This window comes from Labrus mixtus, chromosome 16 (assembly GCF_963584025.1).
Source record: "Labrus mixtus chromosome 16, fLabMix1.1, whole genome shotgun sequence".
Classification (NCBI taxonomy): Eukaryota; Metazoa; Chordata; class Actinopteri; order Labriformes; family Labridae; genus Labrus; species Labrus mixtus.
In genome coordinates, this window is record NC_083627.1 from 16,201,905 (window position 1) to 16,346,083 (window position 144,179).

Genomic DNA, 144,179 nt, shown 5'->3' on the forward strand with positions numbered 1-144,179 from the left:
CAGGGCTTCTTATGACAATATTGGCCAGCACCTCATTGGGGATTTATTTTCATTTATTTTGCATTCCATCAGTGCACTGACAGTGTCTGTGCTGCATGGGTGTCAAGAGTAACAAAACGTTCTTCACTGAGGAGGGTACATTTTGTATCCCATGACTTGTTCTTGGCTGGGTGTAGAAAATAGTGTAGACAGTGTAGACAGGAAACAGCGAGGTGTCGGTTCTCTGTCATGCATGAGCATGGCTAAGAGGAGTGTTGGTAAGCTTACTGGTACTCTGTGCTGTGGTAGAATTTTAATGTGAAAATGGGTAGTCTACATTTTTTTAAGTCTAAGCCTGGTAAGTGACATTTTTTACAAACACTATCAATCATCACACCATTTCTTCAAACGGAAGTAAAATTAAAGTATACAAAATACCATAAACATTTGTACATGCTAAATATGCCCCACATAGGAAGTTAGCTTAGCCAAAGCACCAGTAGCATAAAGAAATTAAGAGCTAGCATAGCCGTGTCAAATTCCCATAAAAAAACAACCCCTGCAGTACAAAATAGCAAGTAAGATTAAGGGGTGTTTGTAACTGGAATTTGTTATTTTGTAAGAGCACGGCTATTTCCCTGCTTCCTGTCCTTAAGCTAAGCTAACCCCTTGTTGGTAGCTGCATATTTGGCATAGGCTACAAACAAGTATCAATCTTCTCATCTCAGTAGAGTGAGGGCAAAACAGAACATTACAACAATTATTATAATGGAAGCTAAATAAAAATGGCAATGGTGCAGGTCCTACAGTATGTAGTTATTGCTAGGTGGTTAGCATCACTAAGAGTACAGCTGGCAGTATTAGGGAAACAAAGAGCTAGTAGCTCTGTTCATTTTTTCTTAAAGAGCCTGTCTCTTTATTTCTGCTCCTTAAGCTAGCTAATCCCTGCTGACTTTAGCTGCATATTTAGCATACAAACATGAGAGTGGTATCAATCTCCTCGTCTAATTCCTGGCAGTAGAGTGAGAGTATGTTTCCAAAAAATATCTAGCAAACCCCTTCGAATCACATTTCCTGCATCACTTCTCAATGTGTATCATATGTGGAGGAATAATCCCTAATCAGCCTAAACACAGATTTAGACATAATCTGCTTGATTCCAGTTTACATCTGCAACACATTGTGATAACTTGGATTTACTGTAAGTTATTTATGATGTTTGAAGTTTGGGATTCTCACACCAAGAGCTAAAATAGGATTTTAAGACCACATAGCTTCACGCCAGACCACCTCCACAGGCCAATATAGCAATTATGTTTACTGAAAAAACGCATTTCATTGCCCCAAAAAGTTTAATCAAATTAAAGAGAGGCTGGGAAAACATACTTTAGGATACAACTGTAACAGCTACAGGCTACAGAAGCTACAGTAATACTGTCAAAATATAAAGTATGTGCAAGCCAATTGAAATACTGTAGCATGTCAGTCTACAATTGAAACACATGAAAAAATATAATTACAACAATCTCCTATTTCTCTTATCTACTGTAGTGGTGTACACGTAGTGCTACGCAGGGCTTTGGTCCAGCATGTGATGTGTGCCATGCCTTGTTGCCTAGAAACACCTCACCAAGCCCAGACTGGGGTCAGCAGCTGCTAAACGCTGTGTTTTCTCATCCCCGCTGCAGCCGTCGCTTTGTCAGCCTGGGACTCTGGGTCAGTTCTCGCTGTACAGCTGGGGCTCGCCACTACATCAGGTTCAGATCAGGTAGCGGGCTCAGTGAGAAGCCTGATAAGACTCTCTCTGACATTGTCAATGCACCTCAAGTATGGTTCCTTAAAAGTGGTTACGCTGGGGGAAGTGTGAAAATGGATGAAAATCTCACATGTCCTCTTAGATTGAAGTCAGGGAACAAAGAGGTGAGAAAAGTCTAAAGGCATGTGTTAACACTTATCTATCTTGATGCCCCACACATGTGTACACTCTTTTCAGTACTGGACTGTTAGATATATAATCAAAAGCAAAATACTGGATTAACGCTGAAAGGACCCAAAGAATTACCCTGTGGAGAAACAAGCAGCAAATTTATGGGAATTCAAAAACATCTAGAGTTATCTAAAACAAATATAACTTAACCTAAAGGCATGCAACATCATGGAATAATACACAGATGACTCATGGCCTGTCTCATAGCACATCAATACTCGATCAAAGAGCTGATGTTCTGGATCAAAAATTCCCAATAGTTCAAGGCTAAGTTTTAGGTACCTAAAAAAATGAGTGCTGCACAATGCCTTAATGTTGTCGTAGGTCTTAACAAGATTTCACTATACACCATTGTTGCTGACGATCCCTTTTCCAGCCAGTCCTTCCAAAGAAAAGGGGATTTATCCGTAAAATATTTTGTTTTTTTACCAAATAGTTGCCAAGACATTTTAACACGGATCGAAGTTTAACATCTGGTCCATTTTAATCCACAGTACATTTAGGTGAGCAAAAAGTGAATATGCTTTACCACTTTGACGGGCAGACTTTGCTAGGGTGACAAAGGGGCAAGAAGAAATTCCTCTTAACCAAACTAAGGTGGAGCCCTCCTATGTGGAAATGCCCTACAGGCTTCAATCATAAGAGTAATAGTAAAACACCATCTTGGGCCATTCCAAAAATCCTCTATATGTTTGCTGCTTGTTTCAATGTATTTCCCTTGGCTTTCTGAAGCACTTTTCTTTCCTTTTCAGCAACTTCTCATTGCTTGAATGCGTTTTCTGAATGTTTTGATTGTGAATTTGCAGCTCATTTCTCCCAATGAAAATCTTTTGGTGGTAATTAATAAGCTTTCCCCTTGTCAGCCAATGTACAAATCTCGCCAGAAACTGTCTTCATCTGCTCAATTCCCCAATCATTTTGCATGTCAAAGAAGCTTAAGCCTCAGACTGACAAGTGCGAGTTTCACACCGAGAGAATGACAAGGAAACACACCCTTCTGAATATGTTTCATTCCAGACAGAGTGATATCCTCAGCATGTACATCATCAGCCTGCCGTGTGTGCCTCTCCTCCCTCCCCTCTGACTCTAAAGGCCTGAAACAGAACGAAGCCTCGGGGCCGGCCTCATACCCTGCTGAGTTGTTAATGACCTCTGTTATCGCTTTGCCGCTACTCCTCACACCTGCACTGAAGAATAATATTTGCCCTGTCTGTCATCATCATGGGATGGGGGTGTTTTTATGTGTCTTTCTGTCTTTGCCCTTAATGATGACTTCCATTCTCCCCTTCTCTCAGGCGTCTTATTACAGTGAGGGAATGGACGCAGCTTGTCTGTGTGAAACAAATCTTTTTCAGGAAAAAGTGGGGGAATAAAGACTGGCAGAACTAAAAACCCTCCCTGGTCAATCATAATATTTCAACTAGCCACTACTTAAATGCATGAGCATGCATGTGTGTGCATGCTTTGTTCTGCTTTGTGCATTTGTTTGCATCACTAATGTGTCACTAAGCTACGATAAGTATGCTATTAAGTCATGAAACATGATGTGATTGCTTTCATATGAAAACAAAACCTTTAAAATCAAATCCCCCCCTGACAATTTAATCATGAGCAGGGAGAAAGAGACAGAGAGGTAAGGATTCTGAGGGATAGGGGGAGGCCAGTGTTTTCCTTGTCTGTTTCTCGAAGTTTGAGGAGGCAGGGGAATGCTTTATATTGAGAAAGACAACAACTGGATGATGATTCCTTTCAGTTTTCCTCCGTGAGAAGCTCAGCACGGTGTTTTATTTCTTATTTTTGTATATTGAAGGATTTCAATGCATTTGATCTCTCAATTTTCTGGAATTCACTCCGCTTGTGCTCTTGCATTGTTTCATGCAGTTTTCTGTCAGGGATTTTGATGCGAAAATGCTTAATCAAACAAGATGGATGCACTGTGACAGATTTTTTTGCAGCTGCACACGTAAGCCGGGCTCAGTGGAAGTGTCTGACAGCTATGCGAAAGACTGTTCAATCACTGAAGGTGACCTGACAGAACTGATGAAGGCAGTTTCCATGTGTCTGCCTTTTTGTTTTTCCATGATTGGAAGTGCCTGTGTTTGTTTAATACAGCTAGAGCCAGGTTTTATTGCCAGTTAGCTTAGCTTAGCTTAGCATAAAGACTGAACATTTTGGCAACAGTTAGCCTTCCCCTGTCAACATAAAACTCTAAAACCCACTCAAGCTTTTTACATTTCTTACATCAACTTACATCTAACTGCTTGAAAGGGCTAATGGGATCAAAACCAAGCCCTTCCTTGATGTTGCAATTTCAAACTGCCTGCAGGAAGTGACTCAGAATTCTTTGGAGACACTATTTCGTCACTTGGATTTGCACAACTTGATGACATTGCTGCATTTGAAAACACTTGTTTGCGCAGAATAAGCAGATTTACAATTGAGGAAAGAGCTCCACAGTTCACTAAAGTATAATGATATAATTTGAAGACTATGAACAATGCATGCTCATGATGTAATTTCAATGGGCTCTTTTTAAGTACTATTGCTGAAAACACAACATCTGTTATACATGATCAACCCATTTTCATTTAGAGCTTACACAGACACTTAACAGATAAAAAAAAATCAGGAGCAAAGATACATAATAGTTTCCATCTCTTACAGTACAAATACTGTACATATTTATATATTTTTCACTATTTTGTTTGATCCTTTTATACTTCAGTTCCTTGACAGTGGGAATGCTGCTTTTTAACAGCTTTGCACATTTTCATTCCACTTCTGTGTTCATTGTTCTTGCACCAGCAAGTCAAATTCCCCGTATGTGTAAACCAAAGCTTTCACTGTCAAAGATTGCATCACTTTTCAAATTCTGTTACATTATTGTACTCTAGACAAGAGCAAGTCTACAAGTACAAGTCTTTGGATGTGCGAAGACTCTTAGGTGAGAAAACCGAGGTGGATGTTGTTGTGTTGATGAATAAAGGACAGCTAAACTGGCTTATATGTGCTGAGTACATTGTATTTTTTTTGTTTATGAAAAAGAAGGTTTACTTGATGAAAAACAATAATTCTATATTTTGTGTGCATAGTATGAAAAAGGCAAAAACTATTTTGAGTTTAAGTGTGATGAATGTAGTTGCAAATATGTGCAAAACAAATTCAGAATCCAAGCCACCACTGAGCTGGTTCTAATATATATGATGTGGTCTGTTGAGAGTCCCTGTTGTGTGCAATACATCTCAATTTCTTAATAATTCCAACCACTCTGCATCTTCAAATGTACAGTATGCGGTGACAACATTGAAAGCCTCCATAGCAACAAGTTAGCTCTGCTGTCTGATACTTGTTTATGTGTATCTGCTGCCATCTAGTGGCCGCACAGGTGATTGCTGTATTTGGTGTGATGTAGTGTCTGTACAACAGGGGTCACTGTAGGGTCTTTTTCACATTTTAATGAGTTTCTTTTTTCTTTTCTTTTTTTTTTCTTTTTTGGCTCAGCCTTTAAAAACCAATTGGATTAGTGTGGGAACTAACTGCTCTTATCAAAATGACCACTAGATGTCAGTCAATGACCCAGAAAGCATGGGCCTTCAAAACAGTCAGTAGGGAGGGGGTTTGAGTAAGGTTTTGCTTTGTCTCATTTGTACAAGAGCTCTAACGTTAACGGTTATGGTTTTTGTTGATGCAGTGAATACTGTACCCTTCTCCTTCACCTATTTCCTGATTTAAATAACGGATATCCTATAAGGAGTTAGCCGGTTATTATACCTGTGACCTTCAATGCTGACCTGGGGAATGTTTAGGGATATTTACACAGATGTGCTAATGGTAGCCTAAGGATATAAAAAGAAAACGAAATCTTTTTGCAGCGAGATAGAAGCAAAAGCTGAGACATACTCAAAGGCCTGTGTTGATATGTGTTAGATAGTTTTATACTCAGGTTTCATTCATTGGTCCTCTCCTGCAGTTTTGGGTGGAGCTTATTGTCCAATTGGCTCTCGAGCTTGAACAAAATATGCATTTCATTCACAGAGTATCCAATCAGAAACCGCCTGTTGATTTCATATTTAGAGTCAGTAGATCACTACAGAAAACTGTGTCTGTAACTAAATCTAGTGTGTGTGTGTGTATTTTTCTTGTGCTTTCAGAGGCCGTCTGTGGGGGGAGGATTACACCTCTACCTCTGTCCTCTTCCACCTCCTTCCCCCTCTCAGCTTCCAGCTCCCTCCTTCCTCCTGAGTGGATTTTTCGGGGCAGTGCACACATCTCCCCCCCCCCCCCCCCCCCCCCCCCCCCACCACCACCACCCCAAACACCCCCCACCGCTCCTGCCTCTCAGACAGCTTTGCTCCACCAGTTTTTCCGCACTGTGCCGGCCTGGAGAGGAGTAAGGGAGCGGAAACAGGAGCCAGAAGAGAGGATTTGGTGAACCGAGGAGAGACGGACAGGGGAGAGGGACCATGGCTGCTCTCTCTGCCTTGCTGAAGACCTGGGTGATACTGCAGACCCTGTGCCTGGCTCTGGCCCAAGTGGTGAGTGGACAAGGGGGAGGCTGAGACCTGCTCTGTGCGGGATTAGCTGCTTTATTCTGGGGTTGAGAGGGGATAAGGACCCCTGGGAAAGGGCCACTGGCTGTCTTGAGGTGGTGTACTAGGTTTTGATGCTACTTGAAGTCATCCTGATGCTGCAGGTGGAACGACAAAAACTGTGTCTACCATCTGGCTTAATCGCATGCATGTAAAAGAAAGATGACTTTAAGGTTGTTGTTTTTTTGCCGTGGAAAGAAAATGATGCTATATACCATCGTCTGTGGATTATCATCCTTATCGTGTACGGACTCTTGAAGATTTGACTGAGGAGCTACTGTTGAAGGCAGGAGTTCTCATTACATGGGCACACTTTTTTTTTAGAACGAGAAGATTTTTATTAGAATGGAAGAAAATATTATTATTTTTTTCCCCTGTGTGGAGTCCTGACAGATATGGGGAATCTGGAAATCAGGGGGCTTTGACACGCAGACAACCACACACACAAACTTTGCCCAGTGAGCGTGAAAGCTGCTGTTCAAACACACACCTACATGTTATCTACTGGACTGCGTACAGTCTTCCCTCTAAAGGATTGTATTTTTGATTTAGATGTTTTTTTTTTTACAAAGTAGGATCAATAACAGTTTTTGTCCCCTGATGGACTGTCTGAGCAACTGAGGTGAAATTGAATAAAGGATATGGAGGCATTGGGTTCCAGTGAAGGGGGGGGGGGGGGGTGAGGGCAAACAGTGCCAGTCTCATGACCCCTCCTTTCACATTCCTCCACAAGCCTTTGTTTTTACCCCTCTCCTTTGCTGATTTTATTCTTTTTGATCCAGTTTATCCTGATTTTCTGTGTCACTTTTGTAAAAGCTGATATCTAATAGACTCAATGTTGTAACATGTGTATTGACCAATAGGAATTAGGTTTACCTAGCATCCCATCAGAACTAAACCCAATATTGTTAACAACCAGTTTGAACTAATTACAAGTTAAAGTATTAAATTAGTTTTACAAATATCACCTTGAGCTTGTTTGGTTTTGTTTTGGCTTCATCAGCTACTAAATCAGCATCGTTTTCCCCTTCAAATTACAATTCTGATATATGTCCAGTGTTATAATAATTGCTTATGGTATACTGTAGTGTTTCATTTATTTCCCTTTTCTCTGTGTTTCAGAGGGGTCCACCTGGACCCCAGGGCCAGCCCGGCCCAGCAGGCCCTTCTGGCACCCCTGGATCAGACGGCATTGATGTGAGTATCCACACAGGTTTGCCCAGCAGATTTGTCACAAAGAGCATCATTGTGCTGGAGAAATACCAACACTGCAGTACCACAGTCTTGCCATCAGAGGGCACTGCAAATGAAAACACAGAGGCACAAAAGACCTCTGTTCCTTGCAGAGAGAGGGGTCTTTGAGAAGGGGACCCTCTCCTCAGTCCTGCGTGTGTCACAGTAATGTGATACATTTGAGATATTTTCAGGGTTAACTACACACAGGTTGTACAAGTAGGCCTATATTGAAATGGAGTCTTGTGGGTGTGTGGAGCAGGAAACAAACTGTTTGTATGAGCATGCACATGGGGTATATGTTTTGTCTGTTTCAAAATCAACATCAAAAATCACCCCAAAAATGTGTTAAATATTTTGATCTGTTACGATCAGCAAATACGTTTAAGCTATTAAGTGAAAAATTGCTGAGTCACAGTAAGTTCACAGCATTAGATTGTCACCGGAACGCAGCTGTGAAGAGGTGTGTGCATTAACACCACCCATTAGGGATGGGGGAAAGGTGTGTTGTTTGGTCCGTATATGAAGGTAGATCCTCCCTCCAATCTCTACACTGTTACTTTTGACTTTTGGGTCTCAGCCAGAGGAAAGCTGGGATTTAGAGGTTGTTGTGGTTGCTAATTGAATGCATGTGTCCGTGCCTGTTTGTAGAACACAATATTAATGTTGCAATATATTTTAATGCAGAGTCACCATAACAATATTAAAATACACTTTTTCTGAGGTATATTTACTCAAAATTTACACTAACTTTTTGATTGTCTAATGGTGTTACTACCCAAACTGGTATTTTGTAGAACTGCAGGTTGTACTTTTTTTTGTTTCTTTAAAAAAAAGTCATATATGATTATCTTTAGTTATTATTATTTCTAAGTTTAATATACATGTAAATGAAAGTTTAATTAACCAAATTGTATATTTAACACTCCTATCTTTAATCTTATTGATAACACATAGTCCTGTCAACTTGTTCAACTATTTTTGTTTTTTAATATATACATTTTCAATTTGTGTTAAACATGGTTTGATACATCAGGTATGAATGTTCCAACGCTAGAAATAAAACAAATCGGAAAAGCAAATATTTTTTTAACATTTTTTATTGTATTGTGATGTGAAACATGCAGCTCTCTAATTAATATACAATCAAGGTAATTGGTTGATCTATACAGAAATTGTATGAGTTCCATTAATGTCTCTAAAGATGATGTTGCCTTTGCTGTCAAGTGTCACACTCCAATGAAAGGTCAAAATAACAAATGCAAAAGAAAAAAAGTTTAACGTCTTCCATCTTCGTCTCTGCAGGGAGATAAAGGACCTCCTGGCCCCCCGGGTTCACCAGTAAGTTTGTGTTGTATTGTTTGTTAGAATTTTAGATGCAAAACTTTTATTTGTAACTTTGTACTATTGGTTTTGTCCATAAAAATGTTTCTGTCTTTATTGTAGGGACAAAAGGGAGAGCCAGGAGAGGCAGGTCCTGATGGAGCACCAGGAGAGAATGGCATTGATGTAAGTAAACCGACTGATGACTGAAATCAAATAAAATGACATCCACAACGGATTGCCCAGAGAAGCAGTTGGTATAGCGTCACATGAAAACAGCTTTATAAGTTAAATTGGAGAAAGAAAAGATAAAAAAACTATGAAACAATTCCCAAGGACTAGCTATATGGGATCAATGGACAGTGTGTACTTTTCTTAAGAAACACATTGTGGAAAAAACAGCCATTTATGTGTCTTAGGGATCATTTCTTCAATTTGAATTTAAATTAAAAATGTGTTTATAGTTGTGTTTTTAGCCAGTTTACAGGACAAGTAAAATAATCAAGGAAAACTAACATTTATAAGAATACTTCAACATTAAGTAAATAAGAAATGACTTTGAGTTTTCGTGAAAGAAAATATGACACTGAAAAGAAAATCAGCCCAGCTTTTAAATGCATGATGAGGAAATTACTCTAAGGCAACCTGTAGCACTTTTAGCAACCAGTGGTGCTGTAGAGTGAGTCTTGATTAGCAAGTTCTATGTTGTTTTATTATGGGATGCAAGCATGAAGATGCAAATGTATGCCATGAGTTTGGAACCCCATGTGTTATTCATTCTTACTGACAGCAAAGGGCTTGTAAGAGAAACAAACCTCCTCTCCAATTTGGAGATTTGACTGAACAATTCCAACTATAGGTCACATTACAGCACTAGCCTTTTCTGAGCATTCAACCTTGTTTTAGTCCTTATCTGCACTTAAGTGTGCCCAGTTGTTATAGATAACAACAATAATATGTAATATTTCTGGCTCTTAAGATTTAACTTTTGTACATCTAGAACTTGGACTGTTGCTTATCACTGTTTACCAAAATCCTAAAATTTAAAGGTGCCTACTCAGTTTTTCAAAAGACATGGCCTCGATAAGTCAATTCTTTATAATATATATATATTTTTATAATAACATCTTAAAGTCAACAGTTGGTTTGATTGCAAGTGGTGTATGTAACAAAACTGTTCCCAGTGTGGACCAAAGAATGGAAATTGGTCTGGTTTCTGGAGAGGTGTCCGGTCACTTCTTGAGTATTGCCGAGGTGCCCTTGAGCAAGGCACCAAACACCCAACAGCTCCGTCACATGCTCCCTGTGTAGCTGTGTAGCAGCCTCACTGTGACATCTCTCCATTAAAGCATGTCCATTTGGGCCTATGTGTGTGAGAAGCATGTCTCTCAATAACAGAGTGTAAAAACCTGAATTTCCCCTTGGGATTAATAAAGTATGTAAGTAAGTAGTAGTAAAAAAATGACGCCAAAGATTAGCTTAAAGTCATATTAATCCATTAGTGTCAAACCTTCCGTTCCTTGTTCTTCATATTCTGTTTGATTGGAACTTTCCAAATGGATGATTTTAAATCAAACAAGGTCAATAAGTTACAATACGCTGCTGTATTTGTTTGTATTTAATTAATTTTCAAATTCAATTATTCATAATGTCTCTCAGTGGTTTGGGTCTTAATTTTGCAATGTCAGAAATGTTCCCATAACTCTGTAGCAATGAACCCTGGTGCTGTAGCTATTGCTTTATTGTCAACACAGCCATATAAATGTGTTTTTCAGGAAAAATGTGATTAGCTTAATGCACTTAAGTTAAACCTCTTATCACTTGTTGATTTAACCCTTGTAAATCTTTCGTAAGGAAGGGAGTTTTTGGGGAAAGACTGATCATTTGAAAAGATTTTGACAGCTTTTCTATACTTAAGCTCCCAGTTTACGTGATGTTAAATCTGGTGAAGCCTCTTTGTGTTTAATTAGAATGATAACAGCCGGTCCTTCAGTTCCTGTTTGAGGATAAGGAAGTGTCACATGCTTACATTGCTAGCTCTCACATACACACACTCACATGCATTCCTCAGAGATTTATCCAGTAATCCGCCCTGGAATCTCAACCTCAGTTTTGTTTCCCAATTACCTCCAAGAACAGTGTCAACTTCGATCAAATGTGTGATTAGGCCTGTAAAAGGATGGATTCAAGTCAAATGTAGCCTGTGGGAGGCCGATAACTTATTCTATTACCTTTACTTTTTGACCTCTTTACACATGTAAAGCATATCAGCCTAAAAAGCGCCTCTCTCTGTCTGTCTCCAGGGTTTGATCGGAGCAAAGGGGGATCGAGGTCCCGTTGGAAGCCCTGGCCCCAAGGTGAGTGACTACCTGAAAAGACCTTTAGAAACAATGTTAACAATCATAGTCTGTCAATAACCTTCATTTAAAACATATATCCCCTGTAATGGCGTTCCTTACCGGGCTTTCATATTCATATTTCACAACAGTCAGATTTACAACAAAAAGTCCTCAGGTTCATGTTCCCATTATCATTTCATCAGGATGTTGAGCATGACACAAAACCCATATGAATATGTACACTATTTGCTGTCTCCATTAAGATATCTTTCTAAAGTCCTTCTATTATTTCACCTCTAAACAAACAGTATTAGGGCTTTCAAACTTGCAGAAAACTCCTGAAAAACGCTGACTAGACCGTAGTCACGATGAACGGGTGAAACAGACCTGAGGAAGAGAATATGATTACCGAAGATGTATCCAATATAATTTACATTTAGTTTCTATCACAGCAGCGCATACAGCAACAGTACGGCAGCTTTCAGTAGCAATTCCTGCTTCCTTATGCAGCAGTCTTTGACAAAACATCAGGTGTTTCCATGGCAATGATAAACATGGAAAATGTTGTGTCTTGTTGTGGCGGTCGTCCCGTTGCAAATATCAAATTAAGGTTTTAGCTGGCTTTGATAACTGCTGGAAATATTTGAGGAAATGTAAGTACTCAACAAAAAAAATATAACATAACAGTCAATTTTTAATAAATTAAGATATTTTAATGTAAACATTTTAACATATTCTACAGATTATACCATGAATATACCTTTGAGGTAATGTGATCTCATTTCATGCCCTGATGATGCCACCATTATTTAATTGTGTAAGATTAGGCTAAAGCCTGACGCTGTTTTTGTGTGGTTTCCTGTTGTCTTTAGGGCCAACCTGGACCAGGTGGGGAACCAGGACCTCCTGTAAGTAAAAATACAAGTTATCTTTCACCTTTTTATAACAAGTTGAATAATTGTGCGGCCATCTAAACGTAATCGGAGGAGAACTTTAGAGGGAACATTTGAAACCATGGTTGAACTCATTGATATCTAAAACTGTCAAAAGAGACCCCAACAAAAGATGTGTTTTTAGGGAGTCTCAAGCAAAAAGGATTCGCAACCAGATGTTGAACCTTCATTGCATTGTAAAAGTTCCTTATATCATTATATTTTTATATGATATGACATGATATTATGTTATGTAATGTTGTTATACCATCTAGAAGTGTAAAAGGGATATAAATGATCTCTTACATCTGACAGAATTATTAACTAGCAAGAAATGTAAATACATGTAGCTTTGAATTGTACTTAAACAGAAGACTGTAATTAATTACTGCCAGTTCATATGGGGGTGGGGGGGGTATCACTATTTAGAAAACAAAGTACCTCATTAGGCTGACATGATACTTCAAAATGACTTATGGCGGGCTCTATTAGGCATCGTTTGAAGCCTTGTCAGTTTCCTAATAAACATATTGCAACCCAGCTGGTTTCATATGGCAACCTCCCGAGTCCCCTTTTCTTCATGCCTGAATGCCTGACCAGCTGTGCCCTCTTTTGGGTCTATTTTACCCAGATGTGGCATATGTCTGCTACATATGAAAAAGAATAATGCTTGCACTTATTCAACATAACTGACAGACTGACAAACCCCTCAGCATCAGTCCCTCATGAACTCTTACCTAATAAGTCATGAAACGACTTTGCATCTTTTTTCACGAGACAAACAGTCTTTTATTCCATTTTGGGTAAGATGAAACCTCTACCAGTTATGAAACCTGTGCCTCCATAATAAACTCCTGTTAAATTTGAAGATTTCCACCTCCTTGATTATGCAGCAGATGTATTACAGATTGGCAGTGGTTTTCTTTAGTCAGGCCCTTTTTCCAGGCACCTTAAAGACTGTTGTCTCTAAACCCATTTAAACAAGGTCCAACCTGGATGCCTCAGTGATAAACAACTATAGGACAATATCAGACTTACCTTTTCTGATAAAGATTGGTGAAAAGGTTGTTAATCAGCTACTTCAAACTTTATTGGGTCAAAACAGTGTTTTTAATACTTTTTGGTCTGGACTGTGTCAAAAGTCTAAGTTTTATTTTTTCTTGATCTCAGTGCCACTTTTGACTCAGTTGACCACGACATATTGCTCGACTGACTTGAACAATAGACAATAGACTTCTGGTACTGTACTGAATTGGTTAAAATCATACTTACATGATGAGGACTTATTTTGTCCTCTGGTAATTATGATTTGGAGCGTAAAAAAACAGCATGTAGCGTTCTCCAAGGATCCATTCTTGGGCCCATTCTTTTTTGACATCTACATGCTGCCACTGGCTCAGATTCTAGAATATCATGATATCCCTTATGATGTTTATGCAGATGACACAAAACTGTATATTTCAGTGTCATCACATGACTACAGTCCCTTACACTCATTGCATAAGTGTATTGAAGGAATACATTAGTTGATGTGCCAGAAGTTCCTACAGCTGAACACAGAAAAAAATGAAATACTTGTCCTTGGCTCTAAAGAAGAAGGGTTACAAGTCAGTGCTCACTTTAACGTAATTACACTAAACTCTACAAATCAAGCCAGAAATCTTGGTGTAATTATGGACTCAGACCTACATTTAAACAGCCACATTAAGGTTGTCACACAATCTGCCTATTACCATCTTAGAAATATACCAAAATCAAAGGATTTCTGTCTGAAGATGACAAAGACAAACATGTTTATGCTTTTATTTTGAGTAGGCTAGATTATTGGAACAGTGTTTTTTTCTAATCAGAAAACTGTAGCTCATCCAGAATGCTGCTGTCAGATATCACATTGACACCAAAAAAGTAGAACATAGTCATTCATCCTAAGGACGCTACAATGGCTTCCTGTGAATCTGAGAGGTGTTTGGCCTATATAGCGTTCAGACCTGATGGTTCGTTGAGGCATCTAGGTCTTTTGGGACAGGATTACTCATTGTTCCCAGAATCAGAACCAAGCACTGTGCAGCAGCTTTAAGTTTCTACAATCCTTAAGTGTGGATCAAGCTACAAGAAAAGCTGAGACATTTTCAATCTAACTCTTACAAAAGCGATCACACAAGAGATGTTAATTTAAGCACACACGAAAAAAAATCTCTAGAAAATCTTAAAACAAGCGCAAGATAAGCAAAAAGCATAAGCATAAGCAAATAAGGATACATCCTACAATATGTTTGGTCTGGACTATCTCAATTACAATTGGTTAAGTAATAGGGTGTAAAGATTGGTGTTTGGTTACGCCACCACAGCACCCCTGCAGGGGGTTTCTGGAGCAGTCAATGGCTGTCACAGACAAAGCAAATTCTAAATCAGTGGGCAGATATTTTTGGATGTCATTTTTACAGAATCCATTTCAATAAGACCAATAGGTAAATCTGTATCCGACTAAGAAGTAAGACTGTGTAGTCTGTAGACCTCAGAGCACTAGACATTAGACTTTATTGTCCCCGTGGGGAAATTCTTTTTCACAGCACCGTTACTGTCCCAAGTCCCAACAAAGAACACACATACACAAAACACAGAGTATAACACAAACAGATTTAAACAAGAGTCAAGAGTTCCCACTCTAATAATAGTAATAGATTATGAATTGCCAAACTCGAGGACGTTCGATTTTTGTTTTATATCATACTGTACTTCCCTATTTCTTTATGATATTATATTGAAATGTATTTTATCTATTGATTATATTGATTATTTTGATTACTTATTTTTGCCCAATCTCATATGTTGTTTAATGTTCTTAATGTCATAAAGGTTTTGTTTTTAACCCTGTAAAGCACTTTGAATTGCTTTATTGGCACATAAATGCCTGCCTTGCCAACAGCTGACATGACCCTCATTGCTGCAGTACACACTTTGAGAAATTTCCTTTAGGACATCTGTACAATTATCCTAATTGTAAAGTACCCATGCATCTTTAAATGCAGTGACTGACACACAAGGAAATGCAAAGCATATACCTTCAAAATCCACTTGGTGGAGCTCAGCGTCCATCCAACAGATATCCTCCAATATATTCCAGCATTAAGTTCAGAGTCATCCAATGTCATGCTTGGATGCAGCGCTATTAGTTAAATCCTTTGTTTAGCATTAGGAGGCGTGCTGTCTGGGAGCTCTGCTCGTGCACCCAGCTGCCTCGCTCTGCACAGACAGGAGATCCTGCCTCGTGGGCTGCTCTCCCTCCAACAAGGCTTACTTACTTCAATACTCTGTTTATAATTAACTCCCAACAAAAGACATAGCAAACACAAACTGATTGCATTATGTGTCTTTGTGCTTCTTGAGCACTGTTTACTCCGACCCTGTACACATGCATTACTGAATTACTGCTGCCGTTATTAATTGGCTCTCGTTAATTGATACTTTGACAGATTGGTTCCACTTGTCTTACAGTAATTTAACCCCTTGTCCCTTCTGTCCACACAGGGATCCGGACTTCCAGGACTGGCTGTAAGTAGCTTGTTTGTGTTATACAATTAATGCCTTTATCACTTAATGGTTTTCTTTAAGGTGTGGAAATCATTTTGTGTCTGGTGGGATGTATAGTCCTTAATTTTTCTTCCTCTCTTTCTGTCAATGTATAGGGCGCTCCAGGGCCAATTGGTCTTCCAGGCGAAATTGGACCAAATGGGCCCAAGGTAGGACACCCAGCTTTAATTTATGATACCCTCTTCACAACATACTTACACATTTTAAAACAGGTACAAGAGCATTAATATTTTAATCTTCTTATTCAGAGATAACTTATTACCTCTTCTTCATTTAGGGTGTGTTGGGAGCATCTGGACCTCCAGGACTTCCTGGACCTCCTGGCAAGCCTGTAAGTCTCCACCCAGGAAATGTCATTTTTATCTTTCAGCTTCGTTGCCCATTTGTAACAAAGACGAAGATTTCCCATGAAAAAACTAAAAACAAAGAGGTTGAAGTACTATATAGTATATCATTGTTGTTGTGGGAATGAATGATAATACACAGAATGAGGAGCCATAGTGAACATCAGTTCTCCTACTGAAAATACATTTAAATCAGGTAAAACAACAGTATATATATATATATAAATAATATTATTTTCCAATATGTTTAGTGCATGAAAATAGTTTGTACATGTTAACCCAGCAGTGAGCAAAACTTTACTATTTGAACTACAGACACAGTGTGGAATGTTCAAAGATCCAAATGAAGTATGTTATGTTAATCAACTGTGGTGACTCAATACTAAAGAAAGATATAGTGACATCAACAACTCAAACTTCCACCATGGCAGTGTTAACCTTTGCAAGGTGCCAAACATACTTTTCAAACTTCTGTTTATCTAAGCTTACTATCTTTAAAGATTTAGACCGTATTATTTTTTCCAGCCAACTTAAGATGCCTTAAAGCGAGATACAGTTTTATTATAAAGAGCCAGTTGTCCAAAAAATACTGGGTAGCTAGAGATCAGCAACAATTTTTACATTGTTATTTGAGAGTTCATAAAATCTCAAAACAATTTAGTTTTCATACAATTAGCTGATGTTAGCAACATAAGCTAATAGCAAAATGGTCGTCTATTTTTGTACCTATGTTTTTTCTGCTGTGTAGATGCTTTTAAAAATGAACTTGTAACTTATTCCTGGAGGACATACAATGCAGCACTGTTTCTGATTCGCTTTAAACATAATGTAATGCATGTTTATGCAGAAAATATCTGAGACAAAAATAACAAGTGAGCATTAATAGATTTCAAAGTAAATCCTTCATGTCTTAAGGCAGTCTTTGAATTGACATTTGAGAAAACAGCTGTGAACAGAGTGAGAGGTTATACACTACCAGAAGCTAGGCATTAATACTGTAATTAAACAACAATCTAATTTATTCTAACATGTGTTGAATGAGATCACAGTGTAAAGCTAAAACAAAGACGACATCAAACTTACTTATGTTGCTACAAATGTGACTGTTCTGCAAAACAAGGAAAGCACAACAACAAAGCACCTAGCACAGCTGGAGCTCAGGCCTTCCTGGTAGGTCCCAGCTGAAAGTAAGTGGTAAAAAAAGCACAAACAGTTTCCGGCTGTACGCTTTCAAGTCCAATGGTGTATGTTCTCTCCTGTGTGGATCACTGAGTGGTTCTAAGAACAGGGATGTGTCCTCATTGAGAGTGATGTTCCCAGCCCAGGGGAGTGTATTTGTTTAGTTTTAGTGCTGTCCTAGGGTAAATAAACCCCCCCATTAGATCAGTGAGCTGTCTCATCCGACTGTAGCAGAAATACATCACAACCAGAAGAGATACTTTACTCTCTAACTCAATCTATAGATGGAGAGAAGGAAAGATGGAAGAAAACAGATAAAGAGAGCGGGAATGCTGGCTCAGCTTTTGGGAGTAAAAGCAACTGTGACCAGGTGACTTCCTTCCTTATTTCTCTCTATTAACCTATTTGTCTATCTAGGGTCCTCCAGGGAAGTTCATTGGTGGAGAAGAAGGCAGCGCTGAATTTCAGGTAAGACTTCCTCACATGCTCTTTCTGAACTGAACTGTTTTGACACAATGTATCTTTTACTAACCCACATATTTCCTCCTCTCCACAACAGTGTCCTCTTAATTGTCCAGCAGGACCTAAAGGCCCACAGGGACTGCAGGGAGTCAAGGTGAGACTCTGTCTGTTAGGGCCCTAAAGGAATAAGCACGACTGGTTTTGTTACGTGGCAAAATTGTTATGACACCCAACCGACTGACTTTTGCCTTCTAGGGACACAAAGGACGTTCTGGTGTTCTTGGAGAGCCTGGCACCATAGGAAAAACGGTGAGCTGCTAAATACCCACCAGTAACAAATACAAAGACTCAAACACCTGTGCGCACGCATTTGTTGTACAGTCTCACACACTGAACCCACCATTCAAGACCAGCAGAGGCAAGGATTAGCTCTAATGAAGCCCCTCGAGGCACATGACTGGCACTAATCTGGCTGCGATTAGTCAGGCCTGGCCTCGGCCCTGCAGTCAGCATGCAGCCAGCCAGATGAATGCGGCAGTGAAGAGTCAGGTACATGAAGGGGAGAATGAGAGAGTCAGGGTTCACGTAGTCCTCTCACCTCACTGCATTAAGCAGAGCTAATGAGCACGCAGTTGGCTCCGAGACAGCGGCTAGCCAGGCTTCAGGCATTAGCCTCTGATCCTCCCACACAGGTATCTCAGGCACTCAAAACACTCAAAGCAACAAGTTATCATTCATCCCAGAGAGGGGAGATCAGCAGGCTCTTTCAGAGACCAGCCTTGACTCAAGATTGCACTGTGGGATTGCTCTCTCTTATTTTCCTCAAAGACACACAGCATGAGGTGTTTACATCGCCACCAGCTGTTTGCTAAAAACTCAACTGAAACGAAAACACGGATAACACCAAAAGCATGATAAATACACTTTTTGTATACTTGATGTATTAATACTGACTATCTGACAACATAAGACCAAATAAATGAGTGCCCCAGATACATAGCGTATCCTGTGCCTGATGAGAAATAAAACTAGACCAGAATAAACTTGTAGATGAATGAGCTTTGACTTGAATCTGTTGTATTAGTCTTCTCCTGGATAGATGTAACATGAAGCTGGTGAGGTTAGCAGGCCCTTTTTGATCTGCTCATAGAATAAAAGTTTAACTCTGTGTGAAATACTTTTCATACTGAGAGATAGACGAGTATAATGCAACTGCCCTCTTGTCTGGTTGTCAAGTATTCAGACAGTGCATGTAGACAGCTAGCAAAGCTTAGCATGAATACTGGAAGTAAGGGGAAATAGCTAGCCTGCCTCTGTCTACTTTCAAGATGTAGTTGTATAACGTAACATCCTAGAAAAGATTGCCTGCTCTTGGTGTACATTTGACTTTGTTAGACCTAGACGTTATTCTTAGGTCTTCCCTGCCAAACTAAGCTAATCAAAACACTTTAGCTAAAAGCTAGTGCAGTTCATCCAAAAGTCAAACCATTCCATTAATAACACAAGACAATCATAAGCGGTTCAAACTGGTGCATCATCCATCACAACCATGATAATGTTTGTTTGCCTAGTTGGTAGATTCTACGATTGTATTTGAAAGATTTTTGTTTGGCCAGTTTTGCTGGCTTTCTAGCTTGAGCTTTATATATTACCAGCTATAGCAGTATACCAATAATATACCAGTTTACAACCTTTGAAAACAAGTTTTGGTTTCTCTCTTTCTTTTTTTGTCAAACCAGCTAGCTTTAGCTGCCTGAGTAGCCTACCATAAGCTACATTTTTAACAACAGTGACAGACAAGTTTAGACAAACATAAGCAGAAACCATCACAAACTTGTTCAAGAACTGACTTTTCTGTCTAGCTTGGGTTGACCGGGGTCAATCTCTGTGTAGCCTATAAGTAGACAAAACTACTAAAGACTAAAATACCTCTTAAAGCTTTGTAAGAGAGTTTGAATGTTCCAATTTTTGGTAGCAATCAGCAGTTATACTAATGAGAAATAAAGGGAATAACTAATCAAAATGTTCCATTTGGTTTCCTCCACCAGGGTCTCAAGGGAGAAGTGGGCATCTCTGGGGAACAGGGTATCCCAGGACCCCCGGTATGCTGATAATTAATCTTTTTTTATGACAAAGCTGGAAACTTGGGCTTACTGTACTGTGTAGCAACATTTGCTCTATTTCTTGTCTCTGTCTAAACCTGGTATTTGCCTCCTTCCTTTAATAAGGGTCCAATGGGTCTGAGGGGTTATCCAGGGATGATGGGTCCTAAAGCAGAAGCAGTGAGTATTACCTTTTCTTTTCTTTGTTCATAGTCAGACTTTAACTTTTATGTCCTATTTTTCATTCGATACAAGGTAGTTCTTATTCATAGGTGAGCACCAAGAAGGCACAACCAGACCTGCCCCCACTATACAAACACCATCCATTACCAGCAATGGGGACATATGGAAATGATGCTAACACAAATCTCTCCCCTCCTCTAATGAGTTGGGGTTGTCTAGGTCTGCGGTGCTTCCATCTGTAGTTAATGATCCACTGTAGCCATCCGTCTTACTGTTAACATTAGCCGTGTTAGCCAAGTTAGCGCCCCGGCTTAGTGCCAAAACAAGAGTGGCTGGCGCTCTGTGTAGCTCCCATTAGTGGAGTGAGTTAAGCGCTAATTACCCCTTTATCACAATGAATAGTCAGCTACCGTGACTTAGCATCCACTCTGATCTGATAAGTGATTGATGCCATTTTTTTTTCTTCTTCTGCAGGGCCCTCGTGGCTACAAGGGCATCACGGGACCTGTAGGAATTCCTGGGCCCCCTGTAGGTGACACAAACACATTCACATGCACGAATAGACTTCATTACACATACAAGAACCAAAAGAACACCCTGGATATTCTGAACCGCTCTCTTTTTTTCTTCAGGGTGAGGAAGGGCCTCAGGGACCACCTGGAGAGGCAGGAGACAAGGGAGACAAAGTAGGTGACTGTTCCAGTGTATTTTTTTTTATTGTCAAAGCAGTGGCAAAGGAGAGATAAAAAAGATGACACATTTCTTAGATCTTGCATGGGGGCACATATCCTCTTCTGCACTGCAAATACACTGATGCTGTTTTGGTTATCTTCTGCAGGGCAGTCGAGGCATCCAGGGCCCACAGGGTGCGGTTGGCAAAAAGGGAGAAAATGTGAGTGAACGCACTTCTGTTTGTGCCCTGCACGGTTGTGTCAGTTTTCAGATAGTGTGCCAAATGAAGCCCGCTGACTCATTTGCCTGCTTTCCCAGGGTCTGCCGGGCATTGATGGAAAGGATGGCACACCTGGTATTCCTGGAATCAAGGTAGGGGTTGCCAGCCATGAAAGTGATGAACAACTTCCATCTCAGTCAAAGATGGACATTTATTCTTCTTCTGCTCTCTTCTCCGCAGGGCGGCCCTGGCCAAGCTGGGATGCCTGGTCCTCCTGGTCCTCAGGGAACAGCTGTGAGTGATTCTTCAGTGTAGTGGAGGGAAATGTGTTTCCTTGAGCATCGTTCTTAAATGCAACTAGAGCCACATCCAAATAAGGCTGTTGTATTGCCACTCAGACCACGTAGGGGGTCATTCTATTCTCCTCCCCAATTTAAAAAATCCAGAGCGCAGACAAGGGAAACCAGCCTGAAGTCGTCTGTAAATCTTCATGTGTTTTGTTTTCTGGGCTCTCATCCAGGTTAAGAACGACCCTGTGACCCACGCTGTTTTAAAATTTAAACCACCTTGAAATAGCATTTTCCCTCCCACCAAGGGTGATTTATCACAATCAAACCAGTTGGTATACTTGTGTGTGTTTGTGAGTGTATGTGTGTATGTAGGGAGGGGGGGGGGGGGGTATATTTGTGTGCGTGTCATTCTGACTAAAGGGTAATGGAGCATGAGATGCACACTTTGCTGTGTGGTCATTGCGGTGACACTGCTGCAAACTCAAGCACCATAACTTAGCCTGCTTTATACAACCTAGTGCAATATACATTACACAAACACACACACACAAAATACATACTGCAAGGAAATCTGTTGCAAGGTCTTTACCTATAGCTTCCAGCTGGCAATAAGAAATATTTTTCTTATTCATATTTTTATTGTATTAGACATCAGCATTTCAACATTCCACTATCAGCTCACCAAACAAATATTCACATTCATTTTGACCTGAATATATTCAGGATCACTCTGTGTTTCAAGCAGGAATTAAACCACAAAGCAAACTTTCAGAATATAACTTACATGTGTCTTTGAAGAGTTTTCTTCAGAGTTATTGCCTTATTTGAAGAGTATGGAAGGTACAGAGAGAAACAAAGGCCTTTAGATCAAATCTCACCATGGATGTTCGGACTCTGATGCGGGTGCTTTTTTGATTCACACTCATTTCACCCTTGCCATTTCTGTCTGTCTGCAGGGATTGCCTGGCAGCCCAGGGTCAAAAGGTGGACCTGGATCTAAAGTAAGCATTTTTTTCCAACTCATATATCACATCATGTTTCATTTCCCATAGATACTTTTTTAGCTCTTGTCCTTTCTTTCACTTTTTAATTGTATGTATCTCCCTTTCCTTTGTCAGGGCGAGCCTGGACCGAGGGGTCATGTTGGCATGCAGGGTGCATCTGGACCTTTGGTAACACATAAAGATATACACAAAATACAACTTTTCTCAGGTATTACAAATCGTTCATTTTCAGGATGGATGTATAATTGTACTTAAAATGGTTTCTTTAAGGGTGAGCCTGGTCTTCCTGGTGAGGCTGGTATGGAAGGAGTTCCTGGACCAAAGGTACGAATACAGAATCATTGCATAAAAGCACCAAATAAATTCAACTGTGAAACCAAACGTACTTATACCTCAACTGATTTCAACAGGGTGACCGAGGCCAGCGGGGAGAAGTCGGACCACAGGGAGTAGTTGGCAAACCTGTAAGTTGCTTTTTGTATTTTTTCTTATAAAAAATTAATAAAATAAAGGTAAATAAACTGATCTGCAGGGACACTTTCCCTAATTTCTTTTTTTTTTATCTTACCAGGGAAGCAAAGGAGAGAGAGGACCAATTGGAGTCCCAGGAGCCCAGGGTCTTAGTGGAACAAAAGCAGACAAGGTCTGTGATTGTGTTTACAAAAAAACACTTTATAAAACATGAGCATCATTGCCCTTATTCAAACATTGGAGTTTCCCAGACTTATCTATAGGGGGCAGTGTTTACCTATGAATAAAATCCATGAAACACAGTAAGTCACTGAATGAGGCAAGCAGTATAAATAAGCAATATAAATGATAATCCAAGTGTCCGAGAGTACACAACATCTTTCTTCCTTTGTTATATGTGGTGTCACCAGCTGGAATGTATATTTAGATTTATTTATTTTTTATATGCTAAATCTAACCACGTTTACTAAACCTGTCTTTCTTTCCAGGGTTTCCAAGGAAAAGTTGGGTCAAAGGGAGACATTGTGAGTAGAACAACGTTGCCCTTTCAAAACACGGTTGTCTGAATTGTATCTTAAATTGCTTTTGTGTGGTTCTCCAGCTCTTTACCAACAACTATTTCCTTCAGTCATCTCTCTCTCTCTCTCGGCCCTTCTGATCTTCTTCCTCTCTGTCGCTTTTAGGGTGACCCCGGCGTTGAGGGATTGGCTGGAGAGAAAGGTGAAAAGGTAAAAATCATTACTGCGCCACCTCAAGCTGTTTCAAACTTTTTCTTCAAGAGCAGAACTTGCAGGCTTTGGTTTAAAACATTTGGCTCCTGAGGCATCAAAGCGAAGTGATATGAAGCATAAAATGTCATAACTGTTCTGAAGTTAAGAAGTAGGAAGAGTCTGCGTCGGAATTTGCATACAAATCCCCATAATAATCCAGATGGCAAATGAGCTATTTACATGACAGTGAAGCGATGATGCACGTTGGCGCTTTGAAGCCGCATTTTTGGGCGTTCATTTACAGAAATTCACTCTTTAATTTTTGCTCAACGAGTGTCTGCGAGGCGGAAATGATAGATGGAGTGATGAAGTGAAAATGATGACTCGTCTGTCTTTTTGCTGTGACAGGGTTTGTCTGGCGAGCCTGGGCCCAAAGGACAGGTGAGAGTGTCCTATGCAAACATCCATAACACTTTCCTCCCTTTTATTCTATCCGTTCGCTATTTCACATCATCATATCCTATCAGTCTCTCGTTTACTCTCCATAAAATCACTCTTATTTAATGCGTTTGTCTTTACAGCAAGGAATCAGGGGTGACAGCGGTCACAATGGACCCACTGGAGACCCAGGTAAACCTGGAGACCAGGGACCACCAGGACTTCCTGGTCCTAGGGGACTCAATGGAGAGCGAGGAGTACCCGGCATGCCAGGCATTCAGGGAGTAACTGTGAGTTGATCACATTTGTCATGCATATAGACTGATATAAATTGGCTCACTTGGTCGTCTACTGTCTTTTTTTGATGGTTGGTCTTTTCCTCTCCAGGGACGTGATGCATCAGACCAGCATATCATTGAAGTGGTGTTGAAGATGTTGCAGGGTGAGCGTCTAGACTGGAATATTCACCTTTGATGTCCATATGGGAGATTAGATTGGCTCTCTACTTTCATCTTCTGAGCAATCAGTTTCCTGTTATCAAAGGTAATTCAATCAATATGATGCCTCTGCTTCCTTCCGTTACAGAGAGGCTGGCAGCAGTAGCAGTGAGCGCCAAGCGGGCTGTGCTCGGTGGAGCGGGTGTGATGGGACCTCCCGGGCCTCCTGGACCTCCAGGGGCAACTGGACCACAGGGGCCACATGGTTTACCTGGTGCACGTGGTATTCCTGGCATGTTTGGAGGGCCAGGGCAGATTGGAAACACAGGACTGAAAGGTAGGAATAGAGCAGAGTAAAGCATCAAGCATGCTTTAAATTGAGGCACGCCTCATCTTTGTCATCTTTAAATGAATTTATAAGAGACTGTTTAAAGCATGGACGTAATTTGAGTGTGCTCACACATGGAGGTGTTTTGGAGACGAGAGATGGAAGTTGCAGCATTAAAAGTTAAATCTGCATTTAATGTTCCATCAATGTAACAGACTAAGAGTTGGAGTTGCACTTACTAGTTGCTTATTTTTTTCAAACCAGAGGCTGCCGCTTTTAAAAAAAAAAAACACTCCTCTGGATGGGTTTTTATCAAATTTAGTGCTGTTTAAGTCTTTATAATACTGTTTTATTATAGAATAAATACACATTTGTAGTGTATCCTTACAAAATCTTCTACTTATATGGTTTTTAAAGTTATCTCGATTTACTTGTAGACCAGCTCTAAACGGTCCTGTTATTTTTATATGAAAAAGTTGAACAGAACCAGACTGATTGGGGAAAGTAGTGAGGGTATCTGCCTCCTGGACCCCAACAAGTAGATTATTCTGCAGGACAGGGGCCTGAATATGTCTGTGTAGGCTTCAGTCATCCAGGTCATGGTAAAATCTAAGCTTGATCCAAACGTCTTCTAGATCTTCTACTGAGTCCAGTTGCCTTTGGATCAAGCTTCGATTTGCCTCCCATACCACTTTCGAAAACTTAAGGTACTACGAACATGGCTGAGTCCTGCCTAAATGGTTAACGAGGACTATCAATCAATCGTGTTGGTGGTGGAACTCCCTTTTTAATGCTGCTGTCATGAAGAACTTAACTGTAACTTTCTTGATGAACGGTGCTATGTAAATAAGGTTCAGAAATATAGCTTTTTAGGGTTCATCTGAACCTCTCTTTGTTTTCTCTTCTAGGAAAGAGAGGAGCAAGGGGAGACAGAGGAGATCCCGGTAAACCACATCCTGGACTACCCGGACCCCCAGGAATACAAGGTAGGAGCTGAGCTGTTATGGAAGGCTTTAAAAGCATGGGATTGAACAGCACAAGCTTAATGCGGATACTGTACATGGAATGTTAAACAGCGTTAAACACTGACCAAAGGTTAATCAGAATGAGGGTCCAGTAAGAAACTGAAGGACTTGGCATTACAGCTCTTACCTCAGGAAAGGCTGCTCAAAGGAATTATAAAAGCATCATTAACTCCAGTCATTTAACAGATGCTCTTGAATGAAATAGAATTGCAACAGGACACACTTATTTAAACATGGAAAACACAACCACACTCTCTCTATGCACACGTATACACAGTGTAAATACTGTACAAACCAGAGAGATTTATTTACAGTAAAAACCACTACTGAATGTCCACTTCCCTCAGGTCCTCCTGGTGTTGATGGTGTAGCTCGGGATGGTCGCCATGGCGAGAGAGGACCTCAGGGAGCAGCTGGAGAGGCCGGTTACCCAGGTAAGGCGGGTTCACCAGGTCTCCCAGGCTACTGTGAGGCGGCGATGTGTCTGGCCGCATCAGCGTACACCTCCCCGAGACTACAGGAGGCAGGCACAATCAAAGGACCCAATGTTTAGGGAGCTGTCACTCCATCACCAGCTCATAATCTCCTGGGACAGCGAGCGAGAGAGAGAAAGAGAGAGAGAGAAGGAGAAAGACCACATTTCTCAGTAGGACAACATCCAGAACAAGAAGGCGGGGGACAGTAAAAGTAAAGTGACACCCCCCCGTCCACCTCCAGAACCCTGAAGTTTTGACTGGCGGGACAATACTCTGATCTTAATCCCCTACATCACCATGACAACAGCAGCTCACAGCCACCCACATGATTTTGAATTCTCTATAGTGTTTTTGGATGATGTCAGTGCCAGTCCCATCCAAATATCCCTGCCCTGTTCCAGCAGTGAGAGAGGTACTGATTTATTTTTCATCACTAAGCATGTATGAGCTGAGAGGAGAACAAAGTGTTGGGGAAAAAAAGGTGCTTTTCTTTTACAAAGTGGTCACTTTAATGCTTTTACATTATGCAATTTTCTTGTTTGAGACATGTTTTGAGTTTTAAATGCCTTGCGTCTATTCGGAAAAAAACACACCTGATGCCTTTAAAGTGTACAAAAGCAAAACAATAAATGATTGGAAGTGACACTCAGTACTGTACTGTATGTTAAAATGAAGTGTTCTCACGTGTAAGCTACAGTGAAGTCCCTGATTTACCTCATGTGTACATTCCCCCCCGCCATCACTGCTTTCTACCCAAGTCTCATTTTAGAAACTAACGACTAGCTTTATCTCTTCTTCTTGTTGCCTGGCAACAGCATATCCCGACGGGCACTCCCATCTCCCACAATGCAGTGCTGTAAATCTTTGTAAATGTGTGTTGATTATTATGTAGAGAAAAAGGAATGGGTTACAATATGCGCCAACAAAAAATCCTGTGTTAATGAATTCAGTGAGTAATAAAAAGTTCCTACAGATATAACGACTTTGTTTCCAGACGGATCAGTCTGAATGTGCTTCCTATGCCACTGTCAACTTTTCACAGGGTGTTCAGCAGTTTTATGACTGATTTTTTTCTCATCAACAGAAGCTATTTATTGTTCTTCATATAATCATCTGTAAAGAGGGTTTTTTTTTCTGGCTGTTCAGGTCAACCCAGACAAATAAAGAGGAATCTTTTATACAATGGTATTCTCTCCTGTATCATGTGATATCAATCTTTCGGGTTTGACTCACCTTTTTTCAGCTCCTTTTTCTTTCTTTTCACCGAGTCTTCAAAATATTTCAAATCTCAATTATGCATGTAATTAAAGTCCTGCTCGTGCTGTCAAAGCGGTACATGCTCATGTTCGGCTTCTGTCATAGTCTTTGATCACAAAGGCCAAAAGATGCCAGAAAGCGTCAATGCCTTACAAGGCTTTACAATAATAAAATAAACATAATTATAAGTTCAAATTCCACACAGAACAAGACAAGCAGATTAAAAAAAACTATGAAGAGACACAACTATTCATCATATTCACAATTAGCAAGTTGCTTATTAGCATGCTAATTAGTTTCATAGCCTACTAGCTACCTCTACCTAAACAAGGGCCATACTGAGCAAAGCATTTTAAGATTATAATTCATGTTCAACAACTTTCTAACTAAGCATGAATAAGCAGTAATTAGGAGGCTATTGAGGGCAAACTCTTAGTTGGCGTATTAGCTTTGGACTATGGTCATGTAGAGTGCTTAATGACTAATATGCTACTAACTAGCATGCTAATAAGCAACTAGTTAATGGTGAATATTGTGACCTTCATTTTAAAGTGTTAAAAAACAAATAAAAAGAAACAAATTGGTGCGCTGGATGGCCTAACATGTCGCACAACCCATGTGGGCTGGCTGTCGTCCTCCCAGCGGGCAGCCAGATGTAGTCTTTTACCTGCGACTCCTTTCCCTGTGTGTAGTTCCAGACTCTCTCATCCCTGTTTGTAACTCAATCCACTGTCTGCAACTACAAACTGATGCAAAACAACTACAGAGAGACATATACAACTACAAACATATGCAAATAAATAACTACAAATTCCTCTGAAGAAGGGGAAAGATGGCTGGCCTTGTACTTGTCTCTGCCCATGCTAATGGGCATATTATATTATTATTTCATTGATGGATTACAGGTTGACAATGATGAACAAATGATACTGCATCTTTGAAAAGCACATTTTATTCAGCTTAAGGTCAATATATCCAATGGTTGGGCTTGTGAAAAACAAAGGTCAAAGTTCAAACTGCTGATTAAACTAGAGATGAAAGAAGTGGTTGTGATTTAAAACTCCATATACTTCCAAATAAAAAAAATATTTAAAAAGACAGCCTTAATATACATTCATATGACACACAACAAAAGCTTTTCTTGTGATGCTTTCCAGAATATTTTCTCTTCAGATTGTGAGAGTTGGGAGGACATGCTCAGTGAGTTGTATCGCAGTACATATGGAGAATGAGCTGAATTATTGCGCTCATCTTCTTAAACAAATGCCTGGTGAAGCAGACAGATGGCTGTATCCGCTACTTTGGAATACACAATGAGATGAAATGCTTTAGAATTGCTGTTTTTCCCAAAAAAGACGGGAGTTAAAATGAGACAAAAATCAACTTAAGTGACATAATTACAAAAGCCAATATGATATCCTGGGTAAACATTTTTTTTTCTATAAATAATTTGCCTGTTACTGAACACAGTTTTCCGTTTTTTAAAGCTTATAGATCTGAAAATGTATCCCTCTGGCATTTTCTGTTGCTTTCTATCCACTGAGAATGAATGAAAAACAAGTGGCTGACCATGCAAAAGTCCTTTATCAAATCTGTTGAAAAAGTATAAAAAGCCACTATATATAAATATAAATATATACAAGACAGTCAATTCCATGAAAGAGGGTTGAATGCACAGTTTGGACATCTGTTTTGACTGAACTGGAATACATTTCTTTGGGAAGTTCATAAGGCCAAATTCACATACATATCACATCACACAAACGGAATATTAGAAATGCATGAGATGCGTCCTAAATGGGATTCAGTGAGATAGGAGGGGAAAAAAGATACGAGTGGTGGAAAAGTTTCTACAATAATTGTGTATGTTCTCCTCCTACAGATTAAGATAGAGAAAGAAAAGAGGCCAGAATTAATAAAAGGGATGTAAATATAGATTGTGATTCATGTCACCTCCCCTTGGTTGTTTGAAGATGTACAAAAGGAGTGAAACACAGAGAGGAAAGAGGCAGGACAACAATCAAAGGCGGTAATGTAGCAATGATTTTGTAGTCGCAAAAAGAATGATGCAATAAAAAAAATGTGCTGCTGGTGCTTCTTTGCAGGCCTCATTCCAGTGGGCATAATAAAAAAAAGGGGTTTTGCTCACATCTGCAGAGGAAATCTGTAGGTTAATCTTTACAATTCAACAACAAAGGGCTTCTTTATTACATCTTGTGGTCAGGTTTAATATCTTTGGGTCTTCCTGTCTTCTTTGTAGTCCCTTTGGTTCAGTCCCCCTCTCCTGCATCACCTCCAGCCCTCTTACCAGGGGCCCTTGACATGTGGGCCCTTGGGGCTGTACTCTACTTGATGGCTCATACAGTCGCCAGGATTACAGCGGCCATCATGTCCTTTTGAACCAGGCTGTCCAGAGGGGCCTGGGATCCCCGGAACACCCTGCTGGCCGACGGGTCCTGGGGGTCCAATCTTACCGTAACCTGGAGGGCCTGGGACACCTGTAGGAGGAAAAGGAAAAGGAAAAGGAAAAGGGAGGGATTGTAATAATTGTGGCACTTTCAAATGGTTTCCTATTACTTTCCTTATTATCTTTCTTGCCTGCAGTGCAATGAAAGATTCAATCCACTCTTTCGTGTCACATAAGGAGCGAAAGTCAGCCAAAGGTTTAGCCAACCTTGTTGTTGAAAAATCGAAAGCAAAAAGGTGTTATTCTTAAAACTTTTCCCTGCGTATGTCCGAGGAATTGTTGGTGCAGTGGCCACACCAGTGAAAACCTGCATGTGGAGTGGGAAGCCAGCAGGAGAGATGGTGCACAACTTAATTCAAGTTTGTATAAAGTTTGTCCTATAAGTGTTTCAAAGGTTTATCTTTCTCTTTGTGAAATGTAACTTTTGTGTAAAAATATTTTTTTGCACTTTTAAGCAAAAATATCTAACTGTTCCACCTCCATGGCACCAGCCAGTTAGTCCGCTTGATACTGTTTGATATGATGAAGCCAAGAAGAGAAAAGCAACAAGCGTCCCTGCAGATATTAGTTATATCACAGCGTAACGTTAGTGTGAGTGCACTCTCATTAGCTTCTTCTCACTGAGGTTGCAGTCAGTGCAGTCAGGTGTGTGTGGCTGATTGGTCTGATTAAGCACAGGTTTGGGGATCTTATACATATATATATATATATATATATATATATATATATACTCCTGGACTCCATTGCTCTGTGCTGACTCATTATCTCACCTTCAGAGGTAGTGAGCGCATCTCGGCTGTGTTCTCGTCAGTCTGCAAAAACGCCTACAAAAACTTTCTGCGTATTTGCTCACTATTGCTGGTTTTCTCTCAGAGTGTAACCTGTAGTGCTGGGGAGTTTTTACACCAGCCTGGCTTGTTCTCTTTAAGGCCTCCCTGGCAGCCATTGTGTTTTTTTTTTTGTGTTTCATGGGTTTCCCAGAGAATTTAGTTTCATGTCAGCTACTTGGCAGCAGAGTTGAAGTTCCTCTCTATCATTGAACCATTTAGTTGAGGAAGCTTGTTTATTCTTGCTCATTTCTGCTTTTGATTCCCTCCGGGACAACCTTGAGACTACCCCGGGTCTGCACCTGCGTCCCCCCTTCCCCCTTTCCTGACAGTTACGCTGTATTGTTATCGATGTCGTTGATGTCTCAGCTTTACCAGGTGCAGAAAGTCTTCTAACCCAAGTCATGCTTCAGACTTGCACACAAACATAAATAAATCCATGTGACTTTAACAGTTTAAATTGTTGAGGAGCCAGATGGCCTAGCGGTTATATTGTGCGCCCCATGTTCGGAGGCTATAGTCTTCAGCACAGCAGCCGTGTGTTCCAATCCGACCTCAGCTCTTGGCTGCTTGTCATCCACTACTCTCTCCTCTCAACATTTCCTGCCTCTCTTCAGCTGTCTCTAATAAAAAAGGCCCAAAAACAAAATGATCACAAAAAGTTGAAATTGTAGAATGCACCTTTAAGACATACTGTGAGCATCCGAATTGCAAATTGCCCACAGTATCTGACAGAAGACAGTCCCTTCTCTCCGTGCTGTATACTGTTAGGACCTACTGTTCAGTAGGCGCACACATTGTGCTGATATTTGTTCCTACTTCATCTGATTCATTCAGTGTGGAAGTGGTGTCATTAGCCCGCCTCATGTTATTGACACTCCAACTCAGATGTGATATGCACGATGGCTCAGTAAATAATACAAAACTTCACATTGCATTTCAACAATTTAATAACTTAACATTTGAAACGCGCGCTACCCGAACCGGCCGCAACCATCCTCATTTATTTATATATTTTTTATACTCCTTTTGTTTTGATTTGGAGGCACACATTTCGCACAGCATTGTGGGGGTTAATATATAACTAATTTCCTGGAAGGATGCATCCAAGCCATACTGCACACAACCCGGAAGTTAGCATCCATGTATACTGAGGTGGACCCAAAAAATGCCCACTGAATGACCACGAGGGTTCAGTCTACTGAAAAGTGCGCACTGCATACTGAACTGTGGCTAAGTTACTAGGGGAGCGACGTCACTAGATGGCGCCTTGTATTTATCCTTGAAGTTAGTTTCTGCCATGGATGGAAACCTGTAACTGAGCTCCAATTGCCTCTCAACTCAACAGTAATGTGAGGGTTAGTGTGGACAGTGTTTTGCTCATGTATGATAAAATAGTAGCCGTACAACTGGGCTTTGTAAGGCTGATGTGTCGTTTGAAGTAAACGCGGTTGTGCTCTGCCTCCAATGCTATCCAAAACCCCATTAACCACGAGGCATGGAAAAGGTAAACCTAAAATAAGCAAACTGCTCCCTGTAAAATAACTGCAGATACTTGTATGTAAATCAACTGAGTTTTGAGTAACCAAGAGAAACTATAACCATTTGAACTATTTGACCTTTTCCACAGGTTTAAGCTTGAGGTTTAGCTTTGTGTGTTGTGTTAATAATGCATTTTAAACTTCTAGTGAAGGACTTTAAGTAAAAGCACTGATCCATGATCAGTGGTATACAGTATATTACCTGGTGCTCCTGGTGGTCCGACATCTCCCATCTCACCCACACCCTTATCTCCTTTTTCTCCACTTGGTCCTCGTGGCCCTACGAAGATACCAGTCACATATTTTGAGTGTCTAACAGTTTACAGTGCACTAAGAACACATGTTTAACTGTGATAGTGCTCGAAAGATAAGTGGCATAACAGACCTGAGGGTCCTGGGCCTCCTGGCCGACCTTGTCTGCCAATTTGTCCAGGCATGCCTGGTGCTCCCTGGGATCCAGGAATACCTGGCGTTCCGTCTTTTCCTGGGGGCCCGGGCCTACCTGGGGATGCCATCTCTACTGGTGTCTGCATTCGAGACATGTAGTAGCTCATTCTCTCTGAGGGAGGAGAAACACACAATAACAAACGTTGCAGCAGGAGCTGAGGTGTCCCAGAGGAGTTACATAATTATTCTTTCACAGAGAGATTTTCATCTGAGGAGAAAATGTTGCTCGAGTCTAAAACTGCACAGTCATGCAGAGTGAATGATCCCATATCAATGTCCATTTGCAGAGATGAACACATGCCCTCACCATCAAAGACCTTGATGACCTGCTGGCGGATGAAGTTCTTGATTTCATCATAGTTGACTACAGCCTGTTCAAAAGCAGAGAAATGAAGAGAAAAACAAAAGGGCAAACATTAATTAAGGTAGATAATTAGAAAAAAAACATTATTTACAAGAGCAGATGGAGCTGGTGAGCGCCTCTGGCCATTGTACTATTTGTCATTACCTCCTCTCAAATCTAAGATGGTTAAAGTTTAAGTAGCAGCTTTAGTGCATAGAAAGTAATGGAAGTGTTTCTCACATCATTTCCCGGTGACCCTGGAGTTCCAGGGAGTCCTGGGGTTCCATCTGAGCCCGGGCTTCCCCTCTCTCCTCTGGGTCCGGCGTGGCCAATCATGGGCTGTGCATCCTTGGAGTGATAACCCCCACCACCTGGAAGCCCCGGTCTACCTCTCTCTCCAGCAGGACCTCTAAGGCCTTGGGAACCTTGCTCACCCTGGGAGATAGACAAACACAGGCTCACACATTAAATGGACTGGAGCTTGTATAGCGCTTTTCAAGTCTTCAGACTACTCAAAGCGCTTTTACACCTCAGGTCACACCTAACCATTCAAACACTGCTGCTATGTAAAGTGGCCATGAGTATTAGCTTATCCCAATCCATACACACTTATACACCTCTGACGTAGCAGATGAGACAACTTGGGGTTAAGTGTTTTGCCCTAGGACACATCAGATATGTGGCTGCAGGAGCTGGAAATCCAACATCAAACCCTCCTTTTAATAACAAGTTCTATTGCGTTGTTTTCTCTGTAATTACCTCATCAGTGCAGGCAATGTCTGGCATATCACTGCAACAAGCTTATTGTTTTGTTTTCTAGATTGCCAGAAAATTACCCCTTATCACACAAATGGTCTCTTGAAATAATTAGATAAATGAATTCTGTTAAAATGGGAACGCCAGCTTTGCTTTCCTTAGGTAAAGCAAAATAATAAGAGCTCTTGAGAAAACCACTGAAAATATTATTATATTAAATATTATATTATATTATTATTAATATTAATATTATTATCTCAGATAAATAAGTTGATCTGTAGAGAAAAACAACAACCAGAAAGGACTCCTTATGACTGGACAATGGGGGAAATAAAATGTATGGATGCATGAAGAAGATGAACGCTGCTCTCATGTCTGCGAACAAAACATGACGCTTGAGCCGCGAGACATTAGCTAAGCTTAGCATAACGACTGATAACAATAAAACATAGAGCATGGTGCGATCAAAAAGGTCAGCTAGCAATCAAATATTAGCACTTTCCAAGCTCAGTAACAAATAATAGCATGTTTATTCAATTCTTGGAGGAGCTTGGGTAAAACTTCAGCTGATAAGTTAGCTGTTACACACTACAACTGTTAGTGCTAAGCTAATCTAAACAAATATGTGATTTATGGGGTTAGCTTACTATTAAACAGAGACATATGAGTGGTTCCAATCTCTTACCTTACTCTGAGAAACAACAATTGACCAAGTATTTGTTCCCTCCTTCTATCTCTTATCAGTTTGAACATTTAGCTTATTCTTAGATGTAATTAAAGATTTGTATTTACCGACTTTAGAGCACAAGAAGCAGGCATGTAAGGCAGCTTTGTGCCACACCTATACTACACTTCGACAGAAAAGAGCCCACCATTGGACAGTTTTAAATACACTTAACAGTCATGCAACATTAGGGACAGTGATTTATCGGGGACAAAGAAGCCCATAATGGACGTCTAATGTTTACATGTCAGCGTCAGACAAGTGGCTCTCGAAACAGAGAGGAGGAAGAAGAATAGAGAAGTCCGTTCTTGTCTTTCTCCTCTGTTCTCTTCTGTGCAGCTAAAACCCTGACAATGCCATCCTGTCAGCGTGACAAATAGCCTCATCTAGCATCTCTCCTCTTGCTTAATAGCATTATCCCAGAGGCAGAGAATAACTTTATCATTGTATCCACCTAAAGTGCTGTTAGGAGAGGTCCAACAGGCTCTGTAGCTACAGAGGTCTGGCAGGGCGGCTGGCTGCCAGCTCGCCAAGGGGTGAAGTGAGGCGAGGAGGAAGGAGGGGTGTCAGTGGGTGGGTCTGAGAGGGTTAGTGAACTGATGACTGTGTTAAGTGTGGGTGCTGAACGGGCAGAAACGGCGAGAGAGCAAAGCGCGCAGTTCAGCACCGTTCTGTGCCGACCTCCCTGAGCACAAAAGAAAGGGAACAAGGGAGCGTCTCGCTGAATTCAGATGCTGTGCGAGGGTAATGGATGATTGATGCTCGCCTTGACGACACACTATCACATAATACATCGCACCACCCCTGATTCAAGTACCTTTTGACCCGGCTGCCCGCTGTCCCCTGGCAGGCCCGCCGCTCCCTGTCAAAACAACCAAAGAAATATCCATCAATGGAATGAAATATAAACATCACCACATCGATCTCTTGCTATTATACTTTAATGGGGGACAGACACCACACCCAGACATTACTCACATCTTTACCCGCAGCACCGTCATTGCCAGGCTCACCCTGAAGACAAAGTCAAGGTGGAGGATGAAAAAAAAAAGAAAGTGAGAGATATTTTCAGCAGGGCAGCAGCTTGAATGATATTTAATTGAAAGTGCTTCATTGTGGGTGACACATCTGGAGGTTAAGTGGTACTAACCATAGACCCTGGGTGTCCTGGTGGTCCTGGGGCTCCTCCCATTCCTGGAATACCCCTCTCACCAGTTTGGCCTTTGTCTCCTTTAATTCCCTTGCAGATAGAATAGATTTTCAAATGTTTTTTTTTTTATCCTCTTTCACAGATGCACAGAAACACACTCACATGTGCACATGATATAACAATATATAGTTCATAATGCATTGTTTTTATTCTATAAGGCTTAGCACATGTACTTATTTCTCATCAGCTCCTTTTTTTATCTGTTTCAGTACATGTTGCTTCTGTAGTTATTAAGTGTCGTGGGTTCTTGTTTGATTATTTCCATTGTATTTTTGGTTGTTCTTTGTTTACTTGTTTATTCTGTCATTTCCTATCCCCTGTGTTTACTTTCCGTTTCTTATTCCTGGCTTCAGTGTTTCCTGTTTTATTTTCTAGTTTTTGCCCCGTCTACTGTTTATTCCTGCCTTTTCCGTGTCTTTCCCTCCTGTTGTGATTGCCCTGATTGTCTCCATCTGTGTCATTAGTCTCACCTGTGTCTGATTACTCCAGTGTGTATTCAGTCTCTCTCTGTTCCTTCCAGTCTTTGTGAGTTCATTATGTCTACCTCCCCCATGTTTCCATATTTATATAAAACAAGTTCATTTAATGATAAACTCCAGAGCCATGTTTAAACATGAACAGGAGGGAAAGGAGGTACTCAGGTTCTGGTTTGGTGCAATAATACGAAAAGATAAAATACTTTCTGGTCTTCTGACCACTCAAAGTGCTTTTACACTTCATGTCACATTCATCTAGTCAAACACATATTCATACACTGATACTATGTTAAGTGCCTATCTGTATTAACTACGCCACCTGGGAGCAATTTGGGGTTCACAATGTTGCAGAGACGGCCACATTAAGTACAACAACACAAATGTAAAATACTACAGGAAGAAAGACACTAAAAGCTCTGTACAATAAAAGACTGAACCATAGACACATCTTAAATATGCATGTGAAGTAGGATATGAGTAAGGGGAGAATACTTACTATTTCAAAATGAACAATAGCAGCACAAGAAATCAGATAACAGATTTAGCAAGTGTTGAAGTATGATGGTGACATGTTTTAAGCGTTTGTCTTACCACTCCTGAGGGACCAGAAGGTCCTGGTGGGCCTGCTGGACCTGTAGCACCCTAATGGGGAAAGTGAACGCACACAAATATTCACACCAACGTGCCATGATAAGAAAAATATCATATGTGGTAAAGGTTAAGAGGGCAGAAATCTTACTATGTGACCAGAAGGTCCAGGTCGTCCCTGAGTTCCTGGGTTACCCGGGTCCCCCTGGAAAGGTCAGAAATTGACCTTTTTAGAGTGCAGTAGATTTATACTGACTATAATACATGCACTTGCATACACTTGCTTTGGGCTGGGATGCTAATATTTCCAATGTGCCACCTTTTTTTATCTTCAATGGAATTAAGGCATTGATGAAAAGGCAAAATACTCACCTCATGACCCGGCCTGCCCGAAGCTCCAGGTGGACCTGATGGTCCAGCTTCACCCTAAAGGGATGCAACAGTAGATTCATGAGTGAAAAGAACCACTATTATTGAATTGTGCGATAACATAAGCTAGAATTCCCCGTTTAAATGTTTTTCTGCTGTTTTACACAATATATGTGACATATCCCTCCTGAATCCAAAGTGAATCGACCAATTTTGTGTTTTTCACGACTGAGGCCAAGTGCACATGTATGTAGGTATTACTATTAAAACGTAGGTGAGTCATGCGCTTTGGCCGTTCATTCACACGGAAACTGTGTTTTAATTAATTGAAAACGCACTTTAATGAAAAACTCCTTCCAGTGTGAAGATTTTCAGAAACTCAGATTAAGGTGTTCTATGTGTAGACCAGGAAAACTGGGCTTGTAGCATCACACTGTGTGCAGATTTCTTCTGTTTCGAGTGATTCTTTGACGCTGTCACTTATGAACATTAGATGAGTGTAATGGCAGATGCAACCAAACTAGTCCTGGTGTTAATGTTGCTAACTGGACTTTTTACATGCTTACACATACATACACAGTTGCTCTCCCACTATGAGGTGCTTGAATGGGTAACTTTGTAAATGAAATGGTCATTGTAGTGAAAATTTTCCCATGTCGAGGTCACAGCATGCTTGGCATGCTCACGACATCGTCTTGCATTTTCATGTGGACGAAGATATTTTAGAGAATTTAGCGTGTGGACGGGGTTATCATTTAAAAAGGAGGAAAAAAACCTGCGTTAAATACTTTCCTACATGGGGACTAAGTCTGAATTGGAATATGAGGCTAGCTAGCTAGCTTTAGCTTCATCTGACTGCATCAAATGGTGTGAAAGCATGGCTACTACACCCTCTATCCAATGGGGAAAATGAATGTATACACTCATAATATATGAGTGAGAAAGCATTCACTGTATAAAGTAATTTTTCTTATTTACCGATATAAATAAATAAAAAATGAAGTGACCACTTTGTGATAATGATTAAAGTGTGATCAAATTCAAAACCCTAGTTGAGACGTGTCAGTGTGAGTTTTCACAATTATCAGTTTGATAAAATGACTTGGCCTGATGCTTGAGCAACAGAGAGTCGCTATAAGGAGACAAACAGATGGACATGGTGTGATGGTAAAGCAATGAGTTGTTGGCTAACCTTCTGTCCTGGGAAGCCAGTATGGCCAGTTTTCCCTTTGAATCCCTGAGGAGAGACATCAAAGAGAATGCGATTGGTACAGTATCAAAATTCACAAAGTGGAGGCTGCCAAGGAACGGGCAGACGTGTCTTTGAAATCCTGAACACCTGCTCTTGGGTACAACACAAACTGAGATATAGAGAACGAGGCAGCGATGTAAGAGGAAAAGAAAGAAAGGCAGCTTCTCATTTCTCCTCTGAAGCTGGGTGTGAATATCACTACTTTGCTGTGCAAAAAACTCAGAAAGTTAGAAAGATCTGAGAGGACGATGGGAAGCTTGGAAGTTTAAATGGGGTCGCAACACCAATGACACGAACAAGAGTCGGTAATGACTGCACATAGCAATGTAGAGTGTTCACAAGAGGGAAATATCATGAACAGTCCATTAAAATGTGACCTGTATGCTGTGGATCCTATACAAATTTTAAATAATTCATATGATCACACCAGTTGGGATCTGTCCTTAAACTTGGATACACAATGGCAAATACTCAGAATATTCAGCCAGCATTGCAAATCCATCTCTCCAAAAGAGCTTTGGAAGGAAAAAGGTTTAGTCATGCAGCCTGATTGTGATTATTTTCTCTGAAACAAGATACTGAATGTTAAAAAACAATGAAGACATTTCTGATGTGAAAGCTTGAAGAAACACCAAATTTAGAATAATATCTTCATTATTTCCTGTTTTAACAGGCCCCCATGGACAGCCATGCTGGTGACTCTCTGGTATTTCAAATATTTGGTAATTTACCAAATGATTGCACTAATTAAAAGTCTAACCTCATATTGGTGCTAGAAGGAAAATAAGATAATTAGTCAGAGGTTATTAAAATTAATCCTAGAGGGGAAATAAATGAGATTGTAGAGGCAATTTACTCAAAACCACAAATATCAACCTTGTGTTGGTGCTACAGGAGATGTCTCTGTACGGTATGAGCGTACATCATATTTGAAAAATACTGTCTGTTCTATGGTTTGTGCCAATCCATCTTGGAGAGTTTCAGGTATTTTAATGTGGTAAGTGAAGAAATTCGACCCTGCTGGTGGCACAAAAAGTCAGTTAATCACTAATATTTATTGAAAGGTTAATCCTCTGGGTACCATGAGTATCTGGACCAAATGTCATGGGAATCCTTCCGATATTTACGGCCACATTTCTCTTTACACCAAAATATCTCAACCCCAGTATTGACCCAGGAGAAGTTGGAGTTTCATTAAATTAATCAGGGTTCTTGCCAGTCCATTATGTATAAATGCTACATTTTACCAAATAAGACAAAACCTGTTATGCACATAGGAAGAAAAGTGAGGAGGGTCACATAGTCTGAGGGATACTGCTTCTGGGGCCCCTCAGTACGAATTCAAAATTGTGATCATTGACACGTTTCAAACCAACCAACTGAACTAATTAGCCATTCCATGTCACCAGCATATCAAAAAAAGGGAAACAAAATGTGACAACTTTTTTTAAAAGTTATTTTCTAAAACAGCCTCACACGTAGATAAAATCGTAGTAAGTAGTAAAATATGAGCATCAAAATGCATATCATGTTAGGATCTGTGCACATAGTACTTAGAATATACATAGTAAGCTTCTAATGTCTTATTCATGTGTTTCACACTGGATGGATAGAAAATCACATCAGGTCATGTTCATGTTAGAGGCAATACTAACCGGGATTCCTCGAGGTCCCGCTGGGCCTGGAGGGCCTGCTTCACCCTGATAATGAAAGAATAATCAGTGTCAAAGGTCAACTATTAAATGCATGTCTTTGACTAAATACTCATTGACTTCAGTGTGTGTTTATGTGCGTGTGTGCACAACTCACCCTTAGCCCTAGTTTCCCATCTTTTCCATCCATTCCCTCAATGCCAGGGGGTCCCTGTGAATGCACACACAGAGAACAGTGCACATGTACATTTTGGACAGTATACAGATCATGGTTATGTATGTTGGTGTGGAAATAGAATATGTATATACCATCAGCCCTGGTGAGCCTGGAGAGCCTGGGGGTCCTGTTGGTCCTTGAGAGCCTTGATGGCCATCATTGCCCTTTAAAAACAGTTTTTTTTTAATTTCAACAAATGATAACTTTAGATGCAAGAAATCCCAACCTATTTTAGTGATCAGTACTCACTTTTTCACCTTTGAGCCCTGAGACACCTTCTCTTCCTGATTTTCCAGCAAGACCAGGAGGACCCTAAAAATACACATTTATAAAAAGTCACAAACTATTTAAAAATTGCCTTAACATCTATTTTAAAGCCTCTACATTGGCTACCTGTTTGTTTAAGAATTGATTTCAAGATTGTTTTATTGGTTTATCAAGCGCTTAATGGAAGAATACTAAACACATAAATAAAGCAGATATCAGGCATATCCTCTGTAACAGTATCTCTGAGTCATGACTGTCTACAATGAGTGAGAAGCGTGAGTCCCCCCAGGTGTATTGTTGTTAGAGCCGTGTTTACATCATGAGTGGAGAGCGGGGTTGGAGGCTTCAGAATAGCAGAGATGTCACCAAACAGCAGTTTGTTTAGGTTTAGTTCTGGTGCTCAAAGGCGACATCTACTGGATCAAGAAGTGGCACATTCATCCTTTAATGGTCTCGCTCCAACCTATCGATCATGTTCGCTTTTACGCTATGAGCTTGCGAGAACCCTCAGGTCTTCTGGTGGTGGTCCCAAAGTAAAAACAAAAACACACGCTGAGTCATCAATATATCACAGACCTTGTCTGTGGGACGGCCTACATGAAGACATGAGGGCAGCAGGTAATATCAGTATTCAAAAAAGCAAACTCAAAAGCTATAATCCTAGAGTGGCTTTTAGTTGAATTAATTTTCCTGTCTGTCCTATCTATCATTAAAAAGAAAATGTTGCCGTGTTTCCTTATAACTAATTCAACAAACCATTTACTCAGCTGGCCACTTCCTGTTTTATCCAGCCTTTCAATTTACAACTTCTTATTCTTTTTTTTTTTTTTATCCTGTGCATGTGGGCAAGGTGGGTTGGGGGGCCAAATTGTTATTTTTTAGTTTGTGTGAAGCACTTTGTGCTACAAGTCTAACTGGTTGATTATTAAATAGGCATAAGAGGAAGTGTACATACTGGTAGTCCTGGAAATCCTGGTTGTCCTTGGAAACCCTTGAAATAAGAAAAAATAATTAAAAGGGTTGAGTATGTTTTCTCATTACTGCTTTTTTCATGATTCTGTGAAAGGTGTTAATACATACCGATTCCCCTTTAGCACCAGCCGGCCCTGCTGGTCCTGTGTCTCCTTTAATGCCCTGCAGACACACAATGTCTCACATTATTCTCTGTTATAAGAGCTTGTTGATAAATGAATGCCAGCATCTAAAGCAATATAATGATAACTCACCGGTGAGCCGGCTGATCCTTGGTACCCAGGGTTTCCAGGAGAACCCTGTAGAATGGCAGGAAATGTCAGCAGCTGGTTTCAAATACTAAAAAGCAGATGGATTGTATGATGTATAAAAGTGATTGAAATGGCTTACTGATTCTCCTTTCTGACCACTCGTTCCTGTGCTCCCACGCTCGCCCTTCAGACCCTGTCAAGCACACATAGGTAGAAAGGTAATCAGTGTTACTTGACAAATCAAAGCACCCAGCAATCCATCCATTAAAGCTGTCAGGCTGTTATCAATGCCACAGTTCTTTTATAATGAGGCGATGAGAGCGACTCACAGGCAGTCCAGGTGGTCCCATACTTCCTGGATACCCGGGTGTCCCAGAAGAGCCCTGAGGTAAAGATCAGAGAATCAGTCAAACAGAGGGGAAAGCAATCAACTTATGGTTATAGTTTCCGTGGATTTGATTGGCAGATGCTTACCTGCTCGCCCTTCATTCCAGTGAGGCCGGGTGACCCTCGCTCGCCCTGCTGACCCTGAGGATGACAGGCAATGAGGCATGATTAGAAAATGAAGGAGAGGATGTGATTGGACCCCAGGAGGAGAGGCTCTCCTGGTGGAAATGAGCCAAGGACACGGCGAGTCAATATCAAAAAGGGGAAACGGCTAACATGCTCGTACTGTCGCCCTTTGGGACTGCCTACATTTTAATTTGTCCTTACACATACAGTATATGAGGCTTCCTAATGGTGCTTTAGGTCATTTCTGGTGTCACCACCTGTGTGGTCAATTTTTGGTTGATAAAGACAATTTTTATTTCTTTCTAAGCAAAAAAAAAACGTAATTCTTATACTCAAACTCAGTTAAAATCTCTCTTGAGAGCATAACGTGCATAATAAGTTATTAAGCAACATTATATTATGATTACATTACATAATGATTAACGATATCTTTAACCCCTAGATTTTTGCACTCTGTTAACATTGAAGGCTGTTTTAAGGCATGTCTTTCTTTTTTTCAAATATGTTTTTTTTTTGGGTCCAAACAGCGCCCCAACACTGAACGCTGTCTTGACAGAAATATTATGAATGTGTGAGTGTGTGTGATGTGTTGCCTAGCAACTGCTTTTGTAAGCATAGGGAACATGAGTGCTGGAAGAAAACAAGTTTTTTTTCTTTTTTTTTTTAAAGTGAGTGAATAAAAAAGGATGTTAATGGAGGCTGGGTGCTTTTTAAAAGTGGAGAAGATCACATGATTTGAAATTAGAGTCAACTTAGTGCGGTAATTAGTTGTTTAGCTAATAGTTTATTATTGTTAATTGTCTCTTGAGAACCAAAAATGAAATTGAATCAAAAAAAGAGGAGGAATATCTCTGTTGGATGTAAGATTTTGTCGTGTGATTGGTTATTAGAGTGATTACTGAGGTTTGTCATTTAGAGACTGTAATTATAAACTGATCACACTGAGGAGAAACTAATTAGATGCTGATTATTGTAACTTCCTCACCCCCCCCAAATATGAGTAATACATTCAGCAGCACGGCCTCTCTCTCTCTCTCTCTCACACAAGCAGAACAAACAGATACGTCGCCGCACACAGCAGAGGCTAACACCTGCTGTAAAGTGCTACTACGCTGCAAATGGATTCCACGCGGCGCTCACACAGCTCATCCATTTAGCATCTCTTTGCTCCTAAAACAATAACTCTGCAGGAGGAGGAAAGAGGGGGAGGGGTCGGACCGCACAGCAGTGCCCCTCTCCATCACTTAGAAGGGGGAATAATTGAACAACTGGAGAGACAGAGAGAGAGAGAGAGAGAGAAAGAGAGAAACAACAAAACAGTTTCCTCATCTGACAAAAAAAGTTTCATGAAAAAGGCAGAGAGTGAGAGGGATAATGAAAAATGCATTAGGATCAAGAGCTGCTTGGTTTGAAAACTCCACAATAGAAAGCAACAAAAGAGAGAGACAGAGAGCAATAGGTTATTTAAAGATTATCCAATCAGAGTATTTCTTGCTAAAACTTCTCAAGTGTTATTAGGAATAATTCTGAAGTACTTGAGGTGGCTGCAGTTTATGTCACAAGAACAACCATACCTTTTTTCCCTACTCTACATTCATTTGGAAGCAGCAGCCAGTTATTTTTAATATTTAAAATCCACATAAAAAAAAAAAAAAAAAACATTTCTTAAGGCCTTCTAAGATTCGAAGAATTTTTACCAACCTTTTATGAGCTGTTTAAACCAACCAGAGTGAACTATATCCTCAGAACTTCTCAGATGCGTTTGAATTAAATGACAGTTTTGAGAATAAAAGCTAACTCTAACATGTATTAGGAGAAACTGAGACTACAGTTACATACATACCTTTTACTTTATTTTGGTGCATGATACAGTTTTCAGACCATTTTATCAACTGACCATAATGCACATGAATGTATGTTCCCTTTGGAGGGCGCAAAGATAAGACTGTACATACATGAGAAAAAACTAGTCCCCCCTCATTGATTTACTTTTATCAAATATCTAATAAAGTCATACAGTGTCAAATGATGTATTAGCTCTAGGGGACACAACCCCTGCTTTCAGTTTGTTACTTTAAGTTCTTCAACTGAGTTTGGGTCAGGTGTTGTTGGGACTTTGACTATATTACAGAATCTACTTTTTCTTCTGAATTCTACTTCAGATTTAAAAAAAAAAAAGACTTACAGAGTAAAATAAATAAATGAGGATTAAAGTGTGATGAAGACTTACAGGTGAACCAGATGAACCCTGTGGACCTGGGAAACCAGGAGGTCCCTGTAGACAGACAAGAGTGAAAGCAACACTTTAATACATCTGAAACAAAATCAATGAAAAAAATAATGATTTTAACTTGTACGGTTAAAGCAGTTTTCAATCGAACGCATTCAAATTAAGTGCAAACTACCTACACTGCACTACAATAGAGTTAGAGTGTATTGATATAGTGTGTGTTTGTGTGTGTATGAGTATTTAAGAGGGCAGAGTGTGGGGGCCACAATTTCAAGCAGAGGCCACTGGGGGGCTCTGTGAAATCATGGAAAGCACCAAACACAAGCTCCTCTCAAGTAACTGTATATGGGTACTGTAGGAGAAGGAATGGTTTAATAAATATAATTCCTGTGTTTTAGCCTATGTTAGGTTGTCCATTCAAAATGGGACTGTTACGCCTCTTTACAACTTGCTGTCTTCCCCCTCCTGACTCCAACTGCTACAACTATAATATCAACCTTACTTGTTGTCATTATTATAAATATTAAAGTGAATTGAAGAGGTGCTTAACTTCCACCTCTATATTTAACATAATCAATCCTTCCTGTTTTCATCATTGCAGTTGCAACGTTAATCCTCGATCAGCACACTTAGCTGTATCTGCTAACACTACACACACTTTTACCTTTATTACTGACATAGCTTTAGCTATAAATCTATCCTATTCATCGTAGTTGCTCTGTTTGTCTCTATCCTTCTCCTTCCACCTGCATCTCCATCTATCCCACTTTTCAAGTCCAGCACAGTTCCGCAGATGGCTGTTTAACATGACTCTGGTTCTGCTCGAGGTTTCTGCTTCTTAAAGGAAGTTTTTCCTTGCCACTGTAACTTTGCATGATGGATTAATGTTGGGTCTTTTTAGATAATATAAGAAAGAGTACGTTTTTTTTTTTTACCGGCTCTTTTGTAGTCTTTTTCACAAATATCTAACCGTGCTTTTTGAACAGTCGAATGTATCCCCTCATTAAGAATCTCAGCTGTAGAAAGGCGGTTTTGGAAACGTGCATTGATCTACTCATTCCGCCTACCCCACAGCAGCAGTTTCAGGCATTAAAAAAAAAAGACTATAAAATATTTGGAATCAATCAATCTGGTTGATGATGGTCTTATTTGCTTGTGCAGGTCACATCGGTTTTCATTTCAGTCCTCTTCATAACCAGCATAAATCCTCCCAGAGAAGCTCTCAGTCTAAAAAGCGCTCAAGTCTCACCAAGTTTCCCGGCATTCCAGCTGGGCCTCTATCTCCTGGTGTACCCTGTAGTGAAATAAACAAAGACAGTTGATGAGGTCTGACTTTCTCATATCCCATTAACAGGATGAAATTGAGATAAGACAATGACAGGACTCACTGGCTCTCCTCTTCCTCCAGGTGAGCCAGGAGTTCCTGGAACTCCAGGAGCTCCTGTACGGGGTGGATCACCCTGTGAAGCAAGGAGGGGAAAGAATACCAAGAAATGAACACGTCTGTCGCTTTGAAGGATGTATGCCCATGTTTGAGTATGACATTGATTTCTACTGACCACTGCTTGTGTCGCCTGCTCTCTCTGCAGCTTCTCCAAACACTGGAAGACAACAGAGTAAGTTATCAGACTGATGCTTTACTGCTGGTACTATATTATGTCGGACTGAAGGAACGGCTAGACACACCCAGCCATGCAGACTTGAATTCAATGCAAAGTGAGGGGCTGCCATTTTGCATTCATCAAAGCGCAACATCAGACTCAGTGACTGTATGTTCAAGTGACATGTTTTATTCTGGATTTGGAGAACCATGAGAAGAAGCTGAAAACATTCCAACAAGAAGACTCCCCGTCCCTCTTAGTCTCACCCTGTCACAGTTCTCCAACGGGGGGACACCAGGCTTGCCCTCATCTCCTTTCTCTCCCTTGGCACCAGCATTACCTGGCACCCCCGGCAACCCTTTGGAGCAGTCATCACCACAGTCCTCCTGTGTGATAGTGCACACAGAGAATTACAATGTATATCTACACAGTTTGTACATATACATCCACACACCAGTAAAAAGATGAATGCCAAAAACTGGCTACACACATGCAATGAACCAATTGAAAAAGTATTTGTCATGCACTTACATCACCAGGTCCTTCTGTAGAGTCTCGTGGATGATCAAACGGTCCAATGGGGTCCTAGAAAAGAAGGGGTGGGACAAAACTTAAAGCCTACAATGATAACAATTCAGAGAAGTTCTCATCCTCAAAATCAGCTACGATCTTTAATTAGACAAACCAAAGTTCAAGGTCAGTGCTGTTTCTTTAACAAATTTACTGTTGCCCAGTAACATCGACATTAGCATGTATTTATATGTTTCAAAGCTCCAGTGAGGATATTTTAGTTTCTCATGAAACATACTGTATTTATTACAGATGATTCTATATCATCCAAAAGTCCTTCAAGAAGAAGATCCACCATTTCTCGATATCTGCCTGTTTCCACAGCCACTGCCTTTGTTTACATTTTTTAAGGAATAGGGTTCACAATGACTGATACATGTGACGGTTGGAAGAAAGCAGGGTGGTTACTTTTAGTTCAAGACTATTACAAAATGACAGTACAAGATCAGAAAAGGAGAAAAAAGGTACTGTTTGTCCACAGGATCGCTAAAGATGGACAAAACAAACTACAAATTGTAGCTTTAAAGATCAAAATGAATAAAATAAAAGACTAATGCTCTATCTATCAAACTCTGCAATTAGACAGTGTTGACGGCATTAGCAGATTCAAAGATGTTACTAGTAAAAACAACAACTTAAAACTAGGGCTTTCAAACAATTAACATTTGCAATTGCTATTAATCCATGAATTTGAAAACTCAATCACAATTAATACATATTTTAATTGCATGATTGAAATTCCATTTTGCATTTCAAAATAAAGATCGTCAGGCTTTTATTTTGAATTGTTGTACTCTTAATCTGAGAGTGCTTTACTGCTTTACTTAAGATTCACTTAACCACGGAAAAAGGAACCTGTTATAGATCAACAACTAAAGAAAAATAACTAAAAAAAATAGTAAAAAAAAGTCAAATGTGTGATGTCATGAGGTGGATATAACTTTGGACTCGTCTACTGAGCAGTGTCGTTCTTTTCTATCCCTGTGACTACAGGGAGACACTGCAGAGGCATATCCAGGGTTCATCTAAGGGATAATATATTATATAGTAGTATTAATGTGATAAAAACATTAATACTTATGTCATGAGCGAGAGAAGTGATTGTAGCCTTATTTGAACCTTAACAAAGTTACACAATTAAAATGAGAGATGAATGTTAGCTAGCAATGTACTTCCTAGCTTGCTTTATGCTAGCTTATAAATGTATTTTCAAAGTTGTTCAATGCAGAGATGTTGTCTAGTGGTACAGTAGCTTACTCATCAAATATGTTCTATTTACTCTTAAAAATGGCCTGATGTCCCTCCCCATGTTCAATTAACTATGTTTACAGCTACTGATCGATGAGGAAGTGCTGATATGATAATGTGTCAATGATATCCTAATGTTGTGAGGGAGGTCACTCTGGACTCTCACTGAGTGTGGGGAGGTAATCATCTCAGTGCAGCATCAGGTGTGTGTGTGTGACTGATTGGCCCTGATTAGGACCAGGTGTGTTAAGGTTCTATTATTCCCTTGCATGCCACACTCTGTGCTGACTCATTGTCAGTTGGTTCTCTCTGTGTTTCTTGTGTCTTTTAGAAGTGTGTGATTCTTCATAAGCACCACTTGACTTCCTTACTATTTCAAGTAGCTCTACAAATAAAGTTTGTTGGTTTCTGGGAGTTTTTGACCCAACCCTTTTGGTTTCTTAGACAGGGGCCTGGTGGTCTTTGTATCTCGGCTCTTGTGCGTTTCTTTCTTCTACCTTTAATCTATTTTTTTATCAGCAGATCCTATGAGATGTTTGAAATCACATGCGCACTTGTGCAGCAGGTAAAGGGCCTTAATCAGTGATTGGATACACCTGTGGAGGTGAGCACATGTAGACCAACTCAACATGCACGTCTCAATTTGTACTGAAAAAAGTCATAGACAGATTGAAATGTCTGCACAAATAATGTTTGTCTGTTCTGCCCAACTACGAGTCAAAAAGATTCTTTGCAGAACATTTCTCCATTTTATACTCAGCTTGAGAAACCCTTAATACTGTTAAAAGTCAGCCCTCACTAGTACTAACAGTTTTACACCCGAGGGGCTCTCTTAAGGGCTGAGACACTTTGTGAATAACTTTCAACTTTACAAGGATGTAGTCCTAACTTTGAGGGTAAATTCTTCTGTCACTAGGAGCAACTTTTAGTACATAGGTGGACCACCTACCACTGAGTCACAGTCAGGACAAACTGACCAAAGAATTTGTCTGTGTTCATGGCCCAAAAAAAGCAGTTGCCTACATGAATAAAGCACAAGTCAAGAAGAAGCTGCTTGTTTGTGCTTGCTCCAATTGAGTGCAACCTGTTGCATGTCTCTCTTCCTTTTACTTAGGGCTACTGTAATGCCATTTATGGTATCTTAATTTTTAACTAATGTATTTTAGGTTGCCTACTGACAACCGGTCGTGGACTACAGCTGAAAATTAGCCATAAAGGCTAAAGCTTGACTGTACAGTTAACTAAAGCGGGGATGTCCACGAAACAAGCTACAAATAAAATAAACTAAACTAGAATTGTGGGACAAATATTGATTGGTTAAACCAAAATTCAAAGCTTAAAAATGGGGCACAAAGGAAGAAGACCATCTGTACACACAAACATACTGGATACAAAAAGGGGGGGGGAATACAATGGAGTTCAGCTGTCTATTTATGGGAAGTTCTGAAATAAAACTGCGCCATTTACAAGCCCAATAGCATTTTGCTATGAAAGTGGGTATGCAGTGGGACCTTTTCCACTGAGAGAGTCTGTCAGTAGCACCTGGCCTGGTTTCACAGTCATTACAAAGCCATTTCACATTGTTCAAACTGAGGCCTTTAACTAGAAAGGCTATTTCATGCTGGAAAGTATTGGCTGTTGTATGATTGGGGACAAGGCCTTTTCTCAAAAAGAAGTCATATTTCGACGTCCCAGTGGCTGACTTCTCTGAGCTACAAGGTGTTATCTTCAAAGACGGAGTAGTTCTTGAGAGTCCTCACATCTATGCTGACACTTGAGTTAACACAATAGCTGCAGAACCATAAAAGAAAAACGGACACATTTGATTGGTTTATATGCCAGCATTAACCTTTCTACTGTTGTCAAAGTTTGTGAAGGATAATAGGTTGTTCTGTGGTCAGTTCAACCATAAAAATGTTGCTTCATATGCTAACAAGCAGCAACCTTTCTGCATATTTTCAACAAGATCTGTCTAAATCTCATTTCCCAGGACCTCCATTAAACTTCTACTTTAATTCCTTTGTTGAAGGTGAAGTTCCCCTTGGGCGCTGGCTGGAGATCAGCATCGATGTTTCCCTTAATGAAATTAAGCCATCTGCAGACTTGAAAGAAACAACACTGGCACCATATTAAAAAGAAGAAGAAGAAAGAAACCACAGATAACTTCTCAACACAACAACTTGTTTCTCACTTTGATTTTGTCCTTGCGCTCGCTGTGAGTAAATTAAGTTTGTCGGAAAGAACACCCAAAATCCTCAGGGATTACAAACAGACCTAAGTTCAGACGCACAATAGGCTTAAACTTTGTACATGCAAATAGTGTCAGAGAAGTCCAGCATATGTTTCAAGCAGTACAGATCCATTACTATGAGATATGCAGGCATCAGCACAGGCCTTATCTCCATTCCCATTATCATCTACAATAGTAACACTGTATCCTTGCTCTGGAATCTGCAGCATCCCTTAGATGATCAAATGAAGGGAAATCATATTATAACTTTCCTGTAAAATTAGGGGACTCACAGAATTTAATCCCCTTAAATCATGATTTAATAAAACAGGTGTTTAACAATTACTCAACTAAAATTCTATTAAATGGAACTGTGCTTTGATAGGGTGAAATTAGAACCAAATCATGTTACAAACTAACCTTGTATGACCTATATAAATGAATAATAAGTGGCCTTAAAGGTTATCACGTTAAATAAAGCCCACTTAGAATTAGCGACCCTTCCTTGTCACATGCATTTGTTTTGTTGTTTCTGCATCACTTGTAAATGTCTTTAGTCAGTCGATATGCCGACTCTCCTCCTTTCCCCTCTAATTTTACTTACTCTGTAGCCAGGTGAACCCGGGTTCCCCGGTATCCCGTCGTTTCCAGGGATACCCTGAAAGAAGGAACTGAGATTGAACTGATTTGCTGCTAATTAAAGGCTAGCCACTCCCCACCTCCACCAGCGGTCAAGGCCGAGTCAAAGGGTCAGGGTCAAAATCTTCAAGCCTGTTCCTTCTACTATTGCCATTTCAACACCAGGAATCCAGTTTTTTTTTTTTTTTGCATTCAGCAAAAAATACAAATGCACCTTTGTCAAAGACATGACCTCCTCCAACCAGACACCATCACCACCTCTGATATCTTTCCTAAACCTTTAACTCTTGCAACAGAGGTCCCTATGACACTTTATTTGAAGGTCTGCTCCCATTCCAAACTTCAGATCATCAAACTGGTACTTATTCATTGACACTACAATATTTTTGGCTATAATATTCAAGCTGAACCTTCAAATAAATGTTCATGTCTTGACGAATATTCCCAAAGCTTGAAGCCATGGATGGGTTAGTGCATTGATCATTTAATCCTAATAGCCTGTTTTACAGTAAACCAAACTGTTGCAATACACATCGCTCCATTTTGGACATGCACATTATGAACTTTATGTACCCATCGTGTTGCAAAGCATGTCAAGGCAATGCTTTTTTTAAAACAGGAAGTACCCGAAAGCCCAAGCCGTAAGCCTGCATCTTTGCTGATGGAGCAGCTTTTGAAGTGAACTGTAGAGAGAGACCCCTTCCCCAACCTACTGCCCCCTTTTCTCTTACCTGTGGTCCTTGGATTCCATTAACACCCTGAGGCCCAGGTGGGCCAGGAGGGCCAGGAGGTCCTGGTGGACCCTAGAAAAACACAAAGGCATGGCCTAAAATGACACATTCACAGTCGAACAGGAATGAAGAATTCTGTGATTTTTCTCTGCAAACTTTGCAAGAGAAACAAAGCTTGCAAAAAAAAACAAAGCCAAAGTTATCAGACAGGACTGTTGGCTGACAGATCAGACCTGAGGCCCGGGCTGCCAAGTGTTTATTGGAGTTCCTGGAGCTCCCTGGAAGGCAAAAGTAGTCAAAATCAGAGCAGCCATGGTGCTTGCACAAACAGAATATACAGAAATTGCAAAATGTTAAGCTAAAAATAACACAAGAAATGTCAGAGCACAAAAAGATACAGAGAGGAAACAACTTGGCATGAATGTTTTTTTTCGTCTCCATACATCCCCTGTGGAGTCCTAATAAACCCTCTGAGAGTGTGTTTAAAAGTCAATGTGTAGTCAGACTCCTGGTGTGAGGCTACAACTCTCTACATTAAACTAATTGCATGCCGACATGTGTTTATTTCAGAGTGCGTGTGCAGTGTGCATGTGTGTACTCACGGGTCCTCCTACGCTGGTGTGCACTGGGATAATGCAGTTACAATCCCCAGGTAGTCCCTAAAATAAACAACAAAAAAGACTTGTAAAAAAAAAAAAAAAAGAGACAAAGTGAAAGTCTTTGCACAATTTGAAGCACATGCTGCAGAACTGAAATCCTCATTCAAAACTCTTTCAGCTTCCAGGACTCTTTGCAGACTTTGCAGTTTTGCTTTATATTAGAAAAAAGACTCAAAACTGCGGAGATGATGTAGTGTGAAGGTCTTTTGAGTCCACTTTTGTTAGCTTGGAGTGTGGAACCTTGAATTTGAGGACGAGAACAATGAATGCCAGGAAAGGTGTACTTTTAATTTCATACATTTGAAATGTGTGATAACGGAAGCCCACATGATTGCTCTGCCTACTTTGCTTTTAATTTCCAAGTGATGCTTTTACAGAATACATCAGCTCTAAACGAAGGGTCAGAATGAACTCACCCATTTGGACCCTCAAGCAAACCCTCCACCTCTTCCTCATGTTTCCCACCCTCTCAGTAACAGTGTGGTCCGGTGGCTCTGATAAATGCAGTAATTAATAGTCTCACACGCGCTCGCTCTTAATGCCCCCCCCCCCAAAAAAACTCCTCTTGTCAGCCAGCAAAAAGCACCCTCGTCACCTCTGCTGCTACTCTATCTGTGCCCCGAGGAAACGGCGTACATGTGTGTGTGTGTGTGTGGAACCATCCGTTGCGATTACCATCTGTTCCACCCCCGTTTATTCAAACCCCTCCAGATCCCTTCATCCAAACAAAACGGTAGACTTACCTTGTCCCCCTTAGCGCCATCAAGCCCCTACAAGAGAAGGAGACAGCAAAGAAATACACAGACACACAAGGAGACAAAGACACACATAAACACTTAGTTACTCTTGCTTTGTTGTTCCAGTAGAAAGCTCACGGGGGGGTGGGGGGAGCTGAGTGCAGATCAGGGGACAGAGGATGAGATGGGAGCAGACATTGCCTCTGTTATGGATCGAGGCAGACATCCTTGGTTACAAATTATGCCTAATTCAAGGTCAATTCCCAAAGAGGCTCAAAGAAAATTAAAACTACACAGATGCTAACACAACTCGAGTCATCAAGTGGAATTTATTTAACAGCTCTTGTTGATGCAAATGTTTAAAAAAAAAAAAAAAAAACATGCAAATGAAGCTTCAGACAAAAAAGGAAGAAGACAACTCACAGGTCTGCCATCAGCTCCTGGCAGTCCATTCGCGCCGGAGGCTCCATCTCTACCCTGTGTGTGAAAAACAGTGTTTGACATAACAAAAGCATGACATTGTATGCTCATATACATATGCAAAAGAAGATGCATTTATGTCACACCGGTGGCCCTGCTATTCCAATGCCGACAGGCCCCTGCGGTCCTGGAAGCCCGACCTCTCCATTGGAGCCCTATGAGCAGGACACATATGCAGCCTAAGTCACATGGTTTCATTATTTACGATTGTGTACTTCCACAATAATTTCCACTTTGACCTCTCTGCTACTGTACCTGTTCTCCAGCAGGGCCAACAGGTCCAGTCAATCCTTTAGCTCCAGGAGGTCCCTGTACAAAAACACACAAGTTAGACAATAAAATCCATTAAACAAGTCCAGAAAAAGGACTTTAGAAATAGAAGGGAAACTTACCGCAAGTCCTGGGACTCCTCTTGGTCCCTCCTCACCCTTTGATATTCATTACAAAAGACACAAAAAAGGAATGCAGGATGTTTAGTTGTGATTTGGTTAAGAAAGCCCTCACTATAACAGATGTTGAAGAGTAGAGGACTAAGGGGTTTCCATGTCAACCATACAAGGAAAATCCCACCATTGAATCAAAGACTTTCAGAGAGAACTCTCCAGGATTAGTTTTAGATTAAAATGTACAACCATTTTTCTTTTTTGTTAGCTCTTAGGGGGAGGAAAACTCTTATCATGAAAGCATGTGGTGTTCATTGCTGAGATCACAGCAGGATAGCATCCATTTAGGAGCTGTTTGCATGTTTTTATGACACAGCTGCATCAGCTGCCACATCAGCCTTACTTGAGGTCCTGGAAGCCCGATTCCTGCAGCTCCAGTTTCTCCCTACAGGGGGCACAGTTCATCACAGAAAGAAATACTGTCAGTGACACATTAGTTCAGACAATCCTCTGCATGTATTTATAATACAATACAATGACATTCATACCTTGCTTCCTTTGGGACCTGCAGGCCCCTGCACACCTGGTAAGCCAGCTTTTCCCTGAGAAGAAAAGATGTAAAACTGATCATCAGCAATTATCATTGAGTAAATACATTAGTAAATACACACAATTCCCTTACATTTTTTCCAGGCTTTCCTTGTCCTGGGGGACCGGGCTCTCCTCTCTCTCCTTTGGGGCCTGGCATAGTTACACCATCACCCCCTGCAGATCCCAGAGAAGGACAGCTGGTACAAGCATCACCCTAGGAAAAAAAACAAAAGACAAAAACAAATCCAAACCATGATTCCTGGGCCTCTTTACAACAATCTAACTGTAGATAGAAGATGGCAATTCCTCATTTTGCCAGTAATATCTTAGCTCTGGAGCCATTTTTGTTGGTGTGATCAGTTGTATCATGACTTCTAATTTCAAGATATCAAAACCAAATCCACATAATTTCATAAAGACCAAACAAGATCTCTTGCATACATGATTTGTGGAAAGGGGAAAGTACTTTGCAGATAACATGGCCACTACTTTTTTATAATGCAAGCCCCTTCACAATTGACGTAAAAGTCGTTAACATAAATCAGTCAGCAAATGAAAAATATGATGCAGAATAGTGGATCTGGACCAACAGTTCAGGCACTCTTTACCTTCTCTCCCTTGAAACCCAATAGTCCATCTCTACCAGGCTCTCCGGGTAGTCCTGGGACTCCAGGAGCTCCGTCCAAACCATTATCACCTTTATCTCCTTGATCCCCCTAGTTTTAGATGATAAGAAGCAAAGCGAGTAAACTCTCTCTACAGTAGCTCTCACAATTAGAAGTGCAATGGAGTAATTGTTTTACAGGTTGGTACCGTTTTGTTTGAATAGTACAAAAGGACAATGCACATTTCATTGGACTTAAAATAAAGCATATAGGCAGGAATATGAATTGATGAAACATGTCTGTTAAAGATAAAAAATGCACACAATATGTTCTGTTGGGATTTTTTCCTTTACCCTCTATTCCCAGCTGTATTCTCCTCTTTAAGTTTTACTTTTTTAATATGATTGTTTCAACTTACAGAACCTGATCAGACTCAAATATTTAGTAAAGGTCGGGCTCTGCTTTGGAGTCTAAGCAAAGTGATTGTGGGGAGAGCTTGGCTGTGATTTAAAGCAGCCTGGCTCAGTTGATGGCAGATTTATTTCCCTGGTATTTCGGTAAAGTGATGTGAGCGTTCCAAAAGATGGACTTGGTGACCTGAAATAAAGCAGAGTACCCAGGCTTTCTGAAAATATCTCTGGATACTATGCAGGGTTCCTTTTCTGCAGACATGCTTGGCCCTAGTAGATGTCAAATTAGTTAAGAGGACCTGACTGTCTCTAAAGGCCACTGGTGACTCCAAATAGCCTGGTTCCTCCTGTTATCCAATGGTTTATATAAGCTAGACTGTTTTGAAGATAACCCTTATTTATAAAACAAACAGAATGCTCCAACATTGCTCAAAATCCCTCAACAGACTGGACGTGGTCTGAATGTATGATTTGATCAAGGAAGGCATACACAGTGAGTGAAAATAAATAAACAAAACTCAAATTTTTCCTAGAAAAATCCATGAGAAACTTAGACAGGACTATTACCCTTCCTCCTTTAGTCCCAGCAGCACCTGGTGGACCCTGTGTAAGCAAACAATAGATACTTTTAAATGCATACAGATACAATAAACACATACTGTATAGGTATGCAGAATCTGCATACACCCAAAGCTATCTGACAGTGATGTGCAATCCTCTATCCATTCAGGTCAAGAAAACTATTGCTACAAAGCTAAGCACAGAGGCACTACAAACTGCTTCAACAAAAAAAGGAAGGGAAGTTAAATAAACCATTAAATGGTTATATCGCTTAAACTGTGCAGGTTCTACTACAGCTTTGGTTATTGGCCACAGTACCTTGGCGGGTTTATCAAGGAATAATGAGTTGAAGCTGCAGGGATGAGTCTTTGTTTTTCTTTTCAGAGAGCACTCTAAAGAAGCCAAGTGAGGGGCCCTGACCTTCTCTCATCTGACAATAAACACTAAGGGTGTGCACCACTCTGATACAAGATGATCCGATCTGAACCTTCATACTAAGGCTGCAGTCCGAATTACAAACAATTAATTTTAATATAGAACATTGTTGCAAATTAAACCTCAGTGTACTGACTCATATCAGACTATCAAACAGTTTTTAGTACATTCTTGTTGATCCAGGGTTCTGCTAAACCTCAAACCTTTATTGGTAAAACCCTTAACTAATTTGGAATCTTATGAATCTTTACATGCATTATCAACACTATGCAGTAGTGTCATAGCATCTTTTAATCAACACCCACGTCTTATTTCCATCGCACGCAATGTACAAACAAATGTACAACCTCACATAAAAGCATATTTAAAGAAGCCATCTGTGCACTTTTTGTATTCCTCTAATTAAACAATTTGTTATAGATTCGAACCTGTTTGCCATTAGCTCCAAAACCTGGAGGTCCGGGTGGACCTGGAAGGCCCGGTTCACCTGGCGTGCCGGTAATTCCCTCAGGCATTTTGTATCCGGCAGGTCCGCTTCCAACCTCGGACAGCTGGCACACGCCACACTCGCCCTGAGAGTCAGGAAGGTTAGTTTGCATATCAATCAATCCAAGAGTGAAGCCAACTTCAACTTGTACATCTATGCTTACCTTCTCACCCTTAATTCCTTGAGTGGCGAGACCAGGCAGTCCTGGCTCTCCCTGTGAGATAATAGATATAACACCTGAGTGATATAGACTTAGACAAAGAACAACATGATGTCTTCAACATAATTAAGAACAGTTTATGTATTTTTTGAGTCCAGTCTGGTTGATTACTTATCAGTCTGCTTGGCATTGGTTATCCCCTTTTAGGTCCTGTTATATATTTCAGCTCTCTTCTTTAACTTGTTGTCTGTATGTTAATGTGTCTTTCTCTATGTTTTTTTATGTACAAACTGTTCCAAACCACTTGCACCAAGAGGGATGAATAAGGTTGTTTGAATCAAATTGAGATCTTTAGTTTCTTTAAGAGTATAAATACTGAATGCCTCTTCACCAGACTTTTAAAGTTCTTCACATAGGCTATGGAGTAGTTTTTCACCTTGTGGCCAGAGGGTTATAAACTGACAGCATGCCTGTGATGTGCTGTGGAGACGGACCAGCAAGAGCTTCATAAACCAGGAGGAGAATTTTAAATTATATTATAAAAACAACAGGTAACTAACGAAGGTTACGGAGGACTGAAGGTACAAGGTTTGATCTTTTCCTCCTTTAAAAAACTCTCACAGCTGAGATTTAATTGCTGCTTGTTTGTTTTGGAAGACTCGGATAACTCAAGATGTATACACAAAGTCAGCTTTATAGGAAACATCACTATTAAATACTTATTAAGCTGAAAAAATCACAAGATTAATGCCTAGAAATTATTTTGTTGGTTATCCAAAAATGTCTATTTACAGCTTGAAGAGAAAAAAAGGCTTTTTCATTTAGATAAGAGCTTAGAGAAAAGGGCTCATCTAAATGGTATTGTTTAAGCAAAAGTCCACGTTTTGTTTTTACAGCTGTTAAGTCGTTTAAGTCCTACTGTAGTTGACAATACTGAAGATACATGAGATGTTTTTCTTTTATTCAATAGACCGACAAAGTGTTAGCATTTTTACATTCCAATAACATTATGCTAGCTAACTTATAACAACATTACTAGGCTAGCTAACTGAAAACAACATTAGTTGGCAAGCTAACTTTAATCAAAGGGGTTATTGTGTTCCACTTGTGCAGCCAAACATGTCAGCGTCAGTGTTATGCTAAAATAACTTGTGTGAAGGTGTTGCTGTACTTTCAACAATAGCTGCCTGAATATTAATTGTAATTTCTTACTTACACCCAAAATTAAACTTTTGTAGTCGCCAATTCTCACTGGAATTCCAAGTATCATGTTAGCTATAGAGAATGGCAAGTGGTATGATGAAAGTGTGGATGATTGACACTTACAGTTTCACCTATAGCCAAGTTGCTGAAAATGATTTAATTACTCGACAAAGTAAGCGCCTGTGTAGGCCTATAAACTAATCTTAAATAGTTGTAATGACCTACAGCACTTGAAATCTAAACTGTTAGTAGACTTCTGAATACTTGACACATGCTCTCTAAGTATTGCAGGACCTTTATGGAAACACAACATCAAGAATTCTTACTCTAAAAACATTGAAACTAAGATTAGCAGAGCTTTTTGGAACACTTCAGAGTAAAAACTTGCCAGTCGAATCTACTACCTTTGTGCCTGTCTTCCCATCTTTGCCACTCGGTCCTCTTTGTCCAGGTTTTCCCTGTCATATGAGACACATTTAATAAAAACACGGTGTAAAATCCATATTTGGTGTTACCTTTTACCTTCTATTTCCAAAATCTGAATCTGAACTTACCGTCTTACCATCAGCTCCTCTGCTGCCTGCCTCACCCTGAAGACAAGTGAACAAAAAAAAATGAATTTCACAAATTGATAAAAATGGATGAGTCTTTTTAAATTGGTTATTCAGATTTTATAGTATATGAATATGGTATTTCAGTACCTGAGCTTTTCGCTAATACGTTCCCCACTGAGTAAAATCCCTGTCGCAGACAGTTTTGGGCCTTAAAATTAGCGCGCTGCTGTGATTATCTTCCTTATGAAGTCTTTTAAGAACCCCATTCAGCAACCTACTGAGCGAGCTGCCCTTAGCCTAGTCTGCTATTGAGAGCACATCCTCTCAGTCCTTTTCCTTTTAATGCTGCTTACCTTCTTCCCAGTAAGGCCAGGTGGTCCCACATTTCCTGGTTCCCCCTGTGGTGCGGAAAAATGTAATGACTCATCATTTTAATGAAGGTGCTGACTTTTAAAAAAATCAGAAATATAGAATCACAAACGTGTCTTAATTCAGGATCTTTTTTTTATACCATTAGAGTGATAACAAAGAACTCTAATGATGACAACAGAGGTGTTGTTATGTTTTCAGGAAGGGTTTAGGGGAATTATAATTTCCTCCTTTCTGCGCTTTTTATTCATAACTACAATTTTGTCTTTTTTTTAATACAAAAAACAGACTTACTTGCTCTCCTGTCTGACCAATCCCAGGCTCTCCCTTCTCACCCTTCTGCTTCAGGGTTTGACCCACCACCCCAGGGACATTAGGGGGTAACTCTCCAAGAGTGGGGCACACAGAACATGCCTCTCCCTAAAGCAAATAGAGAGATGAGGGCTCCGTCAAATACAGTCCCCAAATCCACATCGGGACACATTCAATTGATGAAAAGACAGTTGTAACTAATGCTGTATTTAAAAAAAATATGTGTACAGGTTTAGCAATAAAAGCAGTGTTGAGCTCACTAATTATGGTACTCTGTCTACTCGACAACTTTATTAAGGAGTCTAAACAAGAAATTGTTCAATATCAAGACTCCCTGGTGACCTTTTCTCCTTTGGCGCCATCTGATCCGGATTCTCCCTGCCAACACAAAAACACAGACATCCAAGAAAGCTAATTAGCCACAGCTTTGTCTGATGAACATGTTTTTATTTGGGATGTCGTGTCTTGACATGGCATTGGAAGCACAGCGGAGCTATTAAGCAGATGTGGGAGTGTATCGGCTACATTTGAGCGGATGGATGCCAGTGCATGGGCTTGAGCATGTTGGCACACTGGGTATGAAGGTAGCTTTGTGTAGGAGTGCTAAATGTGCGTGAGTGTGTGTGCACTTTGGTCTCTTTCCTTTGTGAAGTTAAGTCGGCTTGCATCTGCTTAAGGAGAGAGCCTTCTGCACTGCTGATGTTAGCATATCTGAATGTGTAGCAATGCAGATGAGTGTGTATAGGTCACGCTTCTACAGAATATGAATGAACCATGAGCTGTAAATGAACGAGGTGGAACTCTTTACCTTCTGTCCTCCTTTGCCATCTGCACCCTGGGGCCCATGGTATATATGGCGAGAGAAAAGACAGGAGAAGAGCAGAAGTTAACCAGAAGAAAGAGTCCTGTTAGTTCAACTTTGTTAAGAATGAGGTCATATCTTCCTTTCTCTCTCTCTCTCTCTCTCTCTCTCTCTCTCTCTGTTGCTCTACCTTCCTTCTCCTTTCGGCCCTAACCAGGTATGACAGATGGATGCTGACATTATTGGAAATCGTTGCACAGAAAATCTCATAAGGCTTTAGATTTATATTCTCCCCCCCCCCCCCCCCCCACCACAAATCATTCCCCATCTCAACTGCAAGGGGTAAATGCGGAGATGCAGAGTGAACAGAAAGAGAAATACAATGCACAGTATTTTTTTTTTTGGAGTCCTGACTCGTGGGAGACAGAGAAATACGTGTAAAGATTACATTAATAAAATGACCTTTGCCTCTGAGGATAAACTTCTGACAGCATCCTTGAACTGCTGCAGTATAGTGAGAATTATAAGGGCAAAACACAAGCTCGAAGGAAAAACTAAAGTGCATACCTTCCCCTCGGAGAGACAAGAAAAATAAAATATATACATTATCAAACAAGCGTTCAAGGTTTAATCGTCAGCTACAGCTCAGACTGTGTCTACAGCCGCCTAATAAAACATGTGGCAAGATCGTAAAAATGTTAAAGTGAACATTTGGGGCAGGTTCAGAACACATTACAGCATGACATTAAAGTCAAACTGTTGTACTTACAGGCAGTCCTCTCTCTCCCATGCCTGGTGATCCAGGCTCTCCTTTTGGGCCTGGCTTCCCTTGAAGAGCCACTGTGTTGCCTAAATCTGCAGGCAACACGGGGCACACTTCGCATGGGTCACCCTGGAGATGTAAACACAGAAAATGTGAATTAAACAGCACAAAGGCATGCAGATAAAGAGATTAAAAAAAAAAAAAACAATGTTTACAAGCACCTTATCTCCCTTAGACCCCCCTGGTCCTCTTGGGCCCTATGAAAACAAAAGAACCACAGTTGAAGTTTGATGTATAAGCTCACAGTTGGGATTACTGTAGATTCAAAGCTCAGGTTCACCTTCCTGAATATCAATCAATGTTTAAGAGTCTCTTACCGGATCTCCTGGTGATCCATCTTCTCCTTTCGATCCAGAATCTCCCTGTGAACACAGATGACTGCATATTCATAAGAGTATTGTAAAAGTCACGCTGAAAACAATCCTCGTAATCCATGCAGCTTTATCATGAACTCCCATTGGGGGGGTGGCATAACAAATCTTTGAATCCATAGAGGATGCAAAAGTTCTTATGGATCAAGAGTCTTAAATTATGTTATAGTGTAACAGCGTACCCCTAACCCTAACCCCTCACCATAACCCTATATTTATTGACAAATATCAAAAATTAAGTATTCCAAAGTTTGTTCCTGTCCAGCTACCGCTACAACTAAAACCCCTTACTCTAGCAAACAGTTTCAACTGTAAATAAACTTCCAGTTAATTTAACACAAAATAAATGCAAACATTTAACCTGTGTATTTACACAAGTTTGCAGAGATTGCCAGAAACACGTTCATTGTCTCGTATAAGCTTTGACAATATTGAACAAGTTAACATATTACTACAGGGATGTGTGTCTGTGCAAAGGCTGCAGCTGCAGTGCATTCTGTGTATACAGGTGAAATACCAAAGGAGGCGTGTGCACTTAGGGGCTATATCTTCAGTTTTTGGAACGAACACAGCGACAGACTTCAGCAGGGTGTTGTGTTACTGACGATACATTTCGTAGTGAAGTCACACATAACCACTAGCTGATACCGGCATGGTAAATACAGACATGGTGGGATGAAACAATTAGTAAAGTTGTGTTTCCACGGATCACCATGTGGCCTGAACCATGAGCAGGGATGCTAACAGAGCATCCAACAGCAGTCCAGAGCTGCTGATGGATTTCATAGAGACGCTCGAGGATTTGAATCAATTTGGGATTTTTTCTTCAACGGTAGTTAAGGTGAAGGGGGCTTGTTGTTAAGGAGGCCGCCTTAACTATAAAGCCCTGCAGGAAACACTGGTTTTAAAACTGAAACAGGCTGATGAGCAGCTCAATGGTTGGTTCAATGCTGGACAAATTCTTGATTAATATCACAGCAATTAGTAGTCCTATTTATGAGTTTATTTTCCTCCTAGCAGGGGTGCTACTTGTAAAGGCAGGCAACCGCATGGGGGCCCCAGACCGGTAGGGGGCCCCAGAGGGCGGACAAACTTTGAACCAAAGCAACTCAAATTTTAATATGACAGTAGGAAAACTCCCTAAGGGGGAGTCCCCAATTTACCTTTGCCTCGGATCGACATGAGACTCTAGAATCGCCTTTGCCTCCTAGCTCAGTTATTCAAATAACCTTTCATAATCAAATCTTAATTTCTGTATTTTACTTTCAGTGTAGATAACTCACATGCCTCAAGAGATATGTTGGGTCACCGAGAGGGGAACTTACCTTGTCTCCTTTTGCACCACCCGGTTCTCCAGGAGGGCCCTGAGAGTAAAAAAGAAAGAAAGTGCAGAAAACTTTTGGAATGTCTTTCTTAAGATGCTTGAAGGCTTTTGTAAAGGACAATGAGCGCTGCAGCAATAGAAGGAGTCCTGCCAAGTCGTGCCCTTCCCCGGCTAATAATACTACTTATTGGTCAAATTGACATGATCTTTAAGAGGAGTGTAAGGACATTAAGATAATAAGCGAAATGACACCATCCAATAAGTACTAAGTGGCACATTTGTTACCTCCAGAATTCTTTAATTAAGAAAAAACCACTTACTGGTAAGCCTGGCTTTCCAATTCCAGGTAGGCCTGGAAGTCCTGGCTTCCCTGGCTCCCCAGCCAAACCCTCAGGACCCACCAAACCTGGGAAACCCTGTGAAAACAAGTGAAGCAACAGATCTATTTAATTCAATCTGGACTGTTGCAGACCAGTGCAGACAGGTTGAGGGTAAAAAAAAACTCCTACACCTAATGCAGACAGACCTTTTGTCCTTTGGGTCCGACCACACAGATGGACCCTGCTCGACCCTGGGGAAATGGCAAGAGAGAGAGAGAGGGAAGTAAAAGCATGAGTGTGGGTCAGCAGTCCTCACCAGTGTCAGCCTAGACTAATCAAACAAGCATTAGAGAAATCTATTTTGTAACGTGTTCACACACTGCATCAGAGTTCCCTCATTTATTTGACATTTCATAACTGGAAATAGAAATAGGAAGGATTGTGAAGTCTGTAAGATGTATTATCTTCAGTGGTGCATATGCAATATTTGCTGCCTGCCTGATTCAAGTCACATCAACAAGCACATTCATATTCACACTGTCAGATGGATGAGAGGCTTCAGAAAAAAATCTCTGCTCCGCCAAATCCATCTGTCCCAACAAGCACTTAGCCCAGTGAACGGCTAAACGTGAGTGTGTGTCTGATACCAAAAAAAAAAAAGAATAAGGGGGGAAAATCTCAGAGAGCACACACACGTTGTAATTTGTTCCTCAAAAACTTTTCATGCGTCTACAGGATCACGGCGCTGAACAGGGAAGATTATGAGGTTTAAGTCGTCGTGAATAGGCGCCTGGCTGTGTGCGAGACGAACAGAACAGTCAATGAGGCAGCATTGATTGTGCAAGCTTTGTTGCTCTAGCCTAATCTAACAGGCATTAACGGGCCGACTTAACGCCACGGGAGGGAGGGAGGGAGGAAAGGGGGAGAGCAGATATCAATGGGATGCTGAGCTTAAAGAGTAGTACTGTGTTAGTCTACTGAATATCCGCTCCTAGCTTGATAAAAAAAAAAACAGCTGTGTGAGTGGATATTTATGCGTGTGTGTGTGTGTGAGTTTTTTGGTGTGTTTATAAGTGGATGCTCACTTAAGCATATGAGGTATTGAGAGAATATTATTCAAGCTTCATGTTTGATGAAAACTCTAATCAAGTGACATGCCTGGAAGACATTTCTGCAGATTTTTTTACAATTGCAAGAGAAAGAAAAAAAGGAGAGAAAGAGGATAATTATATAATGAAATAAAAACACCTACGTCCTTCCCTGGAGTGCCTGTGAGACCATGTGGGCCTAGCTCTCCCTTCTGACCTTTTTCACCCTAGACAGAACCGGGGGGGGGGGGGGGATGTGAGACACAAGGACAGAGGGAGCAACAAGTGGAAATAATACGTTTGAGAAATTAAATTGGATAATGATTAAAAAAGGTCAGATTTTGATTATGCATTACAGCAAGTTTCTTAAAACCTTTCACCTTGTACCCAGCTGCTTCAGCCCAGTTGGCAGGTGATCCCTGTGGAGAGAGGGAATGGAGACAAGAACCAGATCAATGACCTGGCTCTAAAGAGACCTCACACACACACACACACACACCAGTGGAGCATGACAAACAACACAGTGACTAGTGGGCAACCAGTATGGGCTAACAGCAGGAAACACTCAACTTTAGAAACGGTCCATATTGTGCATGCAATACTCCTACTGCATCAAACGTAAAGACACACATGCCTAAATCCGCTTGTACTGTACATGCAGATCCGTGCAACGCACACACATCATTCCCCCTGCATAATTAATGTTGAGCTTGGATGATTAGAAATGAGGTTTTGAATAAAGATCAAACTAAATAGCCGATGGGGAAAGCTGGTTTGGGAGGCGGTGGGATGTGTTGCCATAACCTGTGGCAGAAGATTGGCACTCACCGGCTCTCCCTTCTGGCCCCTGGGTCCATGTGAGCACTGAGGTTAGAGACACTTGGTTAGCATGAATCATCACAGACCACTTCCTGGCTTGATTTTCAGCTCTGTATTTTTGCTCCATGCCAAATTTACAAGACACCACTTTTGTGCAGAAGAAGAAACTTTAGAATACAGAGAGAGACGCAATGGGAAAAAAAGTAACTTACAGGGCCTGAATGGGAGCCAGAACAGTCATCACCCTAAGATGGAGGGAGGGGAGGGGGAGAGAGGAAAAAAGAAGAAGAATGATTGCTCGTGGGTGAGCGCTGAAGAATGCACTTCAGCTTACATGGTGGATTGGTCCACAGCCAGCATCATTTAAGACTCACATCAAAGTGTGCAGGTATGAGTGTGTTTTTGTGGATGTGGCTGGCTCTCATTGTTCAGTGCGAGGCCTGTCTCGACACATGTGATGACATCACACATTCCCTGATATTAGTCTCACTTTCTTATGTTTTGTACATGTCTTTCAAAAACTCACCCGGTCACCTTTTTCCCCTTTCAAGCCGGCAACTCCACCAAGATTGACAACCTGCAACAAAGACACACACACACACATGATTACACACTGTATTAAGACATTCCAATGGAAAGAAGTCAAAGTAAAGATCAAGGATCCTTACATTCTCTTCCCTATTCAGGAGTAAACAACCAGCACACTAAAGACAGACACATAGAGAGAAGGAAAAAATATATATATTACTTGACTGTATTTAAAATTCACAGAAGGAGCTGTGTGTTTGAGGGAAAAAAAACAAGTTTTTTAAATTTGGTGCAATTCTGGTTGTCACCAAGTGGTGGCACTGTAACATAAAACTAAGCTGTGCTGAATCCCAAGCTGCTACAGTATGCTGTTAAAAAGGATGTGAGGTGGGCAACACACACACACATGCACACACACACATCTCCCATGGGCGATACAGATCAATAGGAAAGTCTGATTCCCACAGCACAGGAGTGAGAAGACCAGCTGCTCCTCACATGAGGGCACACACATACACACTCAAACTAAATCACACATAGACCCCAAAATAAGGATAACTGTTATAAACAACTGAAGTTTTTTTTGCGGATGCAAGTAATTAAAGCACCATTCCACACACGCTGCTGTCTGGGAGTTTTGCTTTCACACACCAGAAAGTTTGTACACGCTGAAGCAGTGACTACGAGCCTGCTGAGACGAGCAAAGGGAGCGAGTAACAGCACAGAGACAATGTGTAATTCTGTCTCTTCTCTCTCTCTCGCTCTCTCTCTCTCTCTACCCGACCATTCCCCTACATAGCCACAAATCTATCAATGACTGGCTTGGCTGGCTGCAGTGACTAGTCAGTGTTTCCGAGCTCCTGTCTGACCGTGACGGGCTTACTCAAGTCCTCGTGTAGTCCCATTTGAAACCTCAGCAGTTTATTCCCTTAATTCAACTTGAAATGAAAATGCTGGACTGCTGTAAAAGTGGCACCAAACTACGTTGCAATTTAGCCTATTTTGTTTTCGTCACTCCTCTAAAGAAACTCAAATTTAGCAAAGGAGGGCAGAGTTGAGGAACCCTGAATATAAAAAGATAGACAACGTTTTCTTAAAACTACAGAAGATGCCTGGCTTCAGCATTTGTAGTTTAACAGATTTGGCCCCCAACACAAATTTTGATTTGTGAAATGAACTTGATTGACAGCCCACTGCAACCCTGAATGAGATAAGCTTTATGGATAATGGCTGGATGGATTGGTAGTTTGATATGTGTAACATAGATTAAAAACTACACAAATATAACAATTAAATAATGGACAGTAAACTTATGAAGCAATCCCAGTTGCAAAATACAACATAATGTACAGTATAAAGTAAATACTTACAAGTATCCACATAGTCGATATAGACCTTGTTGACTGTGTTTGAGATGCAGATTCAGACTATTCCAAAAGTCTACACCACACAATGTAATGCACTCTGTCTTAGTGAGTGCATTATTACTACTCTGCTTAATATTCAGTCGTCACATTTTTGTACTTGGCTTTCTCAGTACAGAACAGTAAACAGCCCCATGTGCATCACTAACTTATGCTAATGAATTAAGGTTTCAAATATGGGGGATGCCAAAAAACAAAGGTTTATTCTAAGGTTGTAACAGCTTCATTATGGTGTTAGCGCTCGTACTTTAAAGCAGAACAGCCTTTTGGGGTCACCTGGGTATAGCAAAACAAGCAGAAAACACACTATTTGTGTAGCTTAATTCACAGTTTTCAATTTAAAGAACATTATTGCACATCCAGCTGACACACGCTACCCCAGCTTTTATTTGAAGTCATGTTTCCGGTCACTCCACTAATTTCAATCCAGAATTAATTCACCTAAAGCACGCTGTTGAACCTATCTGCTTTGTAAGATGCTCCATCATGTTCACCAGTTATTTAATGAACTCTCCATCGGGCTGGGGGAGCTTTATACGTATCAATGAGGCCCGGTGACACCAATCAGCTATGTAAACTCTAGCATGCCTTTAGAACCTGGATGACCAGAATCTTTTTGACGTTATTGTGCTTGGCCCTAAAAACCCCAGAGAGACTTTACCTAATGATATAAATGTCCTTAAAGGTATCAGCCGAGCATCTAGCACCACTGTTAGGAATCTAGGAGTCCTATTTGATCAAGATATGTCCTTTAACTTTCACATAAAACAGATTTCAAGAAAAGCCTATTTTCACATTAGTAATATCTCTAAAATGTAGTCATATCCACACACCAAAAAACGATGCAGAAAAACTAGTTCATGCATTTATTACCTCCAGGTTGGATTACTGTTGTTTTCTTTTATCAGGCTGCTCTGGTAAGTCTCTAAAGACTCTTCAACTATACTTCAACTAACTATACAAATCAAGATTGATTGATTTTTCTGTGAATTTGGCAGTACAAAAGTCTTTCATTGTACATGTTAAGGCCTTATATCCATTAGTGATATATGATTAGTCATTAAATTAGCTTAAGTATGTCAGTTAATTTATCAATTAAGTATTAGTACATCATTTCATATATAGGTATCCTTGTTTGTCTTAGATTTCAAAACATATAACATCCGAATAGGCCAACATCTAACATCTCACTACATGGGCTTCTTATTCTACAGTCGTGTGACAAAACCTACGCTCATTTATCACTCTAAATATCTGCAAAGAAAGGCTGAATTCACGGCAGTAGTATCCTGTCAGCGAGCCTTGTTCTTTGGCTTGAAAGCACTGACAGAACAAGGGCAGCGAGACCCAGCGCACACTAATGAAATATCAGTGTAGACATAAATTAGCCATTGCCTTGGTTGTGATTTCCAAAATACTACAATTGGATTATATATGTGCTTTTTGTGTGTGTGTAAGAGCCACTTTCTCAAATGCATGATGGGTATAAGAGGGTAGGATTGCAGGTCTGGAATAGCCCTTCGTGTTAATGTATTCCTTGCGGATTGTCAGAGCAGAGCCTTTTGACTCGCACAACAGAGGATCCACTGATGTAGCGGGAACAAGCTATGGAGGAATAGCTGAGGCAGCAGGACATGAAAGCTGTGATGAAAATTGGTTTCTGACTGAGCTTTAGGACTGGGCAGAGAAGCTGAATCTTCCTCTTATTCACACCATTTTATACTATTAATGCATTGGCCTGGATGTCACATTTGTTGGTATTGAAGTGCATGATATCAGGTTGTATTACCATTGGATTACTGTGGGAAGCGTGGGTATGTTGACCCAGAAAAAAAAAACTCTCACCTTTTATTTTGTGTTATTGACCAAATCCACAGAGGAGAAAAAAAAGTCACTTTTGTTCCCCCCCACCCCCCGTGGCAGGGCAGGCTGCGTGCTACAACCCAGGTAATAACCTACATTGAAGAAGTCAGGGGAGGCTACCAGCTGCTTTAGTAAGCACACACAGGAGCAACATAATGAAGCGTCTTGAGTTCTGTATTCTATTTGTGAACTGAACTTCCCTATTGTGGGTGAATGATAAAATTAATAGGCAGCAGCAACTCCCCGACTGAGACCTCGGAGCATAATGAGGTGTAATTCAGTCCTCTGTCAGTCAGCAAACTGGGTGGGGAGCGAGGTGGGAGGAAATAGAGATATTTTTATTTTTTATAGCCCCACAACACACAAATCCCATCCATTTGCTTGCTTATTTATTTACACTGTATTTGGATGTGAAGGGTATAAAGACATGGAGACATTGGATCTGTGACCAGAAGGGTTCAGGAATAACATCAATCTGGAAATATGTTGTTGTCCTGACTAGTGTGATACAATAACTGATTGGCTCGTTGCAAAAATGAATAATTAAATTTAAAAAAATGTGGCTATCGTAACAGATTTCCCCTACCGATTTGAATAACAACATCACCACCTCATGACTCCTCAAGGTGGCACTTTTGACCTGAATAAGGGTAACGTGAACAGAAGTTCCTTGGCAAAAGAGAAGCTGATAAATGAAGAGATGACGAGAGACTATGTTGAAATGGATGATGAATTTAAACAGGTCAAACTGACAACAAACTGCAGTAATAGACATGTAAACCCTGCACTTTATCTTTTAGGGGGAATTTTATATTTGATCTTTCTGTATTATTATGATATTATTGTTATTGTGGGCCACGTATCGTATCACATCAGGTCATATTGTTTAAAACTGTGAGTTACTATGTGATCCCAATTCTTTTAGATTCCTATAGCCTCGAACTGTGGTTCCCAAAGTGAGGGTCGCAAGACAGCTAGAGGGGGGTTAGGAAATGCCTTCCAAAAAAATAAATAGACATTTAAAATTATATAAAATTGCATATTTTACACATTTTTGAATTTATGAATTTTTTTTCTGCTCTCTACACACAGAGATAGACACACCTGGGTGTCTAATTATCAAACATGTGTATGTGCAGCCAGTGATAAAGTCTATACATGGGACTTGCTTGTATTCTGCTTCTGGCCTTTCTTACAATAAATTACTATATCAAATAATATTGTTGTTTCTTCTTTTGTGTTATTTTGTGTTGTTCCAATGCCAGTTGTTGGACAGGAACATTAGTGCTTGTGTGCAGTTGTATATGCTTAAACCATCTGCAGGGACAGTGGGGGTCCCAAGTCTCTGGTAACTATATTTTTGGGGTCACAAGATGAAAAGTTTGGGTACCAATGGCCTAGAAAACCATTCTAAGTCATCACAGCACATTATATTCAATGCTGTAAAATCAAATGTGTGTATGTGTTGGTGTGAACTTGGATTCTTACTTTCTCTGCCAGAGCCTGGGATGAGAAACTGTCCTGTTGGAAGAAAAAATTAAAACTTCAGGCCTTTTTTTTGCAAGTCTTTTTCACATCATATCTCAACATGACCCAAATATTACTACCATTTTTGGCTCCACATGGGTCCAAAATTGGATTTTGTCTATGTTTAAACGGGAATGCTGACAGTCTCATGACCAAAACTGTCTGAAATAATCCAATAACTTTGAAGGTCTTTCACAGAAATATCATTTAGTCTGGATTTTTCCATTTTGGCATGACTGTAACCTACTTCTTCTTTCTGCCAACACTATATAAAGAAATTTATTTTCTATATTTTTCTCCAACCGTTACTTTATACTATATTTACACTCACTGGGAGCCAGTAAGTAAATCTCTTGAGGTTGTTTCCAGAACTGGCAGCAACTGCATTTGAAAGTCTCAATAATATGCACATTCTATGACACCTTTGACATCGACAAGCTGTTGTTTGCCTGTTGCATCTGCAATGCATCCCTTCAAACCTAGTTGCCATTTCACTTCATTGCATCAGATACACAGACAGGAGAAATAGGGGCCATACTGTTTTCACACACGGGTCATTAAGAGCTATTTTCCATTTGTAAGTAGGGAAAATAGAGATGAAAGAGGATGAGGAGAGAGGGAAAGAAAATACTGTACCTCAGGAGCCCAGAGGCAAATAAAGAGACGGATCCTGCTGTGCACAGAGTTACAAACAGATGAGAAAATTTAACAACAAGAAAGGGGAGAAGGGATTGGAAAAGCTTAGCGTAAACAATTTTTCAAGGTGGTGAGTTAGAAGGAAAGAAGTAAGGAAGAGTTTCGGCAAAAGTAGAAGGCATTTTACAGATGGTTTTGGACTTGAACTTAAAAAGTTGAAGTAGAAACACACTGAGAACGGAGAAACAAGAGGCAAACACGCCCGTGGGTCTTCTGAGGACGGGATGACCTTTCAGCTGGGAGCTGAGTTGAAAGCAAGAAAAAATACGTTTTCTGTGTTGGAAGATAAGAAACAGTGTGGGTGAGATTTGTCATACCCCAGGAAAGCAGAAACTGCTGTGACCCAAACACAGACACAAATGGAACAAACACCTCTGCACCAAACCTTACTCAACCGGCCTGCAAAGATGATGTTAAACACCAACGAGGATGTGGTTTGTTTTGTAAACCAGATTAGTAAATTTTTTCATTAATCCTCACTGATGCTCCTCAGCCAGATATTGTTCAAACCATCAAAAATGTACTTAAAATTATTTCCGAAATCACAATGTTTCAAAAGATGCCAGACATGTCTAGCTTAACTATGGGGATATATGGGTAAAATGTCTTCAGAGTTATTTAGTCTGATGGAAAGGTACATAAAATACACATTACAGAGAATCTTGGATTAATTATCTCTGTGGTCATCATTTAGCTTTAAAAAAGATCAACAATTCTTGAGATATGTAGTAGCATCTAGTATGGAATAAGATGTTTCCACAAGCTTTTGAGCCAGACTTATCCCGGTTTGCTTTCTTACCAGATTTAAGATTAAAGAATCATTAGGGGTTTCATATGTAGCCTAGGTTAAAGGTAAACTTTTAGGCAGATTCCAGTTCCATTTCTTCATTCACGCTAACATGCTAAAACTGAAACCGGGATACAAACAAACATGTTGCTTAAACGCATGTTATCAGCTTGGAGACGCCAAGTCCAAAGTTTTAATTGTCTAATAGTCATGCACAAAACCCTTTTTACAACAATAAAACGCCTTTAAACTTGTTTTTTGGGATACAACACAAATTTGGGTTAGCTGCAGTGGTGCAGGTGGGAAAAAATTGTTTATCTTTGCACTAACATAATTTCGTTAACCTTTGCTTGAATCTTTTTGCTAAGATAAGCTAACCATTGGCTAGAGGAAGTTAGCCATTATACTAAAATTAGAGTGTAAATTATTTTTCCATAGACATTGGACCTTTGTTGTAAAATAGTCCTCGGGCTGATTTGGCTCTGTGGTAAATCTCATGATAAACAAATCAGTTTTATCAGTCTGACAATAGGGTCGGAAATTCAAGCCTGACATGCTAGCAGCAGCTAATTAAAGCTAGCAATTCTAGCTATAGCATAAATTAAAGCGTTAAGCCTCACACAACCCCAGGCAACTTTGCGCCAAGTTGAATAAGTTGACAAAATTTGTAAGTTACATCAAAAGGGGGAAACTTTTTGTAAGTTGGTTAACAAAGAAATATACAATTATACTGCATACCCACTGCACTATGACTACAGTTTACCCTCTGCTCACTCATTGTAAATAATGTAGAGCACTTTTTCCACATAATAGAACAGGTCACATTCCACGTATGCGGACCTTAATGTGCTGTCACTCAGGGAGGCTTAGTTTAATGAAAGCAGTGCTAAGGCTCAGTAACATCTGGCCTGCTCACTGGAATCTAGGATTAAATTTGCTGCATACGGAGCTAACATAGAGATAAAGATAGAAACAACTCAACTTTGTCAGCACTTTTTATCATATTTACATGAACTAAAGTGCAGAGGATAGAAAGAGACCATACAGTTGTTAAATTGGAAATTAGGGTGTAAATGTGCGTGGGCTGAAGACCATAATACAGTATTGTTAGAGTCATTCAGCAGCAGAGTAACAAAGAAGAAGGAAAAAGAATGACAGGTAAGAGAGAGATATAAAAACACGGAGGTGGCATTCCTTGAGTTATTGCATCTGTGTCTGGCTGAAACCATCTACAGGATTAATGACTGTGTCCTGAAGTCTGCCAGAGCTCTAAGTTAACACCAGCACTCCACAAGACAAACACGAGGCCCTAATGAATAGATAATTGGATATAGATCCCATTAATATGAATGATGGAACAAGCGGGTGTGGAAACAAAAAATAAATTGCCTTAGCGTTACACAGGACGAACTTAATGTATCAAACAGCGTTGAAGCAGCCATAAAATACAAACCATGGAAATTTGTTGGAATTACAGCTCCCATGTGTTGCATGAGGCTCAGTTTGTCATGGATCTGCCACTACGTGTGGACAGTTTAAACAAATGTTACCAGAAGTGTTCTCCGAAATGAAGTCATATAAAACCAGGAAGTGTGAAAAAAAAAAAAAAAAAACTGCAGCAGAGAAAAGATGTTTTCCAAGCCAGTGTTTCAAGGAAAAAACATCGACACCATTTGGTATAAGTCCTGCAGGCCAGTGTTTGCTTGACAGCAGGAGTTTGAGGCAATTCAAACTGTCTGAAGAACAAAAGTGTTTGAGGCCAACTACTCGTCTTTGTCTGTACGTGTTATGTCTGTGCCTGATGGGGACCATATGTTTTTCTAACTCTCAAGGAAGTCAGAATGTTTCGGGGGAATATTCCGTAACATTATACCTCACATTGTTACTGGATTAAAGAGCTTTTCTTTGATTTCACAGAGTGTGCATATCTTTATCTTTTTTTTTTTTTATGTGCATTTGGGTTAAGATGTGTGCAGGTCAGTTTTACCTGGTTAAAGGTGTTTTCCAAAAGGTCGTTCTCTGCAGCACGGCGGTTCTTGGGAGTGTCCGGTGGGCACTGGAAAAAAAGAGACACATAATTGAATACAGGATAGGCCAATAAGAATAGTTAGTCGTCTTATCTGAAACCGGTTATTCTACTCTGGGCTGTATGTAAATAATCTGACTTTCAAAAATCCTCCTTTTTTCGCATTTGATCCAACACTGAATGTTTAACATGTGACAGTTCTGTTCTTAAGTTAAATACTATATTAATTTATTGTAGATAGTGTATATTTGTTGTGTTAATTCATATTCATATTATATTGATATTACCGTACGTGTCTTAAATAAAAGAAAGCCAGGCTGTAGGCTCATTGTCAGGCTGTACTTCACTGCTGCAGTTGTTTGAGCTAGCCTACATGCTAATATCCACATGCTAACAGACAGATAGCAATCCTTGAAAGCAGAAACTTGGCACCAATAATGCTTATACTGCTTACTCTTCAGGTTTAGCATGCCAGCATTCTAACATTTGCAAATTAGCAATAAACACATGTTACCACAGAGGCTGCCAAAATATGTGTTAATTGTGTTTCTTGAGTGTTTATGCTAAGATGCTAACATTGAAAGCTGGTACCCATTGAGAAATAGTTGTCTCCTTTTTTTTTCTAGTTCGAGCATAATAGCCTGATAAACCAGCTTCAATTTAAATCTCAAATAGCCAATCTTCAACAACTTGCCTGTCTTCCTTCACCATTTAACATGATACTGAAGCAGTATGGAAATAATGTCAGAGCGTGTGACAACAATGTTTTTCCTTCCTGTTTCGAGACGCTCAAGCTTTCATGGGTGTGTGAGCGTGTCAGTGAGTGTCAACACATGTGAACTCGTGCCCCCAAACTTCTTATCTCAAACTTAGCTTGGAGGGAGCCAGCAGGTATGCCTCCAACCCTCTAATAACTCAGTTTTGTCACATTCAGTCCTTTCTCTAGAGGACTCTACACTTTCAAACGTCTGAGAGAACATCTTACCCTATTTGTATCCCTCTTTTAAAATCATTTAAAAAATGAAATAAACACATCTGCATGCACACGCAGACACTTCAGCGACGATACTCAGGAGAATTCTGACAAAAAGTTGGCTGAGTACAAAAATACCAGCAGCTTAAAAATAAACCCCGAGAACTGGCTGTTTGAAATTCTTCCCATAACTGAATGATCACCCGCTCTGCATTTGCCTGCCGAACAGAAACCTGCTGCTGTATTTCGGTCCAATAAATGTGTTTTCTGTTTGATAAGGCTTTGTCTGAAGTCCACAAACAATACCTTCACGAAATACAGACTGAGAGGACAGGCACAAGAAAGAGAGAAAAATAAAGACCCAGGAATAGGGAATATTTATTAAGCTGCAGGAAGCGGCAAACCTCACTTTGAATTAGGATTTTAGTCACAGTCACAGAGTACAAACAATATTAGAAAACCACAGTAGATATAACGTATTTGCACACAATAGGATTAGGCTAAACCCTAGTCAGTTTGTATACATAAAACCGTATGTTAAACAATGCCTCTAGAGGATTTCTTTTGTCTCACATAGGACAGGCATATTAATTTCACTCTGTATTAAAACACTTCTGAAAATCACAATCCAAGATGGGCAGCCATAATGTAATTTTCTTTCTGAGTCCATAACATACCAAATTATGGAGACAACTGTTGCTAATTAACAAGAGTAAGCGGAGAAAATGCTTCAATTGTGATTCTGCGAAGTCAGCATTTCTCGCAGCTGTTGCACAGTAAGCCTCAATTACTTTTATTGCAAAGCAGCTGCAACCAGTGGTGAGTCATAGTAAGAGGGGTGGGTAACTCATTTGGTTTAACCAAGATTAAAGTTGGTCCAGACTGCTCCAAACACAATTTTTCACTAGATCAGAGGAAAAGTGGTAGGCAAGTATTGATTGATTTGGATTTGACCCTGAAACCTCTTAAGGCCCAATTTAACAAAAAATAAAAATATTTTTTTTCCCACACTCATAAGTCATAACCCTGTGTTCGGACTGGGTTAGACCAATAATTTGGAATGGTAAAATGGTCAACTGGTTAAAACCGTTACCAAGCCCATTTCGACATTTCATCTCACTTAGACCAGATTAACACTTCAGGAAATACTCTTTCTGACTTTTCAAGCCTGTTCTGATATCTGTAAAATACAATTTAAATCTACAGTAGGATCCCTTAGCGTTCTCATTGTAACTTATTTATTTAATTTGTACATGTGTGTGTGTTGAACAGGTAGGTTCCCATTTTGGGGGGGATTTATTTTGGACTGATTCTTTGCCAGGACCAGTTGCCAGGCAACCCTCAGAGACTTTAGAAAGTTACTCCTTCCAGCACATAAATAATTCAACACAAAACCTCAAAGGGAGATTTTTTTTGTTTAACTTTCATTTTTTAAGGATTAAGCCAACTAGACAAAACATGTTGTTATTGGTTGTTTTGAGCAGTAAATGGAGGGGTTGTTCTACCTTCCCATGTTTTTGCTCTTGCTATGCTAAGCTAACCACAAGCTGGCTACAGACACAACAGTGAAAATAAAATGTGTCTCCCCAAGCAGTGAACCTTTTCCCTTACTGCCAGGTTAAAAGAAGTCTGAATATAATAGAATAATAGAGGAGAGCAGTTGTGCAAATTTTCTGCTCCATACAAATCCACTATTCTTGTTAATCATGGCTTGACCAACAGTAAGTGAAGGTTGCCAATCTCTCACCCGTGCCCCAGGGATCTCACAGCAGGCCTCTTGAATGGCGAGGGAGGGGTCGCAATACAGCATCACCTGCTGAATGTCCATCTAGGAAAAATAAGGATAGGGAGCAGTTGTTATTTTAAACATACATGTCTCTGTATTCTGGGTTGTTTAACTTTAGATTTAAACAAGGAAGAGAGGGAAAACATTTTTTTATTTAAAGCATTAGGAAAGCCCCTTGTCAGGAGGTTTACACATGAATGTGTACATCTCTTCCTGTGATAACACAAAACCCTGCCGGCTTTATAAGTAAGCCAGGTAATTGATCGTCAAACTAAATGACTGGATAACTGGGTCTGTTCAGTGTTGATAGTACCACAGGCCCATTCTCCTTGTAACAACGCTCCCTTTTTTAAAATCAGGACTGAATGAGAGGCCTCAACAAATCAATACTTAAAGCACACAGTCTTAGGTCTTATATGTACATACATACACATAAATATGAATAGATGCAAAGATGCCTCTTGCATATTTTTTAAATTCTTATCTCAAATGCACTATGAATCAAAGAACTACCAGTGAATTCTTTGTTTTACTTAATTCATTTTAGTATCTTCTTTCACAATTCTGAATACCTGCACAGATCCAGCGTCTGCAGCCCGGACGCCCAGCAGAGTGTGTCCATCAGTGGGCACAGGTCCACGGGGGTCCATCGGTTTGGTCTCAATGGAGCTGCAGTCCACGTGGAGTGATACTGATTCTTGTTGCACACTGAGGGCCACCTTGTGCCAACGCAAGTCCATCAGGGCTTCCACCCCCTCCCCGGAGAAAACGCAGCTCACTAGGTCAGCGGCAGGGTCTGCCCCCCTGGCACGCAGAGACAGGGTGCCGTCAGGGCCGTTGAGGTCTACGGAAAGCTGGGATGGAGATATGAGAGAGGGAACAATTAGGAGTGCAGGGTATTAAAAGGGGGAAAGAGTGCCAATTAAACACCAAGAAATAAGTCTGACTGTCTGTGGCATTAAGAAAGAGTTATGTGTACACCCTGCAACTAGCCAACAAAGCTGTAGAACACATAAGCAGAGACAGAGTAAAGGCATAGACATATTAATTACACACACAAGCCGTACAACCAATCAATCATTCCTAATGAGGCAACTTGGCTCCATCCATCATACACATTGAGTATTTAAATCTGGCCTCACACTCTCAGTGATTATGGGGAATCTGAGGGACTCCAGTGCTTCATCATAGAACACACATGAATAACAATGAAGGTGAGCGGAAGATGATCGAGGGAAGACGACTGAGAGACAGTGAGCGAGAGAAAGAGAGTAGAATAAGAGAGGACAAAAGAGGCTTGGAATGAAAGGGGGGCCAAAACTGAAAAGGTGTCACGAAAGGGAAATAAATCAAAAGGGAAAGTGGAAGACTTTGCTAAAGAGAAATGAGAGACAGTAAGAATGAGTCGACAAAAGGTATGATGGATAAAAGGTGAGAGATCAAGAAAGCGAGAGGAGGAGGGAATTATACAGTGAAGAAGTAGAGAATGGAGAAGAGCGAGGCATGAATGATGAGGCGAGAGAGAGAGAGAGAGCTGCACCTGTGGGTACCCCTGCTCATCAGAGATCTGGAAGAGGTAGGTGGTGTCTCTCAGGGCGGCTTTCTTCAATGCCAGGGTGAAGATCAGGGTGAACTCCTCAGGTAAACCATGAGGAAATACCTGACTGGAACACAAGAAATCAGAAGGGTCAGGGACATGAAACACCATCATATAGTAGCTGTGAAACATTCGTTTTATTCTGATAGCCTACAAGACCTGCGACCATTGTCTGGTGGTTTCAGCCATGTCAGCTCTAAATATTATACCATGACTAGCATAACAATGTTTTCATTTCTAATTTCTTCATGTATGTTTATTGTATAGAACAAGCTGGTTTAATGACACACCACTGTACAGTCTGGAAGTATTTACTACCTTCAACAGCTAGCTTAGTTCCACAAAGCTCTTTCCCAATGAAGCTGTGTTGTTCCTAAAGCCTAGAACAAAATGCGACTGTAGGCTAAAAGCTAACTGCTAGCTATCTAGTGGGTAAAGGAGGCAAGCTATTTAAATAAGGTATTTCTACTTTAAAATTCTCAACTTTAGGTAGAGGCTAATCACTTCCCCACACATATAGCCTCTTGTGTCAAGCTACAAGTACCATGCAAATCTTTTTGCTGGCCACACAGGGAAAAACTCAAATCGTAAAACAAGACCAAACAAGCTAGCACATAAAAAGAAGTCAAAGTATCTTAGCATTAGCCCAGTAGGCTAATGTGTTAATAGAAGGATGTAGTAGCACAATATGTCCAGGTGTATATTGCAAGTCCTTGTGGGTCCTTTTTCTTAAAAAAAACACACTTGAGTGTTGGCTGTGGAAACACATTTCAAGACTTTCTATAGGCTATTGACGTGCAGTTGTTAGCCAAAGAGCTACAGTAACAACACATGTAATTGCACTTGTGTAAAATAAAGACAAATGTTGGTTTGAAATATTTGTATTTTATTCTTCATTGACAAAGCAATCTTGTGTGTTTGGAACTCCTTTGTATTCTATGCATCTATTTTTCAGTCTATATTTATTCTCTCTAGCTTGTCTCCCCACATTGTGTACCTGAAGTCAGTCTCACAATGCAAAAACCCTCTATGTGTAACCTCTTGGCATTCATTTTCATATCTGGTACAGTCCGGCAAGCCTCATCCCTCAATTTTGGTCAAGGGCATCTAAGCACATAACATAGCACACACTCAAACACTCACTCACTCACACACACACAAGCATATTCAGTGCATGGTGGAGTGTACCGTAGATGGATTGAGAGATGAAGGGTTCACAAACAAGCCCAGTGAAATGTATGCTCACTGAGATTTTCAACACTGAAATATTCTCTCTTGCTCCATTTCTTCTCTCTCTCTCTCTCATTGCACACACACACACACACACACACACACACACACACACACACACAAACACGTACACACACACACACAAACAAATACACACACAGAATTGTTGATGCTGGCAGCTGGTTTCCCACTCCTAGAAGTGGGGTGACAGTGATTTATGACTGAGAGAAGATCCAAGGGAAAACAGCCAACTACAAGACGTCAAAACAAAGAGAGGATGAGTGGGAGAAAAGGTGAGGAAGAGAAAACATTAGAGACCTGGAGAGGCACAGGAAGGCAAAGAGTGATCCAGAGACAATAGAGAACTATGGTGAGGGACCCAAAACTTCTGTGTACAGTAATTGAATGCATAAGAATACATAAAGGTGCAAGACGTAGGGTTGTTGAGGGTGCTGCAGCATCACCGTAAATCAGGCGCAACTAAAATCATCAGCTGTAACAACAATTAAACTTGTGTTTACCACCTGGAAATGTAGGTGTAGCACAGCAATGTGTGTGACCATTTTTTTTAGTAGTAGTGTGTAATGTGTTAATAATGCGTCCTGCAGAGAAATACAACTCGCAGCAGGTTGGAGCTTTCCCATTATTGCGTACTAACTGAGGTTCAGCGAGGTTTTTAACAAGTTAGTCAAAGACATCTGTTCATCCTGTCAGAGAGAGCAACATAACCAAATGGTCCTGTAGAATTTAGAGGTTTAGTTTATTATGATTTTAGTACTTCTGAGAGGGAAGGGAGATACGGACGAGTGAGGGAGCTAGTAAAAACGCACAGAAGTGGAGGGACTCGAAAACAAAAGCTTCATTAGATCATAGGTCCTAATGCTACTCCGTTTACCAGTCAAGTGTGAGAACATCATTAGAGACTGTGGTCCCTGTTAACAGACAGGATGCTGTTTAATTTAAACCGCGCCACCGTGCGTTGAGTGTGCATCGATGCCTGCTCATCCGCTCATCACCATAAACGATTGTATCCTTACTGCTCCGATATTTGTAAACTATAAACTAGTCATAGGCCATGTCTGTATGAACTTTGGGTGTTGAGTTTGCTGTCCATTGAATGGTAAAACTAATCTAAAATTGGTACGAGATGCTGTTAAAACTCTAATGATTAATATCCAGAACATCAAAATGAATAATTAAATTGGAATTTGCGCAGTTGAGTATGATAACATCTTATCCTACTAACCCCAGCTACTGTATGACTGACCTCAAGCGCTCTTGTAAGAAAAAGATTAAAGCACAGAACAGTAGATACACATTGTAGGTACACAATATGAAACTGGAGGTGAGTTGTGTGCAGGATAGACAGACAGGCAGACATTAAAAAAGAAAGAAACGTGTTGAGGATTGAGTTGTTTTGCTGTCGATTACTGTCATGAGCTGCAGGGCACCGAACCATTTTTTAGTTGAAAGTTTCTCACCTTGACCTATTACATTCTGAGTCCTGGAAAAAGAAAAGTACAGATACACACCTACAAACACACAAACATGCAATGAGGAGATAAATCACTCAGTATGGGCCAGACAGATTCAGATCTCCTCTACCAACTAGAGACAAAGTTACTTCTGCCTCTCTTGTTTAAAATACAAGAGTAAAAGAAGAATGTCAGTGCAAGACAGAGGAAGTGGGGGGGGGGGGGGGGGGGGGGGAATCCAATTGTTGAAAAAGCAGATGTGGGGTTTTATCACCTGGAGAGGTGTATAGGCGCTCTTGCACTGGGTTCTACCTGTGCTCAAATCAATTGCCTTCAGTGGAGAGTTTCTATCCCTGGATGAATTATACATACCTGACTGGAAGGAATTTTAAACAGCCCCAAGCTGATATATAGACACATATATAGTTTCACCAACAATAGTGGGCAAAGGTTGGTGCACTTTGCATTTTCTCCCTAGGGCTATTTTTTTTATAAAACGGAAAACACCTTGACATCTTTCATAAACCAGATTTACTGCCTTGCAATTGTATGCCTCTGCCAATTTGTCAAGTATAAGTCTACATCCATCTAGTTTCCCACAACGTGACCGTGTAACTTTAGCCAATATCAAGTTCATGAGAATGAGACTGACCTGAGCCAGACCTTTTGAGCACCATCATGTGATAGCTATCACCTTCAGTAACTTTTTATGCCACGATTGAAAGTCTACCAGGATGCGACTGTAATAACGAAACAGAAGAAAATAGTTTTATTTCTCACAATATGTGCACTTTTGGCCTACTTGGAAAAAGAAAAAAGTCATCACTAAGCTGTATCCTACTCACAAGAACTGTATAGATCAGTTCAGTCAACCCAACAACATAATGTCTTGCAGGCATGAAGATTTGAATTTTTTTTATTGCATTGTTTATGATACCCTGCTTTGATTCATACCACCATCATCAGCTCTGCCCCAAGCTCTTTTGGAGCATCAAGCAGGTTTCCAATACCATGTAGAGTAATTTGTGGGGAAAATGTGGTACTGTAGTTTTACGCACATCACAGTGGTGCAGGGTGGTGTAAAAACTGCACATTGAGGAAGATGACAGGTCCGCACACTTACTTGAATTCCACAAAAACTTTTAATTCATCACAATCACAACATTTCCTGAAGAAGACCTCTATTTTAAACGTTGAGATTGTGATGAATTAAAAAATGTTGTGGCATTTAAGCAAGTGTGCGGGACTAACTTATTCCTTAGGGTAACTTGTGGGTCAACCTCTGAACAAGGACGGTCTGCATCTGTCCTAAGAGCCCAGCAAGGCTCCACTTTTCTGTACAAAAACAGAACAGTGCTTTGAGATAAACATCAGCCTTCTGATAACATGCTCACAAAGACATGTTTTACCTTGACCTAATGCGTGACATAAATGATCAATCAATGCTGCCTAAAAAGTTGAATAACATATCAGTTAGCAGTGTAAGGTTATTGTGAAGGGTGCCATTATTTCTAATGAAACAAATCAGTGCAAGGTATCCTGGGTGAACAGAACATTATGTAAACAACAAATGTCAATGTCATGATGGTGGACTGTCATGATTTGGTCTTATACAGTTTTGTAATTTTGTGTATTTGGGAGTTTAGGTTTCCATGGTGTCATTTCTCGGCCTCTGTGTGTTTCCCTCCAGTCCTGATTGCCCTTATTGTCTTCTCCTGTTTCATAAGTCTCACCTGTGTCTGATTACCTCATGTCTATTACGTCTCTGTGTTTCTTCACCTTCTGTGTCAGATCATTGTCGTGTGTTGGATGGCAGCGACAGTCTATGTCAGTCTTCCCAGTGATTCCTCGTGGCTACCTGTGTTCTTTACCCTTTGTTTTTTTTTAGTTGGACATTTTGGATTTGATTTTAAGTTAATTTTTGTTTAAAAATAAAAAGATTGTCTTTATTCTGTACTTGAGTCCTCCAAAACGTTGTTTTTCCACAAACAGTGACAGTGGAGAAGTTGTCAGGGTGATACTAACGTCTTTAGTAGTCATCCCCTAGGCACCTTGAATATCTTTGTGTGATATCGTGTCCGGCCTTTGATAGCTTTCAAATGCCTAAAAATGTCAACCTGCTGGTAACGCTCACAGAAGAGTCAGACGGTCATGAAATGGATTTATCCTCTTGGGGGGCCATAAATGTTTGGTAATAACGCTAAATCATCAAATGTATGTCTGTTTTTGATTTGGACCAAAAACTCTTCGACAAGCAGACCAAACATTTGTCTCTGCCAATCCCTGAAACCATGACATTCATCATTACAAAAAAGTGCTCCATGTAATCTAAAATGCCCTAATGCGATCAATTCACCCGCTGGGCTTCTGAACATCATGTTCATAGCAGCTTTTGAGGATGCATTAAAAAATATATTTTTTCAAAAGAGCCTCGACACTTAGGCAACATTATTATTATTATTATTATTATTATTATTAATGGTACAAAATTGCTCACTTTGTAGGGCTAATGGACTGAGTCTGGACATTATGTACCAGGATTTCAACGTTGGTTAGAGAAGCAATCAAGCCCCCCTCTACCTGCAGTGGTAAACTCAAATATATTTGTGTGAAGTGAACCACTCCCGATCAACTCATATCCCTACTCAGCCCTCTCCATTCGCTTTCTAGAACTAAAATCACTTTACTGCTATGTAGCTTTCCTTTTTCCCCTCCTACAGTGTTTGATCTTACGTGGTCTTTAGCCTGAGAAACTTTGTAGCAGAACAAATGTCCTCATCTTTTGCACTCCTAATCTGTGGTTGCTATAGCTGCAATGCCTTCTTGGTAAGAACAGCAACACATATTATGAATTGTGTATGTTCAGCTGTGCCATATGAGTCATTTCATATGATTTCAATTCTGTCACAAACACTTGTAATATTGACCTCATGCCACTAAATCAAACAAAAGCTTCCTGCCAGTCAAACAAAACTATAGCTGCAGAAAACAAAACAGGCGCGCAGCAATCAAATCACATTCTGTTGGAAATTAAAACGCATGTCTCCTGCTGTGACTGGGGCCCATCTCGCTATCAGCGTGCGGCTCAGAGAGGCGAGAGACAAGTAGCTTCATCTGCCTGTCACTCTGCTGTGTTAGCTTGTATTAGCTGAATGGATTAGCCTCTGATACAAAGCAAACCTGCTGGTTTCCAATTAATGTACTCACGTCTCACACTTCAGTCAACCTCACTGACGTTGACTCAAAAAAAAAAAAAAAAAAAAAAAAGCCTTTCTGAGTGACAGCGGCGCCTGAGGTGGATGGGAGCCATGCAATGAACAGTTTAGGAAACGGAGTCGATACTCTGGAATAGGAAAAAGGAGGGAGATCTAAGGTTGAGATGCTGCAACTGCACACGTAGTGTTCAAGCCGAGACAAATGTAAGCAGACGGGCACAAACACACAAATGAGTGCACACATGCATAAATGCCAAACACACACTCTCACTCGGATTGTCTAAGAGAGAAAGTCAAAGAACAAGCCTGAGGGCTCGTTCTGATGCATTCGCTTATTGTCTGGATTTAAACCTTTAACCCTCTTGTTTCCTCACTACATAGCATCCCTTAATCCTCCATCTGTTGTCTGCCTCCACTGTGTTTTTCACTTCTATAAATCCCCCAAAACCCTCCATACAGCACAGTTTAGTACAGTAAAGTGAAGAAAAATCAAAAAATTGCAGCAGATAATTAAAGACAGGGACTCATTGTGAATATATGAGGCAGTTATTTACGCATGCATCTCTGTTTAGATTCTGTTTGGTCATTTTGGGGAACATGGCAGTACGTTCTATGCCAGCAGGCAAAGCTGATGTTTTAACATTGAGTATTGTCAGTTTCAGTTAAGAAGAAGTCACCCATGTTGAATACTTCACTGATGAAACTGACAGCGAAGCTCTCGATGGGATAAAAATGTCAATAAACGCTGCACCATGAGAAAATCCCAAACCAGCAGGAGCCAAAACAAGACAAAGAACCGTGTTTACATCCTCTCTCTCTCTCTCTCTCTCTCTTTGTATGGTTCGAGGCAAAACAATAACATCTTGGATTTTTCTCTTTAGCTCCAAAGCAACTGATTTCCTGAGGTGAAGTGACAGTTTTTTTTTTGGTGTTCCCTCGCTTTTTTCATAAGGACAACCTCTCTCTGAGCCAGTGACAAACAATATGTGACACTTTTAGAACAAAATGTCTCCAATGTAAAAGAGCAGGGTTTTTTGGGGGGGAAAGAGATTTGTAAGAGCCTTCAAGCAAGTGGAGCTTAGAGTGCTGGACTCAGTATTAGGAAAAAACATCCATACTGACCCAAATGACAATTCTGGAAAACTGCTTTAACACCGGTGTAGCAAGAAGCTCAGCTGTATGAAAATCAGCTTTGATTCACAGACTCGAGAAAAGCAAATAAAAGACAAATAAAAGACAAATTAAAGACAACAACAGTATAATAACAACATGAAACAGCATAATTAAACCATGTTCGAAAACCATGTTGTGCAAGGAAGCCGTTCCCTGTTGGATTTTATGGCTGAAGGTCTCTCGGGCCAAAAAACAAGTTAAGAACAAGCTCAGGCTCTCGAATGCTGCAGCTAAATTCATACTAATTTAGCTGTTCTTTACAAGGAACTGCATCATGTCAGCAAATTAAGTCATCACTCTTATAGCTATAGTGCTCGAGCAATTAAGCCAGGCATTTCATACAGTACGAAAACTACTTGCAGTAAGTACAGGCGGTCAAAACCCGGAAAACCAAAAAGTGCTGTTACAAGCTTTTACGAGCCTGTCAGTGGCGAGGGAAATGAAGTGGTACGTCTGGAAATGCAGTCAGAGTTTGACCCTGGTGCATGGTTTAGCCATGTGTTTGCAGCCATGGGAAAGCGCTGACATGCCGAGTGAGAGTTCAGAGGCTAAGCAGCTGGAGGGCATTCGGACTCTCTGTTCCTCTCTTTGTTCAGACATGGCATAAAGAAAAAAAGAAAACACTGTGCCTGTCCACATAGGGCCTACAGAGAGCTGAAAGTTCATCTCCAGTTGTACCGCCTACAACCGTACACAATGTGTATGTGCAAAATGTGTTTAGTCTGTAGTTGCTTGAAATAAAAAATAAAGTGAAATCCATGCTGTTAACTTACTCTGTTGGGCGTAGGAGTGCTGTTTTACCCAGGCGGAGGATGACTGGTCCACGGGGGTTGCGGATCTTCTTGACATCTGCACTCTTGAGCAGTGAGAATCGCCTCACCAGATTGAAGCCTGACAATAAATGCCACTCATCAGCATCCACATACAATCAGAGACGGAAATGTGTCCGTTTTGGCATTCTTTTTTTTTCACCTGTTATATTGTTCCTTGCAGACTGAGGAAACTTCCACTCATCCACTTGTAAATCCGGGCACTGTACATCTGTGGAGACAGGTCCATGACACAGAGGGTTAAAGAAGTAAGTGGATGTGTAGATATGAAATAAAACGTGAAATTCAAGCTGCATGGGATTACATAAAAAGCATGTCAGTCTTTAGAGAAGATATTCCAAATGTAGCAATGTACGTTTTATGGGTGATGAGGACAGAGTTGTTGTTTTTTTTTTTAAAGAAAAAGCAACTTCAAACACACACACATTTGAGAGAAACAGAGATATTGATCCAAAAGTAAAAGAAGGGGAGTCGTTTGGGGTGAAAGACAGTCAAAAGGGAGTGGAAAAAACACACTGTGTGAGATAAAAAATGAGGGTAAAACCGTGCAGAGAGGAACACAGCTCAGTCTGACAGGTTGTCTAGCACCAAGCTTGTCAGTCGCAGTAGCCTCTGTTTGATGGATATGTTCTCACCCTGTCAGGGGAGGTTACAGAGAAAAGTGTTGCCTGTCAGAGCGGCCTGCCTGACTACAGGGGGGGGAGATGTGAGATGTGTTGAAAAACCAGGCCAGGTAGACACAGAACCTGTGAATCACTGTGATCCAAAGTTAATTGATCTCTTTGGGGCCAAAGACCAACAGGCCTCGAGCAAGACGTTCTACAGGGTACAGTTTTTCAAAAAAAAAAAAAAAAAAATTATACGACTACAGAGAATTTAAAAGCAGGTGGCGTCCTGTGTTAGCCAAGAATAAAACCTCATGATTATCTCTCTGCTTTGTTGCTGTCAGTATTGTATTTTAAATCATTCATGCATGCCTCATGGTTAAGCTGAAGGATGGATAATTTAATTTGGCATTATTTCCAAAAGCAATGTACATGTGGGGTTACTGTATTTGAAAAGAATGGCATTTACCATTTCACCTTATAGACTATCACACAAGTATTATTATGGGACTAACTACTTCACTCAACAAGACTCTTTAAAACTGGCTGGAAAGCCAACCAATGTATCAGTTGAACATATCGGCCAATATCATCCCTTTGGACATGCATCGGCCCATCAGAAGATAATTGAGTTGCATCAGTTTATTTCTGGAAAGCTAGTATACCCGACTGCAGATTCAGAGAAGATGATTTTATTTGACAGAAAAAAGACGGCTAATGGACAAACTCTGATTTGTTTTCATGGTCAAATGTGAAAGAAAATGTCAGCTGCAGTGTGGGAGTCTAACACCTTCTCTTTGAAATGTCAAGGACATGCAGTTTGTAAGAAATCATCCAGTGACATTTCAAGAGAACGGACCACCAACAACAGTTGAAATACATCAAACCTCATAGCTCATTTGGACCACAGACGCTAACAATCAAATAATAGATAATGAAAACACGTCCGAATTGGCAGTTGGACAAACTGTTATATTAAACACCGTTATCTGTAAACCTGATTTCCACAATCGGTGCAACCCCGCTGGAAAGGTTAAGATGTCAGCCAGAGATAGCATCTTCAACCAAGCCCTTGGGTTTAATTTTTAGCCTTAGCCATAGCTAGCTAGCTTAATCTGGCGACATCCATTACAAATCTGTCAGTGAAATTCCAAGTCATTCATGTTTACATGATGCCAAAGCTGACAGTTAACTGTTTGATGGTAGTATGCTTGGCTAATTAGCAACAAAATAAAAACCCGTCATAATTTCCACAGAGAAGGCACGTGTCCCTTTTTAACATGTTCAATAAATAACATTTCTAACACTTCGCTGTTGTCTAATAGTCTACCCAAACTTCCTAAATAAACTCAGCAGTGCATGAGTCTTTGAAATCAGATGGACACTTAAAAAAGCCAGTTGGAGACATTTTACACTAATATGATTTATTTCATGTCTTAGCCTTAACTTTTGCAATGAAGTAAAAAAGGTATCTGCTGACGATATTTCATTTTGAACCCCACAATATTTAACTTTGGCATGGAATAATGGCCTACTTTTGGTAACCTCCATGAAAACCAACACTTGTTTAAAATACGAGTTTGGTTTGCTGAATCTGCCACCAATATAGTTGTCAGCTAACTGTTATTCATTTACTTTTTATTTTTTCAGGGATAACCCACTGAGGTCTATTTTCCAGGGTTGCCCTGCAGCAAAAGAATAAAAGACAAAACATATTTATAACACAATGAAAAATGTTAGACCACTCAAAGCACATGCACTTCATGACACATTCTCCATTTCGCACACTAATTCCAAAACTGATGGCAAAGGATGCTAGATTTAGAGCCCAGTTGTATTGCCTATCAGTGCTTATCACATTCACACGCCAATAGCTATGCCTTTGGGAGCAACTTGGACGTCATTGTCGTGCCAAAGGACAACTTGGCATGTAGAATTGAGCTGGGGATTGAATTGCTAACCTTTGGATTAAGAGATGACCAACTCTACCACTGAGCCACTGCCACAAACTACACAGTGTGTGTACTCTCCTTTGCCTCGCTTTACTGTGAGGGGTAACAGAGAAGTTTATAGTAGTAACAAAGCTGAGGGGCTTTTGCTAACAGACACAAATAATTTCACTTAGTTTTATAAGATTCAGACTGATTTAGATCTTCAGAACGCACTTTTGATAAGAGTGAGTGAACTGCATTGAAGTATGCAACAGTACCACACACGTCTGTAGCCAGCCACAATTTTTACTTAATCTCGGCGGAAATCACTTGAAAACGAGTGGAGAGGGCCTAATATAATTACAAAAACAATAAAATCCAACTGACTTTAATCAAGAGTAAGGAATTTAATTTCACGCAAGTCGGCTCAAGAAAGAATGGAATCACATTAAGCGCTTCAGCACCTATTATCAAGTTCATCACTTGACGCCCTGCAGCTTTTAGCTCAACTCGGTCTGAAAACACAGCTATTTCAGAGTGCAGCACATGTCAGCCTGTCTGCCTGTATATATATTATCATTCTCTTATTACTGTCTGCATGTACAAATCAAGGTGTGGGAAAGAGATGTCAAGCAGCTGTTCTGTAGGAAGCTAGGAGAAAAGTTGAGATAAAAAGAAATTGTGTGAATTGAATGTGACATCTGAACGGTTGCAGGGAGAGTACAAGTGTTCTGAGCTGCTTGCACACTTCCATCGTACATCCTTTTTTCCCCCCATCCCAAGTCTTTCTCTCTCTCTTTCTCTCCTTCTCATACATAGTCAACGTATATTTATAACTTGACTGGTCCATCCTGAAATCATATCTGCTAACTCAGCACAAAAGGCTCTCTCTGCAGACTTACAAAGGAAAGTGCTGCCTTTAAAAAAAAGTCACTTGCATATTCACACACACAGTGTACACCAAGAGCTTATCCTTTTTTTTTGAAGTGAAGATATGCTAAGATCTACCTTTATATCGGGGCTTACTCTTCCCTTTTTTCTGTTTTTTTTTTCTCCTTCTTTTGCTGTTGTTCATCGTCGCCCCATTTTCATCAGACAGAATCGAGATGAAGGCTTTTGTCAGGAGTAATCCTGGCTGGAGGCAGGCAGGCAGGCAGCACCATGAGAAGTTTGGAAATAGAAGAGATGAAAAAGATGAGAGAAGCGTGAAGAGGAGGGAATGGGAGGTGAGAAAGTTGTCGCCTGACAAAAAGCCCTTTACACGCAGGCTAGCACCCTTGAGGTTGTATACAGTATAGCGTTTTCTCTGCGAGGTGATGATAAATCTGCGTGACTCTAGGACCCCAGTCCTCAGTGAAACATAATGATTTTTTTTGTTTCATCACTTTGTTTTATGATCACTGTTAAATTATTATTTATGCTTCAAAAGGTGGCAACAGTTTGTCAACTAGAGATGTTTTTTTCCAAAATGCTTCCAATTCAAAAGGGAGAGATGGACTCTATTTACCTTTTATTATTTTGTTCTTGATTATGTCATTCATTTCTCATGTGTGTTTTTAAAAGGCAACAATAAATAAAACATTTAATTTTCTAGGTTTTCTATTACCTAATGTTATGGAAGCAACGCAGAATAATTGTGATAATCATGAAACCGTTAATATTTCTCTAACTATAGTCGGGATGTCAAAACCCATGAATATGTAATCCCTAATCTGCAACCGCTTCTGTGAATCAATATAAAAGCTGCAGCTTGATCAGTTACTTGAAACCCTTCAAACTTGAGCCATCAAAGAAAACGAGCTCCTTCTATAAGAGTATGGAGAAGATTTTAGTGGACTGCGGGCACTTTGGCACTTGCAACACTGCCGAACTTGAACCCCATTTCCCTCTCAAGCTGTGATCAAAGGAGAGCATTTGCTTGTTGACAAGCTAATTAGCACATAGTATGCGTGCAACTCCAGGATCCCGGTATTAGCTGCGTGTAGCATTAAAGAGATTGGATGGTCTTGGCTGGGTTCACTTCCTCTTTGATTGGTTGTGTTTAAGTCTTGCCAAAGCAGGTAATGATGCTACACTGGCAGCCATGCGGCACACTGCTGTGAGTGTTCCCCCCCCCCCCAAAGACTCCACCATGCCAAAGATACATAATCAAGACATTTCAGGTCTTTAAGGAAGTAAAAAAACGCTACTTTGAGGGTAAAAAGACTTGGAAGGTGTACACATAAAATATATTAGAGAGAGGGACAAACTTGGATGATGTGATCATGAAAGTAGACGCTTAAATATAACCTCTCATTAGGCCTATGACAAAGATCTTCCAACCAGGCATTCGTTATGACAAGAAACAACATACGTGTATAAATTGCAACCACATCAATAACCCGGCCAAAATAAGCAATGTGTAAGTGCTTTGGTGCGGCGGTGTGAGTCTTCTGAAACCAACAGTCTCTGAGGTTTTAGTGTGTCTATGTTGCTGCATAAACTTGGCAAAGTCCTTTCATTAGGGAGAAGAGGTCAGAGGTGGTGCTTACAGTGTCAGACAGTGGTCTGTGGGTTGTATTGAGAGAGGGTAAGTTAGGTATTGAATGTGCTTTATAATGTGACATCCCAAGATAATTAGACTGGGCTGCTGATCTGCAAAAAGTCAGACTCAGAGGGGAGAAAAAAAATGGAGGTTCCAGAGTTATTAAACACGTGCGACGTTAAGTGAGGGCGAGGGGAATGCTGGGTAACATAGTAGATGATTCAGTAACGTGAGTCATGTAGCTAAATGCGGGGCTAAAATGAGGAGAAACATAACAAGGTGATCTGGACAAAATGAAAAAGAAGGCGGGATCGAGACAGAGGGAGAGACGGTGTGTGTGTGTGTGTGTGTCTCTCACTTGCACTTTCGGCCAAAAAGAGACAAGAGAGAACATTCCGGGTTGTTTATTCAGAGATAAAATTGCAGTACACACAGCAGTGGAAATACTTAAAACACTTCTCTTCAAAAGGACGAGCTCACTCATTTTCCCCTTGTAGGCCTCTGGCCCACATTCAGTACACTCTCAAAAGCTCACACACACATAAAACTGGACTCATGACACACACGTTTACTAGCTTTTCACAATGAACTCGGATTGAACATCCCAGAAGGCTGAGCACTTCCTAAATATGACCGTGCTGTGTTGTGTTGTTGTTGTGCTGTACATGCATGCTGTGTCATTTGTTGTACTGCAGTATTGTGTGAGTCATTACTCAGTTCATGTTCTTTATTTTCTTGTACTTGAATGCTCATTTATCCTTTTTGAAAGGAGTTCTCATTCAAGAGTAGTAGATATGACAGGACAGGTTGGTTCATGAAGCAGCCCTCACCCTGAAGCAGTTCCACATTTTAAGTGTTATACTCGACTTCATTTCTGGCTGGTGATGTTCAGCCGCAGCTTGTTATAACCTACAAAGTACTCTGAAGGTTAGCTGCCAGTCCTGAATGCTGCACATCAGCAGTGAGAAGGAGAAGAAACTGCTTAAGCTACTTCAAATGATCTTACATTTTCTTGAATACAGCTGTTAATATGGCATACTGACGGTCCTGACCAACTTAATGATGCATTATTAAAACAAGTTTCATGATTTTCATGTAGGCCAGGGAGATATGACTAAAATGTCATCGCGATAAAAAAATATATGAGTTCATATCGATAATTACCATAATTAAATCATCATTTCTTTTCAATCTAAAGGCAGATTTCTGCTCCCGAGTGAAAGTTGAAGAAACCAGATGGTTAATTATGGTTTAATCATTCTTTATTGTCAGAACATGACAACTATAGTTGAACAGGAACATTTCACATTCATGAGCACAGTGCACGCTGCTGGAAACGCTGATATGACAATTAGCTGCTGGGCAGTAACACTTGGCCTACTGTAGATACAGAGCATTTAGTAGATAAAGAACAAGACTATGGGAGCGCTGTGGCTCAGTGGTAGAGTCGGTGAACTCTCTCAAAGCATCTCTCTCCAGCTCCTGAAGCCACATGTCTGATGTGTCCTTGATTCTGATGAGTCCAGCTTATGAATGTGTATGAATGGGGTTAGCTAATGGCCACTTTACATAACAACCCATCAGTGTGTGAATGGGTAGGTATTACCTGCGGTGTAAAAGCACTTTGAGAAGTCAGAAGACTATCCATTTACCATTACTATGTGCCTCACTCATGTATTTATATTGAATGAATTTTCGATATATTTGCTCTAAAGGGCAAGAGATCCCAAGAGATCCCTAGAAAAACCTCTGTGGGATTCATGACGTGTTTGCACCTGTGTTCTGAAACGGATGAATCCTTGTAAACTGGAAGCTCATGAATGTTTTTTTAGAATAAGTATAGAGAAACACCCCTTATATGCACATATAAGGGCATGAGATGGCGTTCCTCTTAACCCACACCCAAACCAGTCGAGGGTTTGGGTTTATTTTGCCGTTGAACTGTGACTTACATACGTGTAACTCCGGACTGTAATGCAATTTTTGCAATTAAAGCCTCTCTAATTTCTGTTTCTATGCAAGTACAGTATGACTTTTTGCTACAAGCAGAAATCACATGCTTCACCTCAAACACAGACAGATGAAACGGATACATAAACTAGACATTTAGACTGTGTATAGGTTACATGCTGTACAGAACAGAACTTTACCAATGGAGGGAAATTTCTGCAATTTAATTCAGCTTTAGGAGTAGTCTCCCCGCAGAACTGCAGTGCAAATCATCTAGCTGGACTCCTAACACTAGTTTTACTTAAACCTACGTTTCTCCTGTAATGTCAGCAAATTATCAGTGAGTAGCGGTTTGGATGAGTCAGAGGAATACAGCTTTGTGTGTGTGTGTGTGGTGCTTGGTGTGACAAAAATGTTATAGCTGCCTGCACTTGAGAAAGCACTTTCCTACAACCACTGGGGGAAGGGACTCAGGGGAGCTGCAAGCTGACTCAGTCTCATCTGAAAATCTCTGACAAGGATCTCCCAAGAGGTACCACCACATCCACAAAGACTCCCTCCAGAGCTTTAGGGGGCTATAGAGGATTGCTCGACCCCCTCGAGTGATATTACAGAGCCGGCCCCCCCCCCCTAAGAACACACTGGCAGCGTGATAACAAAGTATGACGGTTCAGAGCGAACAAAAGAAATAAATAAAACAAGACAATTTCTCTTCACCTTTCTACCTTTCGATGACTTTGTCGTCTGTTTCTGTCTTTGTCACACACATATGCACAATTTCCACATACACACCCCGACAGACAAAAAACAAAATCATTTAGAGAAAAGTTTGCAATCTCATATACGCACAGGCAGAATCATAAAAGCTCATTTTTTCTTTCTTCTTAAGAAACATACAGAAACTCAGTATGATTGATGGTTCACAAAGAGGTACAAAACCGCATATATGGTAAACACATACGCCTCTCGCCGCCACAGACTAACCAGCCTGCCACCCACAGCCACCAGCATCAAACAGATATAAGATGTAATTTAAAGTCTGCTTTCATTGTAGCCTCAGGCTCCGTCAAGAAAACAAGTCCACACACACACACACACACACACACACACACACACACACACACAGAGACAGAGACAGACACAGGTCCATCACACTCCAAAGGGCGTGGAAGTTGGTCAAGCATACAACTCAAGATTGAACATTTGAAAAAGTTACAATGCTTATGAAGGTTTTAAGACCTCATTGTCTTTTGAGCCTCCAAAAGGACAGTTCTGATAAGACGTTGGTTGAGAGCAATTAATGGTATAATTATGTTTGATAGAAAAGTAATTTAAAACAGCCCAACAGTGGCTTTAAATGTAATTCAGTTATTTCATTTTATTTAGTTAATTTTCAAACTCTCAATTAGTCATTTTGTCATTTTTCCACGAATGTGACACTCAACCTCTAAGTGTGCTCTGGGTTTCCTTTCATTAAGAAACACTCAATTAGTCATTTTCTAGTCTAGTTTGAGAAAGACAATAAATGTAATTGGTGCCAAAACCGTAAAAAAAAAGAAAACAGCTGTGACAGGCATTTGAAATGTAGTGCCATGGCTCATCTTGCCTTATAAAAAGTTTTGGCAAATGGTGCGCTCCGCAGGGAGAGCGTTTTCAGGGGGGATGTGCTGATCTGCTTGGCCCTGCTTGTTCTGTTGGGAGAGTGTCTTTGTCTCCTCGGTTAAAAATCCCAGACAGAGCTGGGAGCTCACACGGGTTTTTAAAGAGATTTGTTATTGTCTATTCTGAATGCAAACCACCCCAAAGGTGCAGGATCATGCGGGTTAAGAACATGTGGGATTTAACAACGCTGAATACATCCTGATGCGCATACACCCGGCATGCGCATGATTGATAAAAACACTATGTTTCTACTTTTTATTCATAAGAAACAATCAAGAACACTTCCTAGAGACTTCCACCCAGAGGAGACTCCAACCAGCACCTGAAAAGCTCTGGAAGGCCTGGTACACACTGAACGATTTTTAAAATCTTAGACGAATTTGAAAATGTGAGAGACCCCACACATGACAACAATCATGACTGATTAACATTTCAGATCGCACAAGTGTGTGGTGTGCAACGAGACGATCAACTCATGCCACACACTTACCGATTCATTCACCAACAACCAGAGTCTCGACTATCACAACGTGTGATTTTGCGCTGTGACACGCGATTTACGAGTAAACAAACCAAATGTAGCTCGCACGTTTCCTTGTCAGTTGGATTGTGGTTTGTTTTACAGCACACGTTGTATAAACACAAGTTGGTCCTGAATTTCCGGCGTCACTCTAACTTAATGCGTCGCCATTGCTGTTGTCGCCATGGTAATGTGTGTTGTGCTTCCTGCTTCAGTCTGCTTGCTTCCCTATTGGCTGTTGTTCCGTTCCACGTGACAATTCGCAGAGTCCATGCTCGGCCGTCCTTGGTGTTCTTCCCACACAACAGGATGTCTAATCATAAATATTAAAAAAAGTTGAATACTTGTGGTTTTAAATTGGGGGCGGCCCCGATCGTCTTCCGAGCAGATCGGGGAGGTTAAAATCACTCTCAACACACCTCAGACCGTAGGAGAATATGTCAAGATAATCTTTGGAACATCAGATAATCGGGCCTTTGGTGACTTTGGTCGGAAGGGGGGGAATCGGGCCCAAAATCGGCCCGATTATCTTGTAGTGTGTACCCCACTTAAGTTGACAACAAGCTAAGGTGTGGCTCGCTGTAGTTACCCTTTGCCAAATTAATTAAAGGAGGGTATTTCAAACCAATCTTTATGTTAAAGCAACAGTATGTTAGTTCTGAATATCACATAAAATTGCATTATTTATTATTTCGAAGTCCAACAGGGAATAGGAAACTCACCTTGCTCTGACGTCAGCGTGTCACATGATCCCAAGCTGATGGCCAACAGCGTCAGACTGGAGCAGAGAAGCCACATGGTCTCACTCCTCCGATAAACACCTCACCTCTCCTCGCCTCTGCCACCGGCTGATGGATGAACAAAGAGGGGGGGGAAAAAAGAAGTCAAAAAGTCAAATCCTTCCCACTTTCTGTCAGTAAGCCACCCAGTCCGCTCGCTGTGCTGACAGCTGCACATGATGCTTGACTCCTAAATAGACGTTGATGTATATTTATGAGTCAGTCATAGTGATGTGTTAATTATGTGGTGTGATGCCGGCTTTGTTAGTGGCATATGAATTAAGCAGAATGTCCCTCATTAAGGAGTGTAACGCTATAAAGTTTGATCATAGTCATTACCCTGTCCATCTGGTTGGCCTTTGACTGGGCAGCTGCTTCACACACACACACACACACGCACACACACACACACGCATGTAATTATGTCAGAGAAAGTACACTTATGTAGAGACACACATGACCATAGCAGAAAATAAACTCAAAGTCACAAAGACAAAAAACTACAAAACCAATACCCATTGCAAAAGACAGTAGAGGAATACACACACATCAAAGTAAAAAAAAAAAAGATTTACATGCAGGCTGCTGGGTCCAGACTCAAAGAGACAGTAAGGCCAAAAAAACACAAACACATCTGGAGACTATTCTACTGGAGCCGGGGTTGTGTTGCACCAGATGCTTCCACGTGGCCCAACAACAAGTACACACACACACACATGCAAAGATCAAAATGTGTGCCACGTCTAAATAGTAACTATTCAGTCTCCAAGGACCACTAACGTACAACCTTTTCATCATACACACTCACACAAGAACGCATTAACACACCCACACCGCCCACTCCGACTCAGACTCACATAAACACATCTCAGCTGACCTGGACTTGCCCCCGAGCATGTGCAAGGACCCCATAACTCTGCAGTATTTACAGGTACAGCGGGGCCCTCAAGGCAGACAGACAGGCAGGCGGTCGGGCGAGCAGATTGCGTCCCTGTGCACACGCACCTGTCCCATCTGCCCAGAGAAATGACCCCCATACGCTCCCCCTGGGGGTTTCACAATGCGGCGCTTCCTGCTCGGCAGAGGACACGGCGTGGATAGCAGCTAGCTTGACCTGACTGGTTGTAGCACGCTGCTGATAGACAATGTGGTGGAGGACAAGGTTGTAAATTGTGTTTCTGCGAGAGAAAAAAAGGGCAGCCTGACATGCCCTACATACTCAATTATTTATGCAATTTTGGTTTGTTGCTAGCTTTGAAGGCCAGGTTAGCAAGATCATGCCTTTGTCCATGTTGCCATGTGTGCACAATTGTTGATGTTTTTTATGTAAAAGTAGCTGCAAGCAAGAAATAGTCCCCCCCCCCCCTCCCCGCCGCCCGTTGTTGTTTGGGTGAAAGGTTAATCAAAGCTGGAGACAGCTGAGTTTGAACACTCCAAAGCTGCGGCCATTATTACAGGCTTCATGCCACATGATCACAATAATAAGAAAGTTCACACAGTACATAATACAGAATGCATCACAGTCCAGAGAACACAGGCTGGAGGAAAAGTTACAGCTCATTGCTATTATTGTCTGGCCTTAATCCAAAAACAGTTTAAAAGGCTTCCTAATATGTGTTGCCATGGATGACTCTTTTTCATCTTCTCTCTTTTTTTTTTTGTACTCCATCTGCAGCTTCATGGCCACCCATCTGGAGAGAGCAGATAAAGGCAACACAGGGTTAGGACACTGGGCTTGGCCGCCGGGCTGGCCATGAGCCCGGTAAGCGGACCTGCAAGTGATTGGGTCACTGAGTATGAAGCCAATACAGGAAGGAACACAGTGACAGATTTTGAAAGTCTTCCAGCACTACAAGCCTAAGGACAAGCGCCAGACAGAAGTGGTTACCAACATTGACAATCACAACACAGCCTCCATTCTTTTTTTTTTTTTTTTTTTTTTACAATAAAAATGTGTCTCCCTTGAAGATACAAAGATGCACAGTAGTTCTAGGAGTCATTTTGGTTTAAAGTCCTGAACTATTGCCTGTTTTCTACTTCCAGTAAAGCTATCAGTGGCAGTTATTTTATGGCTTCAATACACAAACAAAAAAGGGCGCTGATACTGTCTTACGAACAATGGAGGGAGGTAATCTGTGCTCAGCGCTGAGCAATTTTTGTTGTCACACATTTCATTATCATTGCCATTCCTTACAGATGGAACAAGATCCCCAACACAAGCCTGTTTAGAGGAACACATTCTAGCAGAGTTAAATGAAACATGTCCTCTCTATGGCTTGACAAGAGAATTGCTTATTAGCCACCAAGCCACGGATGATTAAATAACAGTGAACCAGAAGCCCACTGTTTAGACTGCTTTGCATCTGTTTAAAAATGGGAGACCCGAGGATAACTGTGCCAGTCATGTAATATTTGAGGGTTCACCGCCTTTCCAGCTGTCTTTGCCGGCATTCTGCAACAAGAAGATTGATGGATAGCCCGCTCACAGTGTAGCCACTTAAAAATCTACCCAGCTCCGTCTCGCACATCGCAGCGAGGACTGCTTTGCTTTGGGTGCAATGCTGTGAAAACAATCTCCTGATCTGTCTGAGAGGTTGTGACTTCTGTCTCCTTCAGAGAAACTCCCCCTCTCAGCAAGAGGGTTCAGAGGGAAAGTTCACAAAAAGTTGACTGGAAAGCAACCAAGAAAACAGATGGCCATGCGCAACAAGAAAGTAGATGCACAACACAAGAAGGCTTCCAAATCATTTAGAAAAAAAGAAGAAAAAAAACCACATTAAGTTGATGCTTATTGCATTTATGCTTGCAGATCTAAGAGGTAGTGCTGAAAGCCAATTCATGATGTCCACATTCCCATGCCTGCTTAAGCCAGGGCGATGTAAAATAGGCGTCCACCAAAGTTCATTTCCATGGTTCAATATTAAACCATGGAATAAAGTGCAGCCCACAACTTGTAATCTGACTGTCTTCAGGCACTCATTGGCTAGAAAAGACAACTACACACTAAGTACTGGACTGTATATATTGTATCTGTGCATCCTAAGTCCTATTCTTGCTAAGCAGCCAAATTTGTTTTACTTCTCCAAGTTGTTCAGCCAAATAGAACAGTAAGAAGAGCTCCTGCTGCAGGCAGGAAAACGCCATTGTGATGTTTAGTTCATCTGTATAGAATGTCTTCATATCAATAAGGTTCCATCTATAAGAAGCACAGAAGTCTGATGATGTCCATCCTGGAAGGACTTTTTGCACAGCATTGCTTAGGCCTTAATAAGTACCAACACCTGCATGCTGGCTAGGGATTAATCATGCTAACCAATTACCATTCAATGCATAGTATAGGCAATGCTAATGGTAACTTCCATTCGCAATATTTAATCACAAACAAAAGTTGTGTCATATGTGGTGCTGTTAGGTTTTATGGTATCAATGGTCTCCCAGTGGAACATGTTTCAATCTGTGAATATGAATATCCCATTTGGGACAATCAGACGATCAATCTTTGGAACAAAGAGTTTTACTCATGCTGCCAACTCTGTTGAAAAATTAGGCCAATGCAAAAGTGAAACAATGCGTTTTCAATATATTAAGCCAATGAGTTATTAATACATGTGCATAACTAGGGGCGTGGCTGAGTTGACTGACAGGTAAATGCAGTGGAGCTGTTTGCCAGAAGACCTAAGTCCTGCCCCATCTCTTTACCTTTTACTATAGTGTTTAGAAGCTAGGTTGAATTAGCATTTCTAATATGTCGACTGCCACAGTTAGGCTTCAAAACACCTCTTCAAAACCAATGAGTGACGTCACTTACTGTACACTATATCCATGTTACAGTCTTTGGTTTTACAGTAAAAAAAATAATCAAGAGTAAGTGTATGGTTCCTAATTTCATGGCAGTCCTATACATTGCCCCCAAACCCCAAACGTGGACTCTCTTTGTGCTGTTAAGAATCACCATAGTAACATGAAGTTATCCATTGAGAAACATAAATGTCTGTGCCAATCCATCTTCTGTATGTTGAGAAAGTTCAAAGGATGAGTTAAAGAGTTATCTTTCATGAATGGCAGTACAAATGTTATGACTTAATAATAAGTACTAACTAACTTGACACCAATAGAAACATGCTGCTTGCTTGGCAAAAAAAAAGGATAAAAAAGGGTAGACAGGTGATAACATTAGTTCATATTTTGTCCCTTCCAGAGTAATATTTTCCAAACAGGAGGTATAAAAGCAATTCTACTAAATATTAAGTATTCATAATGGACAACATGAACATGTGCAGGTTTTCTCTTGGCTCCTGGAACTTTAGTTGTAAGCACGAGAGCACACTGAAGGCCTGTTACAGCGGGAAACTAAGAATACAAGTCACTACAGATGTCCTGAGGGCCCTGATGGATACTCCAGATATCCAGCTATAAGAGGCAATGAACATTTTGCAAACCAGTGAAGGCATACAATACTGTAAGACACTATAGAGCGACTGAGGCAAGTTTTTACTAGCCTGACATTCTGGGCAGTGTTCAGGGCCTGTCCTCGAATAGTTGTGAATGACAGACAGGTCAGTGCAGTCGCAGATCCTGAAGTTGTGGGGAGTGTTAAACCAAAGCAAACCCTCAGATTTCCACAGCCAAAGCAATGACTTAAAAGTGACGCCTTCACGCTTGGTTGAGTCGCCCCCTTCTGCGTGCATTTTGCCCTGCTGCTTTTCTCAACTTTACATTTCTGATTAATGTGCTGACCAGACTGAGCACAAAAGTCAAGCGGATGACGCAATTAGCTGCAGGCCCGTAGCTAGCACAGGCTGAAAGTGTCCAGCAGTATGTGATACAGATGTATGGCCCACAGCTTGACAATGCTTGTGCAGCCTGCAACAGGTTAACTGAGCAACACTCGATGTGAAGTTAAACTCAAAGACATCCATTTGTAATGTTTACAGGGCTTAATACTCCAGGCCCTGAAGAGGGAGTAGACACAGACACTGCTGGGGGGGGATTCCAATGGTCCATTAAATTTGTTTTAAATGGCCCTTGAAGAATATCCTAAGGTCTAAATAGGGAGAATGAGGTCAATCATAGAACAGAATCTTACTATCTCTCAAGAAGCAGTTCTGTGGTGGATCAAAGATATGCAGTCTTGAGCTGTTCCACATTTTGTAGTGAGGGGGGATTTGCAAAAAAAAAAAACTTTCCAGATCTCCCAGGAGCTTTTTTTTTTTTTTTTTTTGTGGGGTGCAGGGACAGGATGCAAGAGCCTGCAAACATGGGATGGCTTAGTCATGAGGAAAACAGATGTGACTGACTGCTGTGGTGTTCAAGCTTCCCCCCTGCAGCTTTTTTCCCTTTCACCTAAGGTAGAAAGAAAAAGTTCAGATTTCGAACACAGATTTGAGATCAGTGCTCAGACATTACTTAGCTCGGATGACACAGTGCTGCTCTGAGGTTTTTCCATGCCACAGGGGTTGGAGGCAAGCCACAAAGATTTACAGTATTAAGTCATCCGATAATGTGATGTTTTAAGACCTGGCTTGGATATGATGGGGAAAATAAGTATCATCTTTGCCAGCAGCTACATACCTACGAGTTGAGGTTAAAAGTTTTGCAAAAGCTAGGGAGAAAAAAGACAATGTGTAAGTAGTTCAACTTGTTGGATGATTACACGTCTCCCCCTTTCCAAGACAATCCCTCAGGGGGCTGCATGATCTAATTAGTGATCCTAGAGTCAGTTTTATTTGTTCATATACTGTAAAAGCACATGTCCTACCCCATGTAAAATAAGCCTTTGCATTGACCTGCTCTGAAAGGATAAACCTAATGCAAAACTTTTATAATACCAGAAACAACAGTAACTTTCACACTTCCTTCTCTGCAACGTCTCTTGTGCAAAAACAAAACTGTATGAACTCGTCAATTAACACACGTACCTTCAACGAATTATAAATCCTCAAATTTGCGACCACATTGATCCGTGAATAAATGCCTTTACGTGTCCAGGTTGGAATTCCTGTGTTGCGACACAATCCGAAATGTAATCCAATGTAGGCTTTTTGTCCTCCTTGTCTTTTTTCTTTTGTTTTTTTTTCCAGAGGCTTCTTCCACGGAGAAAGAGAAGAAGAAAAAAGTTTCTGCGGGATAGTCCGTGTCGAACTTTTCCCCTCCCCACTCTCGCGCACTCTCTTTTTCTCTCTCTCTATCTCTCGCGCACTCTCTTTTTCGCTCGCTCTCTCTCGCGCGCGCGCTGATGCAAAATCAGAGCCACAATGTCTCTCTCTCTCTCTCTCTCTCTCTCTCCCTTCTGCTCCTACCTCTCTCTTATGTTACTCTCTCCGCGTATCCTCACTTGTCCTCCCCCTGTCTCGAACTCTTCCTGCCTTTTTTTTTTTACAACACTCCCTCTCTCTCCCCCTCCCTCTCTCTCTCTCTCTCTCTCTCTCTCTCTGTATGGGAGATCCCTTAGTGTCACCACTGCTGGAGATGTAAGAGATGTTAGAGATCTCTCTAATCTCTCTTCCAGGCCTCTGCACATCCTCTCTCATGCCCTCTAGCCCCCCACCTTAAGTTCATTCCCACCTCTATCTATCTTCAACACCTCTCACTGTATGATTCATGCATAAGAAATAGGGATAATTACATCTAGAGCATTTCTTTAAGAGAACTTTCTCTATTAAGATTAAAGAACTTACTTATCATACTTGTCTTTGATTGATAACCAGGTCCACAGCTTCCATATTGTTTTATCACTGGATTTTTTATTGCACCCAATTCATAAAGTGCCCCCCCACCCCACCCCCCAGTTTCCCAGCCCAGAAACACTCGTAACTGCCACATAAATTTGGCCTTTATTGTCAGTTAGTAAATAGTTCAGGAGGCGAATAAATATCACTTTGGCATTTGATTTATATTTGCCGCCCCTGCTGCTGCTGCTGCTGTGGTTGAAGAGGTACTGAGGAGTGCTCCCATCTTCAAGGTGTTTGTTTTCTGTCTTCAGCTCAGAGGTCAACTTCACAACCAAACCATTAGCTTTGACTTTCTCACTAGCGTTAACCTCAGAAAACTAAAAGCATGTCAGCAGTGTGTGTAGCAATCGAGGAGGCTTGACAACAAACTGGTGAATTCCAGCATTTCCCTTTTTTACTTGTGGATGGAGAAACAAGATGTCTCTGCTCTGAGTGACAGGTAGTGCTTTGAACTCTGAACTACATGCTGACCCGGGCATGACTTTTTAACACCAACATCTACAGTGTAAACACAACGATTTAGCTGCAGACTGTGGGACATATGGTCAGTAGCGCACACATGTCTGTCTTTATGTGCGTGTGTGTGCGTGTGCATATGCGTGTGTGCATGTGCTTTTTACAAGTGCTGATAGTATGGAAACCGAGGAGCCGAATCATAATTTTGATATCATGAATGTGTGCACACCAGTATTTGAAATGGAAACACTCTTCATACTTTGTTAGTTTAATTGCTTTTAAAACCTTTTAATTTAATGTATTAGGTTTTAAATTATTTTCTCTTAAATATTCAGTGCAGTAGGGCTTGTATGCACTATTAGAGATCGGATTAACAAATGTACTATTTGACGTTTCCAAAAGCAGAACCAATCAATCAAATGCATTTTCATGCTGTTTTCCAAATCAAATTTGAGAACTTGATTTAGTCTTTTCTCCATCTTGTTATTTTTGCTTGCCCTGTTTTGTTTTGCAAATTACATTTTGGCAACTTGAAAAACAAAGTTTCACATTTGTAGAAAGTTGTACTGTATGAATGGAGTTGGGAAGAAGATTCTAAATGAGGTTGACTTTACGAGAAATCCCTACTCAGATGATGCATCCTTCATAGTTTGCGTGACCCCTGTATGACAGTTCATTCTACTGCAACATTGAAGGACTGCACACAAACCTATGAACTGTGAAAAAGACATATTACATGGCCTACAAGAGCACAGGGGGGAACATTCAGGATGGATCTTAACACTCAAGTTTCTCTCAAGTTTACTGGAGTATTCAACTGTGCTCAACAACTGCTTGTCCTTCTCTGTACATGTGTTTATTATTCTCAAAGAGAGGGTCCTCACGGTCACTTTTCACTCTCCCACTACTTCCTCCTACAAAGCTTTGTTGGGTGAGATGGTAAAAATACTCAATCATGTGCCATAAATCGTTCTATAGAAATGTGACTTGAATACACAAGGACAGATATAAAAAATAACAAGATTGAAAAAAGGTGGAAACGCCTCATAGTAGTGTGGGTCGCAAACGTATGAACAGTTAAAAACTCTTCTCGGATAAGTTACTACCAGTAGCTCAGTCTGTATCGTGGCTTGGTTTGGGAGTCCCGGTCTGGACCCAAGGCTGCAGGAGAGGTGCCAGGTCACTTCCCAAGCACTGCCGATGTGCCCTTGAGCACGACACCGAAAACTCTGCCATGCCCCCTGTGTAGCAGCCCCACTCTCACATATCTCCATTGATGCATGGCTATCGGGCCTATTGTTGTGTGAGATGTGCCTCAATAACAGAGTGTAAAACCAGAATTTCCCCTCGGGGATAAATAAAGCGTGTCCTAAAAAAATGTTTCCCAATAATAGAAGCACTTGATATCGCAGCATGCTTCGGTGTTACAAACCTACCTGCAATAATTGCTTGTCTCAATTGGCGCTGCAAATGAGAATGGAATTGTAATCTCACGACTGGTACTTCAGTTTGAATTAATTAGAGAAACGTATCTTTCGGCGCCGTGCATTAAATGTACAATCATGTAGGATGAAAGGACAAGACACACAATCCTACAACTGTTTCTCTCAAAAAACTGCTACTTGCATGTTAACTCATGTAGACATGGTAGCGGAGATGTGACAGCTACTTTAGATAAAGTTGTTAAAAAGCACCAGTTGCATAACAATTTGTCCCAAGTTCCAGGTACACTTCCACTTTGCCACTTTACAAACACCCCTGCCTTTTAACCAACTTTTAGGTTTATGCGCGATCCTCTTCGTCATCATCAACAAATGTCATCAATTAAAGATAAGTGATAAACCTCTCTGCCAAAGTTCCCAGCTTGAAAGTGCTCTGTTCAACATCTGCTAATGCAAAAGGAAGATTGCAGATAATCGATGCTCAACCTTCAAGTTTTTTTTCTGCGTTTGAGAGGAATTCAAATGGAAAGGATTTGACAAGGTAGCAATTATTTTTGAGGTTGTCTGTATAAACATGAAAGGATAGCTTTTTTTCTTTTTTTTTTTTGGGGGGGGGGGGGGGGGGGGGCTTCTGAGAGTGACGTACGGATAATAGATTTGTCTCCTCTTCCATTTTCTCAAAGCTCTTCTGCGCTTACGAGAGAATCAGGCCACAGCTCTCAATGAGAATCGCTTGAAATGCTCCAGTTCACATTCATACGAGCCATTCCATATCTTGGCCTTGTGGGATGAAATTGTGATGACAGCCCTGAGAGACATGATCATAAAATGCTTCATCATAAAGAAAAGGGAAACAGAAAAACCCCAGTAAAACAGAATGATATAATGCCGTGAAGGATCGACGAATGAGATAACATAAAATGCAGAGCCTTGGGGGGGTACAGGTTACTACAAAAATTGGCATCATCTAGAAACTGTCTATGCTGATGGTAAACAAATTGACAGGGAATTGAATGCTTCTGAATACAGCCTGGTAAGATTGCTCCAAGACTTACACAAGCCTGGTGTGCACATATGTAATGGTGTGAGTCATTACAGTCTCACATACTGTGCGTTGTGGGTGGTTTTGGCCCAGTTACAGCGATCAGCAGGGGGGCAGCTCTAAAAAGGAGAATCAATGGGCAAGTCAACCGGCATCGTATGGTGGTCTACAAAGGCTCAATGATTAACGAGATAAGGGAGACCTCACTCAAACCAGTACTCCCAAGTTTTATCCGACCTTCTTGTTCAACTTTTTCCCTTTCTCCCCTTCCTTCTTAGAACACCTGTTCCATATTTGTTCAACACACCACTTTCAGACTTAAATAGATCCTCGCAATTTAAGCTCTCTCAAGTTCCTCTAATTAAAAAATAAACATAAAAGCAATCCAGCGTAAGGGCTCTCGAGCTTTCCCGTCGCTAACAAACATAAAAAGTTGTAGCTGCGAGGCTGTAAAGGATCGCACCTGTTGCAAAGCCCTCTAGGGGGGAGGGGGGGAGGGAGGGGGGGGGGACTTCAAGACCAGCCAGACTCTTCGGCACAAGTACCCCTGGGTAAAGAAGACGCCATCTCCATATGTGCATCCACATGTTCCCTCCCAGAACTATCTTCCCAGCTATCCAAGTTCATCCGTCTTCATTCCAACCTTCCCCCTCCTTTTTTTTCTTCTTCTCCGTCCTCCCTCATTCATCTGCTCTCAAGCCCACCTTTCTCGCATCCTCTTCTCCTCTCCACCTCCTCCTTCATCCAGCTGCTGTGTACGTTAAAGGTGGACTTTTCTCTCTTTCTTCTAACCGCCCCACCACTCTTTCTCTCCCTCAGTAACTATGTGAGGCGCAGGGAGTGGATGGATTCTGGCAGTGTCTTTATTGGCTCAGTTTTTTCCACTGCATGCTCCCGTGCACCCCTAAGAGGATGAGGGATGGGGGGGTGCAGGGGAGAAGCTGAAAGAGGGGGGGGGGGGGGGGGGACTAGACAGGCTGGGTGGGTGTGGGTGGGTAAAAGACGAGGGAGAAAAAGAAAGAAAGAAGAATAGTTTGTCTTTTTATTTATTTATTGCATTCACCTTAGAGTTGCAGTCGGTGAACCTTTACACATGCACATGGTGAAAATCTGCCCCCCCCCACATACATACACACACAACAAGGAGAAGATACAGTCAGTGCACTTGAGTCCCTGTCTCTCTGCAGCTGACGGAGAAGTGGATTCTATTTCAAGCATGAGTGCAGATATAAATCAGTCAATCAATGAGGAAAGAGATAGCCACAAATGCTTATGGATGGCCAGTCGCATGAAAACACAATCCTGCACAAGGCACTGAATTAGGGTAAGCGACTCCTGCTTTGATAGTCATTAAAAACCTCTATACACTGGTGTGTAACGCTAAATTGGCTTAATACCCAACACCAGCTCTTGTTGACTGGTAATGTAACTGAGGCTTCAGCTCAGCATGAATAAAACAGCTTCTGTGTGTGTGTGTGTGTGTGTGTGTTGGGCTCCTCAGTTTGCTGGTCTGCATTATTGCTGCAATAAGCCATGGAATAAAGTCAAACTGCCAGGCATTGAGCTGAAACGCTCCCACTGCTGCAGCAAAAACTAAAGTTACAACACCGCCGCACACAGAGCGCGCCTCAGATTTAAGACCGGGGCAGGATGCCGCAATACGTTACTAAAGTCTAATTTGCCTGTAGTGACATCGGTGGGGGATGCACAAAATAGTGCACAATAAAGAGAGGGAATGGGGTCCATAAAGAAGCGAGCGAAAGATAGTTACCGAGGGAGATAGGGAAGGAGATTTTGTCGAACAGGAAAAAAAAAAAAGAAAAAAAGAAAAAGACAAGATGAGAAAGGACAAGACTGTCCGCCACATCCCTGCGCCATGAGGCCAAGCATGTGGAGCCTATTTGGCCAACTGACACATATTCAGACAAGAGCACTTCTTTTTCCTCCCTCCCTTCCCCTCGTCTCAGCCTTTCCATCCAGAAGAAAAGTTCTGAAGACAGGGGAGGAGGGGGGGGGGGGATGGTTCTGTGGAATATGCTGACGCAGGCTAATGAGACAAAGAGACACACACTAACACACAAAGAAGGAGAGAGACCAAAAGTTTGTGGAGAGCGTTGGAGGAAGTACAGTAGCTGCTGCGGCGGGAGTAGTTTTCCATTGGCGTCTGGAAAGAGTTGGTGTATACTTGGAGCTGGGATGCATGCGTGGTCACATGATCACTAGGCCACGTTATTCAGAAGTGGATGGGAGCTCATTGCCTCCAGGACCTTGGAAGGAGGAGGATTTTCCTCCTTTTCCAAACATGAGTCTCACAGCAGGCTTAATGTATTTTCCACATTAAATGTAACACAGAAAACTCTCTTGTTCAGATTATTCCAGCTAATCCTGCGGGCTCTACTCGGCCCCTTAATATTTGCTACATTTCATAAACACATGTATCTCTTTTATGGCAATCGTCTGAATACCTGTTTGTTCATTTTAAAGTATTTGCGTGGACATGCTGCATATCTACATAATGAGTTTCATTCCTGATGTTCACTTTATCCTATGCCATTCAAATTTGTGGCTGATCCCACCTGTGCAGCCGCTAAGCCAACAAGCCGCTACCTGAGTCTCTACAAACACTGTGTCAACATTGTGCCGTCCAAAACACACAATCACTTCAGCCAGCGAAGGCTTATTGGCTCGTTTGTATTCTTTACATATCCCTGTCACCACCTCACCTGAAGGAATACGCACCAATATTCCTCCTGACTGCTACTTCCACTTAGAAATGCTAAGTTCATACTTTCTATTGCATGCTTCAGGAGCAGCCACATAAGGCTGTGATAGAATGCTAACTCCAGCATGGCGTTATGCTAACAATGACAATCCTAAAATGCTGATGTTTAGCAGATATGTTTGCCCTCTTAGATGAGCTTTTTTAGCATGCTAATAACTGCTAATTAGCACTAAAGGCAAAGTAAAAAAGTGATGGGAATTTAATTACTATACCGACACAAACAAAAGCATTGCAGAAATGAAAACCTCCTTTTCATTTGGTCTAAGCTGCAAGAGAATATTAACAAATTCTGAAGATACTGAAAAGGGTATAATTAGTTTTACTGAATAAAAAAAACTCCCCCTTTGAAGGAGCTCATAAGAAATATATTTACGGTCTTTTACGGTAATGTTTCTGTTGGAACTTGTGTTTTCTTTTTTTTCTCATCTTTTTACCGTCCAGCACTGATTGGGCAGCATGTGTGTGTGTGTGTGTAGATGGTTTCTGATCCAACAGAAACCATCTACTCAGTTCCTGGGTCATTATCATTAATACTTGTGCTGCTACCTTGTCACAGGAGCCGAGCAGCTTCTCTCTGAGGTGTATTGCTTTCTATCAGTGCCCGAAGTTAATCGATTTATTATGTCCGATGTGCAATGGAGCCAAACAGCTCAGCCAAAAAAAAAAAAAAAAAAAGCATCTTCCCTTCTCTCTCACTTGAGGACTCAGGAAGTGTTGTCGTTAGCTCAAGGGCTGGAGACGGCCAAAGAAGCATTAAGAACTTGGCCAAGGTCAACTGTTGACACTTGCCTCCTAATTACCCAGGAGCTGCATGGGCGTGCAATCTGCTCTCAGATGCAAAACTGCACTTTAAGAGATTACAGAGACACACCTGGAATACATATAACCATTTAGCATCGCCCAAGATTTTTCCACTCTGTTTATCAGCTCTGATGGTTAATCCTGGCAAGAGTGGCTATGTACACACAAAATCACACTCACTGTATTGACAACAACTGTATACAGGTGCACACCTTGGCATTGTGGAAGCGCGCACTGTCTTGCGCCAGCAGATGCCAAACTGTATGAGCATGAATATGACGTTTTACTAGACAATATAAAGCAGAACCAGAGGCGTCTCTATGTCATCCAGTGGCTCTGGGGCTAATTACAGCAGGCTGTAAAGCACACAGGAAACACATCCCACAGCAAGTGTTTGACTAAATCAATATCAGCATGCTTTGCGCTGTGCATGCTCACACATTCACTCCCTGGGTATTTATAATCGAATCAATGTGAGCAATATCAGAGTTATGTATCTCAGCTGTAACCTCGGTGCTCTATCTGCCATATGTCTGTCCATAATATCTGCTCCATAAAACCTTTAGGGACCCAACAGTTTTTTTTTTGAACAGCTGCAAAAGTTATATTTGCAGGTGAAGAGAATGCCAAGAGCACCTTTTTTCATGTGAATGTGAGTCTTACACAAGTTCTGAAAGTAGGTTTTAAAGTACAACAATCCACTGCTTTGAGAGGTTTAATTCTGGTTAACACCCCACCACCCCCACCCCAAGGACAAAAAAAAACAGGATGAATAAAATAAATGAGCCCTGAGTCAGAAGCTTTGAGGCTAATCGTATTATCCGCCAGGTAAAGGAGGCACACCAGGAGTTCAGGGTACTTCTGACAGCCAGTGGTGGCAGGTTTAATAAAAGCGCTGGCAAATTAGCACAGGCCTCAGACGGTGGCCCTGCTCTGTCTCATTCAGGCTTGTCATTGCCACAACAATCCACCACATCCATTGCTGATTGGTCTCAACACACAATAACATTTCTAACTTTTGGACCGATCATTTAAACAGGTTTTTTTTTTTTGGAGCTTGACGAGGCAGGTTGATCTAAATTCTCCTCACCTTGATGAGTGATCATTGCACTCAGGAACAATTTTGAGCTGGAGGAATAACGCACATATCCGAGTCGCCCTCATTTTCTGAAGGGATGCCAGAAAGGGTGGTTTCCCCTAATAGTTGAGGCCACTCTCTCTTCATGAGGTGTCACCTCCGGCTTTCCTGCCCCCCCCCCCCCCACCTGTGGCTTTCACATTCTGCCGATGCGCAGCTACCCTTCTTTTTTATGTCGGACCATTTCTTTTTTAATTTCGGCCATTGTGTGTTCCTCTAAACCGGCTGCGTTAACAGCACAAGTGACACACTGCCACTCCGTCATCTTACTGTTTGTTACTCATTCCTGACAAAAGACCACCACATAACATTGTTTTTCTTTCATTTAAACAGGTTTGTTTTTGGAGCGTGACAAAGCAGGTAGATCTAATTTCTCCACCTTAATGATGGATCAATTCACTCGGGTAAAAGTTTGAGAGGGTAAAGGGATGGAGAAACAAACAGGAGAGGACACAGCTGACCTTCTTATGGAGAACAAATAAACAATGCTATACAGTGTAGTGTGCATAGATTACAATAAAAAACAAACTGTGCACCACCTTGAAGTGTCACCCTGCTCAATGTCTCATCACCTTTAAGTTTCTTCTGTATTAAAACTCAAGACATGTGAAATTGTATTTCATGTTGAGGGTACTTACACATACTGTGTATATATTGGAGCAAATAGGTTCAAAAGTAGGCTAAATTGCATCAAAGAATGCTACCTGTCATGACATGTGTTTGTTTGTTCGCTGTTGTCAGTAAAGCAAACCTCGCATCTTCGATCTTTTTTGTTGTCGGGCCTTTTCATTTCTGTTCTGACGGCTGTGTGTGTCAGGGCATAAAAGACGCCATTTGAAAGTGGGTTAGACAGACTTAGCGATGCTATATTTTCTCTCCTTTCATTTTACAAGTAAATATGGCCACAATGAAAACAAGGGGAAGTGAGAAATTGTTATTTTTGGAGCTGACAAGTTGTTGAATAAACTGCAGCAGCATTGACAGACGCAGCCTGCAGGGTTAGGATAACTGAGGTATCATGCTGTTTTCTGCCAAAGCTGTTAGATTTCATTAAGTTGTTTTTTGAGTGGTTGGGACCAGAAAGACGCATATCCATCACTAGCTGCTTAACCCAACTGTCAAAAGTGTACTCAGACTCCTGGGTATCTGCTCAAAGATGGTGGGTCGCTGTGTTGAGCGATCTTAGTTGCACTATCACCCTCAGACTGGCTGGGAAGATTCCTCGGACCCTTCTCATGTCCTACATGAGGAGTATCAACGTCTGCCCTCTGGGAGGCCAAACTGTAAGAGGAACGAGTACAAACACTCATTCATTCCTCATTCTATATCACTGCTGAACAAACAGTATCTCCACATTCTCTGACCTGTGGTGCACGTGGAATGTGAGCGCTGACACATTTTCATGGACAATCTTCTTACATAATTGATGTCACTCCTGCACTGTGATTCCACATCTGTGATTTTAGAATGTAACTTATGCTGTCTTTTGGATGTGATGTGATTTGATTGTGATGTGAGGATTTCTGAGCTGAGACAAACTTTCCATGCAAACACACAATAAAGTGTTACTTTATCATCAAACATCTACCATGTGTGGCAAGAGTTCTTTCAAACTTTTGTCTGCTGAGCCTTCATCTCTTTCTTTGCTTTCAAATTGTATTTCCATATCTCTTTTATTTCCTCCCTTCAAGTTCAATTATTGTTCTAGACAGGGTGATTTATATCCTCAGGATTAGTTGTCAAAGGTTTTCTAATCATTCTGATGAGAATCAATCAAAAAAAAATCTCTCTAAAGATTATGGAAACACTGATTGCATAAACAACAAGTTTGATTTGAAAAAAAAAAAAGAGGACTCAAGTTATGGCCCATTTAGAAAAATCAGGACAGTGTTTGAAACCTGAAAAAATCTGCGAGAATGTGTTTCTTTTGCTCTTGCAGACACATTTGGCAACCCTTCCTGACAAAGAGATTTTTAATCAGCCGTCATTTATGTTGGACTGATTGTAAGCGGTCATCAAATATGGGGCTGGTTTGATGAGATGTTGGATAGAGGGCGCCTGTTGAGGCATAACTATCAATATGGTTGCTAAGTTGGATGCTAAGGGATACAATTTCAAAATTCTGCATCAGATTGGCCTACCCAGAAATGTGGAGGCATTTAAGTCCTTGTGGTAATTCCCCTTTAAAACAATGATTAAACATACAGAGATGCTCCACACTCATTTACATGAAGTCTGAGGATTTCAGGTTAACCTTAAGGTATCTAAAAACAAGATAAAATAAGAAAATAATTTAGTGATCGCCAGAGGGGAACTTCTCATCCTATGACTGGCTGGTAGAGAATGGGACATATCGTGATCTCTCCGTTTTTAGCCCATTATTCCAAAGCCAATGCCAGTGTGGTGAAAAAAATGTTTAACACTTTACCTTTCTAGAAATGTCCCCCTGGGCCTCAACTCATAATGCTACCAAACCCTTAAAGGCTCATAAACAAACTTATTAAGGATGTGAAAGTTCCAACAACGCTTTTATTGTTTTGATTACACAGAATCTTATGAACATTTAATGTGAGGAAAATGGAAACCAGAATAATGATATCCAACCATGACACGTTACCTCGGCAGCATTTCATCAGCACGACACTGCTCTGTCAGAGCGTCAGTGCTCCAGAGTTCGTACCTCTCTGTGCACTCAGTAGTGTTGTAACTTTGCTCACAGCCCCAAAAAAAAAAAAAAAAGTTATACCCGCAAGGTGGAGCAAAACAGACTGCAAGCGAAAAGAAGAGATGAGTTAAGCTCATGTGAGACACAAGCAATTATGCAACCGGAGCAGACTGATGTGTTTGCGAACATTGAAAATGTTGACGAATGAAAACATGGCAGGAGTGGGACAACAATGTGCAGTTTAGCATCTTACCAGGGGCAAAAAAGCAGAGAAGTGCAGAGGAGTGTACAGTACATCAACTATGTAATGTAATATTATATTCTGGAACTGTTGTACTCAATGTTTCTTTCTTAAGCGGGATGTTTATGACGTTTTTTTTAATAGGATGTTACAAAAGAGAAGTATGAAGGAGGGTTAAAACTGCTAGCACTGAAGTTAACTTTATAACAACGACATCAGCTCAAACTGATCATGCTATCTTGAATTAATAAATGCTGAAAAGTGAATTCCCGGTCACTTTAAAGGTAGCGTCAGCAGTATTGGTTGTTGCAGCTTGTAGACACAACATTCAAACTGGGCCTCAGCGCTAACAGAAGCGTACGCTCACTGCAGGGTTAGCGTGTACAGTATGTTCACTGATTGTAACTACACCGCAAGCTACGGCACACTAGCGCAAGCTAACCACTGGTGTTTGTGTTTAGCACCTACCTGTCAAACAGAAAGTAGGCCAACTCTTAAAAGCTAACCAAAGCTTCACCCTCGTTTTGGAACGAGCTTTATGATTATACTATGTTCTCTTCTATGCCGCTACGTATAAACCTACATATCTGCCGGTTTGAATTGCATTCAATCGCTGAATTGTATCCACTTCCAAACTCACCTGCGCGTTGTTGTAGGCTGCCGGGAACACACCAGCTCCAGAAAAGCATCAGAACCTAGACAGAGGACATGGTGTCTGTGAACACAGTCACCACCATACATGTATGGAGGCCCAAAAGAATGACTTCTGTATTAGTCTACAGTATGTTTGTCTACAGAACATATTTCATATTTAAGGCAAACGTTGCTGACTCTACCTTTTTAATATGAAACACAAATAATACTTAAAAGATAAGAACAAAAAAAGGCTCCTAAAATTGTTTCCATTGGTTGATAAAACAACTGCTGTAATTTCTGCAAACACTTTTTTTTTGCTTGACCAGCTGTGAACATACTATAACTTTCTATATCTGAGTTCTCTCAGGTTTGGAGATTGTAGATTAAATTATTTTACATTTTCTTTCATCAAGGTGCAAGGAAGTACTGGCAGCAGAAGTTCCCTTAATTTGGAATCCATCTGTGTGAACTCCCTCTAACATCCGCTCTTCCTTCACATGCATCAGTGGTCCTCGCAATTAGTTTAGATTAACTAGACCCCACCGGGTGGGGGGGTGGGAGGGGGGAACCAAAGCCTCAGCCCAGCCCTCTGTGCGGCAGCGAGGTCGGAAGGTGATATTTTCAACTTGAAGGCATTGCAGAGTCAGCGGTGGACAGAAGCTCATCTCGACAAAGAGGAAGTGTGTGTTTCTCTGGTTGATTTAGTCAGGTTGCAACGCCTGACGTAAAGACCTCGCTTCTCTCCTCAATCGTCATTAGGAGTCTCGGAGAGGTTTAGCGTCCACCTCTTCACCCCTGCGGAGAAGATATGGTCACTATCATCGCTCGAGATCAATGACGGTGCGAGGCGGAGAACAGGGGAGGGGGCAAATAGAGAAAGACAGAATAGAGAAAAAGATAGATATTTAGAGAGAAAGAGACTGTTCCACATCAAGTCCTAAGCTGATCGATTCCCTCCTAACAGGGCCTAGTAGTATTGATCGCAGTGTAAGTAGCTGCCGTGCTGTGGCTTACACTGTAGCCCACACAGCTCTGCTGCTGGGGTCGACTGATACAAAACAAAAGTTATTTACTCCGTTTCATTCAAGATTCGTTGAAATATTGTAATGTTTTGCTTGGAAAAGATGTTTTACAGGCCTGATAAGGCACGCACGGCCCTCATACGTACACTTTCACACATTTACTGAGTCAATAATTTGCCACACCACATGGGAGTCTGCGCGACACGGGGGGCCTATTATCATTGCAAGTGCTCACCCACTCACACTTGTTTGTTGTTTTCAGCATCTGAGCACTGCGTGTGTGTGTTTGCATGTGTCTGTGTATATCCTTTGAGTCACACACTTAAAGGGATTTTTCTTGCGTTGTGATGCACAAAATGCGTACATAAGAGAAAAAAAAGAGGGAAATAGAAGTAGACAGATACAGAGGGTGAAGTGTGAGATGAAGAGGGGGGGGGGGGGGGGGTAGAACGAGAAACAGAATGCAGGTCAGGTCTCCATAGATTACTGCATGAAGGTGGTCTAGGCAGCACGGCTAATTATGCGTGACATTACTGAATAAGCTGTTCCGCTTGCTACATTTTATTAAAGGGAGTAAGAGGCTGCACGCCTTAATTCATTATTCATTGATTTTAATGGATATTTCACAGCGAAGAGACAGGACAGGAAGGGGAAGAGAACGTGTCCACTGTGGCTCAAAATATGTGGCCTCGGGAAAATGTGTAGTTTTATGGGTGACGCACTTATTGATTTTGAGGAAGAACAACAACAAAAACAGATTTTTGATGAAATCTACATTGGGAATTCAGTCATGTGAATGTCCATGGGCATAAGGGAATAAGTGTAAATACAAGCTTTCCAGCTCATATCTCAAGGCAGCATTTGCTTCATTTACCCTCCCACCGAGGTTGTGCGGTTTGTAAATGGCCAGAAATGTCGAGCACGAGGTAGTCTTGTGTGTGAACGAGTTAAACGGAATGACTGAAGAGGGTTTTGTTTGGTACAAGGCGTATTGGAGACCTCCAGCTGAGCGAGATGTGATTGTAATCCGTTCATTTGTTCTCCCCTCCCTAAGAGGCACTTGCCAAACAAGTAAATCTGCACACATACCCTTAACTTATTCCACAGTGCAGAGTGTTTTTTTTTTTACCAAAGCAGAGGCGCCATGATTTAATGCTGCACACGTGGCGAGAAAAACACTTTCGAGGAGAAATACATCACCACAAATACAGGCTCAGTCTTCCAAAGTCTCTCATCATGTAAAGGCATATAGAGTACACGTGTGCGCACATTTAGCAAAGCCCCCCCCTCTGCTGGGGCAAGCTTTGGGGAGCAGCTGTTTTTTTTTTTTTTTTTTGCATCTCCGGGTTGCCAGTGTGAATTAGAAAGAAAACTGCTCTGCCTCCTCTAAATGTTTCATGATGTTTACCAGGCTGTTTGTTCTGAGTGCAGATCAAGGCAGACCCCTCCCACTGGCACCCACCAAAGGGGGTGAGGGGGGTAGGGGGGCTGGGCCTTCAAGGGATGCAAAGGGAGTTAGGGAAGGAAACAGAGGAGGACGAATGGGTTTCTTTACTGCTGGATTCATGGGTGGATTGAATCAGTGATGGATGTTTAGACAGATGAATACGGACATGCATTACGTCGGGATCACGCTGAAGCTGTAATGCATGCATGTTGCTGTCACTGGCGAAAAAAGGGGGCAGAGTCTTAAAGATGTGGTTACTCAAGATAAATTAAATAACTTCCATTAGCTGTTATTATAAATCACATGTTTCATTATGAAAAAAATCCTCCCTGGCAGCTGGCCACATACAGGGCAAAACAATATTCAGTATGTGCATACATTATGAGTGCATGTGAAGTATAAGAACATGCAGCAGTGAATCTCAACGCAGCTCAATCAGGGTAATCACACAGTTGGAAGGCAACATGAAAGCTGACAGACACTGCTGAGTGAAAGTTCTCCATCAAAAGACAAAGAGACGAAGCTTTGATGTGAAGGTGAATAGATGGAAAATAACGACAACACATTATTACAGAAAAGATGACAATGACTCAACAAAAATCCTCACAGAGGGTTGCGGAGGACACACAAACAGTTGAACATCATTTGCATACAAAATTACCCTACTGCAGAAGAAGTAGAGAAACATTTAGAAAATTAATTAGCGTGACTGGATAGAAGCACATTTAGTTTAAATATCTCTACAGTGAAATGGCCAGCAGATTAGTCTAGGGGATAAGAATTCTGGGAGTATTTTGTAGCTGGAGTTCATACACAATGTAGAAAATAGAGACGATGAGAAGTAATTCAAAATATCAAGTTGGATTCACAGTATGAAGACGACTTGTTCATGCAAGACTATTATACAGACAGAGGTGATCAGACAGTGTCTCCTAGAAGACTTCACAGTCTTGGGCATATTTTGTACATAAAAAGCCAGCACGACAGAAGTAGTGGCGTAAAGAATGAAAAGAGAGAGATGAGAGAGAAAGTTCAGACTCCCACCTTCACACATTTGGCTGCGATTTCTGTGTGAGGATGGTGTGAAATGTCACTTTCAGAGAGATACTGAAATTTGGATGCAGTGTCCCCGATTCCTGTGTTGCAAAGATGTGGGGTGAGGTCAACCGAGGACTTTGGTAGCATACTAATGTGGCCAAAATACAACATAAAGCAGCAGTGTTGCGAGACTTACAGTTTGCTGAACTTGAGTAACGTGGTGTTGTAAATTAAAGTTGTGTGGCTCATGTATTTCCGTTAAAAGCTAATGGAAAAATCATGGTTACAAATTAAACTACCTTGACGATAGATTTAAATGCAAAAATTCTCTAATCTGCTGTTTAGCCAAGAGTTTAAAACATACAGTAGGTGCCACTGTCATGTCCGTAATGTAACATGAAGCTACAGTTAGCCAAAAAATGATGTTGTTTTTTGAAGGTTTTTTCAATTGTACCAAAGGGCAACCCCTGGTGTTGAAAAAGGAAGTCAATGCGGAAGTGTAAAACAATAAAATGCAGTTCCCTGAGTGTCCACTTGAGGCTGGCTGGAAAAGCACTGGAAGAAACAGATACAGTTGAAAAAGGGGATTTTTACGTCTGAAATTAACATGTTGACACCCTGGTTAAAAAAATATCACTCTGCATAGCTTATTTCCCTGTATGGGGGTGACTGTTTTTGTACAAGGGCAAGTGTTCTTCATAATAAGGGGCGTGGCCAAATTGACTGACAGATGGGCGCGTTGTGGCTGTTACATCAGAAGGCTGAGGTCTGCCTCAGCTTCAGCTTTCTTCCTGTTACTAGGTTGACCTCAGGTAAAATTTCAGCAGCATTTCCAAAGCCCAGCAGCTTGTTTGGTGTAAGCTAAGCTAACTAGTTATCATATGAACTGTACAGACAGGGCAGGGGTACTTGCCCTTTGAGGCTTGGCAATGCAAACACTGTATTAAGGTCAAAGTTCGTTGTCAGGCTTTTAATGGGACTCAAACTTGTAAAGCAGCTATGTTACAAAAAAAAAAGTGTGATGCATTAGAGATGATCATTGGCAATAAGAGAAGAGGAAGAAAACACAATTACTGCACCATCCCCTTGGATGACTCTTTCTTTTCACTGGAGCAGACTTGGTGGCAAATCATCCAACGCTGAAATAAAAACCCAGATAACCAGGCAGTCCAACAAGGATGTATTCCCTGTGCTTCCCCACCTCGGCCTCAGCTCACCTATGCTGGGCCACAAGATGATGGGAGAGTCAGCGAAGTGGCACAGGGAATACATTCTACCTTTCACTTATGCCTTTTATCTGGTATTAAAGAACAAAGAGGAACTCATTTGTATTCTATAGCCTCGAGCCTTATCCTTGGTACTCTTCCTCCTCTTAGTCTTAAGCTACAACATTCAGCAAATATTTCCTCCCTAACTTCCCATTCCTCATTGTTCCTACACCCCCTCCCCCCCTCCCTTCTCTTGCCATTGCTCCTCAGATGGCGTTTAAGATGATAATTGACATTCTCCGACAAGATCAGCGCTGACCTGGAAGCGAGAAGGGGGGGGGGGGGCGTTTAGGCGGCCGCTAAGCTCACAATACCTTCTCTGTTCTGCCGGTAATTACACCCAGGGCACGGAGATCGGCTGTCGCTTATTGAATTCATATCACATAAAACTACGGTGAAATCACCAGGTGACGGTGTGTGTAGCAATATCCCACCATCCATGTACCGTCCCCTCCATCTCACACGTGTCCTCTCTCCCGCTAACCCTCACAGCTCATTATCTACAGCACAGTTTCTCCTAATTCTCTTATTCTGTCATATTTTTCCTTTTCTGTGTCAATCTCTGTTGTCGTCATTGCTCACTGGGAGACTAGTTGTCCCCTCTGTCCCTGTGTTCTCTTCTCTCTCTGTTGTCCTCTTTATCTTTTTTATTTAAACTTGGTCAAAACCTCTGGAGGTCTTTTCTCCATTTTCTATCCGATTCTCTGGCTTCTTTATTCTTCCAAAAACTTGAGGTTTTGTGCTATTCTCCCGTGTCGTTTCTCCTCTAACTCCACCTCAACAGTGTTTGTACCTCTCTCTGCATTTGTCCTCACCTCGCCTCTCGCTACACCACTATCTATTTCTCTCTTATGACATTCTCTACTTCATTCTGTAATCATCTCTGCAGCTTCCTACAGTCTAATCAATTCTTTGAAAACTTTTATTATTCCCTCCAAAGGTCATGATGGACACTGAGTTGAATACAGATGACTCTATAATGCTCTGCGCACATAAAAGCAAGTTATTTCAAGCATGCTTGCATTTTGCTCCACTCTATCTTCACTACCTGAAGAATCTATGCAGTTATTTGCTCTGTTGCACTGCCGCAGTTTGAGTGCCGCTGCTTGCCACTTGGGGGCGACATTACCATATGCTTCCATTTATGAACAGCCCCTGCTGCTCCTTATGCACAGACCACACTCTCTGGGTATAGCTGCACCTTCCCATGGGTTCTCCCCCCCCCCCCCTCCTTCTCCTTCCCTCCATCCCTCCTTTCATCCCTCCATTACCCCCTCACACACCCCCGAACTTCTTAAATCAGCGGCGATAAAAACAGATGCCGGATTGAAATGTCACAAGTGTATCTCAAACTGCCAGAACATTAACCTGCTCACCCCTAGGTGCCTAGCTTTTCTCCAAAGGAGGAGGGTGTGTGTGTGTGTGTGTGTGCAAAAATAGGGTGGGGGGGGGGGGTAAGTGGGATTATAGGAGGTAGTAGGGTAAGCAAGAACTGCCATTTATTGAGAGCCCTCATGGGTTACGGAGCTGGCAGATATACAGACAGGCGGTTGGGGGGAAAACACAAGACGTAAGCAAAGTAGACAGAAAATACTCCAGTGGTTAAGAGAGGGAGGAAGGAGGGAAAGGAGGGAGTAAGGAGGGAGAGGAGGGAGGGTGATAAAGCAAAGAGACAAGAATGAGCTGGAGAAAAAAAAAACAGGCAAGAGGGCCGACTGAGCAAGAGACACAAAGTCAAAGAGACGAGGAGAAGGTGAGGGGTGAGTAAATACTGCAGGAGAAAAAAATAAAAGTGACCGGTTTTAAAGGTAAGGTTGGGAGAGTCAGGGTACGTATGGTGATGGCGGTCGGCAGGGGTGAGCATTGATCTGAAAAGAGAGTGAGCAGGGATATAGAGCAGACAGGGTGCAGAAAAGAGTGGATATGTGCTACATCACAGTGGGGGCGATTTGGTTGATAATAGGCTGATAAAACCTCCTGCCTGCTCTCAATGCCTGTCATAAATCTTTCATTGTTACCCTCGTCTCCTCCATCTCCCCCTGCGATTTTTTTTTTTTTTTCATTTTCACTTGTATAGCCATCTCATCGTCCTTCAGCAGTACAATACAGCCGCCACAGAAACAGGACAGTGATGCATTCTCAAAAAAAAAAAAAAAAGGCACGTGGGAAAACAAAGGCGAGAAAGTAACGTCTTCCTGGCAGCAGTGCCAAAGCCGCTGTCTTTGAGAGGCAAAGCGGATATGCCTCTAAAATGAAAAGTGTGTAGCCTTGAAGATTTTGTTTTCTAAATACACTGAGAGGGATAAAAAATGGGAAAGGTACAGGGAGAAATCCTTGACTTTGACATCCATAACCAGTATTAATATTGTCTAACCTTAGGATTTTGTCGAGCTGCGTCACAAGCAGGATGTCTCATAACTCTCTGTTCCCGTTGTACCTTCACCTGTCCTCTTATAAGAATCCTATTCTTCATTTCCACAGGCTGCACTAAACTCACCCCTAAACCCCTTGCGACTGCTTCCTCCTCTCATCCTCCTCATACCTTTCTCATCCCTTTTTTTTTTTCCCTGTGCCTCCTCTCCCTTGACACGCAAATAAATCACAGGGACTGTGAGGGTCTTGTTGGCGTTGGGGGGTAATTATATGTACCGTATGTACGCTCTCAGGCCGTGATGAATTAGCTGCCTTAAATAGGGCACTCCTGACTGACACACATGGTGGCACTAGCATCACCCACCTCGAGACTCGCTGTTATTGAAAGAGGTAAATAGGTGAGGAGGAGATGGAAAAATACATTTCAATTGTTCATTTGAAGAATGTCAGAGAGGAGGCATGTAAGCTGTTCAAAGGCAACTCATAGCAACAGGATTTGGAGTGACTGTGTGATTGTCTCACTCTTCCCTGGTGTCACTTGTTTCCCTTGTCTTTAGTGTTTCCTGTTTTATTTTGTAGTTCTTGTCCCCAGTGTTTCTGGTTTTGTTTTACTTCCTACCTTAATCAGGTTTCCCTCCATGTTGATTGCCCTGATTGTCTTCACCTGTGTCGTTGGTCTCACCTGTGTCTGATTACCCCAGTGTCTATTTAGTCTCAGCGTTCCTCCTTCCCTCTTGTTGTCAGTTCTTATGTTGTCCCTGAAACGTCACTTTGTGCTTTCCCAGTTGGACTTTTCTTTGTATCTTGATTGATACCTAGACACTTACGGCGTAACCCTTTGTTTGCCTTTACCTGTGAAAAAAAAACAGGCAAAACAAAAACACAAACAAATGTGAAAAACAAAGACATGAAGAAAGAATGAAAGAAAGAAAAGGAAGACGGTTTATTTGAAGGCCTTCAAGATGGTGGCTTGTAAGACTGAAAGGGGTGTATGAATAGATATCTATGGATGGGTAGGTGTGTGTCGTTGTGTGATAGTTGGAGGGGATGGGTGGGGTTGAGGATGAGGGGTTACCAGCTGATGTAAGAGCTTTCAGACTGGAGCTTGACTGCAGATTAAATGGTGGAAGGAGGGGCTGAGAAGAGTGAACCGACAGAAGTCTTTCAGGGCCAGGCCCCACATTGGCAGGGAACAACTTACGTTCCTTGTAATTCTTGTCCTTTTTCTTCTGCAGCCCTCCAGACAATAGTGATGAAGCTCAGTCTCATCTGGTGGTTAAAGGAAAAAAACAGATAAAGCTACAGCTAGCTTTGTAACATTTAGCAGCTTAAAACAAATTTGGGGAAAACTTAAAACTGACATAGCTAAAAGCAGAAGGCATATTGGGCCTACATTACTTTGGTTGGCAGAAACACATCCAATGTTGCACAGAGCTATATAAATGTACACAGGCAACAGTTTGCAAACATGTTAGCAATAGCAGCTTTCCCAGGCTGTAACTTGTTACTTGTATGGTTCTCTGGTTTTGTCTCAAAAGGACTTGAAGAGGCCTTTTAATACATTTTGACATGTCACAGTAAAACATGGTGCTTTACAATAGCTGGATTAAATGTTGCACTTATTACTTCGCCTGCAGGCTCACTTTTACATAGACATGGCATGCAGAGACATCTTTAGTAGAACAAAACCATCATTCATTTTATAAGTAACACCTGAGCTCTACCTACGTCTGAAAGCCCTTTTGAATCACAGTGCACCCTTGTGATATCTGTCCTTATATTTAAATTAATCTTTACAAAGCAACTCTGCTCAGTAGCAACAAACTGAAAAGGAGCAAATGGGTACAATTAGATATTTTTTTCTCAATCAGCAGCCGAAACGTTTCGTAATAATCGTTTTATCTGAAAAAAATAACATTTAAATGATCGTAATGGAATTTCTGAATTAAAAGGTTTTGAATTGCCCTTCCATCCATTCGAAAACATTTTGAAATTAAATGCTCAGACATGGAGTTTCAAAACCACTTTAATCTTCTACATATTTTAACTATTCTGAATAAATTAGACAAATCCTTGATCATGTCCTTGTGGAACTATCACCTGCTACCTAGAATGTAGGACCAATTAGTATTTTATATGAACTCATTTTCATACAGAGAATATTGTCCATACCTGCTCTCAATCACCATGGAGATTTAACAACCACAATGGGTGATCAACAAACCCAGGAACATATTAAAGACTGTGTAGAAACAAATTTGTAGTTGTCCGCATGAGTTTGTGTTAAATTAGTTTTTCAGCTGCATCAATAATATAATATACGTTTAAGAAAAAAAAGATCTTGTCACTGAATGCTTTGCTTGCCTGCAGAGGTAATTGATTTAGGAGGCTTTGGTAAGAGCCAAACATTAGATCCATTTGATGATTTTTAGTAACTGAAACTTGAGTGAATAAGCGTCCCCGGCATTTTTGCAAAATGAAATAAACACAAAGCAACAATAACTGAATTCCAGCCAAGAAAAGAAGACTCCAGTCTGTCTGTAATGGGATTTAAACAAAGACAGAAGTGGGTTGAGGTAGAATGTTTAGCGGTGTACTCTGCGCTCCAAGCCAGCCATTGTCGTCCCTCTGCTGACAAGTGATGTTCTGTGTGTTCCAAACGGCGTGACAGAATGCTCTATCGTTTGGTGTCAGCCGGCCAGACAGTGGCGAGGAGGAGAGAAGAGCAGGAATGATGCGACTGGACTCGGAATACAAAATGAGGGAGGAGGAGAGGAAGAGATTGAAGAGGGGGATGCAAGTTGAGGGCAAGGAATGAGACAAGTAGAGAAAATACATTTATCTTCAGGCATATGAATAATATTTTTGTCATCCCCCCCCCCCCCCCCCCCCCCCCCCCCAATACACACACACACATCTATACATGCATAATGTTTTTCTTCATCACTGGCAAGGGTACCTGTGAATATCTTCATGAAAGTGAGATGCAAAGAAAGGTTGAAAAGGGAAATGCCTTGCAGACAAAAATGGCATCTTCCATATTCCTAAGCGACACAGCATGTGCACATACATTCCCTCATGCTGTAGATCAAAGTTCTAATTATAGCTATACTCTGATGGTCACTGTGACAATGGAGCATGGATTTAGATTTTTCTGTCTTGTACATGTCCACCTGCACACAACAATACAAACAATCTGTCATCACAGGTGCATCGGTTCACACAATCCAACATCGAGGTCAGAAAATCTATTTGTGAGTGCAATTATGACTTTGGTATGTGTGTGCTGCTGGTGTTGTCGACTTTGTCCGTTTTCTACATGTTTTTATCTCACCTGTCTTGTTGGCTGTGGTTCCTCTGTCCCTCCCTGTCTCCTACCTCCCTTCTGTCTCTTCCTCCTTGTCTCGTTGGCACAAGGCCTCGACTCTCAGTGGAGGTGTTCGCAGATCCAGCTGGTGTGTGTCATGCTCTGCTGCTTGGTACTGCTCAGTAATGGCCACGGTGGCCAGGAGAGCAGCTGGACACACACATGCTCGGACACACACACACAGGCAAGACTCACTATTCATTCCCTTCATTACCATACCGCCTGTCTCTCCGAGAGAAACAGGACCAGGTGGAGAGTATGTGCTGTTGTTTCACCCTGGAGCGCCATCCAAGCGCCTTGGAATAGCTTTCACCGTGATGACCACTGGCACCTTTCCATTTCCATCAAACCAACAAAATGCCACAGGACTTAGAAAAGCTGGATTAAAGCCTAACAAAACTGTATCAATCAGAGGGGCTCGGTAAACAAATCCATCTTAGTAGCACCTCTGCCAGATTTCCTTTTCAAGACACTGATAACCACACGGCAAAGACCATTTTATCTCATTCAGATTGATGGAATGCCCAAAGGAAGCAGTATTGAAACACCATATATTTATGTTTCATTGTGTAAGTGAATGGACCAACACAAGCCCCTTTCACACAAGTTCTGCTCTCCTTAAAATGTTCCAACTTTTTTTTTGGAAAGGGCACGTGTGTGAACACAAACTGCTAAATTGGTTGACCCTGACTTCATACTGTCTTAATGCATCCAGCCCCCAGGTCAAAAGTTTTTATGAAGTCCTGAACATGTGTGAACACAGCAGCCTGGAAGTCTGGAACATTCATCTGATCCAGGAACTCCAAAATCCTGAAGATTAATTTAAAACAATCAGGCATCAGTTTAATTTACTACCCTCTTAAGTCACTAAGGACAAAAATGTCCACTTCCAACAAACTGCTATAAAAACAGATTGATATTTTTTTCTACTTTTTTCTGCATACATCTCTTAAACAACTTCAGCCCTGATCAAAACGATCAAATATTGAATAATTATCAGGAATTGAACCCTTTAAATGCCAGTTTGATTACATGATTCTGGGTTAAATTCCTGATAATTATTCAATATGGAAGTGGACATTTTTGTCCTTAGTGACTTAAGAGTGTAGTAAAAATGTTTCAGAGTGTTCTATTGATTTATTAAAAAAAATAAAATTTGCATTCCAAAATGTGTCAAGAGAGAGACTTTCTTACAAAAATGTATGCCATATACACTAACACAGCCAAAATGATGGCCAGATAAAGAGGAAACATTTGCCCAAATGGACAAAAATGTCCATAATGATGCATGAGGAATATGGATGTCTCTCTCTAAGCTCCATATCTGCAATACTTCAAATATACTTGGTGCTCTACTTCAGGAGTCGGCCTGTTCCGCCTTGGCAGATAACTGTTGTCTGCTCAAGGTTCAAGTCTTATAAAAAGACGTTTTTCCTCACCTCTTTAAAAATGTATTGGCTGATGAATTGATCCATATAGCCAATTTGTTGTTGAAGGAGGCACTTTCAGGATTTTAAATAAGGCTGAGATTTCATGCAGCCAGAGCTTGGACCATCATCGTTTCTCCTAAAAATCTGGAGGAAATTAGAAAACAGATACCATTATGGGGTAATTTAACATCACATGTTACTTTTAACTGCTTCCCTGAATCAGCTTTCAAGATAAAAGCACCAGCATCACAATTTATCAGTATTTGATACAGTCATTTGTTTTTATCTGATTCTGTTATATGTTGCTGGCTGCAGGGGTGTGTCAAGACTTTTTGACTGGGGTGGCCCGCATAGGGGTGGCATGAATTTTTTGGGCAAGCACACAAAAAATACATTTCATTTTTCACCTTTTCTATCGCCACTAATCATACGTACTCAAATGTAACACAATTTGGCAACATACACATCTCCTTAGCTTATTTCTTTGGGGACTCAAAAAGAAGATGTTTGCCCAAAGTCACAATTGAGGGGTGGCTGTGGCTCAGGTGGTTGAGTAGGTTGTCTCTCATCCGGAAGGTCGGGGGTTCCTTCCCCAGCTCCTGCAGCCACATGTCCGATGTGTCCTTGGGCAAGACACTAAACCCCAAGTTGCTCCTGCAATGTTTGAATGTGTATGAATGGATAAGTTAATACTGATGGTCACTTTACATAGCAACATCTGCCATCAGTGTGTGAATGAGTATTTGTGACATGTGTCGTAAAAGCACTTTGAGTAGTCTGAGGACTAGAAAAGCGCTATACAAACTCAAGTCCATTCACCATTTAAAGAAACTAGAAAATTACATTCAAACTAAAGGATGAGCAAAATGTGTGAATAATTTATGAACAAATGAATATACTACAATGACATGAAAGGAAAACTACAAGCAGCCTGTGGAACACTGATTCAATTTCCTGCCCATCTGTATGAGCTTGTGACAAATAAACATTGTGAATCTTGAGGACCGAGAAATTGATTGAATCTTAAATCCTGCCCCTGATAAGCAAATAAACAATCATAGATTGGGATTTTGGGGTGGCACCTGGGATGACCAATCAGATTTCAAGTGGGGCAAGTAGGGGCCACCCCTGGCTGGCTGTATATGTCTCATGTTGGTTGGAATTAAGTATTTTGTCCATGTGGACTGGAACATTTGCAGAAGCTTCAGGTCGGGTAAAGTGCTTTTGTTTTTTAAGCGCTCAGGTTTGCACAAACACAGACTTTGTTCCACATCAAAGCAGCCATGGATTTGTTGGGGATCATTTTATGTGTGTGTGTCTGGACAACTTGTATCCACCCCTGTCTGCCACCATTTATCTCTCTGTAACTTCAATATATCCAAAATATCTTTTCATATTTGTTCAAGCAATAACTCTTAACTCAACGACAGATATGTAGCCAGCATTTCATAAGGTAGAGACACATTGAGAGCAGAGGATCTCATTTTGAAAACGGATTAGATTTCAGTCAGAGGATTACAGGTTTGAATTATTTCAGTGTGAAAAGCCATCAAAACAGTGACTGCACACACTGCACTATTAGCTTAGCAGAACGGATAAACACAGCTCACCATAAGAACCCTTTTTATGTCACTTCACTTTTTCAAATACAATTCTACAAGAACTTCATTCTCATTTCCTGTAAGACAAAAGTCTGATTGGCCATGATCATAGCAGTTGGGCTGGCCTGTTCGAATTTGGATTCACATGTTTTGTTGAATTCTTAAATTCCTCTTTTTGCCTGTTTGAATTGCAATGTCAAAAGAGGTTAAATGGAAAAATCCCCATTTTCAAAAACATTTGATTGACAGGTGTCAGGCCAACTTACTCATCCACTGTGGTTCCAGCCTCATTGACAGACACCTCTGGTTAAAATTGAATAAGCGCTAGACTTATTTCCAGGCCTGGTTTTAGAACAAAAAACGACTTAGGGTGCTGCTACAGTGATCATGGGTGTTATGGGTCCTGCATGCTGTCCCCGGTGAACAGACAGGTCAAGAGCACCAGTGACCACCAGATCATGGATGTAATAAACAAGATCTGAGACACTGTTGTTGATAATGATAAAACATTTAGTTGAGTCAAAATGCAGAATGAGAGAGAAGGGTTGTTATAGGAAACATGTGCAGAGAATATCCATGACTAAGCAACTGAGATAAGAGCAGAGTATTAAAACTGAGGGAGATGAAACAGACCGGGAGATCAGCAGCATAAGGAGGAAGGAGTGAGGGGATGAAGATGAGAAAGGGTAGGGAAAGAAAAAGTAGATTACATTAATTCATCATTAAGAATCCTGTTATTTAATGTGTCTGGCACATTGTGAGACAAACATTCACATACTCTAACCTGATACCTCTCTAACACTCAAACCCAGAGAGCTGTCACTCATAAGAGGCTCTTATATGGATTATTTAACTGTTCCCTGCTTTCGCACTGTAAAGCTCACTTTGCAGACATTTTCTGTCCACCATAATCAATTTTCTTCATTTGTACCTTTATTCAGTGCTCACATTCCTCACATAAAGTTAATACAACAGTGATGGCCTACTGAACAGGACGCAAAGTTCACCCCTATTCATTAACAATGACTTCACACCCCATTATGTAATGTAAGGTGATTTGGGACCTGGGGACAGAAAAGGAGAAGTTTGAAGGGTTCTTAGCAGACGGGCGGGGAAGTTTTACCCTGATTAACTTTGGATACATGTCTCAAGATCATTGTTGCAGTTCCTGCAATCTGTCTTTAGCGGTTTTCACATTAGCACCACTGAACATTTCTAGAGAATTTCAGGAGGACATACCACTTTGCATTCATTCCCATACAGTCAAAACAAAAATACAATAATAGTTTCCCTTGTCTCCCATGTATACATAATCTAAAGTAATACACTACTTGCCAATCTGCTCTGGGATCCGCTCAGTATAGATGCTTTCTGGGCCATCTATAACTCCATCTATGATATAAAAGGTCTCCCCCTTTGATATGAGTAAATCTCTGTTTCCATAAGAAAGGAACAGGAGGGATGTGTGTGTTCCATCTGTACTTTCTACTTTGAGGAATGTACTGCATATTCCAAAAGTGCTGCATAATTGTGGAGTATTTATCTAAAAGATGTGGATACGTTTATTATTGTTCATCATTTGAGGCAGCATTGAGCTCTAGAGAGAGATGTGCATGGCATACCGTGGATAAGAATTGATTTGTAGTGTTATTGTCTATGAAACGTTTTTAAAAACCCCAAATCTCATTCCCTCCGAGCCAGATACAATGAAGAGTTCATCTTTTTCCCTTCTCAATGATCATCCTTTCCATGAAGTCGTGAGCAAAGCAAACTCCTTTTTTTTTTCTTTCCTGCAAACATACAAAAAATGACCCAACCAGCTGTAGAGGGCAAGGTAGTAAAGGGCTGACTAACAATAACCAGAATTGACCTTTAGGTTCTCTATTTGATGTCTTATTCTAATGGCTCTGAGTCTACATTTGTGTACAAGTTTCAGTGTATTCCATCATTCATACCCTCAGATTTTTGTCATAATGGCCTTCCCTTACATAAGTAATATGAATAAATTTGTTGGAGATCCAAGTTAATTGGCTTTTTTTTTTCTTACATTTTGGAGCTCAGCACAACTTAAATGTGCCTTTAGTGATAAAAGTTATGGTGAAAGGGCAGCGATGTAACTGAAATGACCTTGAGTGGTAAAGAGTTATGTGATGTGAATGTTAAAAATGCATTTAGAGAAGACATTGGAACACCTTCAGTCAAGAAACAAGTGTGACCAAGGTAACTAGAAAATATTAAACAGAACTGAACTGGAAAAAAAGTGAGTTGAAACACTGAAAATAATCAGCTGCAAATACCGTCCAACTCTGAATTGCTATTATTCCTGCGTGTTAATTAACCAGCGGGTAACACTTTCAAACCATGTTTCACCACTTGGAGTTTCAAGCAGTCATAGAATTTTGGTATAAGTCCACCATCATATCTCAAGTCGCTGCAACAAGCTCCAAAAAACGATTAATGTCTGTCAACTGAGCGAGCTGGAAAGTTAGGCTTCAATTTCATGTAATGGCTCACATTTACACAGCTATGAGTGCATTGCAAGATTGTTTTGTTGTTGTTGATTTGTTTTGTTTTCTGCAACATGGTACAATGCCTTTGTGTGGGGCTTCAAGCTCTGCCAAATAACGGACCTTTTACTCAACACTGTCCTTTTATCTTCTTAACCAATCACAATAGTCTTGGTCACCGTGAAGCCCAAGATGCAACAGTAGTGGCCTTGCAAATCAAATTTGTCAGAACTTATTTTGCTTGAAAATTTGCACGAGGACAAGCGATGGCATTAAAATGGCTTTTTTCCTTCCAACAAACACAAACTAACAAACAAAATAGGCCAGATAGAAATTGAAAAGACTTATGTTGACTATGTAATAGGACTTTGCCAATCAAAAAGACTAACAGTGCTCAAACAACAACTCTTGTCATCCTGTGAGTCAGACTAAGTGTACTGTGATGTAACTCAGTGGCATTTTAAATAAAACCAAGACAACTCAGAAAAACACTCACAGCTACAGAGAGCAAACAGGATGTTGGGTTTTGAGCAATCATTTTATATCAAATACATCGACATTCTAAAATATCAGGGCAACAATAATTACGTCTGTAGGGGCATGGGTTAGGATGCTGAGGGTTGCCAGTTAATGTCCTGGTACAGACCAAGTGTGGAATTTTGACTTGTTACCGAGTGGTGCCAGTTAAATTCCTGAGCACTGCAGTGGTCTTGTTACTCAAGATCAAACCCACAACTGCGACTAAGCACTGAACTGGAAGTAGCCTAACCACACAAAAAAGTAGGTCCTCCATATTTACACTATAACTTCAGTCAAAATAACTAGACCAGCTGATACTCATAAGTAGTTAAAATTGAAGTGTTGACAGATGATGTAATTGGCTAATGTGGATGAACCCGACCAGAACCCAAATATCACTGACATATTTATGCCTGGATGTGTGGAGCATGTCTCACAATAACATGAAATGTTGTAATTTCCCCAGGGGGATTTATAAATAAATATATATATATATATATATATATATATATGTACAGTAAATGTAAGATGAAAGGAAAACTATGACAGTTCTCAACCAACCAGCTGGTGGTTTTCTAATAAACTGGCTCTTGTGCAATCCTATTGAAATTGAAAAAAGAAATTACCAAATCCAGAGCCAGGCTCCTCTAAACAGTCATTCTGCTGGATCTCATTTGAATGCCGGTCCTTCATCAAAGGGCTTGATGATGACGAGCAAAAGCTGAAAAACCCTTTCATTTCCAAGACAATCAATGAAACAACTCTTTTGCAAGAGTCCAGCTGCATACGTGATGAAACAAAAAAGTCAGCAATATAGAATGAGGTTTAAAGATACTGTTGGGAGATAAGAGGTCATTAAATTCACAGGAATAAGAAGATAGGTCTCAACTGAGTATGTTGAGGAGGATGTCATTTGTCCCTATTTCCCATTCACAGCTTTCCCTATTGGCTTTGTCCATCTTTAGAGTTTTGTGTGTATTAAAAAGTCACAGCTGCTGCCTCTCTCTCTTCTCCAACTCCAGTTCTCTACCAACAAGTTCTTGCTGCTTCTTAGTAATCGTCAGCCATGCATAGGGAATAAATTGACTTGTCAGCGGACAATTGCTTACGTCTGGTTTGCCATCTCATCTCTTTCCCTGTTCCCTCCTCCACCTACTTCACCTTCCCAGTTTATTTTCTAAAGGTGTCCCCTTCTCTCTCTTTTTACCTTCCTCTTTTGTATTTTCTCCTCCTATCATTTTGGTTATCATTTTCTTTCCCGAATGTGTTCTTTGCTTCTCTATTATCCCTCCTCCTGCTTCTTCTTTCTCTCTTCCTCTCTCCCTGGCTGGTAGGGTGATGTATGGTCCCTGTCAGAGCTGGAATCAATGGAACGCCGGTTGTTTTAATTTAGCCTGGGAGCCCAGCGGATCCAGATCCTCAGCGTCATGGAAGAGCGATAGCAGTGGCCTTTCTCTCCTCTGTTTGTACTCCCCTCCCTCATTCCCCCCCACACTCGCTGCATTGATCAACACTTAGCTCCCGTTGGATACCGCTCCATGGAGGCCCACACCGTATCAAGGCCTTAGTGAACAAGTGAGCTCACCTCTTGTCTGTTAACATGCTCTGGATTCGCCTCAGTACCAATCGATGCCTAAAGGCTGCTACCTGCTCTGACATGCTACAGGACAACTCATTTAAAGTCAAATGGCAAGCATACTGTATTCTAGCATAAAGCCTTTTAACTAAATGCGTCTGGAAACTCAACTGGTACAAATACCCTAGCAAGGATTTTTAGCTTAGGAGTGATTTAGGAACATTTCTCAGAACAACTCTGAGGGAGGAAGGAACACAACATTTTATCTAAGTGAGGAGGCGTGGTTGATTCCCGTTGCGAGGTATGGCACATTTTTTCAGAAGCTGTGATTGGTTAATCCCAAAAAATGAAGAAAAATATGCTCTCTTAGTCATAATGGGCATAGACGGACAGTGAAATGGATTTGGCCCAATCATAGAATCTAGTCAGACATTGTGTAATTATGAACACTCTGAATAATAAATTGTAAGACATACTGTAAAAGTATAAAGATCACATGCTAACTTGTGTAGCAGCCTGTGAAGAGGCTTAATTAGTGATTGGATGCACCTGAGGAGGTAACCACATGGAGAGAAAGTCAACATGCATGTCTCAGTTTGTACTGAAATAAAAAGTCATAGATGGATTGAAATCTCTGCATGAATCCTTTTTGTCTGTTCGGCCCAGCTATGATTCAATGTGAATATTCTTCATGTAGTGTTGACAGTTGCTGCTCACAGTTTTACACCTTAGGAGCTCTCTTAATGGCTGAGATGCTTTGTGAATAACTTTCATCTTTACAAGGTCCTAGTCCTAGAATTTTGTCCTTAGAAGCAACTCTTAGTACTTAGGAGGCTTTGTGAATACAGCCCCAGATGCTTTCATTTCCAGGTTACCTTATCATGCTAAGACATGACATAGCAGCTCTGAGGGTACGTCTCAAACAAGTGAAAAACATTCTGATAGACGGCTAAACAATAGATTATTGGCTGAGCGGTAAAAGGTTGGATGAGCTTCATTTGAGCCATGATCTGGAGCTCATCAGCCACATTCCTTCTGACAGCTCCCCTCTCCTTCTGTCTCATATCATTTTTCTCCCTTTCGTCATCTCCCCTTCCTCGCCACCCATCATTAATACAAATCATCTCTGCCCATTCCCCAATGCCAGGGTTGAGCGAAAGCCATCATGCAAAGCTCAAGTCGCAGGGCCAAAGTAATTAAAGTAGCTGCTTTGAAACAAAAGAATGAATAAGAGGACAGCTATGTAGAAAATTAAAGAAATGTGCACAGAGAGAAGGGAGAAGCAATCAGAGAGGTGGGTTCCACCACAATGGCTCTGTTGATGAGAAATATGCTGTACACTCGGGTCATGTGTTATTGGGTTTTAACAGATGTACGCATGGCGTGACACAAAAGGTTGGAGGCGTTTTGTCTTTGTTTGAGCCACGGTACATTTACATTTAATTAAAAAAAAAAAACAGAAATAAAAGAACAATTTGTTTAACTGTGATAATTATTGTGAGGGCGTAAAATAATGTAATGATTGTGTTAGTTTCTGAATCTTTTGCTCTCTAACATGAATCACTGAACTCATAAAGTCGAAATGTTAATATTTTCTACTCAAGCGAGAAAATAGCTTCATACAAAAGTAGAAAATTACAAAAGCAGCATCACAAAAAGACAATCCTTTTAACTTCAAGACCTTGTGGATGATGCAGTGAATGTTGGATGGTGTTTGATTGACAGCCAAACAAGTCAACCAATCTCTTTTGTGCCCAATAAATAGTTCCCTCTTTCTGTATTTGTTCATCTTTAGGAGTATGCCTAAAACATTAGTCAAAAACCTAATCTTTAAAAATAAAGGACCTATCTCTTATCAATATAAGTACATCTGTAAAGGTAACATGCTAGCACAAAAAAAACCAGATGATACATTTATAACTCACTCAAACAGGCATGTTGATGCTGATGGTTTACATCACAAGATATGCCCCTGTTTCTAGAAATTTGCCCAAATAAATGACTTTCCCACTTCCATATTTAATTTTGTTGGGCAAAGATACATGTCGTCAGCTTCATTCTGAAAAATGGCCAGTTAGTTCATTGCATGCAACACAGTGTGCTTTATTTTTCTTTGCATCTGTCTTATGAAATAAATGTGCAAAATTTTGTATTTACTATTTTAAAACACGCAGAAATAATAATAGCCAGAATAGTCTCACCTCCGGCAAGGCAAATAGCCAATCAAAGGTTTAGGATTTTTACAGTTGCACCTGGGGTGGCCAATCTTATTTCAAGGGTGGCCCATGCCACCCCTCTGGCCAAACCCCTGATGGAAAGTGTTGTGGTTTCTGTCTGTAGTTTGAGTAGAATCTTCCACTAGAATTGTAGCGCACTTTTGCTGTACCCCAAAAAAAAAAAAACAGTCCTGCAATCTATTCTATCAATCTAGCTAATCTATTGCATCAAAAGCATCCACTTAGTCTTCAGCTTTAATTTATGTCAAGCTACGAAGGATTGGCCATCATTCTCAGAGGCTTCAACACCTTCAGATGAAAGCCGATGGGTTCTGAGATTGGGCTTCTTGTAACAACTAGGCAGTCAAAAAACTGTGTTTTAATGTTCAAAACATTTCCACTTAGATATTTGATTGACAAGAAAAAGGTCTACGATGTTGTGAAACCAAGATATTAAAGAAAGCAGCAGAGCATGAAGCCGATCAATATGCTGTATGAGCAACACATTGCAATCTAATATCAGTCAGAATAAAATTTTCATCACTGTTGATTACCGTGCAGAACCCATCCTAATCGCCCATATTCCACCATTAGCGAGGTCTTCAGAGAAACCAATTAAATTGACCATGAAACATGAGAGAAACACATGGAAGACGGATAACTGTACAGACGGTGTGTGGAAATGAACATGGAGGAACATGGCAAAGTGGAAAGAGGACAGCTGGTGTGACGTAGGACTGATGGTTGCAGGATTGGGGGAGAGTTGTGGAGAAGTTGGTCCTGATGTCAGAGAGCACCCGATCTTCGGCACACTCCATTTAACATTACAACACTGTGAATTTGTCAGAGGGAGCCAGGCAGAAGAACGGTTAACTTTTATTTCAAGCTGCCAACTTGGATCTGTATCACACAATGCCTCACAGGGCTTCTCCTTTGGTGACACAAGAAAGGAAGAGCGTAGGTGGCATATAAAGAGGGAGAGACACGCTGAAAAACAGATCCAGCATTATTATGATTAAGAACAGATTTTCCAGCACCTGTTGCTTTTAGGGGGGGGAAATGAAATGACAATATCCATGTGATACAAAACCAATTAATTTGCAAAGAACACAATCATCTCAGCATGTGAACACAAATCAAAATAATTAGGGCTGGGCAACGATTAAAAGTTTTAATCGCGTTAATCGCATGAGTTCCTGTGATTAATCACGATTAATCGCATTGTTATACGCAAAATCCAATAATGAATTCAAAAGTAGTGTATAGCATAATGTCATCCTGTTTGTTATATAAACAAAAAACTGCCCAGAAAGGTTTTAGGCTAAGAGGTAGAATAAAAATGTCGGGACGCCATTTTTAAAGTGGGGGAGAGTGTGACAGGTCAATTGAGAACATTGATGTTTATTGTTTGGTTATTGAGGATCCCACAAACAAATTTTTGTTGTACTTGTCATTTTGAAATTCTTTAGTTTATAATCTTTTTGAATTCATCATGTATTTTTCTGAACTGCAACATTATTCAAGCAGTCCATGTCGACATGTTATTAATTAAATGCGCTGCATAATCTACACCACTAGGTGGAGTCTGTGTGACAGTGACATGCAGGAGTTCAGCGAAGAAGAGTTTTGTTTCGTGATGCTCTGGAGTTAGCAAGAAAGCTGTATTTATTATTCAGCAGTTGAAGAGACTCGTAGGCAGAGTGAATGAAGGTACTGTGTCTTTGTTAAACGCTTAAATAAAGTGAAGACAAGTGAAACTACCTTTCAGCGTCTGCCTGAGCTGCAACATATTTTGGAGTACTTATCAAGTACTCCGGTGATAAGAAAATTCAACTTTGCAGTTTCCTCTTTCCTGTGAGCGCCGCAGCATACTAGCAACAGACTTTTACCATAAGAAAATAAATAATAAAAACTGTGTTAATGCAAGATAAAATAATTGTCGGCGATAATTAATTAATTAGTTAACGCGAAAATAACGCGTTAACGTGCCCAGCTCTAAAAATAATGTACACACTGATGTTGTACAGACTACACTGACTATTTACTTTTGTTTAATTTTCTTTATAAATGGCTTTTATTCCTGCTTGTATTATTATAACCTTTTTATTTGATATTTGTGTCTTAAATGTAAAATGTTCAAAAACCAATAAAGAAACAATGGAAAAAAATGTCTTTGAACAAATTGTCTGAGAATAAACAGAAACTGAACTTCACTTAACAGGTCAACAGGGGCGTCATCCAACCAAAGTTATGGGGGGTCAAAGGTAGAGAGGGGTCATGGGTTCCTTCTCTGTAAGTACTAGTGCTTGGATGGATGGGTGTACATGTTGTGCCCTGACACGATGCTTCCTCTGTCAGCGTCATGCAGAATGATTTAATTTATCTTTTTCAAAATGATCCACATAATCACAATGGTGCTTTCTTTTCACAGGCAAATATGAAACATAACAGGTAAGTACAATAGAATAAAATAATCAACAGTGTTGAAAATACAAACAAAAATATCCTGTCTGTCACTTTACTTCATATTTCTTCTGTTGAACAATTTCTTCCTAACAAAAAAATATATGTGCTCACTGACACGATTAAACATGAATATTCTCAACCATGACTATTCTTATAAACACTTTCAGATTCTTAATCTTAATATACACACACGTCCAGACCTACACACGCGCTCATGCCAACACTGACCTCGTGTGGTGACATGTGGACGACATACAACACGGAGCTAACCTAGCTTAGTGTCTTACTGAACTTTCATAAAATGTAAATACAACATTTTAAACATCAACCTTTCTGTAAGTTCCTAACAATAAACACGAAAACATCTCTAGAAACATCCTTTGTAGATAAACACAGATATATATTATCTTTTTACCTGAAAAAGGGTAAAATGAATAAATGGACTCAAGACACGATGCTTCCTCTGTCAGCGTCATGCAGAATGAGGCATCGCGGCTGAGAGCTCCCCCTTCCGGCCTCGGCAGGCATCACTAATCAATCACATGCATTATCTCTTGATAGACATTACAGGTAGATGACAGATTCATAAATCTTGGCAGACATATCTGTATATTTCAAAGGTTTTTAACAAAAAAATAAGTTTTAAAGTGTTTTAAATCCTTCAGACTGAATCTGTTTTAACACTGATATCTTTTACAAATTATTAAACTTAAATGAACTTCTAAAATCATATTTATTTCTCCATGAATTTATTTATAACTTATCAGTTATTTCAAATAAATTACACCTATCACATACAGATAGATTAATGTACAGATGGATGAAGAGGTTGAACATTTTCAAAGCAAATACATGTGCTCTTTTGGAAATAACACTTCTGTCTGCAACAGTATTTGGTCCTTCTTCTAGTAGCTCTTATAATTTACTAAATTATTTGGTACCTGATAAAAAATCTTGAAACAGAGAGAAGTCTCGATCATGTTCCCATCTTCATCATCACACTTTATTCTTTTTTCTTTTCATTCCTGTCTTGACTGCACCCATTGACTGGTTGCAAGTGCAGGGATGGGGGTTGATGTTGATGTGGTTGAGCTGGTTCAGGCCACTCTTATCTTCAACAACAGGAGGAGCAGGAAGGTTCTGATGGATGGGAGGAGTTATGCTGGAACAAGACTGCTGTGGAGATTTCTCTAGTATTTCCGTCAGAAATCACAGAGTTGTTCTGACAGACGTTCATGGTCTCAAAGCAGGACTGAACACTGAAAGACAATGAATCATTGCATTAGTCTACTTCATCACAGTAAGAAAAGATACGATCAGTTTTAATATTGGCTAGTCAACCTGATATTGAAATGTTGTTTCTGTACCCAGCAAATGTTCTGCATCCAGCATTGCTAGCTGGGAACAATAACTCAATGCTTCAGTATTAGTGTATTGACTTGCTAAAAACGGAAGTGGGACATGCAGCCAATATAACCCACGCTGATGAATGGATGCTCCAGAACCTGACGGGGGTGTCAGTTGGTTGGAAGCTTTAAGCCAAAGTGTTCCCTTAAGCATCTTCATAACCATCAGCATATCAATCATTTCTGCAACTTCATCTGCGGCGCTGTCAGAAGTGAGTTGTCGCATCTTGTATATGAATAAAACATCAACAACGAAGGTCAGGGATATATTTTGTTAACTCCAGGAGTGAATTATATTCCCCCCAAGGTTTTTGAACTTTTTTTTCATAATTTATGATTAAAAAACACATACATGCAGGAGTTGACCCTGAGAGCTTAACTTAAGACTCCTGGTCTCAACTGGCTGAATCCATGTCTCTTGGAAGAACTTTGCCTATGTCTGAACAGTGTGTTCTCATTAACAAATTCCTTCTAGACAAAGGTTTTTGTTACAGACAGGCAAACAAAATTAACAAAATCATATATGTCAAAATGTTAGAAAGCCTAGTAAGGTGGTTTTGGCAGTAAGACTTCTTGAAGACTTCTTCTGGTCTGTCAATATCTTGACATATCTATATTTTATCGAGGAGTATATGCTCAGGTGCTATATCTATTCTATGCAGTGGGATGTGGACATGACCTATAGGCTAACTTTGTTCCTCACATGTCCTGAACCAACATCCTCAAGAGGGAGACTGACCCAGCAGCAGTCCGAGCTGTTTTTTTTTTGGCATATGAGAGGTTTGTATTTCGTGAAGTGCAAGAAGGTGTTGAACTAAGCATTGAGAGGCCTCAAACAACAAATCTTCTCTGAAAGACTCAAAATCACTATTGGTAATGATTGTGCACATCATAGGGATATATAGGGGGAAATTCCCTGGTCAAAGGACCTGAACTCCTGGAATTCCAAGATCAGCGAAGACAGATAACCTAGCCAAATTAACCTGATGTACAGGGCTAGATAATATAGATAATATCACAATTGTTCTGCAGAGGCAGGTGGAGATATCAGTGACGGCTGTCGACAGGAACAAAGCTGCCAATCGGAAAAGGGAAAGAGAGTCCATTATTCTTCTGCTTTCCCAGGAAGATTTGCATCAAAGACACTGGATTCTGTGAGCTTGTGGATTTTGCAAAGGCGGATTTCTTGATTTTTTAAAAAGTTTTTCTCTAAAGGACTTTAACAGTTTTCTCACCAATTAGGCTTTTGCAGTACCCAATTTCTGATGAGTGGAATGGTACCTTCCAATAATTCCATGCAGGAATTCTGAGAGAGACTCTCAGAAACCACATAATGATGTATTACCTCAAAATGGCATGGTGGCTTCACGCAATCCAAATCTCTTGTGTAAAATATGTCTTAAGACAATGGTTCCCAAACTTTTCTCTGATCTCTCATTGTCCACATCAACATATATTGACAAACACTTAGGCCTGGGCGATATGACAATAAATGTTATCAAAATAACAAATTTCATATCAGTCGATATCGCTAATTATCACGATAATTGTCAATCATTATCTATTTCGAATTTAAAAGCTGATTTTTGCTCCTGAGTGAAAGTTGAAGAAACCAGATGGTTTAATTATACTTTATTGTGAGAACATGACGAATTATAATTAAACAGGAACATTCATTATCATAAGCACAGTGCACGTACCTGGAAAACGCTGATATGACAGTTTGCTGCTGCGGAGTCACACTTACTGGCCCGTTGCTTACCGAGGGTCCACACCATAGACTGTTTAAGGTCCTCACTAACACTCGTTTGTAACATTCGGATATTTCTTTCCTTCGGTGTGTTCTAACCGTAATACTTACAGTCAATGGTTCTAATGGGGGGAACAGGTTTCGTGGTGTCGCCGTTTTAGCTGTACTTCGGCACAGTTAACTGAGCACTTTACTCTGTTTTTGGTCGGACTTTAAATAGCCAAAATGTCTCTAAACTCCGGATGTTGAGCGGCCTCTCTTGTTGTCTTGTCGACGATGTTTTCTCCTGAGCCAGTAGGTTCTGCGTTTTCTTCAGTAGCTTTTGCTAATTTCGGCTGTGTTTCCATTACGCTCCTAACATCCGAAAGCTTGCCTACCGCTATCCCTGCAGAATGATTGGGTGTTTGTCGTCTTTTTCTTCTTCTCTTTAATGTTGGGTGGCAACAAGCGTCCAAGGCACAGTAGCGCCCCCCCCCAGTGTCTGAATGGTGTAACTACAGTTTTACATTTATCAAACTTTTATTTTATTGGCGGCTGTAGCTCAGTTGGTAGAGTTGTCGGTTCAATCCCCAGCTGAGCAACATGTCCGATGTGTCCTTGGGCAAGACACTTAACCCTGCATTGCTCCCGCTGCTTCAGTGGCGGTGTATGAATGGATTAGTGTTGTTCTTACTCTCTGATGTACGTCGCTTTGGATAAAAGCGTCTGCTAAGTGAATTGTAACATTATCGACCACTTTTAATATTTATATTGACAAAAATGATATCGCGATAATTATCATTAGCGTTTTATCGCCCAGGCCTACATACACTCAATGCTTTTTCTAACAAATTCCTATATTTTTAGAACTCATCTCAAACATTGGCTGCAAAATGTAAAGAATAACATTTCAGTATGTGACCATCAACTGAAACAACTTTCAAGCCAATTTTAAAGAGGAATAGTTTTCTGTTACAAGAAACTTTGAAATGTGTGACATCTGGTAAAGATTCCTTATGTTAACCTGGAAGTCCTCTCGCAAAAATTATCAATGTTTTGTATGTAGTTCCATTGGTTTTGGTTTCCATAGGGTAAGTCCAATGTACCTCACGTCCTTTTTCTTCTTTGGTTGTCTGCTTTATCTTTGTACGTCTTTTGATGGACTTCATTCCTTATGTCAATATTCAGTATGAAATCATTGTTGTACAATTCTGTTTGTTTGTCTCTGAAACTGAATAGTGGATGATTGTTAAAAAAAAGGAGACTAGAAAAGATGCTGCAGAAACCCTAGCATCCCTGAAAACACGATTCATGATAGTTCTGGCAAGAACTCAATGCAGAGCTTTCAGCTTGAGAGTTGAAGGATTCTTTGTTTTGTATCCATATTTCATGTGAATCATGTCCAACCAGATATTCCATTCACTGTACAAGGTCCAATCTATTAAATGCAGTATAGTAGAACTTATATTCACTATTAATGACTTCAGTGAATGTATCAAAAACATACCATCCTCCAAAAGGATATTGAGGTTTTGCTCTACGCCTGTTATTTTTTCCTTCCCTGAGTAGCAAAGATTGATATTGCTCACTGAAAGTTCACCCCTCATCAGCTCTGAAACATCTTTAACCACACATGTGCATCGGGGACAAAGTCTGTAATGCTTTAAATAACATGTAACAGTTCAGTTTATAAGTAGATGTTAATTTTGTTATTATTAATAAAATGGGTTTCTCTGAGTGATATTTTAAGATAACCATAAGTAGACACAGTGTATGTCAGCCACTGACAGGATATACAGGGCTGACTGACAATAACATTGGGACTAGCTCCTCAACCAGTTGAACATGACACATCATCCCTGTGAACCTCTTTAATTCCCCCACAACTTTTACAATGCTATGAGTTTAGGAGAGCCATATACTTTTGTGTAGTCACTCAGCGGTCAGAGCATAGATTGTAAATATTAATGGACGAAGCCTAAGTGATGTCACTCATCTATTACTTCATGAAAACAAAACAGATGAGTGATCAAAAAACTAATCCTCAGTACAGTGTGTGCCGATTGAGAAATAAGCTTATTAGAACAACTTGGGTTTTTTGGACCCAGGCTGTAAACATGATAATTTCTGTTGTAAAAACTGACTTTTTTAAATGGGGTGTGTATGTGACTTCCAGAGTTTCTGCAGCCAGCCTAAAGCAGACATTCGACAAACTGCAGACTTTCGCAATTCCACATTGGCTTCATTTTTAAACACTGGGGGTTTGCTGCTGGGTCAGAGGTGAAGTATAGTGTACACATAATTATTACTCAAAAAGAAGTGCGTAAAAAGTAGCAATCATTAAAAAAAAGGCTCCAAATTAATAGTAACTCTAAACCTGTTTCATATAAGCTACATGTTTTATTTTTTTTATCTTCAGTTCACTCCGCAGAGACTTTGGGTTAATTTATCAGAATAGGTAATAGTGTGAAAAAAACCCAACTAAATTGAAATACTTGACTTGGGTATTTAGATGCTATGGTACTTTTTATTTCTACTCACCAACATCTCAGTGAGACTTTTATCAGAAGGTAAATGTTTCAGATTAATGTCCACCTAAAAAAAATAATGAAAAGATTACTGCTGATAACTAATGATGAACAGATTAATGGACATGTGCCCAGCTCTGCTTACCAGTCTGAATGATTTCAACAGATGCTCAAAGAGAGAGAGAAATAAATGAGTCTGGATTTCACCCTTTTTCGAAGAGTGTGGAGAAAAAAACGTCACAGCTTTGAGCACAGATTAGTGCTACAACTGAATAAAAATAACAAGATCAATACTGAGCTAAAGAAAGTTCTGCAGATGGCTCTCGTTTTTTTTTAAGAGGACAAAACTAATTGAATAATTCCCTTTGTTAATCTGCGTAGTTAACAGAGACAATGCAACAACATCAGTCAAATGATACGACTCGTTTTTTGCTTTCTCCTACCATTCTTGCATTTTTGGATGATAACACAGTAGTCCAGACTGTGTTGAGAAGAGAAATCAAACACTGCTTTTGACAAGCTGTCAGGAGAATAAAAACAGCACCAAAAAAACATACAAGACAAAAGAAGATGAAAGTGAAGAGAAAATATTCGGGTACCTCTATTTCCACTCTGCCATTACCTTGGAGGCAAGACACAGGAGTCTACAGACCCTCAGTTGTGTGAACAAGTACATGGTCACCCAGTCACATAAGAGAAAGTGCATCCAAAGATAGAAGAGAGGTGAGAGGACGGGGGATTGGCCACTCTGACATTTCTCCTGAAGATCCTGAAACAATTTGCAAATGTCTTGACACACCAGGGATGTAAGGTACAGTTTTTCTAACAGAGAACAGTAAACAAGGTATCACTTTATTGCCTGGCTTTCTGTGAAGCTGCCAATTCCTGTCTTCTTTCCCAATCACACGTATAAATGCATCCATTGAAGAAAATTAGAGCCCCATTTTAAACTTTTGACTTGTGAAACTCTCACAAAAGGTAGTCAATTCTGGCATCGACTTTATCTCAGCCCAGCTGTATTTTGTAGATGGAGTCCAAATGTGGAACATAACAACCCATATAAAGGCATCAAAGACCCACAAGTACTTTTTGTAAAAACATTTCTGTGGGGGGTCGAAGGAGAAGTGGAAAATGATGGGAAAACAGTGGGTGCTAGATGGTGGTCAAATGCACTCAAACACACATACAAACACAATTGCCCTATGGGTTGTCAGAAATGTCAAGAAACACATCACGCTGTCAGTTACTGGCTTTGGATGGAAGTATACAGCGTGAAGAAGGGCCTCCTCTCTGCAAGATGTTCCACCACAGGACACAGTGTCCCAGGCTCAGTGGTGCCCCTGCGGCTAGCTCGGCTAAACAGTCATCACAAACTGGAGCTGCAGGACCCAAGCACCCCTCTACACAACCACCACTCCCCTCCCTGAGCCAACCACCCCACCGCCCACCGTCTCCCAGTCATCATT

General features: G+C 40.7%; 2 protein-coding genes across 5 annotated transcripts; one reads left to right on the forward strand and one right to left on the reverse strand.

Annotated features, from left to right (window-relative positions):
• The first annotated feature begins 6,293 nt into the window (after positions 1–6,293).
• On the forward strand, positions 6,294–27,500 carry col9a2 (procollagen, type IX, alpha 2). The gene is made up of 32 exons (XM_061060125.1): positions 6,294–6,501; positions 7,678–7,752; positions 9,094–9,129; positions 9,235–9,297; positions 11,415–11,468; positions 12,323–12,358; positions 15,911–15,934; positions 16,069–16,122; positions 16,251–16,304; positions 17,914–17,964; positions 18,056–18,112; positions 18,214–18,267; positions 20,007–20,060; positions 20,187–20,240; positions 20,718–20,771; positions 20,876–20,929; positions 21,082–21,135; positions 21,234–21,287; positions 21,376–21,429; positions 22,382–22,426; positions 22,544–22,597; positions 22,700–22,753; positions 22,840–22,893; positions 23,001–23,072; positions 23,389–23,424; positions 23,584–23,628; positions 24,019–24,051; positions 24,192–24,338; positions 24,436–24,490; positions 24,634–24,822; positions 25,722–25,799; positions 26,186–27,500. Exons 1-32 carry the CDS (start codon positions 6,430–6,432, stop codon positions 26,389–26,391), a joined length of 2,076 nt encoding a protein of 691 aa, XP_060916108.1. The 5' UTR covers positions 6,294–6,429; the 3' UTR covers positions 26,392–27,500.
• A 1,005-nt stretch (positions 27,501–28,505) lies between these two features.
• On the reverse strand, positions 28,506–102,565 carry col16a1 (collagen, type XVI, alpha 1). Of its 4 annotated transcripts, XM_061060121.1 has the most exons (71): positions 102,205–102,565; positions 96,230–96,345; positions 86,458–86,526; positions 86,259–86,376; positions 78,336–78,459; positions 77,368–77,649; positions 76,757–76,837; positions 73,998–74,066; positions 70,489–70,521; positions 65,854–65,889; positions 65,712–65,762; positions 65,398–65,430; positions 65,195–65,230; positions 64,747–64,785; positions 64,531–64,593; positions 63,485–63,529; positions 63,279–63,374; positions 62,960–62,998; positions 61,581–61,625; positions 61,425–61,460; positions 61,210–61,332; positions 60,447–60,473; positions 59,981–60,016; positions 59,621–59,746; positions 59,311–59,355; positions 58,958–58,993; positions 58,808–58,861; positions 57,204–57,254; positions 56,982–57,125; positions 56,125–56,160; positions 55,151–55,258; positions 54,634–54,756; positions 54,500–54,553; positions 54,355–54,396; positions 53,961–53,996; positions 53,824–53,877; positions 53,655–53,723; positions 53,512–53,565; positions 53,095–53,121; positions 52,295–52,351; positions 51,926–51,970; positions 51,693–51,764; positions 50,927–50,980; positions 46,806–46,859; positions 46,541–46,660; positions 46,233–46,274; positions 46,062–46,133; positions 45,923–45,967; positions 44,674–44,718; positions 42,405–42,458; positions 42,260–42,313; positions 42,070–42,123; positions 41,934–41,978; positions 41,788–41,841; positions 41,663–41,698; positions 40,690–40,752; positions 40,533–40,604; positions 40,381–40,434; positions 40,227–40,271; positions 38,512–38,556; positions 37,323–37,376; positions 37,102–37,155; positions 36,954–37,004; positions 35,827–35,916; positions 35,655–35,690; positions 35,494–35,538; positions 33,437–33,631; positions 33,161–33,224; positions 32,792–32,965; positions 32,609–32,686; positions 28,506–30,069 (listed from the first exon to the last, which is right to left on the reverse strand). In XM_061060121.1, exons 2-71 carry the CDS (start codon positions 96,303–96,305, stop codon positions 29,876–29,878), a joined length of 4,833 nt encoding a protein of 1,610 aa, XP_060916104.1. In that variant the 5' UTR covers positions 96,306–96,345; positions 102,205–102,565; the 3' UTR covers positions 28,506–29,875. The 4 variants fall into 4 exon arrangements, with proteins under 4 accessions (XP_060916104.1, XP_060916105.1, XP_060916106.1 ...); XM_061060122.1 differs by lacking the exon at positions 65,854–65,889; XM_061060123.1 differs by lacking the exon at positions 50,927–50,980 and having other exon boundaries at positions 102,205–102,563.
• Positions 102,566–144,179: the final 41,614 nt, after the last annotated feature.

Bases quoted from the DNA above. Each gene is read 5' to 3' on its own strand.
- col16a1 (XM_061060121.1), bottom strand. From the start codon at position 96,305: ATGTGGCTTCTCTGCTCCAGTCTGACGCTGTTGGCCATCAGCTTGGGA. The intron at 54,554-54,633 runs GTAAGGGAATTG...TTTTCTTCTCAG, and splicing joins AAGGAAAGCCTGGAAAAAAT to GGAAAAGCTGGCTTACCAGG. The intron at 45,968-46,061 runs GTGAGTCCTGTC...ATTTCACTACAG, and splicing joins CTGGAGGAAGAGGAGAGCCA to GGTACACCAGGAGATAGAGG.
- col9a2 (XM_061060125.1), top strand. From the start codon at position 6,430: ATGGCTGCTCTCTCTGCCTTGCTGAAGACCTGGGTGATACTGCAGACC. The intron at 9,298-11,414 runs GTAAGTAAACCG...GTCTGTCTCCAG, and splicing joins CAGGAGAGAATGGCATTGAT to GGTTTGATCGGAGCAAAGGG. The intron at 21,430-22,381 runs GTGAGTGATTCT...GTCTGTCTGCAG, and splicing joins CTGGTCCTCAGGGAACAGCT to GGATTGCCTGGCAGCCCAGG.